Genomic DNA, 144,179 nt, shown 5'->3' with positions numbered 1-144,179 from the left:
TATTTATAGAGAAAAATAGTCCGAAAACGATAGAAAAGAATTAGAATTAAAATCAGAATAAAATTGGTTATGTCGCAAACGACAGGACCTAGCACGTAACGATAGAAATCACGCATGGCAAAAGAGTCTGTCGTCATGCGACAAGGCTGTCGCTTGGCACTGCGATAGTTTTTTTGCGGATTTTGTTTTTATCATATCTTTTGATCCAAAAGTCAAATAAGTCATATAATACGTCGTTGGAAAGCTATTGAAGTTTAATTATATCCCAATTAAAATCAGATTAAAATCCTTTGTATAATAAAAGATATGACTGAAATAGGGAAGGGGGTTAGTTTCGGATATAGTTTTGTATTTCTTTCATATCTTTTTCGTTATAGCTCGGAATTAATAATATAATATATCATTGGAAATATAATTTCATGATCTATTCAACCAAACAAGATATTGATAAATATTATGAGGCAATAAAATAATATCTAAATATATTCCATTTTGCACAGAACAAGGACTCTCAAAAAGAGAAGTTTCATTCAATTTCAAATTCTTTGATCTTATCATTTTAAAAAAGGATAATTAAGATCTTTTATAAACTTATAGAAACTTCTAATTAATCCTAATTATTTTAGGAATGGGATTAAACCTTTGGACCCTCCACATGATCATTGGGTCGTAGGTAAAATCTGGTTTGGGCCCAGTTTAGTATTTTGGCCATAACTTCCTTATTATTCATCGGAATTGGGCTTATAATATATCGTTGGAAAGGTATTTTTAAACCCCATCTAAATACACTATTATTGGAACCTTATCATGGACCAACCTAAATTGGAATTTCTATTTTCATAAATAGAGTACATTTTTGAAAACAGAAAGAAAGTATTTTATTAAAAATGACTAGATCACAAGAATTTTCACACTTTCACTTCGTTGGATAATCAATGATGCAAAAATTTTTCATCAATGGGTTTGGTTTTGGGGATACACAATTAGGTGTCTACAGAAGAAACCACTTTGACTAAGTTTGGAGAAATGCATGTTTCGAAAACAAAAGTCAAAGTAGCGATAGGGACGGAGAATGATTCAGGACGTTCTGCGATCCTAAATCATTCTTGTAACGTCAATACCTGCAAACTAGCATTCGTTAAACGGATAAAAGAGTTAAGAAACACATATCTTTCACCGTCGAGCACACGTCTTTGGAGTAACCGATTTTGTTGCTGCATTTTTGTTGTGACAACCTCCACAGTGCCTCGTGAACGCCATTGTCGAAGACCACTAATTGTAGCTATCCTTGATTGTTTGTGACAACTCTCCACATCCTACGGATCGTCGTCGAAGTTAACAACTTGTAGTCATCTTTAGTTTTGTTGTGACAATCTTCCACATCTTAGGGAACTCTGTCGAAGGTGACTGCTTGTAGCCATCTTCTGTTTTGACAATTTTCTCATCCTAGAAAATATCGTCGAAGACCACTGCTTTTAGTTGTCTTCACTCTTGCTGTGACGTCCTTCTTCGTCTTGGGAATTCTATCGCAAACCACCACGCCTCGAGCGATCCACTGGACGATGATCTTCCACGCCTTAGGAATTATACCGCAAACCAATACGTCTTGAGTGATTCACTAAATGACGGTCTTCCTCGCCTTGGGAATTCTTATTGTGAACTACCACGCCTCGAGCGATCCATTGGATGATGGTTTTCCATGCCTTGGGGATTCTAATCATGAGCTTATATGCCTCGAGCAACTCTCAAATGAACGATGACAATTTCCTCGCATCGAGTAACATGTCGTAGACTCCTTCGTCTTGAGCAGACTTCTGAATGACGATTTTCGATCCCTTGGGAAGTCTAATAAATTAACAGTTTCCATGCCTTGAGAATCTTTTCTTGAGCTCCTACGCCTTGAGTAGCTCTTAAGTGAAATTCCACTAAGTACCGACGCCTTGGGATGCAATCGCTAACTTCTACGCCTTGGGAAGTTGGCATCAATCGACAATTTCTCTTCATCCTCGAAAAACTTGACTGATAATTATGAGTCTCTTCATCTTGAGAAACTTGTTGTGCGAGTCGTCCATGCCTTAGGACACAATCAATTTTTGTTGGATCAAAGTTGTTTTATTTGACAACCTCCACATCTTGGGGAGCGCCATCCAAGATTGTTCGAATTGAGCTATATTCTTAAATAGGGTGACAACAATCAATTTTTGTTGGATCAAAGTTGTTTTATTTGATAAACTCCACATCTTAGGGAGCGCCATCCAAGATTGTTCGAATTGAGCTATATTCTCAAATAGGGTGACAACTTTTTTATCCTAGGAAATGTTGTCAAATATCACTACGCCTTAATTGATCTGTCTTGTCAAATTTTATTATCTCCTTTCCTTGGAAGTGATAGCTTTGCATGTCTTTGAAAAGTTGCGTCTTCTGTCTTAGATCTTTAAAAAGATCACTTGTCCATCTGGAACTTAGTGCACCTTAATATATGTTTTGAACTACGAGACTTTGCGTATGTTTTTTCTTAGGGTTGACCTAAGGTTTGGTGTGCTAGACATTATGATTTCTTTGTCTTGAGGTTGACTCAAGGTTTAGTGTGTTTGACTCTTGTGGGACTTAATGTGTTTAGACTCAATGGGGTATGATATGACACGACATGACTCAATGTGTATGACTCGTGTGTGCATTGTATTGTGATGTGCTTGACTCAAAATGCACAAAAAGCAAAATATTTCCGTCATTTTTGTGGAGGGTACCAACTTTCTTTCGAAAAAGAAAGACACAAAAAAGAATTGAAGTGAGTGTTTGAGGTGCATGTTGATTGATCTTAGTCGAATGTATGCATTGATGTTATATCTCATTGTGTACAGGATTAGTTCATCCTAGGCTATCTCAATTTTTGACTCGATGATGTAAGTATTTAGGTAACTTAGGCGAAGAGGCTAGGTACTTCATACTTTGTGATGTTATGATGTTTACAATGATGAATGATTCTAAGTTGACAAGGCATGCTTCAACGTCATGTTAAGATTTCATGACAAAAGGTTCCTAAGTGGAGGATTATTTGTCTATATATCTATGATGTGTGTGAAAGTGACACTAAGTATAAGCTGCAAAGGCTAAGTGTATGGAAAAATATTTTGGAAAGAGTTAAATAGTGGTGACTCTTAGGCTAGGTCAGCTAATGATGTAGGGATCAAGCCCCCAAGTCTAGCTCTAAATAGATATGATGAGCATAGGAGATCCCTTGATATGATCATGCATGAATGTTTATATGAATGAATGCATTTTATTACGGCCGCACCTCAATGTGAGGTTGCCTACGTATCCGTTAGGAATCAGGTCGAAGTTAACTCTAGTCGAACCTCGCACAAGTGTGTGTATACCTCAAAGAGGTCTTTTGAGGGTTGTAACGATGTTAGGCTAAAGGATGAATAAGAAAGGGATAAAGGTTCAAGACCCTAGATAAGCCCCCAAGGTGTGCAACCTTGCTTTTGAACCTTTGTGTTTTGTATGCTTAAGATTTCTCAGTTTTGAACTCTATTTTGTTTATATTTTTGCTCTCTATTTTTTTTCTTTTGCATTTTTTTTAATTTGAACCTTTTTTATAAGTGTAGGAAATCCCGATCATGCGATCTATCCCTCACTTGGCATTCATGTTTCTCAGGCACGGTAGCGAGCATTCGATAAGAGACGCAATTTGAGTCGTGTTCATATTAGAGACATGTTCATGTCAAAGGCATTGGATCAATTGCCCTTTTGCACACTTTTATTATTTTTTGTTTATTTTAATTTTTGAGATCTAGGTAAAATCACTCAAGCTTTGTCTTTGGAATTTGCATAAGTTGCACATTATCCCATTCCAAGGTTAGGTAGATGTGAGTTGAAAAATGAAAGGTCTATCAGTAGACGAAGCTCCAAGTGGTTTATCAAAAAAGGATTGTTTATTTGAAAGGGTGAAGATGATATGATAGGCTACAAGGGGTGCCTCAAATCATTAGTATACCTTGTGCTTAATTCGACATGGATTTTTTTTTTAGAATGCAATGCAGTGATCATATGCAAGAAAATAAATGCTCATTTTATTATTTATTAAAGAGAGAAAGAAAAATTCCTACAAAATAAAATCTAAGGACAATAAAAGGTGTATGTGCTAGACTTATTGGGGAAATGGTGAATAAAGGAAATTGAAAAGGAAGTCACAAAATCTTGTCATTGAAGCTCGCCTCTTGTCTTGTGCTTTATCATCACTCAGTCTTCTTGCCAGCTAGAGATATGGGAAACTTATTATTATCGATCAAATATTGGATGACCTCTTTTAGCTTCCAACAACTCTCAGTAGTATGTCCCTGTAGACACCCATTTGTGTCTCCCCGAAACCAAACCTAGTGATGAGTACCTTTCACGTCAAATCATAATCGAATGAAGTGAAAGTGTGAAAGGTCTAGTGTTGCGGTTAGTTTTTAATTGTTTTCTTTCTCTCTGTTTTTGAAAATCTATTTTAAGAAAACAGCCAATATAGTTTGGTTTGGTCCATGGCAAGGGTCCAATAATAGTGTAGTTGGGTCGGGTTTGAAAAGAGTTTTCCAACGATATATTATAAGCCTAATTCCGATGAATAATGAGGAAGTTATGGCCAAATTACTAAATGGGCCCGGTGTGATATTTATATGCGGCCCAATGATCTAGGGGAGGGCCTAATATTGATTTATAATTCCTAATGCAATTAGAATTTATCATAGTCAATTAGATTCTTTTAGAAGGTTCTTTTCATTCCTAATTTAATTAGCATTGATAAATTGACTTTAGTTGACTTTTTAGAGTTTTAATGAGTTTAAAAGAAATGTTTTTAAGGAAAAAAACGATTTTTCCCTTCTGTACGGCTAAATTTTATCAAAATTAAGAAATCGCGTGATAACTGTTTCTAGCGCCTGACAACAGGATTAGCGTTTGGCGCTAGCCTTAGCGTCTGACGCTAATATCCATCGTTTGGCGCTAAGTCGTTTTATTCTCTTCGAAACTCTGATTTGTTTTTCTATCCATTCGGCTGATTTTCTCTATAAATAGCCTCCTAAAATCTCCGTTTTCAATCATCATCAACAATCAATTTTCTTATTCTCTCTAGTTTTCAAGATTCTCTTGATTCTCTCTCTCTTTTCTAAACTAGCCTTTCGCATACAAAATTCCGCATTCACAAGGTCTAGAAACACCATGCCAAGTTCGAAGTTGCCTTCGCCCTAGACGTGAAAGGATTTAATTTCTGAGGGTTTGGTCCCAATTCTCTCTTTCTATTATTTAATTTAATTGTTTGTTTATTATTTTCCTTGAAGTTACTAACGTGTGTATTTTGTTATTAGAAAAAGATACGAGGCATCCAAGTAAGTGCTTTAATTGATTTTATTGATATTATGATATAGAAATCATGTCTAGGTTGTTATTATGATTCCAAGTCTCATGTTAGGGCGTTTTGATTTCCTAGTATCATGTTTAGGGTAACAACTATAATTTCTAATATCAAATATGACAATTGTGATTCCTGCGATGCTTCCTATTCTTTCTTAATATTCATGATAGTATCATGTTGGGGTTAAAGCTTTGATTTTTATTGCTTAGTGACATGCTAGGGTTTGTTATTCATCTTGTTAGTATCATGCCTAGGATCTTGCTATTATTATGCTTTAACATGATTATTTTAATTATTATTATTATTATTATTATTATTATTATTATTATTATTATTTTAATATATATATATATATATATATATTTATTTTTATTTCTTGATCACACATTTTATGCATGCTTAAATGGAATTTGTACTTGTAATCACGCTTAATAAGATAATTAATAATCTTGTTTAGGGTTAATTTGATTATAATTCAAGGAAATATTTTCCAATAATTACCGCAAGTTAATACCACTTTGTAAATTACTACCGCAAATTAAAAAAGTTGTGAATAACTACCGCAAAAAAATTTAAGATGTTGCGATTACTACCAAATCCCCATTAAACCCAACTATGACATCATTATAGCTCTTTAACCCATGGTTAAAACCCTTAACCATGGTCAAACATGGGTTATATCCCTTGACAATGACATCATTATATACCTAACACATTTTCCTTTTATTTTTGGTTGGTTAAAGCCCTTAGCCATGGTCAAACATGGGTTAAAGTGATATAATGACATCATAGTTGGGTTTAATGGGGGTTTGGTAGTAATCGCAACATCTTAAAATTTTTTGTGGTAGTAATTCACAACTTTTTAAATTTGCGGTAGTAATTTACAAAGTGGTATTAACTTGCGGTAGTAATTGGCAAATTTTCCTAATTCAAGTGATCGCCAATAATAGTTTATTTGTGCATTAATATTCAACCAACATAGATAAACAGGTTTAGGGTTAATCCTATTGATTGTATGTTAGTCAGAAAGCGCACATGAATACGATCAGAATAAAGTAGAGGCCTATTATTAGGGCAGGTTCAATCTCTTTTAGGTTGGATTTGTACCTTCATCCCCGAACTACCAGTCATGGTTCCAGACCTATTCGAGTTAACGATCTCCTAGATCGTTAAGGGGTGTAACCTTCACCCTGTGAATGGTTTACAAGTTCCTAAAACTTGTTGGCGACTCTTTTGCTCTATCTTCTTTCCCTTTGGACGCCACCATGCTTTAGTGTATGATCACAGTGGGGTTCAAGTTTTGGATAATGCTTGAAATATTCCCTACAGTTTTTTGGTGACTACACTGGGGAGGATTCCTATTTTAATTCCTGAAATTTTATTTCGGCAATGATTTAGAATGAGTGGATGAGACTCGAAAAGTTCTAAGTATTTCTTGTGCGTAATTTTGATTATTATTATTGTCATATATATGCATAAAAAAGATCTCATTGGAAAGACCATCCGTAATGAGTTAAAAACATAGGATTTTTACACGTAGGAAATTTGAGGAATATCATTCACAACTAGGTTCGAAATAATGCTGCGCGAAACTGGAAAAGTTTATCGAGCACTGAAAACTGCTGAGGCATGTAGGAACTAGCGTCAGAAAACAGAGTCTAGCGCCGAGGATTTGACGTTGGCGCCAAGCGACACTACTGTCGCTATGCGCCAAAGCCAAATCGCAACGCCAACCTCTTTTCGCTGGCGCCAAGTTCTTCCTATACCGAGCCAGAAATATGCGTTCTAATTTTGACCAGTTTTTAGCACTTTTTGCTCGATCCTACTTCCTGATTGAGTTTTTCTCACTTTTCCGAAACCCATATGTGCTCTACATATGAACATAACCTTCTAGGAATTCATGCTCCATATACCTGATTGAACGCTCTGTGCAACAAAGGGTACATCCGAGAATGTTGAATTCGCCAAACCATGGAAGCGAGTTTTTAACTCGCGGTGTCCCATCCACTCGCGCCAACCCTTCAAAGGTAAGGTTTATGCACGGTGCATCCGGAAAATTAACCATGGACCCTCTTTGACTAACCCATATCTCGAACTTTAGAAAACTAGATCCATGGTTAGGTTGCGAACTCATTGCATCATATTGTGACTACTTGACTACTTGTGCATTCTTTGCTTGTGCATACTCTATGTGTTTTTCCTAACCATTTGGTTTGACTTGTTTTTGTAAATAAGTCTTAATAAAATAATTAATGACTAAAGGAATTTTCTTAATTAATTAATTAGAGCTAATAAATATGCCCAAAATCAAGTTATATTTCTTTATGTTAACCCGGATTTTTATTCTCGTATACTGCATAAACGTCAACTTGTTTTGGTCATATCCAGAGTTCTAGGAAGAATAACGAGTCGTATAACCTATGGATCTGTAGCCCCGAGTTGTATCTTTAATTTGGCGTTGGTTTTATCCCAACCAGAATCACACATAGAAAGTTATGACTTAAACTACCACAACCTGTCCAGTTTAATGAATATATGTGAGGTCTTAAACTAATTCTTTGTTCGAGTCTAGTCACATAGTCTAGTCACATGGTCATGACACAAGTCTTAACATGTCACCTACACTCAGTAGTCGTAGCACACACTTTGTGTATATGTCACCATGACCATGTCTTAGGTTCATGCATGAGTCGATTTTTTCCGTCATTTGAGTTGAGGGTACATTCTATTTCTAATTTTGTCATATCTCTCCATCTACATCATCTTTCCATTCTCTACATGCTTTCTCCATATCAAAAGCTTCATTCTTCCTACCTTCTTCCATCCATGGATGTTGAATCGAGTTTAAGTCATGTGATTGACAAACAAAAACAATGAGGGTAATAATGAAACAAAATACACAAGGCAATCTTCTCACCAAGATTTCATGCTTTCTTCTTCTTTTTTCAAACTCTTTCCCCAATAAGTCTAGCATAGGTACCCTTCATCCTCCTTGAATTTATTTCTTAGAATTTGATTTTTACCCTTCACTTTTTCCTTTTAATAAAATGAGCATTTATTTCTTGCATATAATCATTGCATTGAATTATATTTAAAAAATATATATAAAAAAAACACCGAGCTAAGCACAAGGTATACCAATGATTTGAGGCACCCCTTGTAGCCGCATCATATCACCTTTCACCCTTCAAATATGCAATCCTTTTTTGGTAAACCACTTTGAGCCTTGTCTAATGATAGACCTTTCATTTTTCAACCCATATCTACCTAAATTTGGGATGGGATGGTGTGCAACTTATGCAATTTTCAATTTCATAAAAAGCTTGAGTGACTTCAAAAGATTAAAATAGCAAAAAAAAAAATAATAAGCAAAAAAAATAAAAATAAGAGTGTACAAAAGGGTAAGTGTTCCAATGTCATTGACATGAAAATATCTTTGATATGAACACGTCCCAGATTGCGTCTCTTATCGAGTTCTCGGTACCGTGCCTGAGAAACATGAATGCCAAGTGAGTGATAGACCGCATGATCGGGATTTCCCACACTTATAAAAATAATAAGAAAAAGAGAAAAAGCAAAAAAAGAGAGCAAAAAAAAAAACAAAGAGCTTAAAAGAGTAGAAAGCCTCAAGCATAAAAACATAAAGATTCAAAAGCAAGGTTGCACACCTTGGGGGCTTATCTAGGGTCTTGAGCCTTTATCCCCTTCTTCTTTTCTAACCTTTAGCCTAACCACGTTACAACCCTTTAAAAGACCTTTTTGAGGTATACACACACTTGTGCGAGGTTCGGCTATGGCTACGTTCGGCCTGATTCCTAACGGATACGTAGGAAACCTCACATCGAGGTGCGGCCGTAATAAAATTGCATTCATATTCACATTCACACACTCACACCATGATCATATCGAGGAATTTCCTATGCTCATCCCTATCTACTTAGAGCTAGACTTGGGGGCTTGATCCCTACATCATTAGCCTACCCAGCCTAAGAGTCACCAACATTTGACTCTTTTCGATATATTTTTCCACACACTTAGCCCTTGCGGCCTAACCTTAGTGTCACTATCACACACATCACAGATACTTGACCAAATATACTTCCCTTAGGAATCCTTTGTCATGAAATCTTAACATAACGCTGAAGCATGCCTTATCATGTCAAAATCGCTCATCACTCATCATTGCATCATGAAGTATGAAGTGCTTAGCCTCCGTGCCTAAGTTACCCAAATATTTTCATCATTGAGTCAACTAGGATAGCCCAGATGAATTAACCTTTGCACCTTGAGATATAGTATCAAATGACATTTGACTAAGCTCATTCAACATGCACCTTCAAAAAACTTCACTTCGATTTCTTTTTTCACGTCTTTCTTTTTCAGAAGAAAGTCGGTACCCTCCACAAAAATGACGGAAATTTTTTGCTTTTTTGCATTTTTAAGTCGCACGATCACAATACAATGCACACACGAGTCATGAGTCACTCGTGTCATTTCACTTTGAGTCAACCTCAAGTCAGTCAGTCACATTGAGTCAACCTCAAGTCAATCGATCACCTTAGGTCAACCCTAAGAAAAGCACCAGCAAAGTCTTTTGGCAATCTTTTGATTTTTATAGGATACAACTATTCAGCAAAGCTCCAATTCACAACCAACCGAACAATCGCAACAAACATTCAAGTATCAAAGCTCTATTGTTCAGAGACGCGTAGACAATCCTTTCAAGCTCTTTTTTTCAGAGACGCGTGGAAATATCAAAAAGCTCTTTTGTTCAGAGACGCTGATGTGTCCAATTTATATAGTATTTTACCCCTGTTCCTTGGTCATAATTAGTAGTGTTTTTGGCTTTTTAGAGCCACTTTTATTACTAATTGGTGTTTTCAAGTGTTTTGCAGTTTTGCTTCCATTTTGTAGGAAATTACACCTTTGGAGCGTTTTCTAGGTTTTTCATGGAGCAAATACGGACATTAGGAGAACACGACCATCTTTGAAGCTAAGGACTGGTTAGAGCCGGTGATTAAAGGCTCGGTATGTGATGCCGGGGCATTTGGACCAAGTATTCAAGACCTGAAGAGGAAATCCGGATTAAGCCGAAGAATCAAGCCCAATCGATGTCCAAGCCTTGAGGAGGAGACTTGGCCCGATCGGGCAAGCTTACGCCAAATCGGACGGGCGCGCTGTAGGAGTCATCGAGCAAGGCGCACTCGATCGGGCGCGGCTGCCCAGGAGAGGCATGAAGAAAAAGGCGGGCCCGATCGGGCGGCCCTTCGCCCGTTCGGACGCGTGTTTCTGGAGCACCTGATTGCTGAGTTCTTAGTTTCTAATTAGGATTGATTTTAGAGTTGTTTAAGGACGATTTTAGTATGGAATTTTTGTTAACCTTCGCTTTTAGACTTTCTCTCTCTACTTAGATTATTTTCTCTCTCTAGAATTCTCTCAACTTGGTTCTTGCTCAACTTTGTAGTTCCATTGATTTTGGTAACAATTTCTTCTCTATTAATTTCAGCAATTTTATTTCTTTATTATTTTATGGCTTATTTAGTTGCTTCATTTAGTTTAGATTTAATTATATGTGAGTAGTTTTATTTATAAGGTTTTTGGGGATCTGTGGACACCTAAAAATGTCTCCCCAAAACCAAACCCGATGATGAACAACCTTACACCGCCACTATTGGTCGGGTTTAGTTTTTAATCCCGAGAGTGCTTAAAAAACCGTATTTATTAAATTCATATGTTTTTAACAGTCCATGGATTAGTCTTGATGTTTGGTAAAAGCATAGTGTTAATTTTTGCCCAAACTTACTAATTAATTTTTAGCCCAAGCTAAGCCTTTTTTATTTTATTGTTTTATTATTTCTTTTTGGCCCAAACCCTTTATTTATTTTAATTTAATTATTTTCTTCTTTTAGCCCGAATAATAAAAAGTCAGAAATGGCCCGAAATTATCAATCGGCACTTAAAATGCCGAAGGAAATTAGGGTTAAAAATGTATTTAGACGGAAAAACAGGCTGGAATTTGCCGTGCCATGGCAGGTACCTACCGTGTCACGGGAATCCTTCCCGTCTGACGGTGGGATTTCCCGTGACACAGGAGGTCTGCCGGGACACGGGACATTCCGTGTCTTTTCCGCGTAAACCCTTAACGCGTTTTTTATCCCGTTTTCTGAAAATTTCCCGCGTCACACCAAAAATGTACCGTGTCACGGGAAAGTGTACCATCTAACGGTGGAGCTTCCCGTGTCACGGTACAGTTTGACCGTGTCACAGGATACTTTTTTAGGGTTTTTATCATGTTAAGGTTTCGTGTGCTCCCTTAGCACATTTTCCCTATAAATACCCCCTCATTTCTGATGAACGGGGCACCGAGTAATTCTCTAATTTTATTTTCTCTCTTCTATGCTTTAGCCTAAACACTAGCCTACCCTTTTCTACTTCAAAATTCCTTCTTCAATACTCAAAGGAGTCCATACTTCACTCGTGGTTCCATCCTTAAGGCAAGGCGTGAAAGGTAGAATTGTTTGAGGGTTTGGCCCCAAAATCAACTTTACTTTATTTGATTTAATTTAATTATTGCTTTATTATTTCTTTAAGTTACTAACTCATTTATTATTTGTAGTTGCAAACAAACAGAATCAAAGTAAGAGCCATGCTCCTTTTATTTTTATTATTTTTCTAACGATTTTATGTTGTTGGAATTGTGATTAAATTGGTTTTAATATTAATGTTGTTTTATTATATTTTTGATCACTATATTGCATGTTTAAAGGGAATATGTAATTGAAAATCACGCCTAATAAGATAATTTGGACAACCGGTTTAGGATCCTTTTTAATCTTGTTTTTTAATCAAGTGATCACGATATTTTAGAATTATATGTTGCATTAATATTCAACCAATTTAGCTTAAAAATAGTTTGGAGCAAATTGAATATTTTGTTTGTATGCCTTTGAGATTGCAGGAATCACTTTTCACTATAAGAATCGAGTAGAGGCCAATACGGGCGAATGTGACTCCATGACTCACTTCGTACCATCATCCCCGATCCTCCTTTCGTGGTTTCGAACCATATGGAGTTAGTAATCTCATGGATTATGAATGGGGTGTAACCTTCACGGGTCAATTGTTGTTGCCTATCGTTGTCCCTTATCGTGGTTGCCTTTTTATGATCCGTGAACGGTTTATAAGTTCCACAAAAAACTTGTTGGCGGCTCCCTACTTTTCTTGTCCCTAATCGTATTTTGTCAATTCCCACTTCCTATGAGTGCCAAGCATATTCACCACATGCTTTTAACGTAGGCGCACTTCGAGCGACGCCTACAATTTGGCGACTCCACTAGGGAGGATTCTTAATTATTTATCGATTTGAGTGATCGGTATTTAATTAAGATGAGTGGATGAGACTTGAAAGATTCTTGAAAAAATATTCCTGTGATTAATTTGGCATTTTTGCATCTGCATAGACGTTTTAACGTCGCATTTAGGTCAGTCCCGTAGGAAAAATTGGATAACTTGGTTGCGCGCGAAGGAAAACAGGGCACCAATCAGATCTTCTGACTGCCGTGCCATGGCAGAATCTGCCGTGTCACGATAAAGTACACCGTCTGACGGTGCACAGTACCGTGACACGGGAATTTTTGCCGTGTCACGGCAGTCCTTAAATCAGTCTGGTGGCTTATTTTCTTTCCTCACAGTCGACTTCCTTCGATTTTTCTGAAAAAACGTATGTGTTCTACATGCGTCTTAGCCCCGGGGGATTTAAGCTTTATCGACCCAAAAACGCTCATGGCAATAAGGGTTCATCTGAGTTATTAAATCCACCCAAACCATGGAGTCGAGTTTGATTTCATCACGAACTCGCAGAGCCGCCCGTTGGCAAACACCCTCAAGGGAGGCTGCCTTGCTAACGCGTCCAAACTCTTAACCATGGTACCCTTTTGACACCCAAAGCTTGACCAATAGTTGAACATAGATCTTGACTCTAGGTTGCGAACTTTTTTACATCATCGTGCCTAAATGCTATGTGGTTGTTTGGTGCTAACCTTCATGTGTTTGCTCTTTTGTTTAACCCATGACCGAGGATTTTTATTCTCACATAGTAATTAGTACGGATCTAAAATCGGTTAAAATCTGGAAAAATCACAAAACTGACCTGGAACTGCGCACCGTGTCACGGCATGTTCTGTCGCGCCACGGTGAACAGTGTCGTGACACGGGGTTGTCTACCGTCTGACGGTAGACTGCACCGTGTCACGACAGTCTGCACCGTGACACGGTGCCCAGGAAATTGTCCTATCAGTCTTTTTTTTCGATTTTTGTGCGAATGTTGTGTCCAGTTTGGTGTCATGTCTAGCTATACGGTCAAAAAACGCGTCTATAACCTCACTTAATCACTCACATGTCGTGTTCACACACTTTTTTGTTTTAAGTCGTGCACCACTTTTTTGACCGTATTTTAGGGGAGTCTTGTTTTTGTGTCGTTTTTTTTTCGGAGTAAGTCGGATGGTATCCTCCCTTTAAAAATAAACAAGTGGAATTTCAAAATTATAGTTTTTTTTTTTTAAAAAAAAAAAAAAAAAAAAAAAAAATTCCCGTGCCACGTTTGCATCCACCATGGCACGGGAATGGTTGCCGCGACACGGGACTGTCCACCGTGTCACGGCACAGTCCACTGTGGCACGGTGGACCTGCAAAAAAAAAATCCCGTGCCACGTCAGCATCCACCGTGGCACGGGAATGGTTGCCTCGACGCGGGTCTGTCCACCGTGTCACGGCACAGTCCACCGTGGCGCGGTGGACCTGCAAAAGAAAAAAAAAAAAAAAAAGGGGCTGTCGCACCACGGGAAACTCTACCGTGTCACGGCAAATTTCCACCGTGACACAGTGGAATTTCCAAAAAAAAAAAAAAAAAAAAAAAAAAAAAAAAGCGTCAGTCAAGTCTTCCGTGTTAATTTGGTCCTCGTGTCAGTCATTTTGGTTATTGTTCACATGTCTAGCCATACGATCATACCACGAGTCTTATAACATCACTTAGTCACTCACGAGTCAAGTATAGTCCACACACTTTCTTTATGTTCCGACTCGAGTCGTGCACTAGGTCGTTTATGATCGTATATTAGGTTCATGCACCCTTTTTTCGTCATAATAAAAAATGAGTGGAGTTTTCTCACCTGTTTTCAAATGTCTATTTTTTTCCTTCCTTTCCTATCTTGAGCAATGAGTCAAAAAATTAAGTGAATTATTTTATTTCATAGTACTTGGTCAAGGAACAGGGATAGATCAATACGGTTCGAGCCATTACCGCAACAATCTCTCAGATCTAATAGGCGTTCAAAGAGAACTTTTCCATCTCCATTATTCATTACCTTTCAATGGCCACTAAATAAGATATTGAGAACATCAAAAAATCAATCGAGGCACTGTCTGCCATGATGTAAACCCTTACCACTAGGGTCACTACCATGGAACAAAACAAGGTCACTGTTTCCACCCTTGACAAACTGAAGGAACAAATGAGTAAGATTTCTGAGGAATTCTGAGGATTTCACTTATGTGGAACGGCCTCCCACTCCTTTGGATGTGAAGGACAGACTCCCTAAAAAGTTCTCCACTGCTGATATTCCAAAGTTCAAGCCTACTAACAATCCAATATTCCATTTGAAGGCGTTCTCTGCAACCATGACTCTTAAGGGATTGGACGTAACACTCTTCCCTACGGTGTTCCCTCTCTCCTTAGAACGTACTTGCCAACAATGGTTTTATTCCTTAGATGCCAAGCATACTGCGACTTGGCAAGATGTCACCGACAGTTTCATGAATCGTTACAAGTGTAACATTCAAACTAAAACTTCTGAACGTGAACTCTCCATTCTCAAACAGAAAGAGAATGAAGGCTTCACCACTTACCTGAACATGTGGAGGGAAACAGCTTCACTCTTGGTAGATCCCCCCAAAGAAAGAGAGATGGTTCGCCTCTTTATTCAAAATCTGAGTCATAAATATAGGGAACATCTCAAATTTCTTCCACTGAACACTTTCGAAGCTGTATACGACATCGGCATAAATATCGAGGATGAGCTAATAAAGACTGCTGGTAGTAACAATAATAACACTTGGAAAAACAAGAAGAACGACCATCCTTCTTCTTCGTCTTCTAAGCACGAAAATACTACCAACAATATAAGCCAAGTTGATCTCAATGAAGTGTTAGCTCTTGATACTCCATTGCCTAAGAAGAAAAGAACTTACACTCCTTTAGGAATGACTTATGATGCGGCCTTTGATCGCCTTTACAGTCAAGGCTTGATCACACCTATTGGGCCATTTCCAGGGCCAAAACCTGAAGAAAGGAGCGCCAAATGGAATCCCAATGCCCATTGCAAGTACCATCAAGGAAGGGGCTACACTACGGAGCAATGTTGGAATTTGAAGGACGTCATTCAAGACTTGGTGGATGCAAACAAACTTCCTGTCCCTCCAGGCGGCAAAAAGTAATGAACACAAGGCGCACAACAGATCCTTCGTGCTAGATTTCATGATTTCTTTCTTTATCATTCATCTCCATTCCCCCATTCATGTCTTGCATAGATTTTCCATTCCGATTTTTTATATGTTTCATGTGTTTCGTTCACCTTTTCCATTAATAAAATGAGCAAATTTCCTTTGCATCTCGATCATAGAATTTTTCATTCATTCATTCATTCTAAAAAAAAAATAAAAAAATAAAAAAATAATAAAATAATACAAAAAATCAATTACCGAACTAAACCCAAGGTACACCAATGACTTGAGGCACCTTTGCAACCATGTCATTCCCTGTTAACCGTTCAATCACATTCCATTTCTTCATCAATCATTTTGAGCCTCGTCTAACGTTTGGCCTTCATTTCTTCGACCCACATTCACTTAACCTAGGATTGAAAGATGTGTAATTGTATAACATTCAAAAAGCAAGTAAAAAAAAACGAAAGTAGCAAAGCAAAAATAAAACAATGTCTAAAGGCAAGTGTTCCAATGTCATTGATATGAACACGTCTCAAATTGCGTCTCTCATCGAGTGCTCGGTACCGTGCCTGAGAAACATGAATGTTAAGTGAGTGATGGACCGCATGATCTGAGATTGCCTACATTGATTCAAAAGAATGAAAAAAAAAAAGTTCAAAGCAAAAAAAAAATGTGTTGAAAATAAACTTGCAAAATTCAAAATTTTCAAATTCACAATTACACATCTTGGGGGCTTTTCTCGAGTCTTGAGCCTTTTACCTCTTTCTTATTTAAACCATCAACTTAACCACATTACAACCCTTGAAAGACCTCTTTGAGGTGTACATACACTTGTGCAAAGTTCGGTTAGAGCTACGTTCAGCCTGATTCCTAACGGATACGTAGGCAACCTCACATTGAGGTGCGGCCACAATCATATTCATATCTATGCATGATCGAGTCAAAGAATATCCAATGCTTATCTCTATATCCCTACCCATTTAGAGCTAGACTTGGGGGCTTGAACCCACATCACATTAGCTTACCCAGCCTAAAGAGTCATCATCTTTGACTCTTCACACATATATTTCCATCACCATAACATTTGTAGCCTCACCTTAGTATCACTTTCACACATACATATCCATATCATCTTTCCCTTAGGAACCCTTTATCATGAAATCTTGTATCCCTATCGCGCATGCTTCATCATCTTTCAAGACAACATTCATCAGAAGAAACGGTGTATACTTGCTTAGCTTCTTAACCTGAGCAATGTTCTTTGTTTCATGCATCGCATAATGTGCTGAGAAATATTTCTATATCAATGATTTGTAATAATACAAAGCATATAGTTCTTAGCTCCTTGACCTAAGCAACGTTCATAATCACTTCATCTATATACGTGCTTAGCTCCCAGACCTAAGTGACGTTCAAGATCGCTTCTTTACACCATATATGATGCTTAGCTCCATGACTTAAGTTCATTCATCTATCGTGTCACATGATTTAATTGTCCTTAGCCTCCTGTCCTAAGAACATGCATCATGCATACATTATTTTCAGGACAAACAATTCAATCCATACGAATCATTTCGCCTTGCTCAAGGAGGAAGTTTAAAACTTCTCTCCCTTTTCATTATTTTATTTTGGGGAAGTTCAAAAAACTTTTTCCAAGTTTTCATCGAAGGAAGTTCGAAAATAAAAGTTAAGTTTTCACATCTTTCTTTTTCGGGAGAAAGTCGGTACCCTCCACTCATGACAAAAATTGACGAAATTTTTTTGCTTTTGCATCTTCGTTTGCTTGTGTCTGCACACACACATATACACACACACACACTCACAAGTCATACACATGTCATGTCACATCAAGTCAAACTTGGTCAAGTTAGTGGTCAAGTCAATCGTAGTATATACGAGTCCATTGGCAAATTTATTTTTGCAGGTCTTATTTACAGCCCACGTTTGGGGACAAGCGGACCATCTACAGCCCACGTCCGGGGACAAGCAAACCACCATCATTTCATGACGCAAGGTTCTCGATACATAGAGACTTGCAATCTCATCATCTTTCGACTTTCCTCAATCATGGAAAGTATTATCCGGTGGATTTTTCTTCAAGTATAGAAAACCGCCAAATCGGCTTTCCTCAAGTATGGAAGGCATTATCGGTGGAATTCTTCAAGCATAGAATGACACCATATTTAACATTCGGCTTTCCTCAGGCTTGGAAAGCGTTGTCAGTGGATTTTTCTTCAAGTATAGAAAACCGCCAAGTCGGCTTTCCTTAGGATTGGAAAGCATTATCAGTGGATTTTTCTTCAAGTATAGAAAACCGCCAAGTCGGCTTTCCTCAAGCTTGGAAAGTGTTATCAGTGGATTTTTCTTCAAGTATAGAAAACCGCCAAGTCGGCTTTCCTCAAGCATGGAAAGCATCATCGGTGGATTTCTTCAAGCATAGAATGACACCAAATTCATACGTCGACTTTCCTCAAGCATGAAAAGTATTATCCGGTAGGTTTCTTCAGGCTTAGAAAACTACCAAACTCCTCAGTCGGCTTTCCTCAGGCATGGAAAGCGTTTCAACAGACGTCATCCGGTGGATTCCTTCAAGCATAGGAAGCTACTAAGCTCATTTGCCACCAATACACTGGTGTTAGATAAGAATTCTATCCCTTTACTCTTTTATCTGTATAACTAACATTATTCTGCAGGTATCGGCGTATACAGAATGATTTAGGATCGTAGAACGTCTTAAATCATTCTCCGTCCCTATCGGCTACTTTGACAATCGTTTTCGAAACTGACGTTTCTACAAACTTAGTCAAAGTGGGGGCTTCTGTGGACACCTAAAAATGTCTCCCCAAAACCAAACCCGATGATGAACAACCTTTCACCGCCACTATTGGTCGGGTTTAGCATTTAATCCCGAGAGTGCTTAAAAAATCGTATTTTATTAAATTCATATTTTTGAACAGTCCATGAATTAGTCTTGATGTTTGGTAAAAGCATAGCTTTAATTTCAGCCCAAACTTATTAATTAATTTTGAGCCCAAGCCTTTTTTATTTTATTGTTTTATTATTTATTTTTGGCCCAAACCCTTTATTTATTTTAATTTAATTATTTTCTTCTTTTAGCCCGAATAATAAAAAGTCAGAAATGGCCCGAAATTATCAATCGGCACTTAAAATGCCGAAGGAAATTAGGGTTAAAAATGTATTTAGACGGAAAAACAGGCTGGAATTTGCCGTGCCATGGCAGGTACCTACCGTGTCACGGGAATCCTTCCCGTGTGACGGTGGGATTTCCCGTGACACAGGAGGTCTGCCGAGACACGGGACATTCCGTGTCTTTTCCGCGTAAACCCTTAACGCGTTTTTTATCCCGTTTTCTGAAAATTTCCCGCGTCACACCAAAAATGTACCGTGTCACGGGAAAGTGTACCATCTGACGGTGGAGCTTCCCGTGTCACGGTATAGTTTGACCGTGTCACGGGATAATTTTTTAGGGTTTTTATCATTTTAGGGTTCCGTGTGCTCCCTCGGCACATTTTCCCTATAAATACCCCCTCATTTCTGATGAACGGGGCACCGAGTAAATATCTAATTTTATTTTCTCTCTTCTATGCTTTAGCCTAAACACTAGCCTACCCTTTTCTACTTTAAAATTCCTTCTTCAATACTCAAAGGAGTCCATACTTCACTTGTGGTTCCATCCTTAAGCCAAGGCGTGAAAGGTAGAATTGTTTGAGGGTTTGGCCCCAAAATCAGCTTTACTTTATTTAATTTAATTTAATTATTGCTTTATTATTTTCTTGAAGTTACTAACTCGTTTATTATTTTGTAGTTGCAAACAAATAGAATCAAAGAAAGAGCCATGCTCCTTTTATTTTTATTATTTTTCTAACGATTTTATGTTGTTGGAATTGTGATTAAATTGGTTTTAATATTATTGTTGTTTTATTATATTTTTTATCACTATATTGCATGTTTAAAGGGAATATGTAATTGAAAATCACGCTTAATAAGATAATTTGGACAACCGGTTTAGGATCCTTTTTAATCTTGTTTTTTAATCAAGTGATCACGATATTTAAGAATTATATGTTGCATTAATATTCAACCAATTTAGCTTAATAATAGTTTGGAGCAAATTGAATATGTTGTATTCCTTTGAGATTGCAGGAATCACTTTTCACTATAAGAATCGAGTAGAGGCCAATACGGGCGAATGTGACTCCATGACTCACTTCGTACCATCATCCCCGATCCTCCATTCGTGGTTCCGAACCATATGGAGTTAGTAATCTCATGGATTATGAATGGGGTGTAACCTTCACGGGTCAATTGTTGTTTCCTATCGTTGTCCCTTATCGTGGTTGCCTTTTTATGATCCGTGAACGGCTTACAAGTTCCACAAAAAACTTGTTGGCGGCTCCCTACTTTCCTTGTCCATAATCGTATTATGTCAATTCCCACTTCCTATGAGTGCCAAGCATATTCACCACATGCTTTTAACGTAGGCGCACTTCGAGCGACGCCTACAAAATCCAATAAATAATATGAAGGGGTAATTTATGATTGTTGATTTTCAATGCTTAATTATTTTCCTATTAATTGATTTAATCCTACACAATTAGGTTTGGCCAGATTTAATTGTATGAGTTTAGAAACATTGATTCGAGATTCGAGAGATGAGAATTGATGTTTAGGCTTAGTTTCAATAGGCAAACTAATTTATAAATGGTTAAGTCGAGATTCGAGAGATGAGATTTAATACCGGTAAATTAATTCTGTGATTGTAATACGTAGAAAAAGCCCTTTATGATCTGATTAATTGATGCATTGATGATTGATTGTTATGTTTTACCCTGGATATTGTTTATTGGTGAACCCATGCCCTAGGCTTTTATTTCACTGAATTCCCTCTTACTTTTATTCCTTTCTACTCTTACTTTTAGTAGTTTAGTTACCCTTATAATAATAATTTGGCTACTTGATAATTTAGATTGCTTTTAATTAATTAGGAATAAATTGACTTGTTTCCCTGTGGTTCAACCCTTCTTCCCTATCTGCATAGTTAATGAATTTAGGTTTTATTTTTGATTGGGTGAATACGACTTGAGCCTTTCAAATTTTGGCGCAGTTGCCGGGGAAACGATTTTATTTTTATTTTCTGATTATTTTTGTAGTCTAGATTATCCCCTCTTGTCTCAGAGAACATTAGTTCTTTGAGGCAATTCTCATATTTGTCTTTTAGTTCTTTATTTATGCCCAGGTGTTTCAGATCCTGAGATCGAGCGCTCGTTTCATAGACCAAAGAATCTTTATAGACAAATCCTGGCGGGTTCTGAGGAAGACAATAATCGAAGAGACTTTCCAACTGATTCTAGTGACTCAGAAATTCCTTTAGATCAAGAATAAGAGATGGCGATACCAAAGAAGCTCAGTGATTACATGTAGCCAAGCTCACAGATTTTCCACACCTTACTCCCACTCCGGCCCTTGATGGAGTGCAATTTGAAATCAAACCCGAATTTATCACCATGATATATAGAGAGGAAGCAATTTAGTGGAGCTAAGGGTGAAGATCCTAATCTTCACATTGCAGATTTCTGCCAATATTGCAACACCATTAGACAAGCTGGGGTCATGCAAGACCAAATCAGGGAGATTTTTTTCCCTTTTCATTATGTGGAAAAGCTAAAATATAGTTTAATGGTTTGAATAGAACTGCACTTGGTATTACTGACTGGGAAACTATTGCCTTGAATTTTTATAATAAATATTACCCTACAGAGAGAACAGCTGTACTAAGGAGTGCTATTCAGAACTTCTCCCAAGAGGCCGATGAAACTCTATATGAGGCTTGGGAGAGGTTCAAGGATCTACAGAGAGAATTCCCCCACCATAATCTGGCACAATGGCAATTGATCCAAGCCTTTTACAATGGACTTGGAAATTCATCTAGCTCTGTTCTAAATTCTGCAGCTAGTGAGAGATTCATGAATCTAAATGTGGAAGATGCAGGATAGGTTATCGAAAATATGGCAATACACAATTCCTAATACGGGAATCCGAGAGGGTTTTCTAACAAAGGAAAACATAATGTTGATTTCGTACCCTTTTTGCAAGCTCAGTTAACATCTATTTGTCAGAAACTAGATAATCTTTACTCTTAACTCTGTAGCTAATGTTTCTGCTGTTGCTAACAATGAAGCTTTTTGTGAAAATTGTGGAATTGTAGGGCATTGGGAGCAAGATTGTAGGAGTTCCATGGAGCAAGTTAATGTCTTTAAAACCTATAGGTAAATTAAGCCATACTCCAACTCTTATAATTCTGGTCTTTAGAACCATCCATATCTTTCTTACCGGAGTACCAATGTAAAAAACCCTCCACCTTCACAACAACCACAACAGCAACCTCCACCACAGTAGAAATATTACCATCCTAATTCTTTCCAGAAAAACCAAGCACAACCCTCCTCATCTTCTAACCCTGCTGTGACAGAAATTAGAGCAATGCTTACCAACATGCAAAAGCATATGGAGAGTAGAGATGCACAAATTGATTCAATTATAGCTCATAATAAAATTCATGGATAATCAAATTGCGCAACTTTCATCTACCCTACAAACTCGTCAGCAGGGAGCTCTACCATCGCAACCACATCCCACAGATCATGCCAATGTAGTCACTCTAAGGAGTGGTTCACATTATGATGGACCTCCTATGCCAAAGGAAGATGGACCTATTCCTGATCCTGATTCCACTATACCAAACGCTAATCTTGCTAACCCTGCAGGGCTACAAAAAGATACTAACCCTTCTAATGTTTCTTTGTAGGGTAAATCTCAAGATAAGGGAGGAGATGTGCAGAGCCCAGTTATCAAACTACGATTCCCTAATAGACAATTGAAGAGTAAGTTTGATAAACAATTTGGTAAGTTTTTGGAGGTTGTGAAAAACTTGCAGGTAACAGTTCCTTTCACTGATTTCATCACTCAGGTTCCGGCATATGCTAAATTTATGAAAGACATTCTGACATATTTGTGATGATAGCTTACCACAGGTTCTTGCAAGGGATCCCTTGGAGGAAATTCTTTGTGGAAATTTATCTGTAGATAATAAAAGCGTCTAGGGTAATGAAGTAAATGCTATTGAAAAAGCTCTTTCCCTAAAAGAGTTAGACCCCAAAGAGACAATGACGGTAGTAAATTTAGTTCAGGAATCAAAACCTGCAGAGGTTAAGAAACCTGAACTTAAACCTCTCCCTTCTCATTTAAAATATATTTTCCTTGACGAGCAGGACCTATACCATGTGATCATCAGTACTGCACTTGATGACCTACAAACTTCTCAACTTCTAGAGGTTCTTCAAACCCATAAAAGAGCAATTGGGTAAAGTATTGATGATCTTAAGAGTATTAGCCCTGATTTTTGTATGCACATGATCCATTTAGAGGACAACTATAAGCCCTGCATTCAACCCCAGAGAAGTTTGAATCCTAATACGCAAGAAGTAGTCAAGAAAGAGGTTATGAAATTGCTTGATGCAGGTATTATCTATCCTATTTCTGACTCCAAGTGGGTAAGTCCTGTACAAGTGGTGCCTAAGAAGGGTGGGATGACTGTGATTAAAAACGAGAAAAAGGAATTGATTCCCACTAGAACTGTTTAAGGGTGGCGTATGTGCATTGATTATCGTAGATTAAATATCGCCACTAAAAAGGACCACTTCCCCCTTCCCTTTATAGATCAAATTCTTGAAAGGTTAGCTAATCATAAGTTCTTTTGCTATTTGGATGGGTATTCGGGAGTTTTCCAAATTCCAATTTACCTTGAAGATCAGGAAAAGACTACCTTTACATGTCCTTATGGTACTTTTGCATATCGTAGGATGCCCTTTGGTTTATGTAATGCCCCCGCCACCTTTCAGCGTTGCATGATGAGCATTTTTCTGATTTCATAAAGTCTATTATGGAAGTCTTTATGGATGATTTTAGCGTGTATGGTTCTTCATTTGATACATGTTTAGTAAATCTCGCTAAAATTTTAAAACGATGTGAAGAATGCAATTTGGTGCTAAACTGGGAGAAATGTCACTTTATGGTGACAAAGGGAGTAGTCTTAGGTCATATTGTATCTGATAAGGGTATTCAAGTAGACAAAGCTAAGATTTAAGTGATTGACCAATTACCTCCCCCAGTTAATGTTAAGGGAGTTAGAAGTTTCTTATGTCATGCAAGGTTTTATTGTCGCTTTATCAAAGATTTTTTTCAAAATTGCTTAACCACTAACTCAGCTTTTACTCAAGGATGCCCCTTTTATTTTTACTGACGAGTGTCTTGAGGCATTTAACAGGATTAAGCAGGCTTTGATATCGGCACCCATCATATGTGCTCCCGATTGGAATCTTCCTTTCGAGATTATGTGTGATGCAAGTGACTTTGCACTAGGAGCAGTGCTCGGACTGAGAAAGAACAAAGTTTTGCATGCTATTTATTATGCAAGTAAAACTTTGGATGAAACCCAAGTCAACTATGCCACCACGGAGAAGGAGTTTCTTGCTGTAATTTATGCTTTAGAAAAATTTAGATCATATCTTGTTGGTTCTAAAGTTATTATTTTTAGTGACCATGCAGCTCTGAAGTACTTGATAGCTAAGGCGGAATCAAATCCTTGGCTACTCCGTTGGGTTCTTTTGCTCCAGGATTTCAATATTGAGATAAAGGATAAAAAGGGAGCAGAGAACGTAGTGGCAGACCACTTGTCGCGTATCAGGTATGATGAGGGTAAGGATTCTCTTCCTATAGATGATTCTTTCCCTGATGACAACCTGTATGCAGTTATAGAGCAACACCCTTGGTATGCTGACTTTGCTAATTATTTAGTGGGATGTACTCTACCCCCTGACTTGTCCTACCAACAGTTAAAGAAATTCGTTTATGATGTTAAACATTATTTTTTGGATGATCCATTTTTGTTTTGTGAGTGTGTAGATGGATTATTTCCCAGGTGTGTTCTTGAATGGGAAGTTCACGGTGTGCTTACTAGTTGCCACACCTCACCTTATGTAGGACATCATGGCCCCACCAATACGGTGGACAAGATTAATGAGTTAGGTTTCTATTGGCCTACTATGTTTAAGGATGCTAACACTTTTGTGCAGGCTTGTGATTCTTGCCAGAGGACTGGCAACATCTCGCGGCGGCATGAGATGCCTCAAACTGGAATTCTAGAAGTGGAAATTTTTTATGTTTGGGGTGTTGATTACATGGGACCGTTCCCTTCTTCGAATGGGAACCACTATATACTTGTCGCCGTTGACTATGTATCTAAGTGGGTTGAGGCCATTGCCACTCCTACTAATGATGCCAAGGTGGTCCACAGACTTTTCAAAAAGACCATATTTCCAAGATTTGGAGTACCTAGAGCTATAATCAGTGACGGAGGATCTCACTTTCATGAGCGGAAGCTAGATACCCTCCTCAAAAAGTAAGGTGTTTACCATATGACAGGTTTAGCCTACCATCCCCAAACTAGTGGCCAAGTTGAAGTTTCCAACCGTGAGATCAAGGTCATTCTAAAGAAGGTGGTGGCAAAATTAAGGAAATATTGGAGCGATAAGTTGGATGACACCCTTTGGGCATACAAAACTGCGTTTAAGACCCCGATAGGTACTACTCCATATAGACTCGTGTACGGTAAAGCATGCATCTTCCGGTGGAATTAGAATATAAGGCATATTAGGCTATTAAGGAGCTAAATTTGGATGCCAAACTAGCGGGAGAAAAGAGGTTACTTCAACTAAACCAACTTGATGAGTTTAGGTTGATGACCTATGATAGTGCTCGTGTCTACAAGGAGAAGACAAAGAGATGGCACGACAAGATTATCCTTCCGAGAGAGTTCAAAGAAGGTGATAAAGTGTTGTTGTTCAAATCTAGACTTAAACTATTCCAAGGAAAATTAAAGTCAAGCTAGTCGGGTCCTTTTACTGTCAAAAGGGCCAACAAATTTGGTTCCATGGAGTTATTCAATGAGCATGGTAATGAGTTCTAGGTTAATGGCCAAAGACTTAAGCTATATCATGAGGGGGCTAAGATTGATGCGGATGAACTACTTCACCTAAGCGGTTCCGGTTCATCTTGAGCTTCAATTTGGTAAGAGGGTCGTGCGAGACCTAGATAAACCAGCGCTTTGCCGGAGGCAACCCGTATTTCTTGCTTTCTAGACAAGTTCTTCCTTTTTCTTTTTTTTTATTTATTTTTTTAGAGAGGTGAGGAGAGTGCAATTTTACCTTTCAAAAGTGTTTTTGTATAGATATTAGATCAACAAGTAAGGAGATTTTAAGAGAAAAAAAGTTAGAAGAATAAGCACTCCGATTTGGGCACAGGCCCGATCGGGCGCGCACCTAAGGGTAGAAATTGAGCGAAAATACGCTCGATCAGGCATAGAGTCCCGATCGGGCGCGCAAGTGAAGATTTGTCAGAGCTTTATTTCACCCGATCGGGCGCGCAAGTGAGGAAGAAAAATCAAGGGAAATTCGCCCGATCAGGCGGATTTTTTGAGAAATCGAGTGAAGTAAAAAGATTTGTCAGGCGAAGCTCGCCCGATCGGGTGAGCAAAGGGCGAAAAAATCCTTCGAGTCCTCGCCCGATCGGGCGCGCAACTTCACAAATCCGGAAGCATTCTCTCGCCTGATCGGGCGCGCCTATTTGGCCGGGTTTCTTTATTTCTTTTCTCCTCCCTTCTTTTCTTTTTCCTTCTTACTTCTTTTTCTTCATTCACACTTTCTCTTTCTAAAACCTCCATTTTTACACCTTCAAACTCACTTTCCTTCAAAGATCTCCTCAAATTTATCCATCAAAACTCCAAAATTTTTACATATTCTTCATCCTTTCACCTTCCTTCACTAAATTTCTACCACTTTCTCTCAAGATTTCTCAAAACCCTTAGAGAGAGAAAGCTTCAAAATCCTACCATTCAAATAAAATGGCTTCCAAAAGATCAAGACAACAAAGGGGTGAGAGTTCGAGGCAACAACAACAACCAATTGTTGACCCGAAACTCCAAATTCCAGGATGGAACAAAGTGGTCATCTCCTCAACCGAGCAACACACTAGGATGCTTAACCTCATTGAGAGGCGGGTAATCTCTACATTTTTTGTTCATTACCCTACTTTGTCTAGATTAGGACTTGATAAATCGGTAAAAAAATTGTTCAAAGGTATTGGAATGAGTGGATTTTTTCAAATGCATTATGACACTTATGATTACTTGACTTTGGAATTTGTTTCTAGTTTCAATGTGATTAAAACTAATGTTTTGATTACTCATGTTCAATTCTGATTGCTAAACAATGATGTGCGTTTAACTTTAAAAGAATTTGGAAAATTGTTTGAGCTAAAATCGGATAAACCCATTGAACCCTCCCAAGACCACATTGTCGTGGTATATAGAAGACTCGCCGGGGAGGGTTTAACTAACCTCCAACATGCCAAGGAGACGTGGATTCAACATCCCGTCCCAAAGTTTTGGCAAAGGTTTGCCGGCCTCACAATCTTTGAGAGGCACAAACCGGCAAACGTTAGGAGGCATGAGCTTGAGTTGTTGGCCTTCTACATGATCCCTAATGCTGAAAAACTAAACATACCGCATAAGATAGCCCAACATTTCCGAAGGGCGGCCAATGCGGCCGAGGGGGTAGGTCTAGGGCGTCTATCTATTTTGGGGGGTTGGTTACCCATATAGAGGTGAAACATCTAGGTTGGACCCCGACCGGTCATAGGAAAGTGGATAGTTCACCGAGAGTCGGGTAGGAGAGATCGAGCTTTTAAGTTACCCAACCCCACCTTGACCAAATTTGAGAAGGGAAATCCTTCATACACTTTTGAGTTAGAAGGTCATGGAGAGGCTCAAGAGGCTCACCATTCACCACCACCCCACCCTTCACCCCAATTCCAACCAGCACCCCAACCCTACACATTTGGCATCCACACCTCCTCCGTTGACTACAACATAGACCCCCATGCCCCATATAACTTTTCGTCTTTTAGGAGCCAACATGACAGGATTGAGAGAGGGCAGGGAGAGTGGAGGGTATGGTGAAAAACCAAGACTCTGGAGTAGTTTCTCTAGATAAGAGGGTTGGGCATGTGGAGAGGAACCTCGAGAGGGGTTTATACCTCATGTATGACGATTATGCACGCTGAGGGGCTATTCCCCTTGAGGCTCTTGTTCCCAATTGATTCCAATACCCCCAAGGAGGGTATTCGACCCCCGGATCCTATGGTACTTATGTGGACTACTCTTCAATCCATGGTTATGGGGCCGATGCTCCTTTTGGTGGGATGGGGGGAAATGTAGACCCTAGCTACTTTGTAGGTGGTTTGAGCTATGGTGGTGCTGGTACGAGCCATGGTGGCGCCGGCTCGAGCTCTGGAGGAGGCTATAAGAGGATGGATGAGGATGATGATGAGGGCATTGCTTGTTTTGGATTGGGGGGAGATATCTTGTACATATGGTAACTCTTCCTCTCTTTTCTCTATTTATCGCTTTCTAGTATAGATTTAATTGCTTTCTAGTGTAGTTTTTATTGCTTTCTTATATGAAAAATACAAAAAATAAAAAAAAATTGAAAAATAAAAAATAAAAAAATCCAAAAATACGTTCCAATGAATTGTAAATCATGCTTCCCTGTGTTCCTATACTTGATTATTTTGATTCTTGGTATATGATAATGAGCTTTGTGAATTTGTTGATCATGATTTGAAGTTTAATTGTTTGGATGCCTAAACATGAGTCAATTTTCCAACCGTTTGTGAGTATAGTGCTTGACTAGTTGATTTGATTAGGAATTGTGTGATAGTTCCTGGTATGTCAAGGAATTTGAGTATTGGTTAGCAACTATTAGTAATGTTTGTATGGCTCAATATTATGCACATTGAGGAGGACGAAGGCATTTGTTCTTTTAGGTAGCCTTCAGACGATATTAGATTTGTTCCCTTCTTGCTACCCATGTTATTCCTTGTGCCCTTTTTAATTGATTATTTAGCCACATTACAAGCCTATATAAGCCTCATTGGTTACTAGTCCCAAGCCTGGCTTGGGGGAGCTATTAGTTGGTGAGGTGAGGGAGTTGTGATGTGCACTTTATTTGCACAATGTGGGAATAAAAGAAGAGTGATTGCTCTTTTGATATTGTGATTGGAAAAATGTTGATAATTTGTGTTTCAAAGTTGAAATTTTCCAATGTTAGATAAAAAGAAAAAAAAGAGCAAAGAAAAAATATTGTTTTAAATGTTCAAATGTTCTATGTGAAGGTTGCTCAAGAAAGAATAAAAATTTCATTGAAAAAAAAGAAGTTCAAGTTTGAAAAAAAAAAGAAAGAAAAGAAAAAGAATGAGTTCAAAGTTTGTTTTAATTCACTCTATTTCTTATTATCATATTTTGTGAGTGAATGTGTAAGTGTTGGGATTGTTTGGTGAACTTTTGTGTAGTTAAGTTGTGATTGGAGATGATTTGGTCATTACTTGTTTCTGACCTTGGGTTTTGTTAGGATATGTCTCCCTTAAGCATGGCTTTTCTCTCACATTTTCCTAAATTTATCCTACCCTTTACCCTAGCCTTACATTACAACCTTTAAAGACCTTTTGACCTTTGTGAATAGAGTTGTATGAATGTGAAAGTGTTGTTTACCAATGCAAGTTATGATTTGGCATATTTCGAGTCGACTAGTAGGTTGAGTGTACATCTTTTTAAACACACGAGAGTGTGAGTTGGGAAGGCATTATTCACATTAAAGGGGTTGGTTGGAGAGCGATTGAGTACATCTTCTACTCGCCACATAAATGAGAGTTGAGTGTGTAAGCACTAGTCTTGAATTCTATATGCTCAACTGGTTTGCTCTACTTGACAATTGTTGGGGAGGAAGAGTGATTAGAAGAATGAAATTGATTGACATTGAAGCATGTTCATTAGATTTGCCTTGAATCGTTTGTGCTTGATTTTATTTACTTAGGATGAAGCGTGTTTTATATGTTCATTGATGAGCTCCTTGCTTAGGGACAAGCAAAGGTTAGGCTTGGGGGATTTTGATGTGTCCAATTTATATAGTATTTTACCCCCATCCTTTGATCATAATTAGTAGTGTTTTTGGCTCTTTAGAGACACTTTTATTACTAATTGGTGTTTTCTAGTGTTTTGTAGTTTTGATTAAGTTTTGTAGGAAATTGCACCTTTGGAGCGTTTTCCGGGTTTTTCATGGAGCAAATACGGACATTAGGAGAACACGGCCATCTTTGAAGCCTAGGACTGGTTAGAGCCGGTGATTAAGAGCTCGGTATGTGATACCGGGGCATTTGGACCAAGTATTCAAGACCTAAAGAGGAAATCCAAATTGGGCCGAAGAATCAAGCCCAATCGATGTCCAAGCCTCGAGGAGGAGACCGGGCCCGATCGGGCAAGCTTACGCCCGATTGGGCAGGCACACAGTAGGAGTCATCGAGCAAGGCGGCTCCCGATCGGGTGAGCATTAGCTCGATCGGGCGCGGCTGCCCAGGAGAGGCATGAAGAAAAAGGCGGGCCCGATCAGGCACGTGTTTCTAGAGCACCTGACTGCCGAATTCTTAGTTTCTAATTAGGATTGTTTTTAGAGTTGTTTAAGGACGATTTTAGTATAGAATTTTTGTTTACCTTCTCTTTTAGACTTTCTATCTCTACTTAGATTATTTTCTCTCTCTAGAATTTTCTCAACTTTGTTCTTGCTCAACTTTGTAGTTCCATTGATTTTTGTAACAATTTCTTCTCTATTAATTTCAGCAATTTTATTTATTTATTCTCTTCTGGCTTATGTAATTGCTTTATTTAGTTTAGATTTAATTATGTGTGAGTAGTTTTATTTCTAGGGTTTTTGGGGATCCAATAAATAATATGAAGGGGTAATTTATGATTGTTGATAGTCAATACTTAATTATTTTCCTATTGATTTATTTAATGCTATGCAATTAGGTTTGGCCATATTTATTAATTGTATAAGTTTAGCAACATTGATTCAAGATTTGAGAGATGAGAATTGATGTTTAGGCTTAGTTTCAATAGGCGGACTAATTTATAAATGGTTAAGTCGAGATTCGAGTGATGAGATTTAATACTAGTAAATTAACTCTGTGATTGTAATAAGTAGCGAAAGCCCTTTATGATCTGATTCATTGATGCATTGATGATTGATTGTTATGTTTTACCCTGGAATATTGTTTATTGGTGAACCTATGCCCTAGGCTTTTATTTCATTGAATTCCCTCTTACTTTTATTCCTTCATACTCTTACTTTTAGTAGTTTAGTTACCCTTATAATATTAATTAGGTTACTTGATAATTTAGATTGCTTTTAATTATTTAGGAATAAATTGACATGTTTCCCTGTGGTTCGACCCTTCTTCCCTATCTACATAGTTAGTGGATTTAGGTTTTATTTATGATTGGGTGAATACGAATTGAGCCCGTCAGACGCGTGGGCATATCATTCAAAGCCCTCTTGCTCAGTGACGCGTGGGCATATCATTCAAGCTCTTTTGTTCAGAGACGCGTGGACATATCATTCAAAAGCTATTTGTTCAGAGACACGTGGACATATCAAAAGAAGCTCTTTTGCTCAGAGACATGTGGGCATATCATCAAAGCTCCTTTTTCAGAGATGAGTGAACAATTCTCAAAAAGAAGCTCTTTGTTCAGAGACGAGTGGACATTTCTTCTAAAAGCTCCATTGTTCAGAGATGAGTGAACATCAAAACAACAAGATGGAGTTCCCTTGCTTAGGGAAAGTTGTCACAACAGCAAATGCAGCAACAAATCCCAGAGACGTGTGCTTGACGGTGCAAGATACGCGTTTCTTAACTCTCTTATTTGTTTAAACTAACGCTAGTTTGCAGATATTAGCGTTACAAGAATGATTTAGGATCGCTGAACATTATGAATCATTCTACGTCCCTATCGATACTTTGACTTTTGTTTTCGAAACTTGCGTTTCTCCAAACATAGTCAAAGTGGCTTCTGTAGACACCCATTTGTGTCTCCCCAAAACCAAACCTAGTTATGAGTACCTTTCACATCGAATCATAATCGAATAAGGTGAAAGTGTGGAAGGTCTAGTGTTGCGATTAATTTTTAATTCTTTTCTTTCTCTCTATTTTTGAAAAACTATTATAAGAAAAGAGCCAATATAGTTTGAATTGGTCCATGGAAAGGGTCAAATAATAGTGTAATTGGGTTGGGTTCGAAAAGAGCTTTCCAACGATATATTATAAGCCCAATTCAGATGAATAATGAGGAAGTTATGACCAAATTACTAAACTGGGTCCGGTTTGATATTTATATGCGGCCCAATGATCTAGGGGAGGGCCTAATATTGATTTATCATTCCTAATGCAATTAGAATGGATTATAGTCTTCTAGATTCTTCTAGAAGGTTCTTTTCATTCCTAATTTAATTAGCATTATTAAATTGACTTTAGTTGACTTTTTAGAGTTTTAATGAGTTTAAAAGAAGTGGTTTTAAGGAAAATACGATTTTTCCCTTCTGTACGGCTAAATTTTATCAAAATTAAGAAAAAGCTTGAAAACTTTTTCAAGCTCCTGACGACAGGATTAGCGTCTGGCGCTAAGGCTTGGCGTCTAGCGCTAGCCTTAGCGTCTAGCGCTAATGTCCATCGTTTGGCGCTAAGTCGTTTTATTCTCTTCGAAACTCTGATTTGTTTTTCTATCCACTCGGCTGATTTTCTCTATAAATAGCCTCCTAAAATCTCCGTTTTCAATCATCATCAACAATAAATTTTCTTATTCTCTCTAGTTTTCAAGATTCTCTTGATTCTCTCTCTCTCTTTTCTAAACTAGCCTTTCGCATATAAAATCCTGCATTCACAAGATCTAGAAACACCTAGCCAAGTTCGAAGTTGCCTTCGCCCTAAACGTGAAAGGTTTTAATTTCTGAGGGTTTGGTCCCAATTCTCTCTTTCAATTATTTAATTTAATTTTTTGTTTATTATTTTCTTTGAAGTTACTAACGTAAGTGCTTTAATTGATTTTATTGATATTATGATATAGAAATCATGTCTAGTTGTTATTATGATTCCTAGTGTCATGTTAGGGCGTTTTGATTTTCCTAGTATCATGTTTAGGGTAACAACTATAATTTCTAATATCAAATATGACAATTGTGATTCCTGCAATGCTTCCTATTCTTTCCTAATGTTCATGATAGTATAATGTTGGGGATAAAGCTTTGATTTTTATTGCTTAATGACATGCTAGGGTTTGTTATTAATCTTGTTAGTATCATGTCTAGGACCTTGCTATTATTATGCTTTAACATGATTATTTTAATTTTTATTTTTATAATTATTATTATTATTATGTTTCTTGATATATATTTATTGTTATTGCTTGATCACACCTTTTATGCATGCTTAAAGGGAATTTGTACTTGTAATCACGCTTAATAAGATAATTAATAATCTTGTTTAGGGTTAATTTGATTATGATTCAAGTGATAGCCAATAATAGTTTATTTGTGCATTAATATTCAACCAACATAGATAAACAGGTTTAGGGTTAATCCTATTGATTGCATGTTAGTCAGAAAGCGCACATGAATACGATCAGAATAAAGTAGAGGTCTATTATTAGGGCAGGTTCAATCTCTTTTAGGCTGGATTTTTACCTTTATCCCCAAACTACCAGTCATGGTTCCAGACCTATTGGAGTTAATGATCTCCTGGATCGTTAAGGGGTGTAACCTTCACCCTATGAACGGTTTACAAGTTCCTAAAACTTGTTGGCGACTCTTTTGCTCTATCTTCTTTCCCTTTGGACACCACCATGCTTTAGTGTATGATCACAGTGGGGTTCAAGTTTGGGGTAATGTTTGAAATATTCCCTACAGTCCCCAACCTTGATGGTACTTGCAATGAGCGTCAGCATTCCAGTTAGGTGACCTGTTTTCGGGTGCTGGATCTTGAAGAGGTCCAATAGGAATGATGAGTCCTTTGGCATGTACTCAATCGAAAGAGGTATTGTAGTTCATCCCAATGGAGGTAAACTCTTTCCTTAGTTGTTTCTTAGGTCTCTGACTATCCATGGCTAAGACTTCATAAAGATCAAAGGTACTAACGTTGTTGCTAGAGTGGGTTTTCGGAAGAAGAAGGGTTGTTGTTCTTCTTTCCTTTCCAGCCACTGTTGTGACTATTGTTAGTAGTTTTCTGTTTTGCAAGATCGTCTTCGATATCAATACCTATGTCGTAGACGACCTTGAAAGTATTCAAATTGTGTTGATGTTTCAAATTCGTTGAATATTTTTTTTGGAGGTTCTTGATGAGCAATCCAACAGACTCCCTTTTAGTAGGAACCTCGACCATATTAGCGGAAGTTTCCCTCCCCTTATTAAAGAAAGAGGTGAACCCTTTGTTTTCTTTTTGTTTTAACATCTCAAGTTGTCTATGGTCTGTTTCAATTTGAATGTTACATTTGTACCTATCAATGAAAGCGTTTACTAATCCTTCCCAAGTAGAGATCTTTTCTTTGTTAAGGGAAAAGAAACATTGTTGGCAAACGGTTTCAAGAGATAGGGAGAACAAAGAGTGAAAGACTTTCCTATCAATCCCCTTGATGTTCAGTATGGTTTCAAAAGCCCTTAAGTGGAAATAAGGATTGTCAGTTGGTTTGAACCTAGGGATGTCATTGGCATTGAACTTCTGCGGAAGAAGCTCCTTGTCCACTGAGACCCCTTATGAGCAAATGTCCTGGAACTTATAGTCATTGGAGAGCTTTTTCAAGCTTTCCTCCATTCGCTGCATCAGTTGCTATTTTGCAGGGTCATTGACTTGAAGAGCCATAGCCTTCATCATTCAGTTACACTAGCCATGTTTTGCCTAATTTCATTGACTTCTTCCCGAAACGCTATTTTCTTCTTAGCTTTTCTCTTTTGTCGAATTGGTTTATCAAAAAGTAGTACTTGGATGAAAGTGTTGTCTTTGATTAAACACCCTTCTCTCCTTGACCAAGTGTTGTGGAAAGGGAAATTGTGGATACTTTTTGCTAATTATTTGAATCAAACTCTATTAAACTTGCAACAGATGGGAAAGAGTATGTAATAATGAGTTGAATGATATGTATGGAGCAAGCATGTGGAGAATGGAAAGATGATGTAGATAGACATATGTGGAATAATTTAGGAATAAAGTGGACCCCAATTCAAATGACGGAAAGAACGACCCATGCATGAACCTAAGACATTGTCATAGTGACATATACATAAAGTGTGTGCTATGACTAGTGAGTGTAAGTTATATGTTCAAGACTCGTGTCATGGCCATGGGACTAGACTATGTGACTAGACTTAAACAAAGACTAAGTTAAGACTTCACGTATATGCACTAAACGGAACAGGCTGAAAAATTTAGTCATACCTTTTGATCCGAGAATCCAAATTTGACAAAAGCAACGCCAAAGGAAATATAAACTCGGGGCTACGTTCCATAGGTTGAAAACTCGTAACTCTTCCTAGAACTCTGGATATGACCAAAACAAAGTGACTCTTGTGCAGTTTACGCGAATAAAAATCCGGGTTGACTCAAAGGAACTATAACCCGATTTTAGACATATTTATTAGCTCAAATTAATTAATCAATTAATTAAGCAAAGTCCTTTAGTCTTTGATTAGTTTATTTAACCATAATTATAATAACAAGTCAAACCAAATGGTTAGTTTAATCACATGTAGGTTATGCACAAGTAGTCAAGTAAGCACAATATGATGCAATGAGTTTGTAACCTAACCATGGCTCTAGTTCTCTAAAGTTCAAGGATAAGGGTTAGTCAAATAGGGTCCATGGTTATGAGTCCGGATGCACCGCACGAAAGCCTTACCTTTGGAAGGGTTGGCGCATGTGGATGGGACCCCGCGAGTTAAACTCGCTTCCACGGTTCGGTGAATTCAACAAACTCGGATAGATGTACCCGTCGTTGCCATGAGCGTTTGATTAGGTAGATGGAGCGTGAATTCAAGAAGTAGAATTGAGCGAACAGTACTAGAATCGGTCGAAACAAAGAAGGTAGATTTTTGATTCGGTATTGGAAAAACATGGCGCGAGACAAAAGGGCATGTGGCCGGAAGATAACTGGAAGTAGAATTGATGATGATTATTGATGATTGAAAACGGGGAAATATGAATGTTGATTATTGATGATTATTGATGAATGTTGATGATTAATGATGATTATTGATGAATATTGATGATTATTAATGATTGATGTTTTGGACTATTTATAGAGAAAAATAGTCCAAAAATGACAGAAAAGAGTTAGAATTCAAATCAGAATAAAATTTGTTATGTTGCAAACAACAAGACCTAGCACGAAACGACACTAATCACGCATGGCGAAAGAGTCCGTCGTCGTCGTCGTGCGACAAGGCTGTCGTTTGGCAATGCAATACTTTTTTTGCAGATTTTGTTTTATAATATCTTTTGATCCGGAAGTCCAAATAAGTCGTATAATATGTCATTGGAAAGCTATTGAATTCTACTTTCCAACCCAATTGAAATCAGATTAAAATCTTTGTAGAATAAAAGATACGGCCGAAATAGTGGAAGGGTGTCAGTTTTAGACGGAGTTTCGTATTTCTTTCATATCTTTTTCGTTATAGCTCAGAATTAATATTATAATATATCAATGGAAAGATAATTTTAAGATCTATTCAACCAAATAAGATTTGGATAAATATAATGAGGCACGGAAATAATATTTTATCTTCTTTCATTTCGCACAGAACAAAGACTCTCAAAAAGAGAAGTTTCATTCAATTTCAAATTCTTTGATCTTATCTATTAAAAAAAAGGATAATTAAGATCTTTTAGAAACTTATAGAAGCTTCTAATAAATTCTAATTATTTTAGGAATATAATTAAACCTTTGGACCCTCCACATGATCATTGGGTCGCAGGTAAAATCCGGTTTGGGCCCAGTTTAGTAATTTGGCCATAAGTTCCTTATTATTCATCGGAATTGGGCTTATAATATTAATATATCGTTGGAAAGGTCTTTTCAAGCCCCATCCAACTACACTATTATTGGACCCATATCATTGACAAAACTAAATTGGATTGGCTATTTTCACAAATAGAGTACATTTCGAAAACAGAATGAAAGTATTTTATTAAAAATGACCGCATCACAAGACTTTTCACACTTTCACTTCGTTCGATAATCAATGACGCGAAAGTTATTCATCACTAGGTTTGGTTTTGGGGAGACACAATTATGTGTCTACACATAGTATCTTCCTTTTTCACAAAAGTAAGCCAAACAAGCAACATTGCATCATACATATATAATCATAGCACATTTTAACCATTGGAGATTGGCTCATTGACTAGGGGTTGCCAACACTAGGCTTCTATCCCGAAATCAATAATCATCCCACCCATATCACCAACAAAATGTTGGGAGGGCTATGTCATGGGTCAATACATTGAGTGTTTGATTCGTACGTGCATCATCCCTTAAGATATGGCACTTTTGGACACCCAAACCTTGACCGTAGAATAGCATTGTATGCTTTGACGGTCCCTTTAATGTGCTTATGTGACTACATAAATATGTGCTTATTATATATTACGTGTCAAATCTAATTAATTTCAACTTGTTACTTAGAGATATTAAAAAAATTGTAAAAACATTGTGGTTCGATAAAAAAAAAATAAAAAAAAAAAATAAAACTAATTTGCACTTCAATTTTTTTTAAAAAAATTGTCAAACGTACCAGGTGGCACGCGAAACTGTCAAAGTTGCACGAACCCTACAAGTGCAAGTACAGAAGTTGCGAGCGGCCCCTCCACGCAACTCCGTGTGTTGCGCGCGCCCACTATTCAATGTTTACTTTGACTCAATATGAGCAATGTCATATGGAGAAAACGATATTACCGCTTCAAGGTTAATCGTTAAGTAGGTGCTAAAAATATCTCTTTGGCTAAATTAGTTACTTTTACTTTAAAATCGTCTTTTTTTGTTTTTTCTTTTTTCAAAAAATAAATACAAAAAACAAAAAAACAAAAAAAAAACAAAAAAAGAAAAAAAGAAAAAAAAAAAGAAAAAGAAAAACGCATGTGGCAGATGCTACTCTTGAAATTGCACTTTCCACCTTAGCACAAGACAGAAAATTGTGCGCGATACTATTTTTTATTATGAGGATTCATTTACGTACTTTATAATTGAACTAATGACATTATTTCTTATGAGGTTCGTCATTAGAAGTTCGCATCCTTTAATAAGACATCATCAATATGTTTATTCTTAAATATGCCTATTTTCGTGTTCATCATTTTTTAGTTGTAATTTATCAACGTTGATTTAAGAGTATAATTTATTTACCTCTTCTATGGTTTAAAAAGAAAATACCGAGAACCTTAATTGGGATGATTGCCTCCCACGAAAAAAAAAACAGGAAAAAAAAAGAAAAATCGTTATTAAAAAAAAGACCTAGTTTGATACAAAAAAAAATTAATATTCTCAAAAAATAAGAGAAGATAATCAATTATAAAACCGAGAAAATGATTTAATTATTTCTTGGATTTTACATTCGGAGGCCATCATTCTTTTTAAGCAAATAGTAATATATTAGCCTTTAAAGATGAGCCATATGAACAATAACCACTCATCCAAATCCTAAAACAATACAAACATTTAAACCCTAATATGTGATTGGAAAGCTACACGTGAAACAAAAACTTAGAATATGAACTCTTCTATTTATAAAAGGTGTTCACACTCTAAGTAGCAGGGTTTTCGTTTATAAAAAGATAAACATTAAAAGTTGTCGCTGCTATAACCTAATAAGAAATGAATCATTCGATGAAATCTCTATGAAAACCAAGTTCAAATAGAATTTAGGAAAATATTTTGTAAATCAAATTTTAAATGATAAAATCATTCAAAGATTTTTTCATAAACCACAACTTATCTTTGTAAAACGCCTTATTTTATTAGCTTGCCAAGTTTTATCACATTTCTAATAAGTTTCGTGCATATTTATCTATCATATATTTACAACAATCCTAATAAAAATAAACTTATCAGAAACCTTAATGAGAGTATGCAAGTTTATCATCGGACATCGAGCTTTCTAATGCTTATTGGAACTTGGGTTTTCGCATACCAAGATTGGAATCTGCTGTCTTCTTTTCTCCAGCACCTTACTTGAACTCGCAGTCCAAGGCTAGTATTATTAGCTTGTTGTCTTGTTTCCGTTAGGACGCTTTTCTCCGGGGTCCTGTTAGGGATCATTGTCTAGTTCCAGTGTCGAACTCTTCCTCTATTCTTTCTTTGTCTTATTTATCTTAGGAATCTCTATAGTTAGATTAATCTTCCACTTTCTTAGTCTACTTCACCTATACTAGTTCAATACTTAGAGAAATCTCATTAGTTGAAGTTTATTTTTCCATCATCACCGAAACTACTAAGGTTCAACACATTTAACCAAAAACAAATATAAAAAAAACTAACTTGGACACTAAACTCTTAACTGAGTGCTACTAAATTGATGACTAAGGTAGATACTAGAAACAAGATAATACATTTAAATCATTTAGGAAAAATACACTTTAATAATCCCTTCTATGGGCGATTTACTATTAATAATCCCAACTAAGGTTTATTATCTAATAATCCTAACTATTAGGGGTGTTTGCCAATAATAGTCTCGATTGGCTAGTAACTTGTTGAAAGAGTTTTTTTTTTTTTTATAGCCATATGTCACCATGTGATTGGTGCAAAATTTTGGATAATTCATGGGTAGAGCCAAAATGTTTGAACTGTACAAGTTATTAATAAGATTCTGGAAATGAAGTAGAAGGAAAGGGCTCCGGTGTATAGAAAGGACCTCACCGTTTAAAAAGGAACCATAGAAACGAAGGAACCCACTATTTCTTTAATCATCTATATTTAACTTGAATTTATATTTTTTTAGTTACTTTTGTTTGATACAATTTTTCTTTTTTTTTTGTCTTGTTTTAAGGTGAAATGTCAAAAAATAAATAAATAAAAAAATAAATAAATAGTTGTTGGGAAGGTTATAGTAGCAAAAGCCATTGGTAAAAAATAAAAATATAACAATAAAATCCCCAAACATTCTAAGCCACCCCATCAATACCCAACCTGACCGGAATTCGGTCGACAACCTTTCCCCGACCACCAAACCACCTCTCAGCCAACCCCCAACTACTGAAACCACCTCCCAACTACATCCCGACCACCAAAACCACCTCCCAGCCTACCCCCGATCACCAAAACCACCTCCCCTGCATACCCCCAACCACCGAAACCACCTCCCAGTATAACCCCGACCACCAAAACCACCTCCCAAGCATACCCCCGAACACCAAAACCACCTCCCTATCATACCCCCGACCACTGAAACCACTTCCCCAGCAAACCCCCGACTACCGAAACCTCTAAAATTGGCCAGTCGGCCTTCCACAACCCAACCTGATCTAGCCCCAACCCTTGAAACCGCCACACCGATCCCCAAAACTCGTCGAAATCCAACAAAACCACCCCACCGTACGTAAAACCCTTAACTTGACGAAAATTGGTCTGCCGCACCCCATATCCACCGAAACTCGCCATCCGACCTTCTAAAACCCCAACTACTGTAGCCCCGGCCCATAACCGCCTACCCAGCCTCCCCGATCACAAAAACCACAAACAAGTCTAATGATACTAGGCTATGTTTTGGGATAGGGGTGGCTAGGTAGGTGGTTTCAGGGGTCGGAGCTAGGTCTATTAGGGTCGTGGATGCCTGATGATCGGTTTCGCTGGTTAATTAGGGTTGTCGGCCGGTTTCTGACGTGTTAATAACTTAATATGTGGGGTTAGGGTTTGGCGATGGTTGTTAGTGGCTGGGAAATTTTTTGCTTTTTTTTTGTTTTATTTATTTTTTTTTTAAATTTAGACCAATCAAATGTTAACACGTGTCATGCTAACATGTTATAACAGGTCATTGACTTTGTGTTGATCGATTGGGACTATTGGTGGAAAACACTAGGGGTGTTCAAATCCGGGTACCCCGGGAATTCGGGTATTTAGGAACTCGGCCCATGACCTGACCCGAGAAACTCGGGTACCCGGGTTTAAAGTACCCGGATTTTTCGGGTCGGGTCACAAGGTACCCGAAATTTATAATTCTGCCTGCTTAATTTTATTTTTTATTTTTTAAATAGAAATGGGAAATTAACCAAATACAACATAGCCTGAAAAACATCTTGCCCATACTAAGTTGAGTAGTACAAAGTTAGCACATTTGAGTTACAAATAATAATTAAATGTAAATTAAATCTTAAAATGTGAAACAAACCCACCATAACCACCAAAATTATGTTTTTTGCAATGGCTTCCACTGCCACAACAAGTCAACAAAGCCCAAACAAAAAAAAAAAAAAAAAAAAAAAACCAACCATATCCAAAAATTATTACAACTACTACAACCTCAAAAGTACTAATTTAATAAAAAAAATAAATAAAAAAATAAAAACTCAATTCAATGAAAACCAAAGCATTTAAACAAATTTGTTAAAATAAAGCTGAGGTATATGACTTGATTTCAATGGTGGCTTTGTGCTGCGCGGTTACCGCTGTTGTCAATTGGAGAAGATAGTGGGTTGAGGAGCTTATTTGTATAAAGAAAGAGGAGAGTCCGGATGTCTAGATCTAGGAATGTAAAAAGAAAATTGAAGAAATAACGGGGTATTTGGATTGTGGGAATGGGAGTTTGGGCATTAAAAGGTGGGAATGAGATTGGGAATTAATTGATAGAAATACATGAAAATATGTCAATACCTTGTTTGAATAGTGGGTGGGAATATATAGGGAATAAATAACAATTTTACAAAAAAAAAACCCTTACTAAGATTATTATTTAATTTTTTTCATTAATGGCAAAAATGTCTTTTTCCCCATATTCTCATTCCCATCCATTTATTACCTACCCTCCCTAGGTAATAAAATGGTGGGAATTCACCCATAAATAATCCCATTCTCAATCCCCTTTTTATTCCCATTCCCACCAAACAAACAAGACTTATTTTTTCAATTGGTATTTAAAATTTTCAATCCCATCCTCAATTCCCACTTGCCAAACACCCCCTAAGGGTTGGGCGACTTCTTGGAGAAGGGAAAGGTAAACATGTGTATTTTAAAAAACAAAACCCTACAAGGCTAAAAGTGACTATATATGTCACGCACTGACACACCTCAGTTGTTACAGCCCAAAAATAAAAAATAAAAGTATGAAATATACGTTTTCGGGTCAGCGGGAACCCGCCAAATGAATGAGATGGCCCATGTCCTGGCCCAATTTCTGGCAAATTTATCGGGTCGGATACTCGGCCCGTTAAGTTGAAAAAATTAGAAAAATACCCGGTTAAAATGAGCCGGGTCAGCGAGTCATCGGGTCGAGTCACTCGGATCGGGTATTTTTGAACACCCCTAGCAAACATCCCCAATAGTTAGGAGTATTAAATAATAAATCTTAGTTGGGATTATTAAAAGTAATTTACCAAATAGTTGGTATTATTAAAGTTTATTTTTCCAATCATTTAATATGTTGCTATGTAGTACAGATTAATTTTAAGGAAATTTAGACGATTACCACCTAGCAATTGTTGCTATTTTAGCAATTACCACCTATTACTCTTTAAAACCTCAAAACTTTCCACCTACTTGGCTCTCAACTCAAGTATGATGTCATGTGGAGTCCACTAACTACCTCCTACCTTTTTCCCGACCTCCATTTCTTTTTTTCTCAGTCGATTTCTCATTCTCATAATAATTAACATAATTATGTAATTTAATTTGAAGTTTTTCCCCATTATTGAGAGGAGTACAATATAGGAGAATGAGAAATTGAGAGAGAAAGAAAGAAAAGGAGGGAAATAGGGTAAGAAGGTAGTTAGTGGGCTCCACATGATATCACAATTCAGTTTAGAGCCAAGTAGATTGGATGCTTAGATGTTTTAAAAATAGTTGTTGGCAAAATTCACAACAACAACAACAACAAAAAAAAAAAAAAATAAAATAAAATAAAATACAAACCTAATTTTAATAGAAATTTTGTCTTTAATTTTTCCTCCGCATCCGTTTAATTTATAATTTTAATATAAATTTAAATTGCAACATTAAAATTTATTATTATTATCATTATTACTCCCTCCGTGTTTTTTTAAGTGTTATAGTTTGACCGGCACATAGTTTTAGGCAATTTAATTGACTTATACTCCCTCCGTTTTTAAATACTTGCTCCATTTCCTTATTTGGAAAGCTTTTACAATATTTAATTAATTTCTCTCATTTAGTGGACCCAACATATATTCTCTTTCCTCCAATTCTCTCCACTACTTTTGCCCTTTATATTTTTTATTCTTCCACCAACCCCACTACCTCCATATTTTATTACTTTATCCATTTTCTCCTAAAACTCTGCGCATTGAGAAATGGAGCAAGTATTTAAAAACGGAGAGAGTATAAAATAAGAGGTAAGTGGGGTAGTTGGAGTATTAAAAAATTGTAAAAGAAAGATAGTGGGGTTAATAGTTTATTGAAAAGTAATGAATGTGAGAGGAAAGATATAATAAAAAAAAAGTAATAGCGGGTTTGGGTGGGGACCATGGGAGGAGAGAGATATAATACTTTAATGTAGCTTTTTGCCAAAAAAAGAAAGTGTAACACTTAAAAAAACACGACCGAAAATGGGAAGTGTAACACTTAAAAAAACACGGAGGGATATTATTATTATTATTATTTCAAAAAACTTACAAAGTCAATCAATTTACAAGAAATTGGTGGGGAGCCGAGATACAATCTGGGCCTCCACCCCTCTAGCTATAGTGAACCTGATCCTGCTAAATATGTGAGCAGTTGCACGAGCACCAATATCCTGAGTCTTAGCGAACGCTTGAACCTGCTTCAGCAATGCAACAACATCCTTCTCTAATTCCCACAAAGAAGAAAAGGAGAAAGGAAGAAAACCATAGCCAATAGCCCTGCAACGTGCCCCATACTTGTCTCGCTTCAGCTGAGCCGCCGTAGACACAACACGACCAGGAACGAAGTCAGACAACCCCGATTGTGTCAAAGGTGAAGACCCCGTCAAATCAACACATACATCAAGGCCTCTATCCCAGGAATAATGCAACACATCCGCTGGTCGAAGAGCTCTGTCGTTCCCTCCAGTCAACCCAACGTTAACCTCCTTTCGAGCAGAAATCCCAAACTGAAAACAAATATCAAAAAGGGTGACACGAACAACGTTGTGCCAATGTTTAATACCCACCATCCCAGCACAGGCACTGCATGATCCATATATATCCCCATCAAAAACCCTCGAGCAAGCAGAACAAGGTGTTGAAATGAAGAACAAAGGAACACCCAACCTGTAGCAAAGAACGCTACGGTAAGTCTCACCATTCATAGTCTGACCCAAACCCGATATCGAGACCGTCCGCAACCAGGCCGAAGAGTGATCCCCCTGTTGGGACTTCCATAAGGCAACCTGACGCGCAAATAAGGAGAAAGTGGAATCTACAGATGCAATGACCTTTGTGAAATATATATCTGCCAATTTTTTCATGAGTCTGGGGGCAGCGATCTCAATAGGGTTACTCATAAAGTCAGTCTCCACAGTCCTGTTAAAAAGACTAAGAACACCATCGAAGGTCGGTCCCGGACCATTAATACCAGAATTGCGAAGAAGCGTAGCCTAAAGACCAGAAGACTGCAGACGCGACGCAAGGAAAGCATAGTGTCGAACATCACCCGCTGAATAGACACCCAAACCACCATAAGAAAAAGGTAAGGTGGCAAGCCGCCATTGCCAATCACCAAAACCAGGCCCCAAAGCAGTAACAATGCGCTCCAAAGAAGCCCAAAGGGCAACATCAAATGAAATTTGTGCTGTTACAAAAAGACAAAGAGGACAAGTGCGCGTAGCAAAGTACAATTTTGAAACCCCAGTACATGCACGAAGAAGCAACAACTCGCATTGGGGATCATCAAGCTTAGCAACAGCATCCATTAGCACAATGGTCTTCGACACTCTCTACGTAACAAGCTCACCACATAAACAGGAATCATCAGTGATAGGACCACCCAGTAACTTAACGTCATGGACAGGACAACCAATATCAGGAGGAAAGACACCCACAAGACGGCTATGAGGGTCCTCCGAGGGCCAAAAAACTTCTGTTTTCTTAATGTTGACATGGAGTACGAGACAAGGTCCCTCCGCAAAAATTAACTCCAAAACCTTTCCTACCAATAATAGTGTCGTCATCTAAATACCAAGTCTGCAAACATAAATCAGAAGAATCCCTACTTTGGCACACCAATGGATGAAGAACCAAAGCAAAAAGCAAAGGACCTAGAGGATCACCCTGCTGCACCCCCTAACATGACCATAAGGTATGCTCCCCGTAAAATAGCCTGGCTGGAGTAGAGTAACAAAATTCAACCCATCGCGAAAGAGCTGGACAACGGAGACGAACCTCATGCAACAAAGCCGAACGGTTTACCAAATTAAAAGCATTCAGGAAATCCACCAGCAACATAAAAAGGCCAAAATCACTACCACGAGCCTCAACTAAACAATTAACAACATGAAGAATAGTCTCACCTCCCGCCGGCACCCCGACACCAAACTGAAGACCTCCTAGATAGCTTCCCAGACACAGACCAATTAAAGGATCCCCAACCTTTGAAACCAGACGCCTCCAAACGGTACCCACCGCAATAGGCCAATTACCACCACCATGCTTAACAAGAGGCGTAAGAGGAGCACTAACAATATATTCACCCGATTCAGAAGGACATTTTCCAGCGATAAAAAGATTAACCACCTGCGTAATAGAGGCCACCAACTCATCTGAACTAGCAACTGCAGCACCACTCAAACAATCCATAAGGTGTTGAGCACGCAAGCCGTCTCTATCGCATGACGTACCTCGCGGAAAACCCCTAATCTGATCCAAAACAACAGCATGAGTAGCAATAACGTGCTTATCAATTGGAATATACGGTAAGAAAGGAGCCGGAAAGGAAGGGTGCTTAGCTTGCAAATCTGCAAGAGTAGCATCGTTGTAAGGAGCAAGACCAGAAGACAAAAGAACCCTAACCGCAACAGTGTAATGTCCGTCAGAAATCTTTCTCTTACACTACTTAATATTACGCTCAGACAAATCAACGTCCTCATTAACATCCAATAAAGGCGGAGACACATCAGCCAACGTGTCGCGCTCAAGTTGCACAGAACCACCAGGCTCACACTAAGAACGAATAGCAGAAGTGATACTCTCTTCCTGCCGCTGACGCCTAACACCCGAAGAACACTCTCGATTACCCTCGAAGAAATGGTTTTAAGGACACAGAGAGGCAACACAAGCAATTGAACCCAACAAGAGATGTCATCAGGCTGGCAAATCACCTTATCAAGGGCCCCTTGGAGAACCTGAGAAAAACCCAATCGACACTTAGAAGGAATAAATTTCACCGAACGAAACCTCTTAGATAGGAGACTATCAAGAAGAGCAACTTCAAAAGCAAAATGAGGCTCACGAGGCACACCCGGAACAAGATCAGATGCCACCGAAGGACCCTACGGTCTTGGAAAACCATAAAGAACAAAATTCACAACACCATCCCCAGAATCAAGAGGGGCCACAAAATCATCAGGACCATGTCGACACTTCGTACGAAGAGTATGTGTCTTGAAACACTCCCCAAAAATCCAAATGCCCATATGACGAAAGGTTGACTCCACCTCCAAGAATATAGCCAAATTAGAAGAAAGAGAGTGTCGAGTCAAATCTCGCGCATTTGCACACCAATGGCGATCCCAGAGATGAGTAAGCAAAGAGGTCTTTGTGAGCCCATTACCCCGACCAACACATCACCCATTAAGACCAACAAATGGGCAATGGAACGGAACAATAGGAGGCATAACACCCACCTCAACTTGCCACGAGAAGATCACACCAACACTACACCAAAAAAAGTACCACAAACACACCCAAACTACACCAAAAACAGCACCAAAAATCACCTCAAAACTGCACCAAAACCACACTGAAACTGCTCAAAAAAACCAGCACCAAAAACACACCCAAATTGCACCAAAAACAACACCAAAAATCACCCCAAAACTACACCAAAACCACCGCCTGAAAACTACACCAACTGACCAAAAAAAGCCTGAAACTGCACCAAAAAAGCACCCAAAAACAGAACAAATTCACGCTTGAAAACAAAGAAGAATCGCACCTTAAAGCCACCCAAAAACGTAACTGAAAGCCGCCTGAAAATTGACCAAAACAACCCAGAAACAACCAAAAAAAGCACCCTCATAGCTGCCCAAAATTACGCTGCTGAACCACGAGAAACTGAACTAGCACTAGTGGAAAAAACTTCATTTGTAACGGCTCATTTGTAACGGGCATAATAAAATTCGTTACAAAAAGTGTTTGTAACTGGCAAAATATATGTCCGTTACGGAAAAAACTCATTTGTAACGGACAAATAAATGCCCGTTACGAATATTTTATAATTGTAACGGACAAAGAAATGTCCGTTACGAATCGTGGATATTTGTAACGGACAAATACAAAGTCCGCTACACCTAAATCAAGCAGCTAGGGTTTTAAACTACTCCGTATTATTTTGCAGCCGCACACACACACTCTCTCTCCTCCTCTTCTGTTCTTCCTCTCTCTCTTCGATCTCCACCTCTTTTCGCCTTTGTCCCTCTATCATCCTCTTCTCTTCTTCCTCAATTCAAGATCGAGTTGGTTGGTCCTAGCAACGGCGCAAGGAGTTGATACAAACCCATCACCTTTCATCGTTTCCCCCTCTCGAAATGATCGATGTTCTGGAAGGTTAATGCTTTTTTCTTCTTTTCTGTTTAAATTATTTCATTATTTTCATGTTTTTTGAGTTTTTGTTTTGCTCAAATTTACAATTTCATGGTCTTCTAACCAAGGATTTTTTTTTATTTTCGATTTTAATTCAATTTTTCTCCAAAAAAATTGTGGCTTTCTCAATTACATGCAGCACTGCGAATTACTAAAATTTGACAACATTTAAATGTCAGTATTTCTTGAAATTATATAGATCTGTGTTTCTTAGCTTTCGAATTACTGATGTTCATTTGAAAAGGTTAATGTTTTATTAAAATTTATTTTATTTTTCCGTTGTTGATGTTTGTCCTCGATTTTATACTTGTAATTTTATTTAGATTTTTTTAATTTGATGCGTGATTCATTGAATTTATAGATTATTGGGATGATTTGTGAGTAAATTGGGTAAAAATAATTGATTATTGATGGTCGATCAGGGTTCAATTTATCACTAAACTTCTTTAAATTCCCAGGCTATAAGATTAAATAAGGGATATATCCTTGTATTTTGTGGTGTTTTGATTTCATGATACAATTACTTTTCTCTTAAAACAGACAACCTTTTTAGTGCATGTTAATAGAGCTCACGAATTTAGTTGGTGAGTGGATTTATTTTATGAGATTTTTGTAAATAATTGGTGGGATGGTGGGAAAGAAGAAGATTTCTTATCAAAATAAAGTGTGAATTTTGATATCCTTTTCACATGTTAACATTGGGATACAAAATTAATTCTTGAAGCTTGTCACTTCTATGTTGAATATTGTATATTGCAGGTGGCTTTACTGAAATTTACAAGATACAAAATCATCAACAAAATTTTAGACACTAGAAAAGCATTTCTCAATATAATCTGATATATTTCTTGGGTAATCTTAATAAGTAGACTCAAAATCTAATTGTAAAATGTAAGTTATTAAGAAATTCTTGTAAAGATAATTAATATAATCTGCATTTGTTATGCAAGTATCATTCTTTGTTAAGCATTATGGACTGGAGGTTAATCAGTCTACAATTACAATATTTACATTGCCTGCAAGAAGCATATTGCTGAAGCATGGTGTGTGTGTGGTATGTGTGTGTGAAGCATGGTGTGTGTGTCCGTGTTTTTTTTTTTCCTTCTCGTGCCTTAGTAATTATCTACAAGGATATTAGGGTTCACACTTTAGCTGTTATACTATTTATTTAATTGATGCAAGTTATTTTTGTCAAAGGGATTTCATAAGAAGAATTTGGTTGGTGATATAAGTAGTAATTATTAGGGTATATAGATTATACTCGTTCTTTAATCTCAATCCCAATTTTATTATGGCTTCTCTACTGAATATTACAATTCTTTTTTAACTATTTGTATTCTTGATCTCAAATTGCAGGAATCAAAAGGCTAGAATTTGGTTGCCAAGGAAGCCATGGAATTTGAGATCAAAGTTGGAGCAACTCGGAATAATGGTGGAAGATGTAAATGATTCATAATTAATTTAGTGGAAAATAATTTAAATCTCTTATTACCATTGAGATTTGCTTTTGCTCTATTTTTTACTGTATTTATAACTTATAAGTTTATAACGAATGTAGGCTTTTGGCCTTTTGTGCTTGTTGTATAATGTGTATGAAGTATAGTTGATGCAATCCTCTTACAAACACTTAACTTTAAGACATAAAATGTGGCAATTTTGAACATTTGGTGTTTGCAAAAATTACATGTTTCTGTCTTTTAATTTTGAGAGAAATTAAATGCTTTATTGATAGGTTTGAAGAAGGCACAGAGCAATTCAGGTTGAATGTAGCTCAGAACCCAGATGATACAGAGGAGTCAATTTGGTGTTTCCTTTGTGAAGCTTGACTATATGGGGTTGATGAAGCTAGGAAACGATATCTTGAGGTTAGTTTGTTAAAATTCAAGTTCTGAATGCTTGCAATTGAATGCTTAAATGTCTATGAACACTAATGTTACTGTTTAGTGATTACCACTAGTTCTGTTTTCTGTATCTGATTAACCATGACTGAAATCAATCATTACCTTGTTTTTTTTCATTGAATAATTTATGAATGAAATTACAAAGCTATGAAATTTAATGGTTTTTATATAGCTAAGCGTTGATTAGTACTATATTATAGATTTATAGTTTCTTGCTAATGTGCGACATGAGTTGGATAAATATAAAACTTGATTTATACTTGAGACCCTACAAAATGTGCTTATAAAATGAAATTTGATTATTGTGGATTTTACTGACTTTAAACTGCTGTATAGAAGTATTATATTGAATTTTGAAGGCTATTATTGTTTGAGGAATGAGTTTTCCAGTTTGTGGAATGAATAAGATAGCTACTATATATATGTAGCTAAGCGTCAAGCATTGATTGATAGACAGCCGACTTTAGTACTGAACTTGCATAATTATGCTAGAATTGAAGGTAAGAAGGGTTTGGGAGCTTAGCTTGATTATGCTGAAGAGGCTTAATTTTCCAAAAGGTTAACAACAATAGGGGGGTCTTTGCGCTATTGCTCAGTGTGGGTCTCTTCGTTACAAGCTTCTTGGAGTCGCTCTGCAGTTAGAAGGTATATAGTTTGTTAAACATCCGTTTTTTTCATTGAATTACTTGATTCAAATTGATACAATTTGGGTTGCTTTTTATTTATGGATCTGTTTCTTTTTAGGGTTTATTTGAGGAATGTTTTGGGTTCATCTAGAGTTTACCACTCGACTTCCATCCCTGCTGCCCCACCATATCCCGTGCTCCTCCTCGCAGCTTAGTTTTCTACTGTAAATTAATCGAAGTAGTGTTGTATTGTTGAGCTAGTTGATTATTTTAATTATTAGGTGATAATTATTAGCTTGGTTTTCTACTGTAAAATACTTTTTTTATTTTAATTATTAGGTGATAATTGAACATTGATGATTGTATATGAGATTTTCTACTGTACCATGCATTAAACATAATTTCTCTCATTAGTTAATTCATAAAATGATTGTGCAAGCAAAGCTATAAGAAATCCAGCATGAATGTGCTGGATTTTTTTTTAAAAATTGGGCACACATTATTCGTATCAGGCAGATACAAAGCCCGTTACAAATAACCCTGTTATTCGTAACAGGCACTTCAAGTGCCCGTTACGAATAAGTTATTATTTGTAACGGACGGTGCCCATTACGAATAACAATGCCCATCCGTAACGGCTGCATACGTAACGGACGCTGCCCGTTACGGATGGGCCCTTTTTGCCCGTTACAGATGGCCTTTTTTCCACTAGTGTGGCAGAAAACTGACCAAAAAACTGCTTGAAAATTCGACCAGAAATGTTCGCAAAAAAAACTATTAGTTAACCGCTTGAAAACAGCCCGATACACGCATGAAAACAGTCACGCACACAACCCCAAAAAGCGAAGCCAAAAGGACCTGACAGACCGTCACCGGAAAACAATCGCAAAAAGGTCTGAAAACCGTCGATAAAACGCCTTAAATAGGCTCGAGAAGATTGCACCAAATAACCCTGAAACCACATGAATTCCACCCGGAAACTGCACCAAAACACCTCAAAACCGCCTGACTTGAATGCACAACCACCGAGTACCTGATCGCGTCGGAAAATCTGCCCAAAACGCCGGAAAATTGACGTGGAATCCTACCCTGCCCTAGTCCCCTAAAACGGGAGAGAAATTTCAAATAAATTAGTGGGAATCCGAAATACAATATGGGCCCCACTCCTCTAGCTATTGCAAAGCCTACCCTAGTGAAGATATTAACTGAAGCACGGGCCAATGTCTTGTGTGTGAAGAACCTTTGACTTCGATTCAGCAACACAACAATTTCCTTCTCTAATTCCCTAAGTGAAAAAGACGAGAAGGGAATGAAACCATAGCCATTATTATTATTATTATTATTATTATTATTATTATTATTATTATTTTCGCAACTTTCAAAAAGATAATAAAAACATTACAATTTATCAAAGGATTTTTTGGGAAATAACCATCTACTATTGTTGTTTTAGTTATAACCATCTACGGGTTTTTTTTTATCCCACCAGATTTCCCAAACGAACTCTCATACATGACATCATCATGCCTTCTTCTTTCTTGATTCTCATGTTCAATGATTTTTTTTTTTCTGTATAAATTTAATGGTCTTTTCACCATATACCCTTGAGTTTCTTTTTGTTTATTCACCATATACCCCTAAACGTTTTTTTTTTTAATTCATCATATACCTCTGAGCTCTCACAAACATACACCATAAACCCTTGATGACTAATAATTCATCGGTTATTAGGGTTAATTATAACTTGAAACCACCATAAATACATTCCCTTACCCCTAAAACCACCCACATTTCTTTTTCCCACCCCATTTAAATTTCCTTTTCTCATCCTCAATATCAATCATACGGATACAAGTATGGAGAGTTGAAGTGGTTTCGGGGGTTAAAGAAAGGAGATGAGTAGTTTTAGGGATGCGCGAAGAGATCTAAGGTGGTTTCAATGCATAATTAACTAAATTTCATTCATCTTGTTGTCATTAGGGGTAAATGGTGAACTTTTGTGACAACTCAAGGGTATATTGTGAGTTTAAAAAATTTCAGGAGGTATGTAGTAAATAAACAAAAAAAACTAAGGGGTAATAGGTGAAAAAATTAATTTAGATAAGGGAAAAGCATTTAGTAGTCAATTTAACATAATTTAAGCTCACTCGAACATAGTTAAGTCACTATTATGTGTCAATTATAATTTGTTGTTCATCATTTAGGGTTTATCCCAAATTTAGGGAATTTTTTAAACTGAGATAATTTTCTAAATTAAGCATTATTTACATTGATTAACTCTATATAGAAATAATATATATGCTCAATTTAGGATTGTAAATCATAATTTAGAAAAACGTTTGAGTTTAAATATCCCTAAAATACGTACGAACCCTAATTTTTCATATCAATAAGTAATAATAATTTATGAGCATTAATATCAATTTCAATACTATTGAAGACTTATATAATACGTGAAATTGACGCAAACTAGTCCCAATTTCATAAATCAATCATTAAATAATAATAAATTACTAATTTCATTTTTAAACCCTAAATGATAAACACCATCTTATAGTTAGCCCCAATTTTGTAAATTAGGTACTTAATTTAGTGGTTGTTTGCATAATTTGGATTTGAAATCCAAAAATCGAAGAACAAGGTCAGATAAAGGAATAAAATTGAAAAACTATCCGTCGATGGGGCCCACAATGACGTGGTGTAGGAGGCTTTGGGCAATCTGGTGGGAAATTATTAATTTTCAAAAATAGTAGGTGGTAAAACATGAAAAATAAAATTGTAGGTCATAAAAACTAAAACACCAACTGTTAGTGGTAATTGCCAAAAAAATCCTTTATCAAACTTAAATTAATTATTACTAGGACCTATTACTCGAGTTGCCAGCTTTTTACAGAATTTTCTGGACAAGGGAATAAAAGATGCTAATAAACAAATACTAGTTGCTGCTCCTGAAACGTAGAAGAGAACTTGAAAGCTTTCTAAGCTTAAACTGCTTTGTTGTCCATTATTACTGTTGTTAGAGTCTTCGGCATTACTGGTGCAATCCCTATTTATATTTAAGTACCTTTTCTCCAAATGTTTGAGACGATCAAGCTCTGTTAGCTTTAGTATAGCCTTAGAAACATCATCTGTAATTGGAGAACCCTTGGGAAAAACCTGCAATTTTAATTAGCAAAATGTAAGAAACTTCATATTTGTAAGTAGCGTTCTTAGAAGAGCGAGCTCAATCATATATGCCATGGATTGACTGGTTGATATTCTTCCTTTGATACACTTTTGGGATTTTCAGAATAAACTGTCATACATCCTAGAACATATATAATTTAAAAAATATCACAAGGAGTATTCTTTAAGTTAATCCATATATAAAATAAAAAAAAAAAAAAAAAATCCATCCATAGAGTCTAACATACTTGAGCACTAAAATGAAGTTTTCAAGGATTATTTTTATATTGGTAAAAAAAGGCCTTAATGAGCCTAAATCTCTCACAGGCAAATCTGGCCCGGGTAAGCAAGGTACTCACTTTTGGAATTAGTGGAGATTGACTAAGGGCATCCCGTCCCCTAAAGTGAGTGCCCCTAGTAGGGTTAAACCTCTCTAAAGGTGCTCTTCTTTCTATTAGCTTAGGTTGGCCAAGTATTTATAGGCTAGAAACATGAATGTAAGGTAGAAAGGCATAATATTTTCACACCCAAGTATCGTCAAATACGATCAAACCTTGTGATCTCAATGTTACAAGGTGAATCTCTAATAAACTACACATCAAAGCATTGCTAGATAATTTTTCATCAAATTAGGCATTTGTAAAAACTTCCATGCGATAGGCTTATTGTATATTAGTATACAAAATGATTAGTTACTTCGATTCACATACAGAATAAATTTGAATTTTTAACTGACTTGACATGATTAAATATCATTGTATGTACACCATAAACTTGCTTGACATAGAGGTATCAAAATTTTATTTGACCGACTCGATTCAAAACCTACCTGAAATATATTACTCATAGATATATAACTTTTTTTAACACAATAATTTAGTATGACTTAAATTTAAAATTAGACCCGATTTGACGTTGCTGAATCCAATCCGGATACCCGAAATAGCACCTCTATTAATTGACAAGACAAATTCTCATGTGTAATAATATATTGAAGTAATTCATGTATGTAAGAAAGTAAATTGCAAAGAAACTTACAAATCCGAAGCCGCCAAATCTGTGGATTGGATTAGTCATGATGTATTTATTGCAATACTTTGTGACAAAGAGCTGTGCATAAGGGTACTCTAGGCATGCTGCTGAAATATTTCTTGCTTTCAATTCCATGTGACTATCCTCAAACTTTGGTTCCATGGGAATTATGTTTGTAGAATTAAACTTAAGAAGATCTTCCAAAAATGTGTTTACAAATGATGATTTATCATAACCAACTTTAGCATTGGTTCTTTGAAGCATCTCAACGTCGATTGATGTTCGATTGAGTCGATCGTTGGTGATCATGGAAGTGAGATTGGCAATATAACTTGAGGTTAATATCATTATCATGAAAAACCACATTATCACCACCACTCTTGCTAGTTTGGAGGAAATTGTCTCCGCTAATATACCAACACATAATTGCTATAAGTAACTGGTCATATACACCGTAATTTTCAATACATGAGTTAGGTCATGTTCTTTTGAGCTGCTGACATAGCAGAGCAGACTTCAGCCCACAACAACTCAAATTGGTAGAGTATATAAAAACCATTTCTGGCCTTTATTACGTACCAAAAATAATAATTAAAAAAAAAAAAAAAAACAACCCTGGGCTTAAACTTTTGCTAACTTAAGCTGATGTTTGAAACTCAATATTGGTTTTTACACTCTATCCTTATCAATAGAATTGAACGAATAAAGGGAAAAATTTCGGTAGTAATGAGATGGGAAAGAGGAAAGAAAATACTAAGGAGTATGTATAAGATTAAAATAGAAGAAATAAGAACATCGAGCCTGAGCAACTAAAGAAGGAGGGGGAGGAGAGTTTGGTACACTTACTTAGAGCAAAGTAGAGAGAATTGATGGTAAACCAAGCTGTTGCACCGAGCTGATTTCTCCATGTTCCTCTGAACTCCGAGTTACTTCCATGCTCCAAAGCCCATATGATAATCATATTGTACACGAATATGAAGAACGTTACAATCCACATTTTTGTTGTGAAGGGCTTCAAAAATATCCATGGACCGTGAGAATTGTAAGATTTGGATGCAGGCCGAATAATGGATAATCCTGATTCTTTATATGGAAGAGTGAAATCTACAAGCTCCATTCGCCTTCCTAATATTGTTATATCACCAATTGCAGCATCAAAACACTGTAAAAACAAAAAAAAAACGTTTTATGAAAAAAATTGACTTACATTTTACTACAATTTTTTCCAATTGGAGAAAAAAATAAGTTACCTTGTTATGCACAAGTCCAATAAGATTATCAAATGAGCCATTGTAAGGAATGAACACATAAGGCAGTCTATAATCCAAGTGTTGTAGAACCTCTTTGAAAAGATGAACACTATAGCCTTTGAAATCTTTATTATGGACTGAATTCGGAACGTGTCTTGTTAAACAAAAATCGCCATCAAGAGCTCTACTCCCTGTATAATTGATGTAGTTATTGTAATTATGAGAAATTGGAACTCCAATTCTAATTGGTTTTGCGTTTGTTGGCATCGCCCATCCCTTTGGAATGGCACCGGTCAAGTTCCCTGGCCATTTTATTACATTTGCTAGTGTTTTCGCGGTATCCTCATCTTCAATATCATCACTACTAAAATCCAATACTTCTCTGTAATTTGAACTAGCAATGTTCACTAGTCTAGTGCTAGTACTCACTCCTAGATCATGATGCTTTTGGTCGAAGATAACTTTACCACTTAACCCTGTCGATAAGGCATGTAACATGTAAGAAAAATATACAAAGGCTAAGACATAAGGTATAGATACATGTAAATGTATAGTGTAAATATAATAAGAACAAGCAAGGAAAAAGTATGTATCTACAACACAACAATTACGAAGCCTTAATCCCAAAATGATTTGGAGTCAGCTAATATATTCATCATAAGGAATCGTACAATTTAAAGAAAATGTCATAACAAATTAATCATTTGAAAAAGTTTGAAAAAGATGAGTAAAGTGAGCAGACGAAAGAACATTTAAGATAAATTAAGGGAGTTTCAAAAGAGAATCAAGAATAAAATATTACCTGTAAAATTACTTTGTAAAATTTCTTGGAGGAAGCTCTTAGATGTAACAATATGATCACCAATGTTGTTACTAAGGCTTTGCTTAGCCTTGATAATGGTTGTGATAGCATCATATGCAATTAGAGCTTGAAAACTTGGTTCATAATATCGTTCTTTTTCATATGCTTGAAGAAATTTGAACCCAAATTTTGCATCAAATACTTCAAAACCCTTTGTAGAGTTATCAAACTTGGCCATAATTCCTATAGCACCTTCCATATTTAACATGGTAGGGTAGTCCAAAGAGGGAAGAAAATTAGTAATATCTTCCGAAAGTATCCAAGCCGAGTCATCCCTCATTAGTCCATTCCCTTTTGCTTCCTCAAACAAAAGGCTAACATAAGGAAGTGATACTCTAAGAACAATGAAAACCCTTGAATAATATCTTCCATTGGCAAACTTCAATAATTCTTCGCTTATAGTACCTCTAGGATTGGTAGTTGATCCAAGTGGTGGAAGAACAAGGTGGTGTTCGATTTGAGATCCGATGTTTTGGAGGGATGTAGTGAGAAGAGAGATTTTGCCACAATTACCACAACTCGTGGAAACGTCGTCTTCATACACAACAATGACCCTACGCCAAAGGTAGCTCTGAATGATGGATGCTATGGTTTGGACTTGTTGAATCGCGTTATGAGACATTTGGACTAGGAATGGCCATTGGCGTGACGCGAATGGTGAGGTGATAGGAGGTGATGCAGCAAGTGAGAGAACTGGTACTTGAGCTAGACTTCCAATTTTTGCTACTAGTGTTGTAGTTTGCCAATCTTCTATGCCTACTATTATAACTTCCACTTTCTTCTCCTTGATTAGTGCTTCAGCTGCAAGAGTTTTCTAATGTTAATAACATATGCATTATGTATATCACATATCACATATAACTTATCAAGATTGAAATTTTGAATGATAGTCATACATCACAAAAGTTATTCTATATATGCCTACTATTGTTGTTGGTTATGTCGGGTGTGAAAAATAAGTAAATAGTGTATAGGGTATATAATCAACAAGTTAAAAAAGATTATTTATTTTTTAAATAAATTAGAAAAATAAAAAATGAAAAACAAAAGGTCATTAGACTCAATACTTTTTAAAAATTATTTTATTTCACAATGTCATTTATATTACTCCATATTACTCTCTTATAAATAAAACATGTTCCATCAATTTATAAATAGCTAAAAATCAAATTGTTTAGATAATTATTATTACATAAAATCTTTCATTTATTTTCTGTCCACCTTAGGCCAATTCTTCCTTCTACTTTTTCATGTTTTTCACTTTTTTAAAATGGACATATTTTGTGTTAAAATCATGAATATAAGTAACACTTTTTGTTCCATAATTAGCACAAATAGACACAAGAAAATTGACAAGTCGGTGAATAGCATCATCTACTGAAGTTACTTAATTTAAAGGGTAATATAAGGGTCGGGGCCACTTTCATGAACATAATTAAGGACACATATAATTTTTCATAGTAAGACATAACGGTCCTTTGAGCATGAAGTAGATAGATGAAGAAAGGTCAAAAACATGCAATGAGACAAAATTATATTGGCATTGTTACATATTTTATAACCAATAAAGATTTATACTCCATAAGATAACTAGACAAGAATCTAATCATATACTATAACAACTCTCATCATATTAAACTAAAATTTATACATACATATTATAGAGTATTAATCTAAAATTCATACATCCTATCAATAAATTGTAGTTGGACTAATATTACAGAGTATTATATTAATCTAAAATTCATACATCCTATCAATAAATTGTAGTTGGACTAGTATAGAAAATGTATAAGTTAAAAATTCTTTAATACTATAGCTAGTCTAAATTAATTTTGGGTATGTCTTTAGCACAACATAATTGTAAAATTTCATCCTTATATCTAATTTTTATCAATCATATCATCCATTTATATATTAAAATAACTTCACTTTCCAATCCTAAATTTGAAAAGAAAATTTGTCCCCACTCCTCAACACTACAAATTATCCCTTTTTACTTAAACAAATTATGACATAATTATTACTCTTTATCCCTCACAAAACTAAAAACAATTACGTTCTTTAGTGTTGGTTAGAGTTGTGATGGATATGTGTGTGCTTGGCCTAGATTCCTCCAAAATTATCCTTAATTCTTCTTTTTTAACATGTGCTAATTCATAACACTTACACTATGTTTGGATAATAATAGTAAAGGGAAAGGAAAAAGAGGGAAGGGAAAGGAAGGTGGGGGGAGGGACAAGGAGACCTTCCATTTTCCTTTCAAATCTATCTAATGAAGGGATTTGATTCATCAAAAGTGAAAGAAAAATGGATCCCTCCAATTCCCTCCCCTTCCCTCCTTACATCTGGGGATCAGGAAGCAACACATAAGGCAATTTTCATGGTTACGAAACAAAGGCTATAAGATCAGGAATGAAGCAACCAACCTTCAAAAGCAGTTTGAAGCGGCCTTTGGTTGTGATCTATGAAATGAACAGAAATCTTAGCATTTTCAACCGCGATTTCAATGGCTATTCTCTGTTCTTTACCCATACGAGAATCCAAGTCGAGTATTGCACCAATTTTTGTAGTTACACCATCATCACCTACAACGGAGGTTTGTTCTTCAACCAAGAATATTATACACAAGTAGAGTGAAAATAATAATACGAGGGGGTGAAGCTTCGGCTTCATGAACGCGAAAATTTTCGAGTCCATGGTCGTTCATTCCTTGAGGTTTTTCTTTGTAAGATATAGTCATCTATAGATTATAGACCGTGCGTATGTAATGGTCCTTTTTTTTTTTGTTTGAGGAAAATGTAATGGTCCATTTCTATGACTTTTCCCATTCCTTTCGTAGAAAATGATGGGTAAGAGTTTAGAATTTTCCTTCAACTGGAATAGTTATTCATTCATTCATTCATTAATACAAATGCATTAATACTACGTATATTTTTGTCTTAGATTTAATTTTTATGATATTATAACGTGTTGGATATGTAGGAGATCAATTGATAATATCTAAATTTGAAAAACAATAGAAGTTCATATCCATTGTAATAGGCAAAAGATTGCTCATACAGTCAAATATAGATGGCTGGGAAAAACCCCAATGTCATCACTTGCATCTTAACCAATGAAATACCAAAGGGAAAAAGATTTAAGATTAAAACAAAAGAAAATAAAGAAAAACAAATAAAGAAGTTTAACCCTAACTGAGTAACCTCTGAGTAAGTTTCCATTTAATAAATAACCTCTGAGTAAGTTTTGTTTGAATAAATAACTCATACAAATAACCCCTATATAAGTAACCCCTGAATACGAACCCTAACAAGTAACCCCTATCACATAGTATGACTATTGACTAGCCACACAAAAAAAATTGTTGAATAACTAATTATACAATAAGTTTATAAAACAACGAACAATGTTTTTTTTTGCTTGGGATTTAAGAAATCGTACTCATATGTATTTAGTCGCGTCGTCTCCAAAATACTATTATCATATATGCATAGGTAGATAGGTGCTTGCAGTTATTAATCTAATTGATAACGTCTCATCTCACTTTGTTTTAGGCAAAAAAAAATAATATAATACTCGTAATAAGAAGACGTGTAACGTGTTGAGAAGGAAAACTAAACCCAGGTCCTACTCAATAATTAAGACATATAAGTCAAATCGATTTGTTATTGATTAAATTATTCAAATATTACACTTTCGTTTACTCCATATTTTTTGTATTCTATTAACTTCATTTACACGTTCATTTGTGATTTTTTTGAGTAATGTTACACTTTCAGTGATGCATATTTTTAGACAATTTAACTAATTTTTTTTAAAAAAAAATAAGTGAGGTAGTTGAAGATTTAAGAAAAAAAAATAGTGAGATTAGCTTATTATAGAGTAATAAATGTTAGAGAAAAGAAATAAAAGTATTGTAGTTTTGTTTTCAAAAAAAAAAATATATATAGTTCAGTTCAGCTGATTTCAGTCTATTAGAACAGGCCCATAATAAATCATTTATATCAACTTATTAGTTTTCCTAGCTGGTTTGTTATAGACTTATAGTTGTCCCTACCAAACTCACTATTAGTTTTTTTTTTCCACATTGATTACTTTTTAATAAGTTATCCAATTTTATTTTTTTTTATAATTTTAAATCTTCAAACATTTTCCTGTTATTTTTTTAATTTAGTTGAATTGTCTAAAATTATATATATCAAAGTGTAATCCTACTAAAAATTCTCTATATTTAATTAGGCTACTTTATGAAGTTAATAGAATTAAAAGAAAATACAGAGAAAATAAAAGAGTAACAAATGTATAGTTTAATCAATAACAAATCGATTTGGCTTATACTAGTATGTCTTAATTATTGAGAAGGACATCGACTTAGCCTAAGCCTATTTTTTTTTTCCAAACCCACATGAACTTAGCTTAGTTTTCGTTCTAAATACGTCTTCTTAATACGAATATTACTTTTTTAGCCTAAAACAAAGTGAGATAAGAGTCATGAGACGCTATCAAAATAACTACGAGCACCTATCTTGTAGAACTGTATAAACTTACGGCTTAACCTTCATTAATTGGGGCAAAATATATATATACAACTCTTATTCCTAGTGTTACCTTAATTAGGTTACTAGAAATAAGGAAACAATATAAAAGATAGAAACAAATATATCTACCCAAAATATATCCTCAATACCCCCCCTCAAGTTGGAGCACTAGGATCATAAGTGCCCAACTTGGACAAAATATTGTCAAATTGTGACTTCCCAAGAGCCTTCGTGAAAATGTCGGCCAATTGAGTAGTCGTAGGAACATACGAAGGAGAAATCAAACCGTTTATAATTGCATCTCGAACAAAGTGACAATCGACTTCGATATGTTTGGTCCTTTCATGAAAGACTGGATTCTTCGCTATGTGCAAAGCAGATTGACTGTCACAAAACATTTTGATTGCCTTAGGATGATGCATACCCAAACTTAGCAACAACTCCTTAAGCCACTTTAGCTCACAAGTAGCAGCATACATAGACCTGTACTCGGCATCACAAGAAGATGTCGCCACAGTTGGTTGCTTTTTAGTCTTCCATGAGATGGGCGAATGACCCAAAAACACCAACCAACCTGTGACAGAGCGACGAGTCAGTGGACAAGCCGCCCAATCCGAATCACACCAACCCTCCAAAGTGAGATCACTAGTAGCACTCAACAAGATACCCTGACCCAGGGTGCCTTTCAAATAACGAACAACACGGAGAACTGCTTCCCAATGCTCAATGCGCGGCTCCTTCATAAACTGAGACAAAATATGAACGGAGTATGCTAGATCGGGTCTAGTTACCCCTAGGTAAATCAAAAGACCAACCAACCTACGATATGCTTCCGGATCCCCTAGAAGCGCACCTGTAGCACGACCCAGCTTGTGGTTTTGCTCCATGGGAAAACCACTCGGCTTTGCCCCTAACAAACCTGCCTCAGAAATAATATCCAACGTATATTTACGTTGGCATAAAAATAAACCTGAAGCACTACGAGCAACCTCTATGCCCAAAAAATATTTCAAAATACCTAGGTCCTTCATCTTGAAACAATCACTGAGATAAGCCTTGAAACCAACCAGTGCAGCGGAATGATTACCAGAAATTATAAGATCATCAACATATACTAAGACATTAATTTGAATTTTGCCTTTAGTATACGTGAAAAGAGAATAATCAGAGTAAGATTGAATGAAGCCATACCCTTTCAAAGCCTGAGTTAGCTTTGCAAACCAACACCTCGGTGCTTGCTTCAACCCATACAAGGACTTGTCCAATCGACACACTAATGTAGGATCATTTTCAAACCCGGGAGGTAATCTCATGTATACCTCCTCATTAAGATCACCATGCAAGAAAGCAATATGCACATCCATCTGATGAAGTTCCAATTTTTTGAAGCTGCAATTGCAAGAAAAGCCCGAATCGTTGTCATCTTTGCAACTGGAGCGAACATTTCACCATAATCTATGCCTTCCTGTTGATGATTACCAAAAACAACTAAACGAGATTTAAGTCGTTCAATATCACCATTAGACAAATATTTTGTCTTAAATACCCATTGACTCCATAGTGCACATTTACTGGGAGGAAGATGCACTAAGGTTCATGTACTGTTATATTCCAAAGCCCTTATTTCCTCTTGCATAGATTTCCTCCAACCTTCATGCTTCATGGCCTCTTTAAAGGATTTCGGATCATGACCACCAACAATAGCTGCCAGAAACTTACAATAATTCACAGAAAACTTGTCACAATTTATATAATGTGCTAGAGGATAAGGAGTACCTGAAGGAGTGTTGGAGAACGGAGTGTTGGAGAACGGAGTGGAGGAAGCCGGATTGTTAGCAAAAACGGAGTGAGTCACATAATTTCGATGTCGGACATTCGATATTTTTTCTCGAAAACCGTGCCCCAAGGGTTGTGGAACTGCTGCCCCTTCATCACTGTTGTTGTCGCATCGAAAGCTAGCAGCAGAATTAGACGCGGGCTGAGCTGTGTATCCCGCGCCCGTGGCATCCGAACCCGCGCCCTGGGCAGCCTGCGACCCCGCGCCCGCAGCTTCCACCTACGGGGAGGCAGAATCATTGTGCTGCTGGGCAGCCTGCAACCCCGCGCCCGCAGCTTCCACCTGCGGTGAGGCAGAATCATGGTGCTGCTAGGCATCCTGCACCCCCGCGCCCGCGGGTTTCACCTGCGGGTCTAAGCCCGTGCCTCTGTCAACCTCACCATTATGCCCATATGCCACCATATCATCATTAGAATCCTCAAACTCAATAAAATCACCATGAACCTCATAACCCGAATCAAAGTTTTGAGGCTCTATATTCACATCGTCCAGAGTAGCAAACGGAAATACATTTTCAATGAACTTAACATCCCGAGACACAAAAAAAAGCCTTAGATTCAAGATCATACAAACGCCACCCTTTCTTCCCAAAAGGATAGCCCACAAAAACACACTTCCGACTTCTACTTGCAAACTTATCCCCATTAGTTTTCTGATTATGTGCAAAACATAAACACCCAAAAGTACGAATGGCATCAAACATAGGTGGCTTAACAAATAGGATTTCGAATGGGGTTTTATTTTGTAGTAAGGGAGTGGGGGTACGGTTAATTAAATTAGATGAGCCGCGGCAAGGACACACTCACCCCAAAAATAAATAGGTAATTTGGCTTGAAATCTCAAAGCTCTCCCAACATACAGAATATACTTATGTTTTCTCTCAACCCTCCCGTTTTGTTGCGGAGTGCCCACACAAGAAGTTTGGAAAATAATACCCGTAGTATCAAAAAAATCACGCAAACAGTTAAACTCAGTGCCATTATCACTTTGCACAATTTTGATGGTTTGAGAAAATTGTCTTTCCACCATAGCAACAAACATCAAAAACATACGAAAAACCTCTGTTTTATCATTCAATAAATAAATCCAAACGACTCTAGAATAATCATCAACTATTGTCAAAAATAACGAGCTCAGCATGAGGAAACATGTCTATACGGGCCCCACAAATCACAATGAATTTTCTCAAAAATTCTAGATGCTTTATCATCACTCAAAGAAAAATTATCTCTAGGATGCTTAGCACGCATACATACTTCACATCCTTTATCTAAACAAGCTTTATTACTAACTGTGGGAAGTAAATTAACTACTTTCTCGGAAGGATGACCCATACAACGATGCCACAACTCCAACTCTGAATTTGCAACGCTCACATGATGCACCAAGTTCGTTTTGCTAAAGTAAAACAATCCGTCCCTCCTAGTTCTCGTTCTTATCAGCTCCTTTGTTTGGTCCTATATAGCACAAATATAAGAGTTAAATTGGACTGTACAATTAAGATCATCATTGAGTTGCGAAACAGAAATCAAGTTACAACTCAAATTAGGAACATAGAGTACTCTGGTGAGAGTAATCTTGTCCGATAAACAAACAGAGCCAATAAGAGATGCCGACACCGTCTCTCCATTAGGCAATCCAACCGGACATTCAAAGCTCTTTGTATCAAAAAGCCAATGTTTTTCTCCGGTCACGTGATGAGTAGCTCCTGTGTCAATAATCCAAGAGGTATCATCAAACTTACCACTCAACCGATTATCGGAAATTTTTGCATTACCCATCAATCCCGTAATCGCTTTCCACTGTTCACTTGAGAATAAACGACCCGAAGCAAAAGTGGTCGAGTCATCCGAGCTTGAACCAACACCAACCACCGCGTTGGCCTTCACTGGACCTCCGCGACCACGGCAAGCAGGAGGCTGCCCCCCCTGGCTGCTAGCAGCCCCTTCCGGCCACCCATGCTTGTCATAGCAACGAGATTTTTCATGCCCACGTTTTTTTACAAAAATTGCAAATTTTATCGGACCAGCACCTCGAGGTTTCATATCCCACTTTCTTACACTTTTCACACACCGTCAGTGGACGGTCAAAGCCTCCACCACGACCCCTTCCAGCACCGGTTTGCACAGCAAAACCGAGAGCAGGAGGATCCTCCTTCTGCCGAGACATGCCCCAGACCTTTTCCTCTTGAGACACCTGCTGAAACGCCCTAAGCAAGGAGGGTAGGGGGTCTTGAGAAAGCAAATTGGATCGAACAGGTGCATAGTACTCGGAATATAATCCGAGCAAAAACTGTTGGAGACGATCTCCATCACGCCGATCAGCATGCTGTCGGCCTACACTACATGTACACTTTCCACAAGTGCAAGCAATTAAAGGTTCCAATTTATCAAGTTCATCCCACAACACTGCCAATTTGCTATAATACACAGCCACGGTCATGTTCTTTGTTTGCTCACAACGATTAATATCCGATTTTAATTGTTGTATTCTTGGACCATTAACTAAGCAAAATCGTTCATGTAAATCATCCCACAATTGCTTAGCATTATCATATTGAGAAAACATTGATTTTTACCTCGGGGTCGATGGTGTTCATGAGCCAAGAAACGAGCATACAATGAATTGTAACCCAATCATCCTTTGTGCACGGTGGTGAGAAGGTGGTGATTGTACCATCAAGAAAACCAAACTTCCTCCGGGAAGACAAAGAAATCCATACAGCGTGAGACCACTCATGAAAATTGTCAAGTTTTAAACGTTGTGAGGTAATGTAATCCCCTGGCCGATCTTGCGGTCCAAGGTAAAACGGTGAATTAGGTTCAATTTTGGTTGGAGGCAATGGAGGCGTTCCATCTTCTCCTGGCATTGTCGATCTCACGAAAAAGAAAAAAAAAATTTAACCTTGCTCCGATACCATATAGAACTGTATAAACTCACGGCTTAACCTTCATTAATTAGGGCAAAACATATATATACAACTCTTATTCCTAGTGTTACCTTAATTAGGTTACTAGAAATAAGGAAACAATATAAAAGATAGAAACAAATATATCTACCCAAAATATATCCTCAATATATCTAGATATGTATATGTGATAACAGAATTTTGGGTACGACGACTCAACTCATATGGGGCCCGATTTCTTAGAGCAATTTTGGTAAGTGTAACGTGGGGAAAAAAATAACAGGTAAAGTGTTTGAACACCTATTACTTTTTTTGGGGATAGAAAGAGAGAATATCAAAATGTAGGGAAAAAAATATTCCAAAGGATCTTTTAAAAACATCAAGTGTCACGTGCGTGATGGTCAACACCGAAAAAGTAAAGTCAATTACCATATTCCGACGTTAAGGTTCCTCCTCACAACAAAAGTGACTTATAATATAGACTTTTTCACCACTTTAAACATATAATAATGTCTTTTTCGCAACAAATTGAAGATATAAATCCCTTTTTAACAAATATTCCTTAAAAAAAATGAAGGAACTACATATGAGCAATATACAGCGTTAAAATATTGCATATTCGAAAGAGTTTCAATTCAAATCACTAACAACGATAATGTTGTCATATATATTCAATAGTAAACATGCGTTACATAGAAAGGTGTTTATGTATTTAATTACTAAGTAGTACGGGTAGGAATTTCCAGCGTCTGAGCATCCCAATCATCTGTCTCCGTAGTAGGTGTAATCTGAGAATTTCTGTGATTTCCTCCATGGTAAAATTGTACAAACTTAAACATCCAAATGATCCAATGTCCAATGCTTCTATCACTCGATGAAATTGCAATGGCTGCTCGATATCTCCGGATCATATAAGCTACCGAAGACAATAAACATACGAAAGAAATTACACCATATATGATATAAAGTGCGAGAAAATCCTTTGGATTTAATCTCTCAACAACATTTGAGGAAGCTGGACACTCAGAATTGGAAAACCATTTGTCTTCCAATACTTTTAGCACTCCATTCTCTGATAATTTTAGTATAGCCTTCGATACATCATCTACTATTGGAGAGCCTTTTTGAAAGACCTGTATAAATATGGAATTATATATATAAGAATAAATTAAAAAAAATAATCAAAAAGCTAGGGTTAAAGATCTAATGTTTATACATGAACACAAACATGTTGAAAGAAGCTAAGTAATAATAATTAACATTCCCCTAAAAAAGGGAAAAAAAAAATATTACACGTAAAACTTACTTTGACATGTACACGATTTATCTTGAGTCTTTCAATGATTTTGATGAATTAGTAATAAAATGTTACGTTCTCTATAATTTATTTAACTTTTCATGGAATTTAGTTGATGACATTCAACCTTATCTATGTATCCTTTTCAACATTTACGCATTTTATCATCACATGATTATGAGATAATTAATTTAGAATTTAATAAAGTAATAATGATTGATAGAGTACAAATTTAGAGATAAAATCAATTGTTAATTGTTATTGTACTTTGTTTTCTGTAAAAAAAAAAAAAAAAAAAAAGTTGTAAAGACAGTGATTTGTAAATAAAGACTCCGGAGTAGTAGTTAGCAAGTTAAAATTGATGTTGATTTTTAATTTTAATAATGCATGATGAATAACTTAATAATTAATACTACATTTTAGATTTGGCAGCTTATATGCAACCTTGATTAGGTCTATGTACATCCTTTTAAAATGACACATTGTTCATTCAAGCATACAATTGTTGACTTCTAAGTAAGTCTGGGGGCATTTGGAGTTCTTGGTACCTCAATCGTTTACATTGTAGGACCAAGAATCTTGTCCTCTTATATTTTGACCACAACTCTAAAGTCTCCTTTTTTTCCCTTCTATCTTAAGGTTACTTTGTAACATTCGAGATAACAACATTTTTAGTTAGGGCTTATATATTGCAGAATATTATTTATCATCAACCAATTGACTTATCCAAAAACTTTTCATAAGATCATTGCATGCAAGACTTGCTCCTAAAGACCGAAACCTATTTGAAGAGATTCTTTAATTAAGAAAAAAAAATAGGGTAAGAAATGCGTAACTCGTTGATGATTCGTGGTTATATTTTCTACGTGTATTATTAAACAGGCATTATATACACTATTTTTAAATGTATAAAAACCGAATTTTACATGTTAATGGTTTGTAATTAGTCATTATTAGTATTATTACGTTTATTATTTTATCATTATTAGTTAGTTGCTCCAACTAACTGATGTATATATATAATGTAACCTGTAATAATGATTAATGTAGATTCATTTCCTCATTTTTCTTCTGATAATAGAATCTCTCTGATTTCTATTTTCTCTCTTCTTATACATTTCTATAGGTATCAGAGCCGAATCTCAATCGAGATTAGGGTTCTTCATTTTTCTTTGATTGATTTCTCAATCATCTCTGTTTTTCCGCTGATTTGTTCGATTGCGAAGATTTCTTGCGATTGCGATTTGCATGCGATTGCGAAATTTTCTTGCGAATCTTGAACATATGTTTTCTCTTTGCAATTATTGATTGCGATTCTGTAATCAATTTTTGAGCTAATTTCTTCTCGATTGCGATTGTTCTTCGGAATCTTGAGAATCTTGAGCTGTTTTAATGGCGGTTGCTACTGATAATGGTAATGGTGCTTCATCTAAGGTGAACTCATATGCTCTTTCTGGAGGTAATCTTGATCCTCTTTTTATCGCGAATTCTGATAGTCCTACTGCTTCGTTAGTTTCTGTTCTGTTTTCTGGTCATAATTTCATAAGATGGAGTCGTAGTGTTAAGCGTGCTTTGATTGCGAAGAATAAGGATGGTTTCATTACTGGTGTTCTGGTGAAACCTGATGAGAATCATAAGGATTTCTCTCGGTGGAAGAGAGCTGATTATATGGTGGTTAGCTAGATCTTAAGTTCTATGACTGCTGAAATTGCTGATGATTTTGCATATATTGAGTTTGCTGTTAAGTTGTGGAATGAATTACAGGAACGATTTGGTCAATCTAATTGACCTTTGATCTATCAATTGACGCTTTAAAACAAGAAAATCTGACTATTATTGCTTATTATGGCAAAATTAAGAAACTATGGGATGAATTGCAATGTCTGAAGGCTTTTCCTGTATGTACTTGTGGTGCTCTTGCATCCTGTACTTGTCAGTTTCTAAAGAACTTGCGAATCTTGAAGCTGAAGACAAGTTAATGAAGTTTTTGCTAAGATTGAACAGTGGATTTGATTCTACTATTACTAATATCTTGGCTATGGATCCTCTTCCTACAATTAATAAAGCATTTTCTATTGCTCAACAAATTGAGAAACAAAAGGAAGTGAGTGGTAATACTGAGCATATTACTGAGAGTAGTGTTATGGCTGCTCAGATATTTTCAGAGGAATTTTGCTAATAATTTTGCTAATCAGAGAAATTTCTCCAAGGGAAATAACACTCAGAATTTCATGAAGGATTGGAGGAAGGAGAAATATGACAGGAAATGTGATCATTGTAAAGGCAAGGGTCATACTATTGATTCATGTTTCGAGTTGCATGGGAATCCTGAGTGGTATAACACTCTCAAGGCTTCTAAACCTGCTGGTCTTGGTTAGAAGATAGCTGCTAATGTCAATACAGATCATATACAGGATGATCCTTTGTCTTCTTTGTCTGAAGAGAATGGTACTTCTGCAATTTCTGGAGTGGATTCTGATATGCTGAGTTTAATATGTCAAGAAGTCATGAAGACTATGAAGGGTAAGCAGAATAGTAAGGGAGCTGGAATGTCATGTGCTAATTTTGCAGGTACTGATACTTATTCCCTAAACTGTTCTGTTAATACTGGAAGTAGTTGTTTGTGGATAATTGATTCTGGTGCTTGTGATCATATGATCTATGATAGATCCTTGTTTGTGAATGAGAAGAAACTTGGTAGACCTGTTAGGGTTTGTTTGCCTGATGGATCTTTTAAGTATGTTGATTTGGTTGGATCAGTTTGTTTGAGTGATAAACTGATATTGCATGATGTTATGCTGGTTGAAGGTTTTAAGCATAATTTGTTATCAATTGGAAAATTGCTAGATCAGACTGGTGTTAAGGTTTTCTTTACTAGGAATGGTTGCTGTTTTCAGGTTCTTTCTAGTGAAGAAGTGATTGGACATGGATTGAGGCAGAATGGTCTGTATTACTTCTCAACTGATGAGGTAATAAATGTTGCTGATAATAATGCAATTTTAGGTTGTAATAATGTTGATAATAATACTAGTGCAGGGCATGGATTTTCTTTGTTAGATAAAACTAGTACTAGTATGAGTAATAAGGGCAGAAATGGAGTTGGAATTGATTTGTTACATGCTAGATTAGGGCATGTATCTTTATCAAAAATGAAACATGTTTCTGGAATTGATTGTTCTGGTATCAATGAATACAATTGTGAAGTTTGTGTATATTCAAAGCATCATAAACTGCCTTTTCCTGCAAGTGATAGTAGAGCTACTGCAGTTTTTGATTTGATACACATTGACTTGTGGGGACCTTATAGGGTAAAGGCTATTAATGGAGCTTCTTACTTCTTGACTGTGGTAGATGATCATAGTAGGGTCACTTGGACTTTTCTTTTTCATAATAAAATGCAAGTTCAGAAAACAGAAGTAGTAAAAGAAGCTTGTCTTGATATGTTTGTTGTAAATGGTATTGTGCATCAGAAAAGTGTTCCTAAAGTCCCTCAAAAGAATGGGAGGGTTGAGAGGAAACATAGACATTTGTTAGAGGTGTCTAGGGCTCTAAGGTTTCATGCTAATTTTCCCAAGAAGTTTTGGGGTGACTGTCTTTTGTCTGCTACACACTTGATTAATAAACTTCCATCTAAGGTTTTAGATTGGAAAACTCCTTATGAAATTCTTTTTCATAAGCTTCCTGATTACAGTGAATTGAGAGTAGTTGGTTGTTTATGTTATGCATATAATTCATGTGCAAACAGAGACAAATTTGATCCTAGAGCCAGAAAATGTGTTTTTATTGGCTATCCTTTTGGTCAAAAAGCATTCAAAATGTATGACCTTGAATCTCATACATGTTTTGTTTCTAGGGATGTGATCTTCTTTGAAAACACATTTCCTTTTCATTCAAAATCTCAAAAATTTTCTATTTGTCCTGTTCCACCTCAAATTGTCAATTTTGGTTCAGAATTTGAACTTATGGATTCTGTACCTAATCAATCTTCTTCTCTTATTTCTGATACTTTTTCTCCTATTTTTCACAATTCTTCTTCTTCTACTTCCTCACAAAATATTCATTTTGAACATCATAATCCTATTTTAGCAGATTCTGCTAATTCTGCTCTTTCTAATTCTGAACATGTGTCTGCTCACTCTCATATTCCTACTGTTGTTCCTATTGAACAAGATAATTTGAGACGTTCTTCTAGACCTGTAAAACCCTCAAGCAAGTATCAAGATTTTGAGACTACTTACATTCCTCATAGAGATGTTACCTCTGAGTATTCAGAGTCATTTGCTGTAAATTCTTGTAAAATCATTGAGCCTGGTAGTTATAAACAGTCCAAAAATGATCCTAATTGGGTAGCTGCTATGACTAAAGAATTAAAGGCCCTTGAGGATAATGATACTTGGGATCTAATTGTTCTTCCTGCTCGTAAAAGAGAAATTGGCTCTAAATGGGTGTACAAATTGAAGTTGAATCCAAATGGCTCTATTGAAAGATATAAAGCAAGATTAGTTGCAATTGGTTATCAGCAGATTGAGGGACATGATTTCAACCAAACTTTCTCTCCAGTTGCCAAGTTAGCTACTGTCAGAATAGTGATTGCTCTTGCTGCTATCAAGAATTGGCCTTTATGTCAATTAGATGTTAATAATGCATTCTTGCATGGTTTTCTTGATAAGGAGGTGTATATGTTGCCTCCTGCTGGTTATAGTAAACCTAAACCTGGAGAAGTGTGTAAACTGAAGAGATCTATATATGGTCTTAAGCAAGCTTCAAGACAATGGAACAAGGAGCTTAGTAAACTTTTGAAATCCTTGGGTTTTGTTCAATCTATGCAAGACTATTCAATGTTTACAAGACAGAAAGAGGGAGAGTTATTGGTTATTTTGGTGTTTGTTGATGATATGCTTCTTACGGGTACTTCAGTTGCTCAGATTGATGAAGTGAAGACAGCTCTTGATGTTGCTTTTACAATTAAAGATCTTGGAGATCTTAAGTATTTTCTGGGAATAGAAATTTCTAGAACCTCAAATGGGATATTTCTTTCTCAAAAGAAATATATTAGAGACATCCTCACAGATGCAGGCATGGAAGAGTGTATATCTGTTGCTACTCCTATGTCTACTGGATTAAAGTTGTTTCTTGAAGATGGTGATTTACTGTCAGAACCTGATACATACAAAAGACTGGTTGGTAGATTGTTGTACTTAGGGATAACAAGGCCTGACTTATCCTATGCAGTTCAACATCTAAGTCAATTTATGCATGCTCCAAGAATAACTCATCTTAGAGCTGCATTACATGTGATTAAGTATTTGAAAGGAACTGTAGATTCAGGTCTATGGTATTCTGCAAATTCTACCTTGGATCTGCAAGGTTACAGTGATGCAGATTGGGGAGGTTGTCAGTTTAGCAGTAGATCACTAAGTGCTTATGCTATATTTCTAGGATCAAATCTGGTATCCTGGAAGACAAAGAAGCAGAGATCTGTCAGTAAATCTTCTACTGAATCAGAGTATAGAAGCATGCCTGTGACTTCTAGTGAACTTGAATGGGTTTATGGGCTACTTGAAGATTTACAAGTGAAGATTCAGTTACCTATCACTCTCTATTGTGATAATACTTCAGCTGAACATCTTGCTCAAAATCCCATGTTTCATGAAAAGACAAAGCATTTGAAAAGGGATATGCATTATGTTAGAGAGCTTGTTGAATCTGGTTTCTTACAGACAGTTCATGTATCTTCAGATCAACAGCTTGCAGATGTTCTCACAAAGCCTCTGGCTTCAGCACAGCACAGTTTGTTATGTTCCAAGCTTGGACTGTTGGGTAACTGTCCAGCTTGAAGGGGGTGTATTAGTATTATTACATTTATTATTTTATCATTATTAGTTAGTTGCTCCAACTAACTGATGTATATATATAATGTAGCCTGTACTAATGATTACTGTAGATTCATTTCCTCATTTTTCTTCTGATAATAGAATCTCTCTGATTTCTATTTTCTCTCTTCTTATACATTTCTATAGTCATAATGTACCATGACTTATAATGTATGAAAATTTGTCTGCAAGGGACATATATGTTTACTATTTTATCGAGAAGTACCTTATATGTTTAAAATGGTCTAAAGGACATTATAAGTTAATTTTGTTATTTAGGGGCAGTACCATGACTTATAATGTATGAAAATTTGTCTGCAAGGGACATATGTTCACTATTTTATCGAGAAGTACCTTATATATTTAAAGTGGTTTAAAAGGACATTATAAGTTAATTTTGTTATTTAGGGGGACTTTGACATCAGAATCCGGTAATAATTGACTTTTTTCTCCGTGTTCACCTTATGTGACCTTAAAAAATGACCCTTTTTTCTTTATTTTCCATGATTTCCCTCAAATTCCCTTATTTTGATTTGTGTCATGCCACTTGGAGATTAGAAGAGAGAGGAGGAATTGGAGGGAAATCGTGGAAAAAAAAAGGGGGTCATTTTTTAAGGTCACGTGAGAGGTCAACGTCGGAGAAAAAAGTTAATTATTGCCGGATTCCAGCCTCAAGATCCCTCCAAATAGCAAAATAGTGAACATATTTGTTCCTTCCAGACAAATTTTCCTATAATATATGACAACCAGCTATAAAAAATGACTCGAAGAACATAAAGAGTATTAGCAATAAGTTTTCGTAGAAACTTACAAAGCCTTGTGCACCAAATCCAAAGGTGTGTTCGGTGCTAGTGAAGCTTTTGCAATATTGGTTGACGAGGAGTTTCTTGTATGGAAGCTCGAGAAAGGCAGCAACAATTGTATTATTGTCGAATAACTCTTGATAGTCATATTGGCTGCTAACATTCTTTATATTTTGTGGGTTGAATTTCTGCACATTTACTAAGTAATCCCACACTGAGCCCCCATCACAACCTACTTTGGAGTTTGTTTTTTTCAGCCATTCAACATTTCTCACCTTAATTGGCTCTAACAATGGAACCGTGAGCATTGCTGTTAGGCTTGCCGTATAGCTTGATGTCATTACAAACACCACACACATCCATACTGCCACCAGTGGGCGTGTTAAATTGCTCTGTATGTTCTCCCCTACAAAAGGAAAATTATTATTACTCTCGATAATTATGTCCCACTTAACTAGTACGCATATCTAAATTGAATTGAGAATAACCAGGATGATTAACTGCATACAGTCCCTAACAAATAGCCAGGATACCGGGGTGAGAATCGATCCCAATATCGCATGGAACCAGGAAGGAATCTCTAACCACTTGAGCTATCCTTCACTCTCAGGTCAGTTGGAATTAACATATCATAGTAGTAATATATACTTCAATTCTTGGATTAGTTTCCTTACAAACAAATCTTCACAGCTTCCATTTGTTTTAATCTGGATACCCCTATTCTAAACAATACTCCATATTTATGATGATAAATGAAAATAAATATTTTGAGAACAGCTACTAGTATAGCCTTATATAAACACTTACTTTGGGCAAAGAAAATGGAGCTGGAAGTGTACCAAAGTGCAGTATTTAGTTGGTTAGTCAAGCTCCCTTCAAAGTCTGAATTTTTGGCAATTTGACTCTCGATCAACCACACACCAAACATGGTATACAACAAGGTGCAAAGAGTAACTAACCACAACTTCCAACTGAAAGGCTTTATCAACATTTTTGCCTTATGAGAGTCCTTGGATTTCAAAGGCACTATCATTGACAACCCAGATTTGGTGTAAGGTTGAGTAAACTCCACAAAATTTGACCTATTTGCCAATATTGTTATGTCACCAACTGCTGCATCATATGTCTGCCATCATGATAAATTATAACCAATTAATATCGAATTGAAGGATATTGACGCCATGAGACATAAAATCATATTAATGTGCACGTCTTAACATGTACTTATTTTACAAATGTGTGATTAAAGATATTAATGGTTACAGAAAAGCATTGACAAATGTGTGTAATGAAACAAGTCTATAAGAATAGAGTAAGGACTTGTTCTGTTCAATATGTTTCAAATTCTTAATAGTAATATCACATCATATTTGACCAAATCAGAAACATTCGGATCGGATTAGATCAGAACTTTTAATTATCATTTACTTATTGCTAAGTATCGTTAATTGTATATTAAATAAAATTATGTAAGTTACATATTTGAAAAGTACATGATGAGGCGAATGTAACAAGATCCAATTTGATAATGTTTCTCTTTATAAATTAGTAGTAAAATGCAGTCAAAGTTTAATCTAATTAATAAATCATGTCATAGCAAACCGGACCAGATAATCAAAATTCAAATAAGATCAAATCAGACCAGATCAAAACTTATTAAAATCACATCAAATTGCTTTATTTTAGTTGAAGAAAACAAGTTCGAAGTATACCTACCTTGTCATGGACGCGGTAAATTAATTCGTCGTAGGTGCCATTAAAAACTTCAAACTCATAAGGAAGACCATAACTTTCTTCCACAATCTTGACTACTTCAAGAAACACGTCAATGCAAAAGCCTGTGTAAGTAGTCTTGTTTTTATTCAAAGTTTCCACCATGACGAATTTGTCAAAAGGTGGATTACCAGGAATTCCAATCTTTAAGGGCTTCATTGTACTTGGCATCGTGTAACCTATTGGAACATTATGTTTAATATCTCCTGGCCAATTTACTATTCCGTTTAGCATTTTATTTAAAATCTCACTACTATTTTCTTTGTGATCTTCCTCTCTTAATTTCTCAACAAAACCAATTTTCGGGGACCAAAAATCGAGTTCTTTGTAGCTCTTTCCAACAACATTTACTATCCTATACAGAATAACATCTTCATCCAATGCTCCATTTTTTATCGAAATTTTGCCACTTGATCCGGTGAATTTACTAGACAAAATTTCATGCATTAACGCGTGTGATATATTGTAGTCCTGACGTTTTTTCCTGTTATATTCACACAAACATGTCATGGTAATGTTGCACCCTTACTACACCTATAAATATTGGACAAATATATTGAAATTTTAACAAAAAAAGAGAGAGATATTTACGTACCTCTCAAATGCATATCCAATGGTTGTGATGGCATCATATGCTCGTAAAGCATGAATTCCAGGATGAAAGTTTTGTTCATTTGGATATTTTGCTATCATTTTCAATAAAAATGCACGACTAAAATCCATGAAATCTTGACTATTGTCATCATAATAAGTCTTGATCCCAAGTGTGCCTTCCATGTAAGATCTTGTAGAAGAATTAAGAGCGTCGAGTAGGCTTGCAATTCTATCTGTAACAATCCACGCCGTCTCTCTTCCCATTAGCCCCATATTATTGGCTTCTTTAAACAGCTGAATCGCCATTGGCAAGGAAGAGTCAAGGACTACAAACACACGCGATTGCATGCTAAATACCTACACAAGAAAATCAATATAGAAAGTGTTACTAATAAATAACGGTTACTACATTAATGTAATAGGGGTTACTTATATTGAGCAGGTTATCCGATCAGTATTATAAGGGTTACTTGGTCAGTGTTATAGAGGTTGTTTCGTTTATTTTATGAGCAACCACATGGTCTGACCTAACATACACAAAATGAGTTGTACCAAACGAATTCTTAAATGTGACAATTTTAATTTTGTTACGTTGAAGGTTACATTAATTACGTACCTTAGCTAGCTCCTCGATCAGTTCCTTTGAATAGGGCACAGAACCAACAGGAGGCAAGGCTAAAAGATGTTCAATCTCTGATCCAACTCCTTGAAGCTCTTTAGAGAAGAGATCCAACATTGAAGATATTGTACTAAGATCTTCACCATCTTCATATACCGCGATTACCTTCTTCCATCCAAAATTTTGAACCAACATCGCAGTACAATTAATTTGCAGTGAATAATCGTTGGTTAGTTGCACCAAGAAAGAGTGTTTTTCCACTTGTGACGACGATCTTAAAGAAGCTGCTGCGAGAGAAAGAACTGGCACTTGATATTGATTCGCGATTTCTTCCATCAATGCCACTTCCTCGGAGTTTTCTGTCCCGGTGATTATTGCCTCAATTTTCTTTTCTTTGATTAACTCAATTGCTGTTTTTCAATAACATGTCAAAACAAATAAAAGCACCAAGTTTTGTAAGAACATTTTCATCATAATATGCATAAACATATATACATTTAGGTTAAATTTAGATGTAAGTATCCAATTCCATAGTAGATAAGAATGCAGTCGTTCTAATGGTCATTGATGTGTTACTACATGTGGGCTATGTTTAATAAGGTGGGTTCGATCATGAATACTAATTTAATTAAGTTGTATATATTACAAACTAAGCTACAAGAGATTTTTTAAGTTTGCCACAAAGAGTGAGTGATGATAATCGATCCCAATATCTATTGGAATCAAGTCAAAAGCTCTAACACTCTTTTACACTTGGGGGTATTATAAGCAAATTAGTGTATTATTGCCCGATCAATGCATGATGGTTAGACTTTCAACTTAATTATTGTTGATCATGAGTTCAAACAATATAATACGACATATTTCTAATGTTTGAGAAAGGTGCCAGTAGCATATATAATTTCTTAGAAACATCTTATAAGTTTTAATTATAGATTGGCCTAACCCTTAGAAAATGAACTTTTTTTTTTTCGTGTTGTGGATTCATCATTCTAGTGGATACAATGCGAAGTCACTTGACCCCCGCAAGTATAAGCGACAAAATTGGAAAGACCAAGAATAAAAACACCAAAGCCAGAAAGTTATCGATGTTATTCTCGTGGTCCTTCGTATGATAAGTTTTTCTTGTTTTTTTAAATTATGTAATTTAGGATCTTTGATTGTTGTGCGCTAGGACTAGTCAATTATAGAATCAATCTTCATCCATATTCAATTGTGGTTTTACGGCCTTTAGCAAGACAACTCTTTTATAATCAACTTGAAAGTTTAATGTCCCTTCAAAAAAAAAAAAAAAAAAAAAAAAAAAAAAAATAATAATAATAATAATAAAACCCTTGAAAGTTTAATAAGGAGTAGTTTGTTATGTTTTAAAAAATGTAAAAATTAACATGGACACTTGAAGTATTTAAAAATTAGGAAAATTTGTCTGAAAAGGACTAATATATTCACTATTTTGTCTGGAAGGACCTTTTATGTTGAAAGTTGTCTAAAAGGATCTTATAAGTATGTTTTGTTGTTTATAAGGACCTTGACATCAGAATCCGACGTTTAACTTTGATTCTCCGGTATTGAACCCCCACGGGCATCTCACGTGACATTAAAAAAATTACCCTCTCCCTTTTTTTCCCCTTTTCCCTCCAACCCTAGCCTTCAAAAGACTAGCAAAGTCAAACGCCAGATTCCAATGTTAAGGGGAAAAAAAGGGAGATGGTATTTTTTTTTAATTTCATGTGACATGCACGTGGGGAGTCAATGACCGAGAATCAAAGTCAAATGCCGAATTCTGATGTTAAGGTCCTTCCAAACAACAAAACATTCTTATAAGGTCCTTTTAGGAAACTTTCAGCATATAAGGTCCTTCTAAACAAAATAGTGAACATATAAGTCCCTTCAAGACAAATTTTCCAAAAAATTATAACCTAACAATAAAGAGTAATTTGATTAATTTGCTCCTTGGACATAGCACTAGAGTTAATATGATAGGGTTATAAGGTTATTAGTTTATATCTATCACATCTATATTTTTAAATACAATGTACTCCCTCTATTCCTGTTTTTTGGCCCCATTTGATTTGAAGTCAACTCACTAGTTGTTAGAAGAAAAAAAAAAAGGCATCGGTTAAAAATGACTTATAGACACCAGTTTTGTTAATTAGATAATAACCGATTTAAAACATAGTATTAAGATAAAATATATTGTGCAATTATGATAATTGTTTCTAACAAAGTACCATAAGAACAATATAAAGAGTTAGGGCTTCTTCACATTTACTTAATTTCAATTTAGTTTAGTTCAGTTTAGTTCAGTTCCAATCAGTTCAGTTCAGTTCTTAATTTCCCTCTCTCATAAAATATTCATTTTAGCTCAGTTAAGCTCATATCAGTGCAGTTCAACTCCAATCATTTTAGTTCAATTCAATTCAGTTCAACTCCAATCGGTTCAGTTTAGTAAATGTGAACAGGCCCTTAGGCCCCGTTCACTTCACCTTATTTTTGTTGAAATGAAATTATTTTTACTTAACTTAAATGAAATTATTTTTACTGGAACTTAAATTAATGTTGTTGAACTTAAATTATTTTTACTGAATTGAAATCATATATGCTAAACTGAAAGTATTTTTACTGAATTTCTATTATATTTCTTCTTTAAGTTTACTGATTTTTATTGAACTGGAATTATTTTTACTGAACTGAACTTATATATTTGCTGAATTGAACTTAAATTAATTTTACTGAACTGTAACTATTTTTACTGCATATTATTTTTGTTAGGTGAAGTGAACAGGGCCTTACATTTATTCAGGTCATCATAGTAAGAAAACTTTCAACAGCCAAAAAATGTAAATTCCACATAAACATTATTTGGTTTTTTTTTCCTTCGGATTGTAGTGAGCCTCATAGAAACCAATCAATACTGATAAATTGTTTAGGGCTCAAAACTTGAATTGTTCTCATTGATCTCAAATCATATACTACCTCCATTTCTTATTATGTGCAACAAAAGAATATTTTATATCTCACAAATAGTACCCCTTTGTTGCACATAATAAGAAAGGAGGTAATAAATAAAGTACATAGCTTCCTAATATCACAATATATTCTAAATATTATCTTGAGTCAATTAAGCCTATAATTAAGGAAACTAATATATATGATAATAAGGAATAATAGTCACCTAATCTTTCCTAACAAATACATATATCTAGCTAAAAGAAGAAAAGTCAAGTTTTAGACATTCCCCTTAATTTTGGATTGGAAAAAAAATTTACCAGAATAGGCTGTTTGAAGAGGATTGCTCCTACTAGAGTTTCGAAAATGCAACTCCACCTTGTTATTCGGAGACTTGTTGAAATCCTCAGCTGCAATCTCTATTCCAACCGTTTGCTCCTTCCCGGTTCGAGCATTCGGATCAACGAACACGCCTATATTCATTACCATCAAGGTGTTTCCGTCATTAGCAGCAACGATACATCTATGTAAGATAACTAGGAATCCTATAACAACCCATATACTTGCATCATTCAAACCCATTTTTTAAACTTTTTTTTATATATATATTTTGAGTCTTTTTTCTGTTTAAGATAAAGAGAAGAAGCGAGTGTATATGATTCCAGAAGGGTGACACATGAATCTAGTCAAGACGTATGTTAAATTTAAATATGAAGAATAGTCTGTATAGATGGTATAAGCCACATAATAAAAAAATATGTAAAGAAGAAAATACCAATTTTTATTTATATTAGAATAATTCTACAAGACTATACTAAGTGTTTTTCCAAGATAGTTCCTGGAAATAGTTGAGCAAGTACAAGCAAAAAGAAGAGTAAGATTGGGTCTTAATTAATTTGGAGGATGTTAATAAGAAATGTCAAATAAATGATTTTGGAGAACCATTCTCTTCATTGTTAATTCGATTATGGTACAAATCTTTTGTGTTATTTCCTAAAAAGAACTCGCACAATTTGATTATTGATCCGAATTACCTTTATTTTCCTACCCGTAGGCAAAAATGCATGTTTACTACTTTGTAGCACCTTGACCGTGCCCTTTAATAATAGTCACAGAGACGTGATATTTAATTTACTACCAAATCTATCAAGAATGTTACTAATGTCGCGATTTGGAACCAGAGATAAAGAACAACACCAAGAAAATCATATCGTTGGACATGCTACACTAATTAAAATTATGGTGTCAATTTGTAACATTGACCAGAAAATGAAGGACCTAAAGAAATGACAACCAAAATTAGCAAATGAACTTTATTGCTTGAGATGATTATGAAATGCTGCACTGAACCCATTATTGTTCTAACTATCAATTATGAAATCGCATAAGAATGCAACCATTCCCTAAGTTATTATTCTTTATTTATCTAATTCTCACTTCTCTGGTCCTAAGACTCCTAAGTTATGCAGTCATTCACATAATGGTGGTAAGACCTCAGCGAGCCCCTCTAGCAGCGAAACAACATCTTTAGACGACTCCAGAACATACCGGGCTCTTGAGTGCTTTCTCCCGACAGTACAAGGAAAGTAGTTCTCTCTTTTGATATCTAGTACAGTTGTGCTCTCATATGTCACCACACTCTCCACGGTTGAGCACGTTGCAATTCGGCAATGAGCACCAGCACTATCTGATTTAACTGATGATTTTAATCCATTTCCTGCAACTGCTGCCTTAGATTTTGATAATTCTAAAGGCTGAACTGGAGGTTCTGGCTCGAAAAATGAATAGAGGTCTTCGTCCTGATAGACAATTGATGACAATAGTTAGTAACTTGGAAATTTTCCCATCATAGGTAGAAAGAAGTGCTCTGTCACTATTTTTACTCTTATTTCTTAAGCCATTTTGTCAGAAAAAAAAGTTTGTCAGAAGAATTTCCACTGATTTACATTCATTTTTATTGGTTAACAGATTTTAACAGAATGACATGCTTGGACCTACATTCATGCCATACAGAGATATCATGATCTATATGAAATACATTCTAGTTTCTCGCAATCTTCCTTATGACCCTCTAAACTCAATGATTGATTTAAACAAGACAATCAATGATATTAGCTATGAAGTACATAAAACACACATTCAGAACTGTCAGTAGTGTTAAAAATTACAGTAACCTAGTAGAAAATGACAACAATTAAGATGATTTTACTCTTAATATCTTACGTAACCTATGTGTGAAGAAGAATGTATAAGGTCCTGTCCAAAGAACATACCTTCCCAAGAAAATGCCCTATGCAAAGGACATAATTTATTGGTTTATCCATGACTGTACTGTAAGCTATTTCCGTTAGTATACGATCTATTGCTGTACCCTGTATTCAACAAGAGTTTTAAGTACAACACACAGAAGTTAAATGAAGCACACTCAGATAAACAACATTCAAAACTCGAGAGCAATCCATATTAGCCAAAATAAAATGTAACCTTTGTTAATCCAACTGCTCGGACCTCTACAGACTGTGCGCCCTGATAAACATCAACAGAAGAACTGCAAACTGGACCCGTCCAAAGATGCAACAACAAGTCCTTTGCTTGGAGCCTTGCAAATTTAGAATCTATTACAGAGAAGAAATAGACAAATTAGTAACACTTCGAATCACTAATATGTCATAATCCTTAACAAGTTACTCCATACCTGCATATTTGTAATTCCATAGAAGTGAGGTTTCACGTTCCTCAATAAATGAATGAGGAGTCCTCTTTGTAAAATAATCAAAAACATGCTGAAAAGGGACAGATGACCCAAAGTTACTCCACAGCCAGAGATACAAGATACAATATTTGTACTTTGTAATACATACGATTTTTCAGTAATACCTTAATGCTGTCAACCCATTCCATACCCGAGAATTCTGGCATCGTTGTTCTCCAACTACCTGATGTATGTCGCAAATATATACCATTTTCAGCAGCTAGCCACATGCTGTAGCCATCAAATACCTAAAACAGAATTAACTTGTGCTTGACACTTTGGCAGGATATTAGGATACAGCTATCACAGATCAGAGAGGAGAATACATACTTTGTCTAGGACATCTCTCTTGCTTCCACTGAGCACGATAATAGTTGTCTGACGGTCACTGCATATCCTTCTCAGTGGCTCTTGCAGGTTCGGATTCAAGGTAGAACCCAAGTCTATAATCTTACCACTTTCTATTGGACTTTCGACTGATGACAAAGTTGCATTGAATCCCTATAATTAAACAAGGGTAAAGGGTCATAAAGAAGCTATTTAAATGTTGACATTTATGCAAGAATTGAATGGGATGCAAAAGATAACATAGTTATCAAAGGCAATGTCAGACAAAGGTAACTAGAAAAAATTCCGTTATATTTCATATTATCTTCACAGGACTCCTTTTGCTGCTCGATTTGTTGATATACTTAAATTGAAATTTGCCCTATTTGTGAGTAGTGCAAGTACAAAAAGGTAATTGAACAAACAGTGCTAATTCTTTATAAAGAATGTTAGGAGTTATCAAGCCTTAGGTGTTTGTGTTCATGTGTCTAGTTACATTTTCCATTTATAATGTTCTGGCCCACCTATGTAGGAACCATCTAAAGTGCGCAGGGAAATTTCTCAGGATCAAGAAAATTGGTGGATGACCTGGGTGAAGAGTGACATACCAGAACCAGCAGTCGGTTATCAGATTGCAAAAACTGCTCGATTGCCTCATTAACTGGAAGTAATGGCTGTGTCCATGCTTGTGTTGTACGTAATTGAGCTTCAACAACAGTTTCATTGAGCTCCCTAATCATAAACCATGGTAACCAAAACATGTTTCAAAAAACAGTTTATTTGATCAATAACATCAATATAGAAGCAGCATACGATTTCATGTGATGCAATCCATCACATACCTTACAAACATCGTGGCCCACTCTTGGGCAGTATGAATTGTTACATGCTCAAAGTTAAGTTTGTGCCTCATTTTTCTTTCTTCACTCGGCATATTCAATGTATAAGCAATTGCAGAAGAAACGTCTGTAATATTCCAGGGGTTTACTAAGATGGCTCCCGCCCCCAGAGACTGTGCTGCACCTGCAAACTGAGTGGCTTGAAAGATTAGTAACACACTTTTTCATTTCAAAAAATAATGGATTTTTATATTTCTATGCCATCTAAAATCATTTAAACCAAAATTGAAAATGTTGATCTTACTTTACCTCACTAAGTATGAGAACACCTTGTTTTGAAGCTTGGCAAGCCACAAACTCGTAACTCACTAAATTCATCCCATCCCTCAAAGATGTGACAAGTGCAATGTCTAAAACAAAAGTAAACAAAATAAGTAAATACACATCAGCTAAAAACAACTAGGTCAATGATAAATCATTGCACAACAACATTAATTATAAGCTGGTTGAGAAATATACCATATTAACATTTGGAGAAATCAGATGTAATAATTCTATGATAGGTTACTAAATTACACGTTTAAAAACCAAGAAAACATGTTGCAAATAGAAAAAAAAAAGTTATAGAAATTAATAATCAAAGATAAGAATAGGTACCTGTAATAGAATATAGAGCACATAATGCTTGGAAGTCGAGAGAACGATCCTGCAGAAAGTAGACAATAAAATACTCAAATGTGTGCAGACATACAATAATGTAAATAATGTACAAAAATGTTTTTTTTAAAAACAGGGATACTTGGCCATTATCCCATATTTACAAACTCCTGTCCTAATTCAAATACTAATTATGCATGATTGAACTTATTGCTCTTGAAAAGTTCCACTTGTTAATAAAAATTAAGCTAGCTTCATCATATGTCAGGAATCAGGTTCAGGTTAAACTGGTAAAAACCAACTTTAGAGAACACAGAAAATATAAAACTACAGAGTACAGTTACTAGGTGATCAACGTGTAACAATAGTAACTAGGGGATAAGTTTAATTATTACAAAAGGGCATACAAGCTACTTCAAAGTTACTATCATGTTATTACAGTCCATTCCTCGATGCTTAATACTCAGTAGTTCATATTCTTGATGAACATGCTACTTCAAAGTCCAATTATAATTTATATGTTGTTTGCTATGTAAAGTCTGATAATTTTAAGATGGAACGGGATTGGAATTTAGAATTCATTGGACTCAATTATCATGCATGCATAATAAACAACTTGGAAGCTTTTAGAAAGAACAAACCAAATAAATTATAGGGACAGAGGAAAGTGTTCCGAATCTGCCATTGACGCGCCCAACAATTTCATGTACATGGCGTCTAAGATTCTGATCTGCAAAATAAGAAGCAATTACCTTATATCAGATATCTAAAGTTTACTTTGTCAACTACAGTTCTGTTAATCCCAACTTGCACAACAATGTACTTCATATCATTCAGAATAACATTAAAGAAAAAGACATTTGACAGACAGTGTCTTTCCACCCGGAAAATACATATGAGTGGCAATTGGATAGTAAATAAAATCACAAACATTGCAACTACAAATTTAAATGCTTATGTAAAGCTAGGAAAAACAATCTTGCATCGCTACAAAATGCAGTCGACTTTCATGGAAGCTAGTCAATAGAATGACTAAAATCTTACAACACTTGCAGTTCTGGCAACTTCTACTTATCTATCTTAATAAACTAAACTATAACAATGGACCACAGAGACACCATTATTATACAAAGAAGTGTTTTTCCTTTGTATGTTTTCCGTTTATGCGCTTAAATTTCATCAATGTTACAGTTGTTCATATTCTAGACTTCCACATCCGCTAGTGCACATATAACCTCATTATGGGGAGGAAAAATGAAGTTGAAAGGCTCTGAGAAAAAAGTAGGATTTGGGAGCTACTAGTGTAACCAACTCATTGATAGGTGTAAAACTGTAAATGATCCCAAGTGTAAAATGGCTCCCATACTGATATAGGGTAGTGGCATGAAATTTGCATCTAACAGTAAATAGAAGCAGATTGAACTAAGTAGCTAGAAAAAAGAAACACAAGAAAAACACTTGGCATACATTCAGGAACATCAGTTCTTGTTGGCACAGCAATTTGCAGCAGGACAACTTTGTCAGACCAATCTGGATTGTCTTCAAGGAACTTTTCAAAGGCAAGTATTTTTTGAGGGATTCCTTTGATCATGTCTAGGCGATCAACACCTAATATTATCTGTCATAATATTGAATATGCATTTAAATTAGGTAACAAGTAGTTGTCCATCAATCAGAAAGGCTTATAGAAAAAATGCACATAAAAAATGTATTAGGAGAAATACAAGTCCAAGTGACGTTTCTTCTTCAAAATCCATCACTTACTTGCAATGATGTTAAATAATGATTGTTCCGACTAAAAATGAAAGTAATCAATAGCATATTATAATATTACCCAAGAACAAATTATCAAAGGCCTCAAATTGATGGGAAAATAATTCAAAGAGAATCTGGAGAGAAAGGTCAAAAACTTCTTAAAAGAATTTGTCTGATTGGACTTTGAGTAGTGAACTTCAAACACAATGGATGTTAAAACTTAAAACTAAATAAAACAGATTGAGCAACCAAAGATGTTGGAGTTCCAATGTATCTACTCCCATAAATCATGTGAAGTTGCTTAAATGATACACAACCCATTTAAAATGGTCTGCAAACATTCCAAATAGTGAAATAGAAGAAGATATTTCCATGGACTAGAGTCACTAGACCTCAAAAAATTACGAATATAACTTACCATCAATATAAAAATACAGAGGTCATACAGACAATTGATACTTAAAACAGGCTCTTTTGGATTTAGATTCATTTCTATAAGATACCAAGTTCACTTTTTATCTTGCTTCCAATGCAACTAACATACATCGAGGATTGAATGGCATGAGGCATCCACATGTTAGAACATCATAGTAGCTCTCTAATGCAAAGTTCACAAATCATTTGATAGAAGTTGATTGAATAATTAATTGGAACAAATGTGCTGTAATCATTTACAAAATGACAGTATTCTGCCACAGGTGGCAGTCGTGGCACCAACTCATGGTCTGCTAGATGGGTTCAGAGACAAATATCAATGCAAGAGTTAGATCCTATGAACAGTTAACAGGGAGTCCAGGAAGTGTCATATTAAGCCATATACTTGCATCAACTCCAATTGTGCATGTCAGGCATTGTCAAATATCATAGTCATAGAAAACCAAGAATAAATAAGGCTTACCTTTCTTTCAGCAAACCTTTCCCTTAAATTTGTCAAGTATTCTTGCACCTTTGGAAGTGTAAGTGTTCGAATAAATCGGTTTGCATCTATCCCTATAGGAAACTGCATAAGAAATGTAAAGAGGATAGGGGCATATCAGAATGGTTGCTGTCAAACATATATTGTAAAATGTTAACAGTATATGAGAGCATATCCTGATCTGTATAGTCTATTATACTAATGCTTGGAAGCTAGAATGTTTCCTGAACTCCTAATAATCACATACTCAGATAACAGCTTACAAGTAGCTTAGCAAAGATTATAAATACATCTCAATGAACCTGCAATTACTTAAACTTTCATCAATTATTATTATTATTATTTTCTTTTTCTTTTTTTTTTTTTTTTTGTTGTCCCTCATCAACTTCACCTTTCATTAGGTACTATGCTAATCAATGTAAACAATAACAAAATGATGCAATTGTCATACCGTTGCCACTTTGGTAAGTTTTCCCCTATCTTCCACTCCTTCAGGAGTACCTTCCAGTCCCAGAATCCTATTACAAGCGCTGACAAAATGCCTTGCGTAGTCATATGTATGAAAGCTACAAGGTAAAACTCACCAATTAGTAACTCCAAAACACGAAAACTTAAAACTAAAAACACTATATCATGACAGAATTTACATAGCACAGATGTCTAGCACGTAGCTGCAGAGGATGCTCACTACCTATAGCTGTGGACAGCTTTTACCTGGCCAGATCCAATTTGCAGAACAGATTTGATTGTTATATTTTTTTAATTTGAAAAACTTAAAAAAAGTAAAACCTATTAAGCTATATAGAAAAATCTATACACTTGAATTCCAAACCGGCATGTATGACTATAACTATAAGAAATTCTAGGATGTAATGCCAAACATAGAAGTCTTCTATTTAACTTCTATAGCACTATTTTAATGGATAGGAAAGTAGTTACATAGAAAAAACAGAAGAAAAAAAAAACATCCAAATTATGCAACCAATAATAAATTGAGTGTAGCATATCTGATAGTATAGTAGACCAAAAGCATTACCCAATGATATCAGCTGCAAGAACAGATTTCAGCAATTCTGATCGAGTTGGCAAGGTACGTTGTATTTCTGAAGACGGAAATGGTGTGTGCAGAAACCAACCAACTTTCATTTTACTGTTGTATTGTTTTAGATATTGTGGAAGAAGCATTAGATGATAATCATGGCACCAAACAATATCACCCTCTTTGTAATGCTTGGTCACAGCTTCAGCAAATAACAAATTTGCCCTCTTATACACATCATAATGAGACTCAGAGGTATAGGTTTCATCCTGAGGAAGACCGAGATAATGTAACAAAGGCCACAAGATTTTGTTGCAATAGCCATTGTAATACTGGTTAACAGTTTCCTTATCAAGAAAAACCGGTATACATTTCTGTGACAATCAAAACAAAAACACAATGAGATAAATGTAGGACACGTTATATTAGAGCTAATCAACACAAGCTATCCATTTTGTTACAAGTTTCAGGAGCTAATTAAAAGTAAAACTACAAACAAATTTAGAACTGTCAAAACCTTTTCAGCCATGGCTTTTGTAAGTGATTCCTGTCCAGCTTTATCCGGTACATCTACCCCAGCCCATCCAATCCATTTAGCCTCAAAATCTTTCAAACCTGCAAAAACAACACAGTAATTTACTAAGCATCCTCTCTCTCTAATGCAATTCAGAATGATCATAAAGATGTACTGATGAAGCAACAATATACACTTAATAAATGACAGCCTTGAGCTTACAATTGGATGAATTTAAGCAGACAAAAGAACCAAATACACTCAAAATCTTCAAATGGAATTACAATCACGACAATTATTTAAATCAATGAGCCATAAACAGCATATAATTTGAGACTCACCAAGAAGTACACTGACAAGGCCTCCCACACTAATCTCTAACTTCCACTCATTGTTCTGCATCTTTGTAGCTGAAACCGGAAGCCTATTAGCTACAACCAGCAATCTTTGTTTGCCGGACTGTTTATCTTCTTCTTGACCTCCTTCACCCCACATTGTGCCCCCAAAATTCATTTCTGGGCATTCTGGCTGATCTTTCTCATAAGTCGAAACACAATTGTCACCGTCGTATAGCATCTCACCCCCATAATGATCTGCTACATCATCAACTTCATTTCTACCACCTCCATTATTTTGGTGATGAAATAAATTAAATTGTTTCACTTCTTTTTCATTCAAAGTTCTTCCCATAGCAATCTACACCAAATGTTAGGCTGCATTGTCAAAATGAACCATTATCAGACCAAAATTAGTCGAACCAGAATCAGTCCTCACAACCTACATATTATTTCTCTAGATCAGAACAATCACAATGTTGCATTTGCACATGTTACACTATCAACGCGACTATTAACCACACATTTTAACCAAATTCGATAAGCCTAATACATGTGACAAAATTAAAACATGTATGATGATGCGATGCAATATAATATGATCATCAAAGTAACAAGAATTAATGTAGTAACACATAATGTAAAAATGCAGTATGAACAATTTTATCAACTAAGATTGGTGACAGTGTATAACTGATTGAATAAACCCTAAAAAGAAGACTTTAAAGATTAAAATAAGGGTTTAATGCACTGAACTAAACCTCGAAACAATTAACAAAAAAAATTACGAAATTACTGTAAAAAATCCAAATTAAACAGGGGAGATTAAAAATAACCAGAATTCGATCATACATCACAAAACCAACCTAAAACACTGACTTAAATACTAAACCCTGATTACATATTACATATTACAAATTCAAGCATGAATTTGATAGAAAACGAGCAAATTAAAAGAGTTCAAAATTTAAATTAAGGTCTCACCGGAATTTTAAAGCAGAAATATGAGTTATTCCCAAAATATTTTTGTTTGAGAAATTAAGTTGAGTGTAAAATCAAATATATATAGAGGGGCAAAAGATTTGATAGAGAAAAATCTTTCCTTGGAAAAAGAGTTGGGTTATGTTTATGTCTCGTATACTGTTACATATATGTATCTTGTTCCTTAGAAAATTACAACGCAATAAGAGATATTCAAAGGTTTTTGCCATGCAAATAATCCAAATGTGGTTATTTAGTTAGATTTTTAATTTCGTTAACTAAACATTAATACGTATAGAATAAATCATATAAATATATATATGGGTTAATTAACAAGATTTTAATTTTAAGTTTCTATTGATACAATGATACTTCATATACTCGTATTATATATGGGTCGTAAATCATCGTGTAAGATACACAATATATTATACGGTTATACACTTATACCTTCTCCATTTTAACATATTTCGAATTTGTACATATTTCATATCGTAATTAGGATAAACTAGGTTAGAATCCGTGTGATGCACGTTTTCTATAAAACCTATTTTTAATTTGTACATTTTAAAAATAAATCGCTATTATACATGAATATAAATAAAAACTAGAACAAGTCCGTGCGATGCACGGTTTGTTTAAATTTTTTAAATAATTTTTTTAATATATATATTTATGTACTAAAATTTGTTATATATTTAGATTAAATTCCTGTTATGAAAAGATAATATTTTATATTTAATTAATTTATACAGGGAAATTTTATTCGCCAATTTTTCTTACGTGTCATTTAAATTATTTAATTCTAAAATAAATTTATAATCTCGTATTTAATTGGCGACCATTAAAATTTATTATCCTACATGGCGCGTTGAAAAAAATTAAATCCTACGTGGCTCTTCAAAAACTTGGGAAAAAACTCTATATATATATATATATATCAACTTCTGTTTTAGTAATAGTTAATAGATGTACTTTCATGAGAACTTATTGATATCGTCTCTATTTTATATTTATATATATTTGTATAATATTAGAATTTTGATGTTAGTAACTTGTTAATAATAATTTAAAATATTAATTGTTAATAATAATTTAAAATATTAATTGTTAAATTTGTCCATTGGAAGTATAACATGTCAATTTAAAAGAATGGATGATAAAATGTTGGGTTAACAAAGATAGAGGTATAAGAGAAAGGGATAGATCAAGTGGTTAAAAATTTCTAAACACCAAAAAAAATAAAAAATGATGGAGCTATGATTATTATTAAAGTTAGAAATTTTAGGCATATTAGTTATAGCATAAAATTCATTATGAATTAATAAATATACATAATTTAAAAATAATAAAAAAAAAAAAAAAGTATAGGATAAAAGCCATAAAATGAAAGAGGGTGTTAAGATATTATGTGGACGCGCAATAATATACTCTTTGTATCGTTCTAGAATATTTTCTATATATATGGTTTATTCTTTTCCAATCAAGCCGTAGTTATACTTCCTCCGTCCTCGATTGATAGTCATTTTTGAAGAAAAATCACGGGAATTAATAAGAATAAGTACATTGAAAAAGTAAATTTACATTGGGTATGCAAAAAAATAGAGAGAGAAAGTAATTAAAGTACATGGGAAAGTAAAATTTACATTGAAAAGTTAAATTTGCCCAAATATTTTTGCAAATGTTAGAGAATTTTGGTAAAAAAAATAATATTAATGGTACTTGAAAAAAGCAAATGTGACTAACATTTTAAGTGCCCAAAAATGGCATAGCTAACTATCAATCGGGGACAGAGGGAGTATTATACTTTCTCCGTTTTTTTTTATATGCATCACTTGGTGATGCGCGGAGTTTTAGAAGGGTAATAATATTGTGTGTGGATGAATAATTTATTATAGTATAAGTAAGATGGGACCATGAAAGAGAAAGAATGTGAGGGAGAGTAGATATTTTTATTATATAAGTGGGGACCATAGAGGAGAGAGAAATGATAAAATAATTTAAGTGGGGTTTAAAGTAAGAGAGAGAAATGATAAAATATAGTATAAAGTTTCCAAATAAGGAAGTGATGCATTTAAAAAAAACACCCATAAAAGGAAAGTGATGCATATAAAAAAAATGGAGGGAGTATTTATATATACCCCATCATATCTAATAACACAAATCATCCTCTAAAGTTACCAGTTACCCTTTCTACTACAAAAGTTATTATTTTTCTATTAATAAATTATATCTTATAAAAAATTTATAATGTATTAAATTAATTATATTAGTCTTTATAGTATGTAATCACGAATCTATAAGAAAATACACATTAAAATAAAATTCAAACCAACAACAATTTAAATTTACCCTTTAAATTATTAAAGTTACTATAAAAATAGTTAAAGTTTCGCTCAAACTGACTGTTTTCCACTAAAATTAATCTACGCTCATTTTACACAAGACTTATTCATGGAATACATAAACACACATCAATTCACTCATAATCTCTTGTATATTCTTCCATTTTCATAACACGTTATTAAAGCCAAGACTCGTGACCGATTATTTAGATCCCATAGTAATTATAAGGTACGCACACACTATATACTAATTCGTTATCATTAGATTGCTCTATGTAAATAAAATTCAAGGGAGTGTGAGTATTTTAGATTCATTAGCTACCAATAATTCGGATTAGGATGTACCACTATGACTACACTAATTATGATGCAAATTAATATTGTTTAAATAAGTAGATTAGTCCCGAGAAAAAGAAAAAAAAAATGGATTGGTGGGTCTTATATTCTCATGCAAATAAATTGATAATGCTCAAGCAAGTGAATTATTGATCACATTGGCTATTTACTTATTTATAAGAACTAGTCATGTGCTGTTTATTTGTATTAAATAAAGAAAACCCTCACAGATGTTTTAAATCTCCTTAGAATTGACCAATTTTATTTGTGTCTTTTCACCTAAGATTTAATTTTTGTTTTAATATCCTTGGTTTTTTTTTTCTTGAATAGGCATGTTTAAGGGATGGGCTGGAAGAGGTTTTTTGGATCTTTTACCAAAACGGCTAGTTTGACAAAAGTATTTACCAAAACGGCTAATTATAAAAATTAATTCCCAAACTAGCTAATTTATTAACTTGAAAGGAATTAATCTATTTCTTATTTCCTTTTAACCAGTTTGGTTCACTTTTTTTTTTTGGTTTATATTTATTTCCGTAAAGATTTTTTTAAGTTGGAAAATTAAAGCAGTATACAAAACTACAAAGAACGTAAATAGTCGCAGACTTGCAGATCCCTAATTTTGATTAAAAAAATTAAAAGCCCTAATTTTTCATCTTGATCATATAGTTACAAAAATTTGGAATTTCAAGTCTTATTGTTCTATCAAGATCACCGTAAATTTATACGATAATAAGGGATTTTAGGGTATTGTTCATCTTTTTCATGTCTATTAAATTAATTGTATACTCTTTGTTTATGTCGGCTAGTATGAATATTTTTTTGTTTAATGTGTATGATGAATCAAACTCACATATATTTATTTCTATCTTTGTGTGTTAAAAAAAATAGTTGTATTTTTTATTTCTTTTGTTAATTAGAAGTTTGGATTTTTTTTTTTTTTTGAGTGGTTGTTTATGTTGTGTAACTTTTTTAAAAATTGAGAATTGCTGCATATATATTATGTTGATTGTTATTGTTCAAATTAATGGGATAATTTAAACTATGGAATTAGAATTTAAATAAAACCAAAATTAAAAATAAAAAACTAAATCTTTTTAAATAAAACCAAAAAAAAAACCCATAAAGTGAACCAAACGGTTTCAAAGGAATATAAATAATAAATAGTATCCTTTCAAATCAATAAATTTAGCTAGTTTGGGAATTAAATTTTATAATTAGTCGTTTTGGTAAATACTTTTGTCAAAATAGCCATTTTGATAAAAGATCTGAGGTTTTTATGTATTTATTTTTCAATTAAAGAAAATATGATAAAACATGAAAAATAGGAAGAGTACAAGTGTCCCTCTAACTTCTTGTTTTAAAATAATAGTATTGATTAGAGATATGGTTATGAGAACTTGTATTATTGACATAGAATCGATAGGTAATTATACTAATATATTAAAAGGTATTCGTCACATGGTAGTCTTTTCATTTGTTTTTCATTGCATGTTATGCACTCATCATCATCATCATAATAATAAGAAATATATATATATATATATATATATTCTTAAGTAGATTTGAATCCACAACCTCTAATTCTAAAACTAAGGGTGTGTTTGGATTGAAGAAAATGGAGGGATAGGAAGGGAAGGGAAATCGAGAGATGGAGTATCTTTCATTTGGATAACAAATTAGGAAGGAAGGGAATTGGAGGGGAGAGAAATGAAAGGATTAAATTGTAGGAAATTGATCCCTCCAACAATTGAGATATTTGGAAGGAAAATTCAACATTCTTCCCTCCCCTCCCTCCTCCCTCAACTTCTTTTCCTTCCTCTTTTTTATCCAAACACAGTGTAAGTGTTTTACTAGTTACCACCCACCTATGTGATTTTTTATGCACTCTTTTAAATACAATTTATTAATGTGTAGTAGATGACAATATGAATAATGGATTTAATTACAAAAAAATAAAAAAAAATAAAAAATAAAAAATAAAAATTGAAACATAAAGTACAACTTATATTAATTTAATGATCAATTCTATGTAATAATCTGGGGCATCGCCTGAGCCCAAAAATTAGATTGTAGCTAAAGACAAGCTAAGTTATGCATTTAGAATTATGTAATCAGTTACAACAAAAGGCTAGGAATTAGGATACATATCCTGTAACACCCCGTCCTTTTGGAACTGGAAGCGTTAGCGGAATTACGCTTGAACGGGAGGCTACTTAACTTCGATTAGAAAAGTCAAACTTAACCTAGGTCTAAAAGTCAAATTTAACTTATTCACACATCCAAATTAAGTTGTTTAAGCTAAGCGCAAACTATGTGAACAAAAGAATTGAAAATAGCAAACAAACTTTAACATGGACAAATTAATTACATTCAAAAGCCAAGGGCAGAACAACCCTTATCGGCCAAACTAGACAAAATTCAAAATAATTAAACACTCAACTAACAACAAAGGCGTACAAGCCTAAAAGTTAGGTTCTAAACTCTCAATCCCCAAACCAGCGTCACAGATATCAAATAAACAAATGAAACCTGCAAATTATAACAACGTTCCACAATCAGTGGGGAGCAACTAGCTGTTCTCCCTCAAATCAAAAATAGAAGATCTTAGACTTAAATTAACAGAAAGAAACCATAACCACAATCAACTTGAAAACTCAAATGAAATCACTTAAAACTATCAAACCATACAAACAATGAAATATTTCAAAATAAACTTAAAACAGAAATATCAATATTAAATCACTCAATTTCAATCATAATAATATATAGACTTCAAATAAGTAATAATTTATTAGTTTAAACATTTCAAAACCAAAACCTTCAAAATAGTAGAACTGGCATGGAGGGAACGCTAGTGGCGTCGCAATCCACTTCCTAAGGTTTGTCAGGACGAACCCCCGGTCATCTCGCAGAGACCGTGTCTAAGATTGGCCAACTCCCGGTTATGGGTAGATGCCTATAAGGTATTACACACCCCCGGACGACAACAATTAACCCAGGTTGAGCTACCTAAGACTCGCAATCCAGGTAGTTAGCATGTTCATTAACCATCGAGAAGCAACTCGGCCTCACACCCGACTATGGCCCCACACACAATTCAAAAATCACTTAGAATAGATAATACAATATATTTCACTCAGAAATCTACAGAGAAGCCAAAAATGGTCTTACACTCAATTCAAACTGTATAAGAAAATCATATTTCTTAAATTCAATTGAAACTCCCTTTCAAAACACACTTCAACTTAATAAAACACAAAAGGTATCGTCTGAGTTTGGGAATATAATTAATTATCGAAATTCAACAATTAAGTGCATTCACAACTCTTGGCGAAGTGATGCTAAAGACAGTGTTATCCTTCTCTAAAGCATTACGACGTCGACAATACAATTACAACCCACACATATTCAAACACACATAGAAATATTTTACTTTAGGGGTTTATAATACCCAAAAATTCAATCATCACCTATTTAAAATATAATTTCAAATAAATTGAAATACTTACAATAAAAAAAAATTACATAAAATCATTTAATTAAACCAAATATCCAAACTATCATTTCATAAAACAACCAAAACGGGACAGCAACATACAAGTCTAATAATCATCATAAAAACCCAACCAAACATGCTTCAAATGCGAAATAAAAATTAGGGCATATACATACACTCATTAGGCATCATATAAAACCATTCTGGACTTAAAATTCAAGAGAGAACATGCCAAAATAAAATCATATTTACAGCAGCCCCTACACTAATGTACAGCAGTACCAATTATACCAAATCACCCAAAAACCCACCTTAAACATGAAACTAAGCTTAGCCCATTTTAGTACACACTCTAAAAACACAATAGGCCATATTAAACATGCATTTGCGCTTAGAAATCAAGGAATACACAATTGAAAATCACCATCCTTCACACGCCTAGCAGATTAGGGGCAGCAGCTATATTGCACTAATTTAGGCACTTTAAACTATCTTAAATTATATAAAATCATGCTATATCAATTTAGGGAATATCCTTACATGATGCTAATTCAAATTAGGCAATAAAATCAATCAAGATAATTAATTTAAGACCTAAGAAGATATATTAAACATGCTGTCAGCAATCCAAGAGTTTAGAATATACATGCTCTTAAAAAGAGAATTTTGCATATAAACATAGAATTTTGCTATGGTATAAACTCCTAAATAATCCTACCATGATAACTTAGAAGATATATTCAATTGGTCACAAATATAAGATATTTACATGCTCATAAACTCTATCTAACATCACGTCCTCATTCACGTTAGCAGCACAACTTGTCTCACAAAATCAATCATTTGGAGGCCTTAAACACCTCCGAATTTTACCCATAATATATCAAATCGATCGTTAAACAATCCTCTACAATAATATAAAATAAAATTATTGAATTCATGGCTCATTCACAACCAATAACCACTGCAGAAACTACAGTCTTATACGCGCATAATATGATTACATAATCAGATTTTAAGTACCCAAAAATCATCACAAAACCTAATATAATCATAACCAAATATCATACACCTATTAGGGATTGATTGTAAGATAATTCAAGCATGAAAAACATGATTCAAACACCCAAAATCCCTTAATTGTACACGAGATTCTGACATACATATCAAGAACGAAAATCAACAAATCAATCTAACCCTACCATGATTTCTACCTATCAATTCAACCCTAAAACCTAGCATTTCTAACCTAAGGGAAGAAAGGCTAGTTACCTTGATGTATAAGCAACCAAAACAAGAAAAAAAGGACAGCACTACCAAGCACAAACAGCAGCAACCAATACGAACAACACCCTCCCAACACTAGTGGAAAAATAGCTTTCCGTAACGGGCAAAAGCAGCCCATCTGTAACGGGAAAGGGGCGTTACGAATGCTGCCGTTACGGATAAGCTACATTATTTGTAACGGACGCTGCCCGTCATGAATAACGGGTTATTCGTAACGGGCAGTTAAAATTCCCTTTACGAATAACCCGTTATTCGTAACGGACAGTTAAAATGCCCGTTACGAATACAATTGAAGCCAAATTTAAAAAAAAATGTAGCAGGGGATACCTGCTACCTGGTATGCTGGTAATAATTTTTTTTTTTTAAAGGAAAAGGGGAATTCATATTACTTAATTAATCAAATCAACAAGTTCAGGGAGTTATAGAAACTGCTCCAACAGGAAAACCGCATGCTCTACTTGAGTTCCATAAATACGATTACATAAAGTGAGAGGAAGGTTCCTCAAAGCCTGTAGCCTAGATGCAGCTCTCCACCACATCAATTTCGTAGGCATTCTTGGCGCAATCTGAAATGGTGTTGTGCTTGATTATATCCCCCTCCATATCAATTGCCATTCGTGCACTGTTATTCCAACAATATCAGCTCCGCTGTCCGCAATTTTTATGACCTGCCAGGCTGCCAGTAAATGTGATTAGGTTACCAAGAACTGGCTGAAAGTGTACAACATGAATACATGATAACCTTCTGATTTAATTATGTGAGTGGATGTGCAATTCTCAAGTATACATTTGTGATTAGAACCAAGCAATCGATAGAGACCGAGTGTGATTATATTCCGTTTACTATGAATCTGAAAGATAAAAATATACTCTAAAGCCAACCTATCCTCTTCAAAATGAATAACTCTTGTCAGTTTATCAACTCTTGCATATCGAAAGTACCTGTAATAGACTAACATTAACAAGGGTAGTTTGGGAATTTTAGTACTTTTAGGTTAGTAGCCCTTATTCCTAACTAAGCCTTAGTATAAATAAGGGATAGTGTATGCATTAGCTATGATGTGAATTATGAGGAAAAATGTTGAGAGTAGTAACCTCAAGTTACTAGGAGAGTGATAACCTAAAGTTATCAAGAGAGTGATAGCCTTAAGCTATTAATCTATCCTTTTGTACCCACATTCTGCCACTATTAATCTAAATTATCAAGCTTTTATATCTTAATTAGTCCTTAAATTAGAAAATCCTAAGTCAGTCCATAACAAATTGGTATCAGAGCAGGCGGTCTTGTGGGCTGCCGTTGACTGGAACCACCAGTCCATACCACCGCTTTTTAAAAATAAAATTAAAAAAAAATGCAGTTTGCGGGAACAGATGGCGAACGACTCATGAAGAAATGGATTCATGAGGAATTTAAATACATTTCCCTTAAAAGGGAGCAAGGAATTTCAGATCCCGAGGAGAAGAGAATCCGGCAGGAGCTTCAAATTCACGAATTTAATGGAAGAAACTCAGATGACTGGATCTTCCAAATGGAGGATTACTTTCATTTTTTCCAGTTGAATGAAAAGGAGAAGCTCAAGGTTGCCATCATCGGGCTTTGCGGCGAAGCGTTACAGTGGTTCGAATGTGAACACAGGTGGCTACCATTCAATGGGTGGCAGATATTGAAGGTTCAGTTGGTCCGCCAGTTCCGTTCAACGACGACACAATCTGATTACTGTTGTGGTCCCTGGTTCAGCAGCGAGGTAGTACACCTGAAGAGTCAAGAAGTGCAAGACCCGGTGGCGTGTGGATCTGGCAGTGGGGTGAGCACTTTACCAGAGGGTTTCACACTCAACCCAACTGGAGTTGTATGCGAGGCAGGCCGGGATGGGAGACATGGTTGTTCAGGAAACTTTGACGGCGAATTGGGTTGCGGATTTGAGAGCTTTGCGGGAAAACATATATCTGGTGGAAGGATTGGTGATTTCGGTGATGGGTTTTCCGGTGGAGGTACGGGTGGAGTCAACAGCGAATTTGGCGGCGAAGCTCGTGCAGTTTGGGTGGATTTTAGTACCGTGCAAAGGGCTGAAGTTGAGGTGTTTGTAGGCAATGGAATAGGAGGATTTTTTTAGAAGGGTGGCGCCAATAGTAGTGGATCTGGCGGTAGTTCAGGAGCGTTAACCGGAAAAGTTGAGAGTGATAATGAGACCGCCGCTAGTGGTGGCCTGAACAGAGACGGAGCTGACTTCGTGAAAGGCGGGTCAGCCGCAAGTGGGTCAGGTGGTGGCCCGGGATGTTGGTGTCGGGCGTGTGAACAAGGGATTGCTGGTGGCCATACAAATTTGAACAATGAGCCGCAAGGTAAAGAAAGGGTAAAGAGTGGCGATTTTTCCGATGGGTTTACTGGTGGTGGTCTCTTGGTCGGAGGTGGCTTGTTTGAAAGTGGACTGGGGTACTTTGCAGGTGGTGGGATGAATGAGTGGTGGATATTTGGTGGGTTCCGTGGTCTTGCTGGTGGTGTTTGCAACGAATTTGAGGGGGGTCACAGTGGAGGCGAAAAATCTGGTGGTCTGTGTGGCTGGTGTGGTGGTGGACATGGGTGGCTCGCCGGAGAAAAAGGTGGGGAATGGCGCAGGAACTTCCATGGCAGATGCGGTGTTGGTCATGGTGGCTACACGCAGCAAAAAACGTGGAGAATTCGCGGGTGGTTTTACCGGCGGTGGGGGTTTGACCGGAAGTGGAGCAAGAGAAAGGATTCAAGAGGAATGGGTGATTGGTGGCCTCTTGAAGTATGCAAAAAGAGCAGCTTCAGAAATGCTTTTGGCAGAGGGTTGACTGAAATTTTCAATGCCTTGGGGAGGAAGCCAATTATACAAGATGGGGTTAGTAAGGGCAAATTGGTCAATGGGCAGCTAGTGCTACGTGCATATATGGACAGAAAAGAGCTACAGGCTAACCCAATTCAATTTGATGAAGCAATGCAAATTATTGGGCCCACTTACCCTTCATGTTTTTGGGCTTGTTAACTCTAGGCCTATCCATCCAACATCAGCTATGAAACCCAACTCTTATAACCTTATACATTCAAGCCAAATTTCACATCCTTCATCAACCTTGACAGATCATTGTTGTCGCCGAGAATCAAGTGCCGATTATTATCCACCTTGAGGACAAGGTGGAAGTTTAGGGGGCCGGTAATGTAATAGACTAACATTAACAGGGGTAGTTTGGGAATTTTAGTACTTTTAGGTTAGTAGCCCTTATTCCTAACTAAGCCTTAGTATAAATAAGGGATAGTGTACGCATTAGCTATGATGTGAATTATGAGGAAAAATGTTGAGAGTAGTAACCTCAAGTTACTAGGAGAGTGATAACCTAAAGTTATCAAGAGAGTGATAGCCTTAAGCTATTAATCTATCCTTTTGTACCCACATTCTGCCACTATTAATCTAAATTATCAAGCTTTTATATCTTAATTAGTCCTTAAATTAGAAAATCCTAAGTCAGTCCATAACAGTACCCCCCCCCCCCCCCGAAGCAGTCACCAGAAAGACGTATAGCCTACTCACAGACATTGAAACAATTCAGCTCATTCATGATGCCTAGTAAGCAGTTGCAGCACTTGAAATTCCAATGCAGAATACAGCTTCTATACCAACTATGAACCTCGCCCCAGGAAGAGAGTGGCCATGTATTGGACCTCAAAATCTAAGAATGCAGCTACTTACTGAATTACTACTGCAGTACAAGCTTTCAATCTTACAGATCAGCACAAGGACCTTTCTTTTTCTTTACTTTAAATCTATTTAGCCATTTTTATTGTAGTAAGATTTTAACAGGTGGGAATAACATTAGACATTACTCACAGCAGTTTGCTAGATTAGAGCTACAACAATATATTATAAAAAAGATAGATGAATCAAGTACATGCAAATTCATGTCATGCAATGCTCAAAGGAAAACAACTAAAAAAGCTGTGGCGATGCAAGGAGTGCTGGAGTGAAGCTTAAAAGGTAAAGTTTGTTTTTATCATTTTGTGAGTTGATATAGTACATTGGTTATTGCTCCCTCTGTCCTATAATATAGCACCCAACTCTTTTAGCGCGATCTTCAAGTCATACCTTTCACCATCATATTAACAAAGATCATGAAAAGTTGATATTATAACACTTCACATTAAGATGAACCTAACAATATCTCACGACTACATTTATTATACGTAATATTGAAAATTTTTAGTCCGTAAACTTTGACAACAGATGGAAAAAGGCACTATTATGAGACCCAGGGAGTGAGTAATATTATCATCGGAATAATTTTTCCCAAACTACTTATTTTTTTTAATGGTGTTCAAACTTTCTGTACAACGTTAAAAATGGAACAGCAAACTAGTTTTTTGAGGACTCTCAACTAATCTATTCTACAAAAGTGTCAACCTCTAAAGATAGAGAGAAAAGGACAGTAGAGAAAAGATTCAAAACCTGAAAACGGCTAGATAAAATGTCAGTATCCTGCAAATACTCCGGCCGACCCAGCGACAAAAAAGCAAACTTCCACTGCAGATGTAATATGGGATAAAAATGACCAATGATCAATAATTGAAGAATGTGTTATCATAAGATGTTAATTCAAAGCCATTAGTTAACTTTGTAAGGCAACCATTATTGAATTATGGAACTAAAAGAGTCGAGAGTAAAATGACTAGAAAGTAAACTATAATAGTTCCTCTTACATTGCCCGGTTAGTGGCACAAAGGAACGACAACATACCTTGGAAAATTCTTCATCAGGAACACGCAACTTCTTTTGTATTCTCACTTTAATTTCAGCTAGTGTTTCACCTTCACGAATGACCAAGAAAAAGGGTTCCCCAAAGTTCTGCACAATGATCATCAGTATCACAAATGATGGACCAAACAAAACTACCTAACCAATATATTAGTATGCCGACCGAGTTTTCAAATCCTTACCACTGATTCTGTGCAGGCTCCTTAGTACAATGGTAGACATGGATCAAACGATCATTAGGTTCAAGGTTCTTTATATCTTCAGGGGTCTGAAGCCCAAAAAATCAATAATGTGAACCACAAATACACTCAAAAATGCAAATGTGATCGGTAAAAAGAAGATTAAAATAGCAATTTATGACGAAAGATAAGCATTAAGATTTCAACAAAGAAAAGAAAACTACCTCCTCTGCACGCAACGTTCGGTACTGGTCATTTATATTTTCAATCTTTTCACTAGATGGAAAAATCTGCAACAGTAAAGATGATCAATTTGCATTCCACAAGCGTTCATATATAACAAAACCAAAAGTACTTTCTACCATTAATTTCAAAACAAAAAACCAGCCATAACACAATAGATAAGGCTTGAAATAGCACAAGCTATACCTTGTAAATAATGTGGCAAAAAACTTCAAGTAATCTGAGCTCTGCACCAAGATGTGTGACAAATCCACCTATTTGCAAAGGAAAACAAAAAAAATATATATGTATATAAGTGGCAAAGGAAGTCGTCACCTTTTTGTAATTACCATGACATGCAAATTAATGTCATGCAATGCTCAGTACTAAAAATGAACGAATTGGGGATAAATTGGTCGATTTCGGTAAAAAGCTCGAAGAACTCTAGAATTAATCAACATGCCATATCGGGTTTCTTAATTCTCACTATAAACAAAAAAAAATTACAAAAAAATTCTGCAATCAGGTATTAATCGGCAAAGATGAACTAAATTCATTACTAATTGCATGTATTACTCATTTCAATTGAAGAACATATTTTTTTTATTTATTATTCGTTTAGACATACAAAGGATAATCGAACCATAACCATTAGATTAACATACAAGAACCGACCAATTTTTTTAAAAAAAATACAACAAATTCGAAAACAAAATCAAACAATCCTGCTACTCCACATTCCACAACGAAGCACAGTTAACTAATACCTCTAATTAGAACTTAAAGAAAACACAACCTAAACCCTTACACCTCTACAACACAAATCAACAGCTAAAACTGGAAATATTATTTAAAAACACATACACCCAAAATCAAATTATTAGAATTACAAAATTAAAAAAACAATCAATTAATTTTGCAATAACTCGAATGCAAAAAATCAGCCAAAAGATGAAATTGACCTTAGGATTGTGAGAACCAGAGGAAGCGAGCTCATCACGAACCAAATCACCAGTAGAAATATGAGGAACATCGAGAAGCTTCGAAAGACGAGTAGCGTAAGTGCCTTTACCATGATGCTGAGGATGTGAGGTGAATGACGGGGAGGAGAAGAGAGGAGAGGAGAGGAGAGGAGAGAGAGTGAGGGACTGATGAGAGAGAAAGAGGACAATGACGGCTGGTTTTAGGTGAAACCCTAAAAAACCAAGTATTGGGCTCCTTTCATCAGTTGGGCCACATTTGGGTATTTGTATCGGTCACAATACGCCTGTTATGTTTAATATAGTATTCGTAACGGGCAAAATAGTGTCCGTTACGAATACTTATTTATTTGTAACGGGCACTAATTTGTCCGTTACAAATACATATGTATTCGTAATGGACACTATTTTGCCCGTTACGAATATCTTAATTGTAACGGGCAAAGCTTTGCCCGTTACAAATAGCCTGTTACGAATGAGATTTTTTCCACTAGTGCAAGTGGCCTTGTGCCTTGCTTCGTTTCCATGTCGTTTTTGTAGGGGAAATGGAGCACGATTTTTGCAGAGATTATGACAGCAGGTTAGTCTTTGATTTCCCTTTGATTCCCACCTTGAATACCACGAAAAAGATGGGGAGAAGAGAAGCGAGTTGCTGCATCTTTTGGGTGGAGAAAACTGACTTCTTTGTACGTGAAATGAGAAGAGGAAGTGAAAGGGTTTTGGGCAGTAAATTGCTGGGTTTAATTAGGCTTAATGAGGGTAAATATGGGGGTTACTTTGAATTGAATTTGAGCAGTAATCAAGCCTTGTGGCTGCCGTGAAAAGGGAGAGAAATTGGGCTTCAAATGAGCTTCAAATAACCCTAACTTAAGCTACACTTATGGGCTTGATTGAATGATTAATGTAGGCTTAAGAATGGAATTAGAAAAGCTAATAAACAATCCTATCCTAATATATTTAGTCATGGAAGTTTTGAGCAAAAACCCGACCAATATATAAATGCTAGTTGACCCAAAATTAGACCAGGAAAGGAAAGTAACGGATGGCATTTAAAACGCGTTCAAAAACAACAATATAGATTATATTATTGATATCTCAATAATAATAATGAAAATAACAATTTAAATCACAATAAAAAAATATTTATATATAGGTCATATGTACCAAAGAGCGACACAAAAGACAAAATGCGAAACCAATAATATTACTCATTTATAATGACCTAAATAATTAAAGGACATTGTAATGAGTTTTATAAATATAAAATAAAGAATAGTTTATAAACAATATCAATTCGATAAAATGAGTTGACGGAATCACCCAATACCACTTTATTTATCGATATTGATACAATTGAACGTAAAACGTCTTAAAAACCCTAAAATCATTTTATACATATAGAATTGACACTTTAGTCAAGGAATCACCCATGATGACATGTATCAATTTTTAATAGGTTAAATATCTAAATTAACACTTAAACTTAAGGAATCACCCTTTAAAGCTAATATCAATTCAGATAAGTCAAATACAGTTTGAAATGATTAAAACTCAAATATAGAACCCTTTTAAATAACTTTCAAACATTTTGTCAAAATATTATAATTAAGGTTTCAAAAGCTTGGGATTACCCTTATATTAAAATAACGAAATCAACATTTCAATTTAGAAATTGATATTTAAATTAGAAATTAGGTTTACTGGGTTTAAATGCTCATAAAATAATGGTTCAAAAATACGGGGTGTTACAATCACCCCTCCTTATAAAAGTTTCGTCCTCGAAACGTGAAAACAACCTAGAAATCCCTAAATATCATAACAAATACACAAATCATGATAGACCACACTATCTATCTAACATTGAACAAATAGAGACGCACCCTTTCTTCCTACCCAAGTAACTCTCTCACTATGGTCAAGGCATCACAAATTCAAGTTTGTTGATTCAACTACATATTTCTCAAGAAATTGTAGAAACTCTAAGAGAGTTTTAGGACCGTTTGCTCTGATACCAACTGTAACACCCCATCCTTTTGGAACTGGAAGCGTTAGCAGAATTACGCTTGAACGGGAGGCTACTTAACTTCGATTAGAAAAGTCAAACTTAACCTAGGTCTAAAAGTCAAATTTAACTAATTCACACATCCAAATTAAGTTGTTTAAGCTAAGCGCAAACTATGTGAACAAAAGAAAATAGCAAACAAACTTTAACATGGACAAATTAATTATATTCAAAAGCCAAGGGCAGAACAACCCTTATCGGCCAAACTAGACTAAATTCAAAATAATTAAACACTCAACTAACAACAAAGGCATACAAGCCTAAAAGTTAGGTTCTAAACTCTCAATCCCCAACCCAGCGTCACAGATATCAAATAAACAAATGAAACCTGCAAATTATAACAACGTTCCACAATCAGTGGGGAGCAACTAGCTGTTCTCCCGCAAATCAAAAATAGAAGATCTTAGACTTAAATTAACAGAAAGAAACCATAACCACAATCAACTTGAAAACTCAAATGAAATCACTTAAAACTATCAAACCATACAAACAATGAAATATTTCAAAATAAACTTAAAACAGAAATATCAATATTAAATCACTCAATTTCAATCATAATAATATATAGACTTCAAATAAGTAATAATTTATTAGTTTAAACATTTCAAAACCAAAACCTTCAAAATAGTAGAACTGGCATGGAGGGAACGCTAGTGGCGTCGCAATCCACTTCCTAAGGTTTGTCAGGACGAACCCCCAGTCATCTCGCAGAGACCGTGTCTAAGATTGGCCAACTCCCGGTTATGGGTAGATGCCTATAAGGTATTACACACCCCCGGACGACAACAATTAACCCAGGTTGAGCTACCTAAGACTCGCAATCCAGGTAGTTAGCATGTTCATTAACCATCGGGAAGCAACTCGGCCTCACACCCGACTATGGCCCCACACACAATTCAAAAATCACTTAAAATAGATAATACAATATATTTCACTCAGAAATCTATAGAGAAGCCAAAAATGGTCTTACACTCAATTCAAACTGTATAAGAAAATCATATTTCTTAAATTCAATTGAAACTCCCTTTCAAAACACACTTCAACTTAATAAAACACAAAAGGTATCGTCTGAGTTTGGGAATATAATTAATTATCGAAATTCAACAATTAAGTGCATTCACAACTCTTGGCGAAGTGATGCTAAAGACAGTGTTATCCTTCTCTAAAGCATTACGACGTCGACAATACAATTACAACCCACACATATTCAAACACACATAGAAATATTTCACTTTAGGGGTTTATAATACCCAAAAATTCAATCATCACCTATTTAAAATATAATTTCAAATAAATTGAAATACTTAAAATAAAAAAAAATTACATAAAATCATTTAATTAAACCAAATATCCAAACTATCATTTCATAAAACAACCAAAACGGGACAGCAACATAAAAGTCTAATAATCATCATAAAAACCCAACCAAACATGCTTCAAATGCGAAATAAAAATTAGGGCATATACATACACTCATTAGGCATCATATAAAACCATTCTGGACTTAAAATTCAAGAGAGAACATGCCAAAATAAAATCATATTTACAGCAGCCCCTACACTAATGTACAGCAGTACCAATTATACCAAATCACCCAAAAACCCACCTTAAACATGAAACTAAGCTTAGCCCATTTTAGTACACACTCTAAAAACACAATAGGCCATATTAAACATGCATTTGCGCTTAGAAATCAAGGAATACACAATTGAAAATCACCATCCTTCACACGCCTAGCAGATTAGGGGCAGCAGCTATATTGCACTAATTTAGGCACTTTAAACTATCTTAAATTATATAAAATCATGCTATATCAATTTAGGGAATATCGTAACATGATGCTAATTCAAATTATGCAATAAAATCAATCAAGATAATTAATTTAAGACCTAAGAAGATATATTAAACATGTTGTCAGCAATCCAAGAGTTTAGAATATACATGCTCATAAAAAGATAGAATTTTGCATATAAACATAGAATTTTGCTATGGTATAAACTCCTAAATAATCCTACCATGATAACTTAGAAGATATATTCAATTGGTCACAAATATAAGATATTTACATGCTCATAAACTCTATCTAACATCACGTCCTCATTCACGTTGGCAGCACAACTTGTCTCACAAAATCAATCATTTGGAGGCCTTAAACACCTCCGAATTTTACCCATAATATATCAAATCGATCGTTAAACAATCCTCTACAATAATATAAAATAAAATTATTGAATTTATGGCTCATTCACAACTAATAACCACTGCAGAAACTACAGTCTTATACGCGCATAATATGATTACATAATCAGATTTTAAGTACCCAAAAATCATCACAAAACCTAAAATAATCATAACCAAATATCATACACCTATTAGGGATTGATTGTAAGATAATTCAAGCATGAAAAACATGATTCAAACACCCAAAATCCCTTAATTGTACACGAGATTCTGACATACATATCAAGAACGAAAATCAACAAATCAATCTAACCCTAACATGATCTCTACCGATCAATTCAACCCTAAAACCTAGCATTTCTAACCTAAGGGAAGAAAGGCTAGTTACCTTGATGTATAAGCCACCAAAACAAGAAGAAAAGGACAGCACTACCAAGCACAAACAACAGCAACCAATACGAACAACACCCTCCCAAGTGGCCTTGTGCCTTGCTTCGTTTCCATGTCGTTTTTGTAGGGGAAATGGAGCACGATTTTTGCAGAGATTATGGCAGCAGGTTAGTCTTTGATTTCCCTTTGATTCCCACCTTGAATACCACGAAAAAGATGGGGAGAAGAGAAGCGAGTTGCTGCATCATTTGGGTGGAGAAAACTGACTTCTTTGTACGTGAAATGAGAAGAGGAAGTGAAAGGGTTTTGGGCAGTAAATTGCTGGGTTTAATTAGGCTTAATGAGGGTAAATATGGGGGTTACTTTGAATTGAATTTGAGCAGTAATCAAGCCTTGTGGCTGCCGTGAAAAGGGAGAGAAATTGGGCTTCAAATGAGCTTCAAATAACCCTAACTTAAGCTACACTTATGGGCTTGATTGAATGATTAATGTAGGCTTAAGAATGGAATTAGGAAAGCTAATAAACAATCCTATCCTAATATATTTAGTCATGGAAGTTTTGAGCAAAAACCCGACCAATATATAAATGCTAGTTGACCCAAAATTAGACCAGGAAAGGAAAGTAACGGATGGCATTTAAAACGCGTTCAAAAACAACAATATAGATTATATTATTGATATCTCAATAATAATAATGAAAATAACAATTTAAATCACAATAAAAAAATATTTATATATAGGTCATATGTACCAAAGAGCGACATAAAAGACAAAATGGGAAACCAATAATATTACTCATTTATAATGACCTAAATAATTAAAGGACATTGTAATGAGTTTTATAAATATAAAATAAAGAATAGTTTATAAACAATATCAATTCGATAAACGAGTTGACGGAATCACCCAATACCATTTTACTTATCGATATTGATACAATTGAACGTAAAACGTCTTAAAAACCCTAAAATCATTTTATACATATAGAATTGACACTTTAGTCAAGGAATCACCCATGATGACCTGTATCAATTTTTAATAGGTTAAATATCTAAATTGACACTTAAACTTAAGGAATTACCCTTTAAAGCTAATATCAATTCAGATAAGTCAAATACAGTTTGAAATGATTAAAACTCAAATATAGAACCCTTTTAAATAACTTTCAAACGTTTTGTCAAAATATTATAATTAGGGTTTCAAAAGCTTGGGATTACCCTTTTATTAAAATAACGAAATCGACATTTCAATTTAGAAATTGATATTTAAATTAGAAATTAGGTTTACTAGGTTTAAATGCACATAAAATAATGGTTCAAAAATACGTGGTGTTACATATCCTTGGAGCTAAAAACAAGATATACATGCTTTGCAATATCAATAAAATAAGTGTTATAAAGCTATTCTATTGGTTGAATATATTAATATTCTTTTTTTTACAGGATAATATATTAGTATTCTTATCAGTCACTACTACAAAACTTGGAAAACATACCGCTTTTTATCTAATTTTTTATACGAGATATATATGTGTATAGTTTTTTGTTTACTAGGTTGGGTCCCGTTTTATGCACGGTTACTTTTAATAACTATTATTTAATTAACATTATATTTAATTATTAAAAAAAATCTGGCTAAGTTATTAATTTGTAAAATAAATATATCTCTTGGGCGGGAGGGAAGCTCTAACCACTTGACCTATATGTCTATCCCTCACTCCCTTGTTATGGAGTATATCAATCAAGTAAAAATATTAATTACTCGAGGAGTATTTACATTGATTAATTATCTCAAGTTATTATATTAGATTTATCTCTTTGGTAATATATACTCGAGTAATAAAAGTATTATTAGATTATATTTTTATGATAGTCATAATTACATATGACGTGTACATGAGGAGCTTGATTTTGAAGCAGAGTACCTGGTCTTCTGCACTCTTGAAGGTACATCCAATACAATTACGAATTCAACAATTTATTAGTAATGCCAAATAATTATTTTTTTATAATTCGTAATAGATTTGAGTTTGATAAAAGGTAAAAGGTAAAGTATTATTAATTTATTTTGTTCAGCATAAATTGAGAAAAAAATATACAAATTAAAAGAATTTTAAAATGAAATTAAGGTCTCACAAAAATTTTGAAGGAAATTGAGTTAAGTGTAATATCAACTATATAGAGGGCAAAAAGATTGGGTAGAGAAAGATATTTCTTTGGAAAAGATTTGGTTTATGTCTCGATATACTTTTACATTTATATGTATCTTATTCCTTACAAAGTTACAACACAATAAGAGGCATTAAAAGGTTTTACCATGCAAATTGAATGATGCTAAATGTAGATTTAATAATAAGACTTTAAATTTTGGTCAAGGAAACATTAATACATATAGAGTAATTTTATCAATCGAATCATAATATTATAAATTTTTTTCACAACTCACAATTTATCCACTACAAATTAAAAATGGTATGTATTTTTAAATTAAATTATTTTTGTATATATATTGTAAATATATTGTACATATATTGTAATATTTTGCTTGCATCTATTGGCCTATATAATTTTGTGTAAATTAAATTTGTAGATCAAACTTGCAAATTGTTTTATGGTGATTAATTATTTTATTATCATACTTTAATTATACTAGTCGTTGGAGCACGCGCGTTGCGCGTGCCCCCCTTACGGCAAGATAAGCAATATTCGTTGCGTGTTTTGGTTGTTGTGATATTCGTGATGTTGTTAAAATATGAGTTAATAAATATCTTGTACGCTTTCAAAGTTGTTAATAGTAGTAATAAAATCGAGTATGTCTAGGAGACTGGTCAAAAAAACGTTATGTGTCGTGAAAAATCGGAATGTAAATTTAAAGATAGTAGAAGTGGTTGACGCACGTGTGTATGAACATTGTGCATATAATCATATCTACCAAAAGGAAATTTCTATTTTTGTGTTGTTATAAAATGCAAGTACAACAATAGAATATGTAAGGATTTGAACAGCTTTAGTGATGAAGTCATACAGTCATAGTTATTTACTATTTGAAGAATCTGTCATGATTACATTGATTGGTCAATTCATGTCCTTATATTGCGTGGTTTGTGGCGTTTTTGTTCCTGCACTCTGTCTGTCTTCTCCTTTTTTTTTCCTTTTCTCTAAAATAGCAATTCCAATTTCGTGGTAATGGGTAGCACTGAAAGTACTGCGACTTCCGGCAAGGTTTTCTCACCACCAAGTTGGAGGCCTAATGACCGGAAATCTAAAAAAGAAAATGTTTCAAGCTTTCGTTTATATACCATTGAAATGAAGATGAAGATGGACCGTCATCTAGAACTGCTTGAACAAGGAAATTTGAAGGTCGAGAACAACAAAGAAAGAGGGGAAAAAAGTAATAAGAGAAGACGAGGCGTCGAGAAAAATGGTTGTGGAGAATGGCCTGTTATTATTGTTGATTCAGACAATGATGAAGGGGACAAAAAAGGTAAGGAGGGTGTTGGTGCAGAGGAGAAAAAAGAGGACGTTGAAGAAGAAGATAATAGTGAGGAAGACGAAGAGACTGATGAAAGTACTGAAAGTGATCTGAATTCTAACTCAAGAACTGAATCTGAGAAAGAAGGTGTTGCTGATTTAGATGAAGAAATGGAATCAAGTGGTGATAGTTATAAAGAGGATGATGATGACAACATTGGTGCAGGCTCTTCTTTTGGGAACAATGAAGAAGGAAATCTAGAGACAAGTGAAGATTCTTCAATGTTTCGTATGAAGATTGTTGATTAATTGTATACTGTTCATGGTTAAGTGTATTTTTGGGGTTCAATTGCACTACTGCTAGGGTATGAAGTGAAGGCTTGGTAGGACTGTTTTTTGGGTTGTTAGTTTTTTATATCAGATTATGCTGATGTATTTTGATGATTTTCATTGTTTAGGTATCCTTGTTGAATTGTTAGATGTAGATACGTAGTTAGTTTTTGGGAAGTTCATAATCAGTTTAATTAGCAAAGGATGATAGTAGGTTGTAATTATCTGAAATTAAGCTCTTGCTTTTGGTATAATGAATCGTTGAATTTGATTATATAATTTCTGTTTTGCGTGGTTGTATATTTATTATAGTATGCTGTTAATTAGTATGCTTTATAGAATTCCATAGATAATATCTTTATATGTATTAAGAAATGTAATTGGATAATGACAGAAAGCAATTCACTTGAAAAATGTATGCTAACAAGGTTAAAATAAAGGTAAAACAAACACCTGTGAGTACTTGTTCCTATATACAAGTAGTCTCATATAGTGGACAAGACTGAGGAAGACCGTGAGAGTGGTGAAGAGGACGGGATTGAGGAAGACCTTAAGAGTGATGAAGAGTTGGAGAGTGGTCCAATGTCTAACTGATGTACTGAAGACTACGTATATTGTGTCCCAGGATCATATGGACTACTTGAATTAGGTAGTGATCCTGATCTTGGCGACTATTCTGATGGTGATAATGGCAGTAGTTTTGATTCTGATTATAAAGTATATATATAATGCTTGAGTTTCTTCTGAAGGGTTTTTTTTTTGTACTTTTTGTCTATTGCTTATGTGTATAATTAGTTATGCCATATTGTAAACCCGTAAAGGGTGTGCAACTTTTTCAGATTTATAAAGTTTTTTCCCTTTATTCCATGGCTTTACGGTTTTCTTAGTGAATTGGTTTCTGTAGTGAGAGTACCTATAAGAATCTAAGTTCTATGTGTGTTTACGAGTGTGTGGAAAATTAATATAACAGGCTGCAAGTATGAAGAATCTACAATAGTTCTTGCTGTCCTGTTGTGCTTTGTTGAGTAAGGCTGATATATTTTGTAATGATTGAGAATCTAAAGGTTGGAAGGAATCTCAATGTAATTATAGTGTAGACAGGTTGACATGGATACAGTTACTTTGGAGGCAGTGGTTATTATATGGTGCTTGTGTTTGGGTAAAATCTGTATTAAATAGGTTATGTTTAATATGAATGGTAGTATTCATTCGTCTGCTATAGTATGTTTACAGAGGTTTGTTTTACAATTCAGTATTGTTATTGTTCCATGTTTTTTTCCCTATAAAACTAAACATGTCTTGCTGTTAACTTAGCCAAGCAACAATGTTTTATTAAAATGGATTTTATGCATTGAAGAAGAGCATCAGGCATCAGCGGTATGTGGTGCTATTTGCTGTATAATGTTCTAGCTATTCTGTTGTGATGATTCTTACACGACTGTCTTGTTGTCTATGTATATTTAGGTAATTCCTGGTCGATTTTATCATGTTCTTGCTATTGAAGGTGAAGAATGAAAAGTATTTCGTCGTATGGGAGGTCTATCATGGAAGATCATTATTGTTAGATTTACTAATGTTAACGGAATTACTGATATGCGTATGGGCAGGGGGTGGGGAAACTTTATATCAGATAATGATATTAAGGTTAGAGATACGCTAATAATGTACTTCAAAGGACATGGTATATGGCATACCAGAACATTTGCTCATCATGGTCATGAAAAAACGCATGTACATGAAGTAATAACCAGAGCTGCTATACCTGACAGGATGCTCCCATTGAGCAATTTAGAGCTTGATGCTCATTTATCTTTAATGCAGCAAAGATGTTCGTATCCATCGTTTAAGTGTAAATTTTGTGCTCCATAACTTAGGGAAGGAAGTCTTGTATGTGATTTTTTTTCTCTTTTCTTTCCTTTAAAGGCAGAGTTGTATGAGTTTTTAATGTGACCTACTGTTTTTAAATGATGTTTTGTGCAGATTGTCCCTGTGTCCTTTGCAAGTATTTATCTTCAACAGATGCCACCTTGCAGTGTTGTTTTGATACGGCACAGACTTAAGCAATGGTGTGTAGAACTACATATAGCCATGCAAAGGAATGTAATTGTTGGTTGCTCGTTAAGAAATGGTGTTCAAATGTTTTATGAGGATCAGTGTATTATTAGTGGTGTAGGAATGTTTGTGGTTTATCGTGAAGGATATCCTCCTTTATTTGAATTTCTTCTTGCACCAAGTTAAGCTTGGCTGGTTAATTAGCTTGTAATAAAGATATTGTAGGTATAATAAAATGTAGCTGATAAATGTTGTTTTTATGTACTACTGTGGTGTATTTATGGTATGGAATAGGTCATTAGGTTTCGATTGTGACTGAACTCTTATATAAAGCACCAGTTAGTTTATTAAGCCTTGTAGGTTTTGGCTATTGTATTGCACCATTTAATTAAGATTGTTTTCTGAAGCAATACATGTTTTATTGTTATAGGCAGTAAGTATATAACAATTTATGCCTTATGTCATTAGAAAGGATATGCATTGACAACATTATAAGTTCCTGCAGTTATTAGTGAATGTGCACGTAAAAAATTTGTGAGCGTATAAGTATAGTAGTTTCAGGTATAAAGATGGTTCATGTAGAAAAAAGCATAATACACCTTAAGTTGAGACAGACTGATTTTATGTCCTGCAGAGGAGTCGAAGTTTCCTTGGTGCGTTGTTTGTTTGGTCGGACTGTTTGATACCCTTGTTTTTGGACGAACCTGAATTCATAAATTCAAGGTTACTACTTTACTAAAGAGACCATGGACAATATGGGTAGTAACACTACTTCTTAAAGACAAGAATAAAGCATGCAGCTATCCTTTTTTTAAAAATAAAAACATTCTTCAAGTAGAAATCTAAGAAGTGTAAAAGTCTGATAAGTGTTTAGATGTGAAAAAGGGAAGGAATTAATTTTGCAAAGGCTTTACTTGTATTGTAGAGTATATTCTGTAACATTGAAAGACAATCTACTAACTTTAATTCTAAACTCAAAGTAGCAAGTTATAAGAACATACTTCATATATTATAGATAAGTATCCTAAGGATACAAGATGTTACATCATAGGTAGATTAGCACTTCTATGTGCATGCCAAAAGTTTATAGGTAGATTAGCACTTCTATGTGCATGCCAAAAGTTTGCAGTTCTACTACAGTACTTTCTCCTAGATATTATTCTAGAGTAGACACTACTGCATATTTCTAGCACTATATACAATACTTGATGTTTACAGGGAACATAAGATACCCAAAATGTTCCTTCTAAACATTCAAAAGATACTTCAGATTATGCAAGGCATTACTACGTAATAATAGTTTACTACCACCACTTTAATAGCAAAAGCTAGTGTACGCTAAGATTTTTTATGCTGCCTTTGTTTATGGTCTATCAAGGAGGCTTCAAGCTGTTTCTTTGTCTTCTAGACTGTCTTTCTCTGAAATGTCTTTGAATAGAGTTGTTCTGAGTTTCTTCCTTGGACCCTGATCTTCATCATCTGATTCCATAATTTCACCAACAGCCATTGCCTGTTTGTTCTTGACATTGCTGCGTGTGCAAGCGAGCTTGTTCCATGTAGGGAGTTTAGCAATTGGTGCTGCTGATTCTGAAATGGTAATCCCTTTGCCTGATTGCTATACTGGAATATCGAAACAATCTGCATCGAATGCTTCAGAAGCTAGCTTGAATTCATGAAACTGAGCAATTTCAGCAAGGACCTTATCACTTGCCTCTGTGTTGTCCTGATTGTAATCAACAGTTACCTCTGGGTCAGAAATAGCGAGTCCTTTGCCATGAGCCTTAGTGCAGGCAGAAGCTGGACTCTCTTGCATCAGTGGTCGGTATGTTGTGTATTTCTTATCCGTTTCAAAGGCAGGTTGTTCTTTGTTAAGCTGCAAAGACGATGAGCCTAGAACCTGGCCTTGTGGTTCTGCATCTTCTACCTCAACAGTCTTTAGAGTCCATAAGAGAACGCTATTCCTAGCTAACTCCAGAGTGGGAGTTACCTGAATGAAGAAAGGCTTTGTTGCTAGTATTGCTTGGACAACCTTAAAAGCTTCGAAATTCACCTAAGACAGCAAAAGGTATCATTTAAGTATTATAGATGCTATGAGTAATCTATACATTATTTATTGTAATGATTGAAACATGAACTTAAAAAAATGTATATCTTTCATAAGCAGCTGTAACAAACACTTAAGGTTTTGTGTGATACAGATTAGCGTATTAAATGTGAAATGTATACTATATCTACTTATGTTATCATATATAAGTGTAGACACATTTGAGTACGTAGAACTTGTAAAAAGGCACAGGTGGTTGCAGTAGCAGAATTTCTTACAGTGGCTTTGATATCCCAGATTTCTGTTGCTGTCCTTCAGAAAAGTTTTTCCGTATCATCAGTGAAAGTTGTAAATGACATTGTGCCGGTGTCATCAACAGCTTCAAACTTGAATGTAACTCTGCAGATGTGGACACAAAAATGAAGTGATTTCGTGTATTATATTTTACTGTAAGGGAAATAATGCGAGGCTAAGTGTTAACACTATACTTGTGTACAGCTACAATGTCTCCTTTCTTGCAAGAAATGCAGGGAAAGCGAGTCCCAAGTGCCAGATGTGTCCGTTTTCCACAACCAAGGCAACCTATATAGGCATTCACTCTTTGTAGATCAGCTTCTGGTATTGTAACCTTGATCCAAGCAATTTCATCTGGAGTTGCATTAACTGCCTGAATTAATGTAAGCAATCACATATTAGATAGCGCTTAACACCAATACTCTAATGGAATAATATGCACTGTAAAGAAAAAAAAAGTAAAATTAGCAATGACTTTAAAAAGGTTTAACCTTTTTTCTCCTTAGTTCAGCTATTGTCACGACTTTCTTACCTGTGCTTGGATATCTCACGTTCAGAATTCTCTCCTGTCTGTCTAGCAATACATGCTGATATAATTTACACCTGAAACAGAAAAATAGGTGGCAATTAGGTGGTGATTTAATTGTGTCTTAATTCTACACCTATAATAAATAAAACACAATAAGTACCATTCTCGAAGCATATCTGCCCTTGCTCCCTTAGGGTTCATGATTATTCTAGTTGACATTGTTGTATTCAAAGTGAATCATGTCAACAAGCAGTTAAGTAATCCAATATTTTATAGGCAATGGTAATTTTGATATATGCACTAATGCTACTAACTTCACCTCTTGTGTGACGGGTTTTGAGTGTAGTAAATCCTACAACATTGAATTTTTCAGCCCAGTTGCTCATAGCATCACAAGGTTTCCCAGTAAGATCTTTCCATGTAGAGATTGTCATAGCATGGTCTTGGCTGGTTGGCAGTATAATGAATGTTGTAAGTTATCTAAGACAATCTACTATGATAAGGGGTCAAATGTAGACTATCTTGTGAAACTGTAAATTTACCTAGTGTCAGTGATAGATACTTCTCGAACTGGACTGTCACGACCTCTTGCATTAGGTATCATCCTTGGCACTTCTTTAACAAAGAGAACTACACCAACTATATCTGATTTTGGCAAAGGAACATTAGTAAATAGCATGGAAAGTAGACAAGTTTGTAAGCTGGGAATCAAAGTATGAATGTGCATTCAACATGTAAAATCTAAGATACCACATCTTCCATTTGGATCAGGTGATCTTGGAATAGTTGACAGAGGGCTGATACTTCGGTTCGATTGGACCGCTCTCAGGATTTAAACGCTGAATAATAGTCTGGTGGCCAACGTCATCTGGTGTGGAAGTTCTTCCAAGTTGAATTTATATTGATCATCTACAGCTGTTATAGGAGCCTTAGAAATTTCGTATTGACCAGATGGCTTGAGAACCTCTTCATATGCTTCGATTTGATCTCCAAATAAAACACATCGCATTTTGTTTTTCTGGTTAAATAGATAGGACAGTAATCAGTGTTAGGGTTATGTCATAAAGATACATAGAGGTGGCAAAGTACAAGAAACACAATCTATTATTTGTACTGGTAAACACATAACACATAAGAGATAGATGAAAATGTACAAAATGATTGGAAATGTACAATTGGTTATACATCTTTATGGTGAGCAGGTTTTATATACTTATGTATATTAAAATTTGTACTATTTCAGTCAAAGAAAGCAGTCTGCATGATATTCTATATCTAGTAGAAGGTTGAATGCACTGTAGTTGAATTTCAGCTGATTTTATATTTTTTACAAGAACGAACATATAGCAAAGTATAATCACCTTTTCGTCCTCTAAGATGATAGGTTGAAAGATCACACCAGGTTTTTTAGGGGAAGGTTGACTCTTCCCTTTTCAGCGACTGTGACTTTCACCTTGTAGTCCTTACTTTGAGTAGTTAGCTCATCTAAGTAAACTGGTTCCAACTTCATTTTTGGAGGTGTGTTCATGGTCTACAATACATGATATGCGAAATAGTAAGTATAGCTAAATAATATATGTAATATAATGTACATATAGATCTAGCAGTAAGCTATGCTGAAGTTCAAGAGGTGAAAGTTGTAAACAGTAAACCAGTGCATGTAAAAATTATAAGAAGACGATAATAGACAATGATATGTTTTATAATGAGCAAATTTAGAAGGTTGTTCTGACATTCATTAATTTTTTTTTTTGGAAAGTATATACATTTTAGCAACAGTCTATAAGGCTAATGAAAGCAAAAGTGTATCTTATTTCAGAAATTAGTGCAAGTATAAAAGGTAGGCCTCAAGATGTACATGCAGTTAGAGCAAATAGGGTATCATTAATTCCAGACGTTTAATAAAACAGAATTGCAAATCATACACACAACATAAAAAAAAAAGCGTTGCTTTATTAAGATAGATTTTCATGCACTGATATTTAGTTTAATCTTTGAATAACAATAACAACTGTTAACATGAAAGCAGCATAAAGATTTTCCATAAAAGGAGAAGAATATACCATGACTAAGAATGATAAGGCAGGGAATAAAAAGATTTGCTCCAAAAAGTGAGAACTTCTTTAGTATTTATAGCTAAAGCAGGGGAAGAAGTTAACCTACCTTTTCCCACGAATGAACGGCTAAGATTAAGAAGCTACTGTGGTTTAAGATGATTGGGTACAGCTAGAAAGCATAATGTTATTGCTAAGTACAATTTTTGCTTATTTATTAAGTAAAAAGGGAATACTTGTTATGGCTAAGATAATTTTCAAGTACTTGTAATGTAAAATTTTCGATTTATTTGTGGTTAAAGTGAAAGAGGAGTACAGCTGTGTAATATTCTAAAAGAATTTGTTTACTGTGAATAGTGAAGTTGACTTGTACTTGCTACTTACTTTATAATATAATACAAAGTGTATTCCAATTTTGAAATAAGGTAATTTTTCATGTCTTCTTAGTACTTTTGTTGTGGGCTAGAGTCAACTAAGCCCATTTATATTTTATTAAAGATACCAAAGGACTCTAAGATCAAAACAAGCTATTAGAACTATAAGTAAGAAACTAAATATAACACGGCATATTAAACACATTCTTCGAAATGGTAACTAATTATTTGTTGTTTTATTTTGTTAAAAAGGAGACTAAAATGTGTGAATCGGAAAAAGCATTCTAATTTTACTACTTATACACAACATCTATAGTAAAATAGTTGTTAAACTAATAATAGATGGTTTATAACTGCTTTACCTTACAAATCATGGAAGTATACAACCCAACTTCAGACTGTAGCATACACCTCACCCATGAAAAGCTAACTCGGTGAAGCATACAGCAGTAAGTATAACCTGAGTTTAAGAAACAGAGTAATTTAAGTAAAAGCTTGAAGACTGTATCATTTAAAGGCACTACAGAATTACAAGCAAGATTGTGAAAATAGAACAATGCTTGACATGTATAGCAAGTTGTCTTGATTACTGTGGTACATCAGTATGTAAGTACATTCGCTGCTTAGACCATACTAAGTATAACATATTAATGCAAAATAAGCACAAGAAGTATACTTTCTTAGCTATTCAATAAAAGGAAGATGGGCAACTTACACTGTCTTGGTAGCAAAGGGATCCAAAAATATGATGGAAACAAATCAACATTGTTGAACAAAATTGGAGTTGCTGCATTTTCAGAATATATGCAATCTGTTAGAATTTTTCATATTAAATTCTAAATCTATAGTACTGCAAAAGTGGGGAATGCAAAAAAAATATTTGTAAAAAAGGAAAAACTTATAACATTCAGGAATATGTTAGAGCTAAACAACCCACAAATTGAGGAACTGCTACAAATCAACTATACTATAATTAACATACTAATATATTCAATTCACTTATTAATTCACCAAACCCATTTGAACTAATCACCAAATTTGACATAATAAGGAGAAGAGAATATGTACTTGTTAAAAATCATTAAACATTCATACAAGCACAGACAAAAAAGAGGGGTAAAAAAAAGGTAAAAAAAATCCACATTACAAATTCGAGGAAGCTAAAAGCAAAAAACTTAATTGTTAACATCTAAAACACCCATATAAGCAATAATCAAGTTCATTGTCTATCGTGTTTCACGAAAAGAATAATGTGCTGGCAATTGCTCTAATGTAAGTATAAATGTACTGTGTAAGGTATAGCATCATAAGGTAAGAAGTTATACCAAACTGCAGGAAAGGAAATACAGGTTGAGTAGTACTAAATCTAATAACTAACTATATAGCTACATAAAAGGAAAGACCAGCTGACCTATAAAGGTTCATTAACAGCAGCCTAGATCGTTTTGCAGTTGCCTTCAGCAACGGAGCAAATTAGTCATATTGCCGAACCTTCCTTTCAGATTATGCCTGCTAGATATAAAAGTTCATACGACATCACATTCTTTACTGCGTTTGCAGAACACATAGTTGTACTGCCTGTTGTAAAGACACGAACATCTTTTGCTTTCTTGGCTCGTGACAATGCAACATAAAGTTGCCCATGGGAGAAACATGGTCATGGAAGATAAATGGATACTTGGCTTAGAGTCTGTCCTTGTGACTTATTAATTGTCATTGCAAAACTCAACTTTATAGGGAACTGCTTCCTTTCAAACATAAATGAATAGTTTACTGAGCTAGAAGGCCTTAAGTTAATTCTGTGTATGAATACTTCTTCCCCTTTATAGTGGCCAACTGCTATTGCACACTGAATCACGTTGGGGAAAAATTTCTTGCAGATAAGCCTTCTACCATTGCATAAACCCGAAGATGGCAGCAAATTTCGTAACAGTATCACTGGGCAATTTTCCTTTAACACGAGTTCATGTGGGCTCATTCCTCCGGGACATAGTTTAATGATAAATTCTGTAGGATATATACTACAAATGTCATTTAACACGGCATCAAAGCTCTTGTATGTAACAGCCTGACCAGGGAATTTCTCTATCATGAATGTATTAACCGAATCCACGTCATCATTCATGGGTGTGGGGATTGCCTTTTTAGTGAAAACCTGACTATTAAAGTGACCATAGATCATTTCTGGGAATGTTCTTTCTGTAACAATACTCACTAATTCCGTGACATTGGTAGTCGATTCCACAATCTGTTCTGGTACCTCAATGAAAGCATTTTCTGTCTGTTGCAACTTGCCATTGCCTAAAGCAAGCAAAAAAGCAGCATATGTAGGATCTTCTCTTGCTCGAATATTTTCTGTTAGCCTGAACTTGATTAACTTTGACCACAGATAAGAGTTTACAATGCTTGCTTCTACTGCTTCTTTCATAGTTTTTTGAGGAACTACATGCAACACTTGCCTAAAATCCCCTCCGAAGACAACAATTTTTCCTCCAAATATTGCCTTATTCCCACATACATCCTGCAGCAACAGATCTAAAGATTCTAGATTTTGCTTCTTAGCCATAGAAGCCTCATCCCATATAATCAATGCAGTTTCTTTTCAAAAGTGTTGCTAAGCTACCTTTCTTTGGGACATCGCAGATCAATGAACTATCACTATCAATTGGAATCTTGAATCGAGAATGAGCAGTTCGACTAGAAGGAATATTTGCTGCAGCAATGCCTGATGTAGCTGTAGGTAACACGATCTTGTTCATCTGTATTATTTCTGCATATAGAGCGTTCTACAGAAAAGTCTTACATGTACCTCCAGGACCATCAATGAAAAACGCACCACCTTTTTGCTGCATCACATGATCTATAATACACTCAAAAGTAGTATTCTATGCAAAGTTTAGCTTTGAACGACAACCTAAGCATTCCTCTAGGATTGGTGCATCAAGGGCATCAACAATATCTTTGGTACGTCTGAACTCATCGCTAACTTGAGAAATCAAATGGTCTAAACCAAAAAAAGAAAGAGATTTGCCCATTGCTTCAAGATGTTGTTCCCTGATTTGACAGTAAGCTGTTGTATTCTCACCATTTGATTCGGAAATTTGTGAGAAAAATCTTTAGCAAGAAAAGTATAATAGGCATTCTATAAAGCAGCAGGATCACGTGGCTGACAAAACATTAAAACTGTGGCAAAAAGACGCCGTAAAGCAGAAGGCATATGAGTTTCACATGCTTCAGACATAGTTAAATTAGCTGCATCATCATCTTCTATAAGACCAAGCTTCAGAGCACCTTCCTGAAAAGTTGAGTACAGCCGAACGTTGACAGTACGTAAATCCTCAAACGATTTAGGACTCCTTACATTTAGCAACAAAAGTCTAAGGAAGAACCGCTCACCTTCTGCAGGAAAGACAAATGCTAATCTACCAACTGAAATTCGATTATGAACTCTTTGTTTCCACTTTTTGTCACCTTGATGCCATGTGTAGTGTTCACAGAATTCACCATATAGATATCCCAGCCCAAGTTCGGAAGCGGCATTCATTGCAAAAAATTCAGTTAATTGAGTTCTTGACCGTTTTTAATCTGAAACAACAGCGCGAAGCCTTTCATGAGGGAAAACATGAACAGTCTGCATATCAGGAAAATGAACCTGTAAAGGTAGAACTGCAGGATGCATTTCAAATAGATCGAAACTGAATATTCTCCATGCAGCTTCACAAGGAGATACCCATCTACCTGACTGGTATTGCTGAATCTCATCTACTATGTTGTTAGAAGGAACAACATTGTACAAAATCCGATCATGGCCCTTATAAACATATTGTATAGGTATTTTACAGCTTTAATTGTCGAACATACTTCAACGTTCAAGTGACAATCAAATAGCAAAGAAAGATACGAATTATAAGGAATAACCCACTGATTATCTAATTCTGCATTTCTTATCATTACCTTTTCCCCGATTTCTCTTCTACAATAGATTGGATAACCATCCTTATTGTTAGTTGTTTCATCGAAAAACTGCTTAGGGTACTTGTTCTTACAACTGAGCTTTATGCCATTCTTCCGCATACATGGGCATTCAGGATTCAATATACCACAAGGACCATGCATCATATGGGCCAACACAATTCTTCTCAAGGTAAGATTAGTTTCAGCAGGTATTTTAGCACAAACAAATCTGTCATAGTCAGCAGGGGATTTCAGCTTGTACTCAGGTTTTAAAACAATTAAGAAATGAGCATGCGGCAAACCTCTTTTTTGGAACTCGACAACATATACCATCGCAGCGACTTCCCCAAATACTTTCTTTTCCATAATTTCCTTTTTCAGCGCAAGAAACTTCGATCTAAAAATTCTAGCAACTAAGTTTGGCCTATCTTGGGCTATCTCTCCAGTTGTTAGCTTAGCCTTGATTTCAAGCCAATTGGCATTACATGTAATCGTTACAAAAAGATCTGGTTTACCAAACCGTTGTACTAAAGCCATAGCATTTAAGTACCTTTTCTTGATATCCCGAGGACCACCAATATAGGTAGGAGGCAATATAACTCTCCGACCAACATTATGACCAAGAGTTTCTCCAGAATCTAGTGAATCCAATATACTTTATACAAATCAGCCCTTATTATTTCCTGGTTGTTTCTAAAGTAATCAAGCCTGGTATTTTCAATCTTTACATATATATCTACTATGTACTACTGATATCATCTACCTGCTCGCAGCAACATGCTGTTTGATCGGATTTGCAGCTTGTATGCATAGTATTCCCTAGCAGAAATGAACTTGTCTACTTTAGTATTTTTCCTCTTTGAACCTGTACTTAAAATTGGGAAAAAGAGTTTAAAAAAACAACAATATGAAGCCCATATTACAAACATGCAACAAGACATACGAAACTGTTCTAAAAACCTTTTAAAAAGTAGAACCAAGCTCATGCTTTAAAAAAGAAGTAAGACTTATAAAACCTAAAATACTTACGGGCTTCTTCCTGACTTAATAAATCTTCTGTAGTATGCACATCGCACGACATTATAGGATCTGGAATCGAATCAGTTGTTCTCCTACTTGGATGAGAATTTTTTTTAAGGCCTTGAGTCCAGCCACATTCTCCTCGAGGAAATAATAACGAATACTGAAGAGGATCATAGCAACCATAACTATGATAAATTCGGTGAGACTCATCAGATCTTCCATTGACTAATATATGCGGGCCTAAGCTTTCGCTTGATGAATAGTTTTCTGGCCAGATTACAGCAACATCATCAACAACAGGAGCATTATAAACGCGCTGATCAAGTACTGAACTTCGATTAAGAACAATTTGTGTATCTGCATCAATAACCCTGTCTCGTAAAGATCGAAAGAAGGTAGCATACGGGTTCTTTTCAGATACCTGCATAAGAATGCTGACCACATCTTCTCTTATTTGAGGAAAACAGCCAACTCTATTTTCTGCTTCATGCTGACCATCATAGAAGTATAATTGCAGATACTTAGTGTTTCGGGGTTTTCTGATGTCCTGCGGGAGAGTTACAATTCCGAGACTGGAACCGGACGCCTGTACCTGCAAAACAACGGAGACTCCTGGTGGTGGGAGCTCCGCCTCCAACGGTCAAGTTAGTACTTGTTTAAGGAGTAATTAATGCGGAAATTAAAGTGATTGGGTCTCTCTAGGTGAGAGTGTTTAAAGTAGGTAATCTGCTTTTTTAGCGTGATCAGCCTGTTAATCATGTAATCTCCCTTAATGAGGATTAAGGGAGGTATTTATAACCTTGGGAAACGTGCTAATCCTAGGTTTAGGTTAACCTAGGGCTGATTGGGCTTCCCTCGGAAGTTGGGCCTGGGTGGCCGGTTTCTCCATTAGGCATGGAGTATGCCACGTGTCATGACATAATAGGTCCAAGGTGGACAAATAAGCGGGTGCCACGTGGCAAGCCTGACAGTTCCAACTGAGGGACACTTGGCAGGACCTGATTGGCCCACGTGGCGCATTCCGATTGGTGGGAGCAAAATCCCCTAATCATTTGCCCCTCACAGGTGGCACGTGACTGGTCACGTGTTACCTGTGACAGGTGTCGCACTGTAACAGGCGACAACCTGCTACAGGTGTCACTCGGCGAAAGGCCGAGAGATTCTCCCGCCCAAATTATGAATTCTGGAAGTGACCCTTCGCCTTCTCACTTCACCTATATATAAGGGAGTGTTGACTTCAGTCATTCACACTTGAGAACTTTGTGAGAGAACATTCGGACCCCTGAACTTGCTCTGACATTTTGGACTCTTTCTGCCTACCGCCTGCTCTGACAAGCCGACTGCAAAGGATTTTCAGAACTTCATCAACCGTCACTCGTTCAGGTAACCGTCGATTCTCTTACTCTTAATTTTCTCTTTATTCTTTTTTGAAATGGCACCACGGAAGCACACGACACGACCTAGGTTAGTGATCAGCCGGTCACCGGGGACGGCTGAATCTAGGACTAGGAGTGCCGCCTGCCCTTTTCTGGACCCATCTTTGCCCTTTATACAAAGTCCGACTGTATCTGTGTCTATGCAGAGCATGATGGCCAGAACAAAAAAGACTGCCAGGATCTCAAATTCAGACGGCTCCTCCCACAGGGTGCCGATTAGTGAAACATCTGACCAGGCGCCAGATGCGGAAGTGAAACAAAGCGGCTTGAAAGCCGGCAATTCTGAGAGAGGAGTCAAAGTGACCCCTTCCCTTTTTACAGTTGACAATTCTTCATTCTCTCCTGCTCCTTTTAAAGGAGAGGAGGCGGGCCCCTCCGGGAGAGGGGAGGAGTCGTCCTCTTCGGACTCGTCAGAGGACGATTCCGAGTCTAGCTCTTCTGGCCATGCTTCTTTGGACACAGAAGAGAAAAACAGTCGCCTGCAAGAGGCGAGGCTTTCTCACGCAGTTGAGAAGGGGGACAATTGGGCGGAGCCATCCGCCTCTTACCGAGAGCAAAATACCCCCTACTACTGCACGGTACCTCGGGGCCGGATCACGGCCATGCAAGAGAAAGTGGAGAGCTTTATCGCAAACCACACAATGGGCCCCGACTTTTTAGTGTTTGTGCCGGATCCAGAAGACACAGTCGTCTGGCCGGCTGGTACCAGTTATGATAGCGCCTGCTTTGGCTGCTACGAGGCGGCCATCAAGGCTGGGCTGCGCTTCCCACTACATCCGGCTGTTCAGCGGATCTTGGATGGGTATGAGTTGGGGTTATGGCAGTTAGCCCCGAACTCCTGGGTCAATGTACTCGGCTATGTGGCCGGGTGCGAACTGCACGGGGTGGAGCCAAGATTCGAGGCTTTCGCCCACATGAACTACCTCAGCCGGACCCCTAAGGCAGGCGGTACCGGCTGGTATCAATTGACAAGCCACAAGGGCTACCTCATGACGAGAGGTAAAGCAAACAAATGGAAGGACTGGCGGAGCACCTTCCTCATCATTGAGAGTTCAGACACAGAGCTGAACAAGCGCTTCAACAGGTGGAACAGGAATCCGCCCCTTCTTGCAGGCGGCCGCAGCATGCCGCCTGTTCCCCCCAAGGCTAAGAAAGAGATCCTAGATAAAGGACTCTTCAAAGTAGAGTCGAAGGTGAACTCTACTTCAGGGGTACGAGAGCAAGTACCCCTGCACTGCGTCCCGAGCTTCAAATGGCTCTACGACGAGTACTTTTTGGCCGCCTGTGGCCTCAGCAGTCGGTGCTCAAGAGGTAGCCGGCCTGTCGAATACTCTGTTGTTCCATGCATTTCTTGTTATGACTTTTATTAACTTTGCTGTTTGTTTTTGCAGCGGACGCCATGAGCAAAATTACCGCCTCCAAGACTGCGGCGGCCATGTTGCGGGCCTCCGTCATGCAACAAGCTTCAACCGACTCCCCCAACAAGGGGGCACCCTTGGTGGGCTTCGAACCTTTCACCCTCTTTTTGGAGTTGTTTATGCATATACTAACTTCTTCTTTTTTAGACGGGCGCTCCAAGAGCTTCTTCTTCCCAACAGCCGGACCCCAAGGCCCGGAGGACGACTGTTGCGAGCTCTCCTGGTTCTGCCAGGAAACATGCGGCGGCTGAGAAACAGCCGGCCACTTCTTCTAAAACTCCAGCTGGGCCGCCTAGAAGTATGAAGTTGTCCTTGTAAATTTTAGACTTGCTCCCTGTTTTACTAGGTCTAATCCGTTTGTTTATGCTTGATGCAGCCGGCCCTCAGGGGCCTGACTTGGTCGAGGTGGCCAAGTCTATGATCAAGGTCGTTCCTCCAGCTGAAAGGGAGGCGGTCAGAGGTGTTGGCACCCTTGACCTAGACGGGATTGCAGGGGTCCTTGCTGAGGTATACTTAGCATATTTTTGAGTATTTGAATTCCAGGACGCATGTTTTCTTTTTTGTTTGGAAACTGACGCCTGTTCCCCTTTTTACTTAGGCCCTGCTCCGAGTGAACGGCCTTCGCAAGCCGCTTGACCGGAAGAACAAAGAGGTAAAGGCTGCAAAAGCTATGGCCGCCTCTGACTGTGATAAGGCAATGTTTCAAATTGCCCAAAATGAAGTTCTGACCATTGATATTCTTTATTATCAGGCGCAGGCTACCGCCCCTATCCGAGCTCACTTAGAGGCGGCCCAGAAGAGGAATAGCGAGCTGGAGGCGACCATCAACAATCTCAAGGCCGAGCTGAGACCTCTTCGCCAAAAGATGTCCTCATACGAAACCTTGGAGAAATCCTTGGCGAGCGTAAAGGTACGCCTGGTGACCCAGGAGAAGAGTCTTACTCAGGAGCTCTCGGAAAAGGCCGAGCAAGAAAAGAAAGAGCTGGTCCGGGAGATGATGGAAGACTCTGCTCAAATCCAGCGCATGACTTGGGGCCGCCTCTTCCCCAATGCCGACTTTGCCTCATGGGAAAAAACGTACCGCCAGTGTTCTGATATATATAATCAAGAGATCCTGGCGGCTGCTGAGGAAGAGGCGTTGGAGGAGGCGTTGGAGGAGGAGGAGCCAGTAGTGGCGCTTGTGCCGCTTGGGGGTAATGCATCAAAAAAGGATGCAGCTGAAGCCGAGTCCAGCAAGAAGAGTGCTGACCAGGCGGCAACTGCTAATATTGAAGATCTGCCCCCTTCTTAAGTTTTATGTCTTCTTTCCACGGCCTGCGTGCCGTTTGTTTTGTATTTACCCGGCTAGGGGGCCGGGGCTCTGAATATTTTGCCGGTCTTTAATGACCGGCTTCTTTTTAATGAATTTTTTGTTTTGCTTCAAATTTGTTCAAGTATTCTGATATCCAATTGTACACTATACCGACTGTTTTACATGGCCGATAGTTGCAGACAGGTACGGATAGTTAGTCACGCCGCCTATGCCCCTGGACGACTGGTTGTCTGTTTCCAGGCTAGACGATCAGTCAACCATTTATCCAATCGGTATTCGAACCATTTTAAAGACTGGATCCCCTTTAAGCAGGCGGTCCTGTCATTTGTAAAATTAACCAAGTAGGAAAGTGGTTTGACCAAGTAAACATGATTGTTACCTAGTCGCCAAGTAACTGAGTAGTAGAGGTATCAAGCGGTGGGTACCGGTTGTTCCCTTTTATTCGCCAATGTTTGTTGGCTTTTAATTCATAGGTTGTTAACCTAGCAGGAGTAGTGGTTGAGAGCCCCTGTTTGCTAAAAACAGGCGGGCGACTCATACCTTTTAGGCTCCATACTAAGTTTGAGAGAGTGACTATGAGTTAACTTTGGTGTTACTCAGTCGCCGTCACTCCTGCTTGAGTAGTAAAGGTACCAGGCGGCGGAGGCCGACTGAACCTTTTGATTCGCCAATGTTTGTTGGCTATTAACTCAAGAGGTACCCCCTGCATTTATCCCAAGTAATACAGGCGGTCATCTGACTCAGATGTCAACTACTACCACTGGTTTGGTTAGTGATAGAGTTATCCTTGTCTCAAAAACGGCTACGTGGTTGCCCTTGGGGACAGTCGTATAGGTGCCGTGTAATTAGTTTATAGAGCAATGTTCCACCCAAAAGGGAGCTGCTCTCTGCGACGAATTTCATCCGGAGGGATGCCGCCGGACGCCTGCTATGATGTTGGGACAGGTCGTATTAGTTTTGAAGATTTGATCAGTTGGCTTGGCGCCTGGTCTGATCATTCGGCCTGTGGCCTTGGTTAGTTCTTAGTGAACGTAGGTGCTAAGTAGAAGGAGGGTAGCCGCCTGTTAGGCACAGGGTCGGCCAGGCCCTGATCATTTTTAGTTAAGGGGGGTGGCCGTGTGTTTGGAACCAGTCGACCCTCTTTTATGGAGAGTAGCCGACTATATGTCCAGACGGCATGCCCCTATGGAGAGTAAAAAACTCAATGGAGAGTAGCCGACTGTAAAGGTACAGACGGCATGCCCCTCTGAAGATAGAGTAAAATACTCTATGGAGAGTAGCCGACTGTAAAGGTACAGACGGCATGCCCCTCTGAAGATAGAGTAAAATACTCTATGGAGAGTAGCCGACTGTAAAGGTACAAACGACATGCCCCTCTGAACAGAAAATTAAACATGGAGAGTAGCCGACTGTTTGTTAGTAGGCGTGCCCCTCTTAGTACAAAATTGAATATTAAGTACGCAAACTTTTATTAAGTAGCCCTTGACTATTTACATCATTCAAAAGAAATATTTCTTAAGATTATCTACATTCCAAGTTCGAGGCAACGGTTGTCCGTCTGGTGTTCCCAGACGGTAGGTACCGTCCCTGACCTCTTCACAGATTCGGTAGGGTCCTTCCCAGTTGGGAGTTAGTTTTCCAAACTCATTAGCCCTACCAACTGCTTCCATTTTTCTAAGTAAAAAGTCCCCCACTTTGAGTGGACGCCTGTGTACTTTTTTGTTGTATGATCTAGTCATTCTCAGGCGGTAAATTTCATGGCGCAAGACAGCATTGCCCCTCCTTTCAGGAAGTGAGTCTAATGCCAGGCGCATGGCTTCCCCGTTTGCCTCTTCGTCATATAGCATTACTCGAAGAGTCGGCTCGTAGTGTTCTATTGGAAGAACAGCTTCCGCAACATAAGTTAAGAGGAATGGAGTTTCTCCAGTCGCCCCTTTTTCAGTCGTCCTAATGGCCCAGAGAACATGTGGTAATTCATCCGCCCATAGGCCGCCTGCTCGTTCAATTTTTTCTTGAGACCGTCTGAGATGATTTTATTAAAGGCTTCTACCTGGCCGTTTGCTTGTGGACGGCCGACAGATGCAAAGTAGTGTGCAATTCCTTGGTCACCCAACCAGCTTTTGAGAACAGGCGTCTCAAATTGGGGACCATTATCAAAAACCATAGACATGGGAACCCCGAACCGAGTGATGACATTTTTCCAAATGAATGAAATTACATCCTTCGTCTTGATTCCCTTTACAGCCTCCGCCTCTACCCATTTAGTGAAGTAGTCGACGGCAACAAGTATGTACCTCCTTCCGCCTGTAGCAGGCGTATATGGACCCAGAATATCCATGCCCCACTTAGCAAACGGTAGTGGGCTATGAATGGTAGTGAGGTCAGTAGCCGGACGGTGAATTAGCTTGCCAAACCTTTGGCACTTGTCACATTTTTTCACCATCTCCATTGCATCTGCTTCTAAAGTAGGCCAAAAGTAGCCCTGCCGCCTTGCCCGTTGAGCAAGCGTCCTACCGCCTATATGGGAAGCACAGTAACCAGAGTGAAGATCGTCTAGTATCTCTCGTCCCTTTTCTGGAGTAACACACTTTAAGAAGGGTTGAAGGTACCCCCTTTTGTGAAGTTCTCCCTTTATTATTTCAAAACTGGTTGCTCGTTTTTTCAGTGCTGCCGCCTGTTGATGATCATCCGGCAGGGTACCATTTGCCAGATATGCCCTGATTGGATCCATCCAGGTTGAGCTTCTGTCTAGGATTCCAATAGGGTCTTCCTCGATGCTTCTCTTCTCCATTACTTCCCAAAAAACAGTTCGAGGAGTATCAGAGGAGGCGGATGATGCTAATTTTGACAGTGCATCCGCCTGGTTGTTTTCTGATCTCGGCACTTGGATCAGATGGAAATCCTCAAGGGAGCCGACTGCTTGTCGGACCGCCTGTAAATACTTGATCATGGCCGGATGGGTTGCTTTGTATTCTCCATTATACTGACTCACTATCAATTGTGAATCCAGGCTTCGTATGCGGATTCCGGCTAGTAAAGCTTCATATTCTGCCTCATTGTTTGAGGCCTGAAAACTGAAGCGTAGAGCATACTCGTACCTGTCGCCCTCCGGCGACTGACATATGACGCCTGCTCCACAACCATTTGAAGTAGAGCTTCCGTCCACATATACCTTCCAGACTTGGTCTGGAACTTGAGAGTCAGGGGGACGAGTCATCTCAACAATAAAGTCAGCAAAGGCTTGCCCCTTCACTGCTTTTCTAGGCTCGAAAGTAACTTCGAGGCTCTGAATTTCTATGGCCCATTTGATCATTCGGCCTGACGACTCCATGATGGTCAGTGGCCGCTTGATAGGTTGGTCTGTATACACGACGACTGCATGTGCCAAAAAGTAGGGCTTCAATTTTTTAACAGCCATGAAGAGTGCAAGACCAAATTTCTCCACTAAGGGATACCTCAACTCGGCATTTTTCAGTACGTGATTGACAAAGTAGACCGGGAGCTGACAGCCGTCTCTTTCAGCAAGGAGAACAGCGCTTAACGCATGATCAGAGACGGCCAGGTACATGTAGAGTACTTCTTTGGGCAAAGGGCTGACCAGCCTCGGCAAGGAATGCAAGTGAACTTTCAATTTCTGGAAGGCGGCCTCAGCATCCGGCCCCCATTCAAACCTTGCCTTTTTCTTAATTGCCTGGAAAAAGCATAAGCATTTGTCGCCTGATCGGCTTAGAAATCTTCCCAAGGCCGCCAGACAACCTGTTAACTTCTGAACCTCTCGGATGGTACGAGGCGACTGCATGTCAATGACCGCCTGCACCTTCTCAGGGTTCGCCTCTATTCCTCTCTGATTGATAAGGAATCCGAGAAATTTCCCAGACTCAACTCCAAAGACACATTACTTGGGATTGAGCATGACATGGTGCCGCCTGAGTGTGGCGAAAGTTTCTCGGAGGTCCGACAGATGATCTTTCTGAAGTTTAGTCTTGACAATCATATCATCAATGTATGCCTCGACGTTTCTCCCAATCTGATCAAAGAACACAGTGTTTATCATTCTCTGGAAGGTAGCCGGGGCATTCTTAAGACCAAACGGCATGACCGTGTAACAGTATAACCCCTGATCATTGACGAAGGCCGTCTTCTCCTGATCTTTCTTCCATAAAGGAATTTGATGGAAACTAGAGTAGGCGTCCATAAAGCTCATCAAAGCATGGCCGGCTGTTGAGTCGACCAGGTTATCAATTTTAGGCAGAGGGTAACTGTCTTTGGGGCACGCCTTGTTTAAGTCTGTGTAGTCTACACACATTCGCCAGGTGCCATTCGGCTTTTTGACAAGCACCACATTTGCAACCTAGTCTGGGAAGTAACATTGCCGAATGAACCCTGCATCAAGTAATTTTTTAACTTCGGCGGCTGCCGCCTGACTTCTTTCTTCTCCATGGTTCCGCTTCTTCTGCCGTACCGGCTTCTTTTTCGGATCCACGACCAGTTTATGTACCGCCAGATCAGGACTAATGCCTGGCATTTCATGGACTTCAAATGCAAAGATGTCCTTGTATTCTTTCAATAGTTTGTGAAAGTCGTCACCTAGGACTCTCAGAGCAGTCGTCCCAACTTTGACTGTTCGGTCAGGACGCGAGTCGTCTAGGATTAGATCCGTATGCTCACCAGCCGGCTGAGGGCGGAATTCATCCGACCGCTCCTCTGCCAATGATTGCTATTTTTTGTCCTTTCGTGCGGCCCCTGTCTGGGATGCCTTTCTCTTCTTGCCGCCTGCTTCTTGAACAGGCGCACTCTCCTTGACATTGTCAAGGTCTGTTTTTTCCACCACTTGACCCAGTGGCCATAACAGTGGGCTTGACATCCGAGAGATAGCACTCTCGGGCCATCCTCTGATCTCCCCTTAGGGACCCGACTGTTCCATTATCCCTCTCAAACTTGAGCAACATAAGAGATGGGATTATAACAGCCTTGGAATTATTCAGGGTTGGTCGTCCCAGAATCATGTTGTAGGCCGAGAGTTCTTTTACTACCAGGAACCAGACTACCATGTGTCGTCCTTCCCCTTTTTTGCCCAGGCGGATGGTAAATCCACTCGTCCCACTGGGTGGACGACTCCTCCTCCAAACCCTACTAAAGGGTGGGAGGCCGGATGTATGCAATCAGTCTGATATTTTAGTTTCAACAGACATTTGCTACTGATGAGATCTGAGGAGCTTCCGGTATCTATGAGGATTCGGCCAACTCTCTGGTTGGCCACTTTACATTCAATAACGATAGGGTCGTCATGCGGCCCTCTTACCCCTCCTAGATCTTCTTCAGTGATGACAATCTCAGGAAATGAATATTTGGAGGGCCGTTCTTGGTGAACGAAATTTACATCTAACCGCCTGATATTGTCTTTGTTGCCCCTAATAGTGGGGCCGCCTCCTGAGAAGCCGCCTGCAAAGGTGTAGACGACTGCATCATCTGTATCGGAGCTGTCGGCCTTTTGATTCTTTTTGGCCGACTTCTTTTTTGAGGAAGTGTTCCTCGTAGATTTCTTGACATAAGTGTCAAGATCACCTTGTTCAGCCAGGCGGTCCAGATACCGCATGAGACTGATGCATTCATTGGTGTGATGACCAACATCTTCATGATAAGCACATAATTTATCTTGGTTCCGGTTGTTTGCAGAACCCTTCATGGGGACCGGCTTCTCAATTGAGATCCGTCCCTTGATTTCCTTTAGGATAAACTGGCTATCCTTGTTAAACGCATACTTTGGGGAGTATGGTTTGAATTCTTTTTTCTTTTTCTGGGCCGGCTGTTTAGAGGAATCAGCCGCCCAGACCTCTTTTCTTTTCTCGTCTTTGTTTGACGACTGTTTCTGTCGTCCTTCTGTTTTTTCGAACCTTTTCCCGTCCGACTGTTTTCCCGTACTACAAAGATCAGCCGCCTGTATATAGGCTTCCGCTTCAATCAAGGCCTCTTGAAGAGTCGCCACCCTCTTTCGGACCAAATCAAATTTGAAGGTCGACCCGTCTTTGAGACCTCTGAAAAAGTCAGTATAGGCTACTTCATCCGGTAACCCTTGAATCTGTATTCTCATCAGGTTAAACCGCCTGATGTAAGAACGAAGCCCCTCCTTCTCGCCCTGCTGAATTGTTCCTAAATCAAGGGTCGTCTTCTTCGCAGGGATGTTCATGGCGAAGTTGGAGGTGAATAAGTAAGCAAGCGTCCTGAAGTTATTTACACAACCAGTCGGCAGGTTGCCGAACCATTGTTGTGCGATTCCTTTGAGAGTCGCTGGGAAACACTTGCACCAGGTGGGATCATCCAACCCTTGAAGGTACATCAGGTTGGTGAATGCCATCAGATGGTCTTCTGGGTTAGTAGTGCCGTCATAGGCGCCTACTAATACATTTTTCACTTTGGCCGGCTGAGCGGCTTCAGTAATTTCCTTGGAGAAGGCCGACGGCTGTTCACCAAGTCTAAGCAACCGTAGCTGCCAGTCCATAGGTTGGACATTTTTTGCTGCATGTCCACCAAACGGAGGAGGCTGTAAGAAATACTGTTGTTGCGGTACAAACGGTAAGTTTGGTACCGCCTGGTCGCTATGATAGCCGGACTGACGGGAGGTGCCGCCTGACTGACTCTCATGATACGACTGAGTATGCCTCATCGAGGTATTTCACAGACTGTCTTGGAAGTTTGAAGTAGAGGCCGACTCTGACAATCGGTCACTCTTCTTCTGCTCTAGCAGTAGCCGAGCGTCTGTGTATGTTTTTCTCGACCCGTCCGCCTGAATATGACAAACAGGTTTCCTAGTTCCTGGAGTAGGAAAACGGTATTTTGTGAAATCAAGGGCAGTCGGCTCCCGCTTCCTAGATTTAGGATGAGGAGTCGCCTCTCGCCCTTGAACTGGCTTCCTCTTCTGTGCAGTGGAGGGTTTCTTAGCCGACTGCTCCTTGTCCAGAGCAGGCGGCTTCTGTTTGATCAACTCTTGAATTTCTCCCTTGAAGTCCCTCATGAAGGTCATGAGTTCGTTCCTTGTGATGGGAGCAGACCCATCAGTCGGCTGCTGCCGAACAGGCGGTGCGCCTGCTGGCTCACTTCCAGTTTGAAGATGTTCCCGTTCTCTCCTTTCGGTCTGACGGGTACGTCGGGCCCTTAGGGTCCCGTCTGAAGCTGTGTGAGCTTCAACTTCAAATTCATTCTCAGTATCGTGGTCCGACTGAACTTGAGGGTCGTCTAGGGGACGCCTCTCTTCAGGAGTCGGTACAAACGTGGATGCCATCTCAGAAGTACTCTCCCCACAGACAGCGCCAAATGTTTCGGGGTTTTCTGATGTCCTGCGGGAGAGTTACAATTCCGAGACTGGAACCGGACGCCTGTACCTGCAAAACAACGGAGACTCCTGGTGGTGGGAGCTCCGCCTCCAACGGTCAAGTTAGTACTTGTTTAAGGAGTAATTAATGCGGAAATTAAAGTGATTGGGTCTCTCTAGGTGAGAGTGTTTAATGTAGGTAATCTGCTTTTTTAGCGTGATCAGCCTGTTAATCATGTAATCTCCCTTAATGAGGATTAAGGGAGGTATTTATAACCTTGGGAAACGTGCTAATCCTAGGTTTAGGTTAACCTAGGGCTGATTGGGCTTCCCTCGGAAGTTGGGCCTGGGTGGCCGGTTTCTCCATTAGGCATGGAGTATGCCACGTGTCATGACATAATAGGTCCAAGGTGGACAAATAAGCGGGTGCCACGTGGCAAGCCCTGACAGTTCCAATTGAGGGACACTTGGCAGGACCTGATTGGCCCACGTGGCGCATTCCGATTGGTGGGAGCAAAATCCCCTAATCACTTAGGGCTGCTATCATCAGGCAATAAATCCGGCACAAAATGATACATTTGGCCGTGCAGCTTGAATAAATAAATCCCTTTGTAAGTGCTTGCATAATAATGGCTCCCTAATGAACTAAATGCAAACAAATTGTTGTACAATCTAGCATACTTTCGAAAATGCACAGCACCTTCATCCTTTGAAGTAAACAAGTAAACAATCTCATGAGGATAATCAGTTGCAGCTATCGTAATGTCTCCATTACCACAACAGAAATGCAAGGATTCAAACATAAATTTCTTCGCACCACATTTGTCACAAAAAACAGGCATATAAAGTCTGAAAGGCTGCACTGGAAGCTGTCGATCTGTAGCAGCACCAAGGATATCTTACAGGAACACAGGGAAAGACATGCACATAGGTTAATTGATATCAAACACAGTAATAAACAATACAAGGTACATAATAAGCATACCTATTTACCTTGTACATGAGTTTGTTTAGTCTTCTTTTTAGAAGGTACAAGTACTTTTGGGTCTGCTCCACTGCATGGAACAAAGATCATCTTACTATGGCATCTGCACGATAATAAAGCAGAACAAGTATTGTCCTAGTATGGTATCTAACCTAATTACTAAAATTATAATAGATGCATCACAGCACTGATGAGCATAAAAATGCCTACTTCAATGAATACAGTGTACCTATGTAGCTGTGACATAGTAAGTTCTTGTATACATTTTTGTCGTTTAGAGGTAGAACTTTGTCGAGAGTGCCTAGTAGGACACCGAGTGTCTGGTAAAGATGGACTGCAAATATACGTCAAGTCAATTTTATCACAAGCACAATGATGGCAATCCTAAATAGTCTAACATCTGATGAAACTATATACCTAGCAAACGCCGACTGCTGTGCTGCCCTATTCAATCTACTATGGCTATTCCGAGATAAGCGAGGAATGCCATAACGACAATCTAACACACAATATACGGCAATTACTATATGGCAGAAATGATACACTAACACAGAATTATTAACTAAGATAAAGAGAAACTAAGTTCAGCTAGGGCAGTACCCATTTCCACCAATACAGAGCAGTTTTGAAGAATTGGAACGTAATAGAATTTCCGAAAACCTTCTGTTGATTACTTCTTTAATACTCGCAAAAACAAGTAACCATGAATAGCAGGACAGTAACGAACAAAAGCACCCTCTGTAAAACAGTACTTAAAAACAGAAATAACAACACTTTACATACTAAATTAGGTTACACCCAAAAAAAAAAAAATCATGCAACAAAGATGATAATCAAAGAAAGTACATTAAGGCAGAAAGAAAAGTAATTTACACACTAAAGTAGGAACAAAGAAAACCGATATTCATTCAAATGAGGCCATAATAGCAGTACAGTCAAGGTAGGAACATCATTACAATACAAGGACTAAACTACAGGATTTTAGCAATATGACAACAACTATTACATTTGTTTCGTACATCTATTAATAATTGACAAAAGCTGCCTAATTACTTTACCATATCCCAACCAAAGGATTAACAGTTGCTTACATACCCTCAATCACCTTAATCCAAAAGATAGTTAGGCATACTAAACACAGCTATTCAATCCTAGCACATTTATAGACATCCTCTAAATCCGACAGACCAGGAACAAAATTGTCAGGAATCTGCACTCCCACACCACTGGTAGATGGCTCACTACTATTAATCCTACGCTTAGCCGGAAGACTTGGTGGGAGAACTAAAACTGGAATTTGATTTGCTTCATCATTCGGCGTCACACATGCGTCATCTCCTAATCCATTAACAGAATCAGCTTGCTTTGAACTGCTCTCCAAGCATTCAAGATGACCCTTCAAAATCAGATACTTCTCCCTTAGCAAAGAACATTCACCACTAATCTTTGCCAGCAGAACCGTAGTTAGCATCCACTATTTCGAGATTGCAAACAGAAGCTACAAAGAAACATGCTTTCTTTGCAACTCGCTGCTCAGCAATGTGCACTTCAAGTTAGGGGTCGCTGAAAATGCATTCCATAGAAATACTATTACGAGGGCAAGTGACCATTAACCAAGACATATAGCCATGTCCTTCTAATCTAGTGGTTTCAATGCCAGTCACAGAAACGCCAGTCTTCCTAACTAAAACTCCCAAAACCTGTACAAAATCCAACGAAACATGAACATCATGAAATGATGCATCCTCCCTTGTACTGCATTCTGCACGTATGCGACTTAAATCTTCTCTGTCCTGCACTAACTCAGCACATCTATTCTTAAACAACTTCACACACAATCGATACATCTTAATGCGCTCATAAGTGAAATCAGACACGCGCACACTAAACCGACACATCAATCTCTTCACAGCTTTGTGGGCTGCTCTTTCACGAGACTCTTCAACTGAACTGGAATCTCCACCATAGAAAATAAACTTTGTACGAGAGTTTGGCTTATTAACTCGCACAAAGACATTATTCTTATCAACATCTATAAATCCATACATCGGTGATGGAAATTGTAACCAAGCAACAACCTTTTCCAAAAGAGGCTGAAAAGGAACAAAAACTCTTTTTGATCATCTAGCCATAACCTGTAATGGCAAAAACGATATTCAGCCCAAAATTTTTTGAATTGTAGCTTTTCTTTTCTGATCAGATTTCTTATTAGTGGAATTAAATTATATTTTTACAGTCCAGTGTTCGTAGGATTTATTGGCCTTGTTTACCATTGCTAAACACTCACTTATACTCCATCATTAGTTAAAATTAAAGACCAATGCCATCTTAAAACAACCAGACACATGGGCGGAGCTAGAAGGGGACATGTGGGGACACTTGTCCCCCCATTTTCAAAAAAAAAAAATTAAAAAAAAAAATAATTTAAAAAAAAAAAATGCAATTACAGTGCTCTGTTGCGACATTTGCCAGCCAAACCCTAAGTTTTTCAATTTTCAATTTCTCTCTCTTCGATTCGCCCTCGCCTGTCGCCTAGCCGGCTCGCCGTGACGCCGTCCACCGTTCGCCGGCAGTTCGCAGCAGTGACGAGGTTCAACAGCCGCCCTTGAGCCTTCGTCCTTCGTGACTTCGTGTCTTCGTGACTTCGTCATATGCATAAGCATAACACATTTGCTGTAAATCTGGATTTCAATGGAGGTATGAATCAATGAATGTATGATTAATTGAATAATTGATTACTTGTTTTGTTGTTTAAATGTTTAATTGTTTAAATTTACAGTAAATCTGAAATTCTGAATTTCATATTTTTATTACTTGTTTAAATGTTTAATTGTTTAATTGTTTATATTTTTATTGTGAATTTGTCATTTGTGGCCTTGTGGGTATTGATTATTGAATAATTTGAATTGATAAATGATTATTGATTTATATTTGTTTGATTGTTTCCCCTGTTAGAGTTTTTGGTTGTTTTTGTGAAATGTGAATTTAAATTATTAATTATTGTAAATTATTGAAATGTGTAGTTGAATTAGAAATTTAAAATCTTAGCCTCTTAGGTTTTGTTATTATGTAATGATGTGGATTGTGGTCTTACTTGATATCTACAACACTTCAAGATAAATGGAAGCAATATTCAATGTCCACAGTAATCATGCATGAACAGCATTATCCATCTGCAGTTTACGCCATTGAGTTTAATTAAGTGTTGCTAATGCTGCACTGTTGTTGATTCGTGAAATTTATAGTGAAACCTACGGTTTGTGAAAAGGAGAAATTAAGATAATAATTTAACCTTTTGATCTTGTGGATGTACACATGAAGATTGTTTAAAATAGACGAGGTTTATAGTGATCAAGAGACACTTACAGGTACCGAAATGACTTCAGATGCCAAGAGCCGTTGGAATTAGTTCTAGATTCAGGCTGATCAGATTTGTCAATTCAGTGAGGTTGTTTCTACATTCTCTGCCAAAGCTATCCACAATTACATAAAAAATTATCAAGAGACTGCACAGGAAACCGGTGCTTTTTTGTGCCAGACAAGGTAAAAGGGTCCCTTCAGATGTATTGAAATTAGTTTCAACCATCTGACATCTAAACTGTTACAAAATCAATAGAGATGGAGTTGGCCTTGAGGGTTTGCAATCAAAAATTGAATTCCTGAAATTGCAAAGTTTATTTTGTCAGTTTCTGGACTTGGTTAACCAAGCAGCCATTAGAGATTATGCAGTATTCACTTACATCGTCAGCGCTGTTGCAAGTAATATACCAATATGAAACCAAGTGCACGAATTGACCGAGTTTGCATCCCAACTATGCAGCACGTTGTTTGGGTCATTTATATTTCCCATCTATCAGTAAGTACATTTTCAGTTTTTTTTTTGTTTTTATTTTTTGTTAAGCTTTTCGTAAGTTAAGCATTTTGTCCCCCCAAGTTGAAAATCCTGGCTCCGCCACTGACCAGACAGATATTTCTTTTCCTCTATATACAGTAGTTAACATGTACTGCTTTCACTAAAATCACACATGAAACAGACTACATAAACACTTGATTAATAAATAAAAATTTGTTATACGCAGCTAAGCTACCAGTAAAGCACCACACAGAACACATGGTCCTAACAATACAACATCAAATACACAAAAAAAAAAAGCAAAAGAAGTACCTGAACAAATGTCCAACAACAAAACCACAAACAATGATATCACTGAACCTGTAACCCCAAAAAAGAACTAAAATAAGAACATGCAAATAAATCAGTTTATTTGTTGATATTCCTATTACCACAACAATTAAACCCATCTACCTATTACATTCATATCCACACATTGTGTAATTGTATATTCAATATTAGTCATTATATCACATTACATCTAATAATCTGTTAGTAAGTTAAGGTTCAATTTGCTAGAAAATTCCGAACCAAAGCGCATATGGAGAAATTAAGACTGTACTATAAGTATTGTAATATCATCTACAGCAAAGCACCACCTTTGACACAAACTACTGCGCACAGGAAACTCAAATCATCCACCACCAAAAAGAAACTGTTACTGGGCACGGATCGCTTGCCATGTCCAAAAAAATAGACACCCTCAAGATATTTATATACACTATGGTGAACAAGCACACCGACATCAATAACCCTATAAAATGCAGAGTGGCGGCCAAGTAAGGCATTCCAATGCAAGGAAAAGGAACGGTAAGTACACTCCCAACCTAGATAACAAAAAGAGCAAGAAAACATACCGGAGCCACAGAAAGAGAACTCCATTCCAGACCTGATCATCAAGCCCAAAAGCTCGCAAAACAAACCAGCAAAAGACCTAAACCAAAGCAACCAAGCAAAACCGAATCAAAAATCCAAGACACAAAACTACTCGTACAAGCAACAAGCACCTTAGCTGTCAGGCAAACCAAGGCATGGAGAATAGCTGGACTTCCATACACATGGCAAGATAGGAAACAACTGGCTGCAAGGGCAAACTCGGCATTTCATTGAATTCAGGGGTTTCTATGTAATAACACGCAAAAGAACTATTCACCAGCTACAGTGAATACTTTTGCATGTTTTATAATGGTTATAGATGTAAGAAGCAAGCTTTTAAAAGTTAGGTAGGGTCAATTCACTTTATTGCTTTAAACTTGACACTGGTCAGATTATTGTTATTTGTTAATAGTTAAATATATCTAAAATTTTAGTTAAACGTTATCAATATATTATTATTAAAATTTAAAGGCAAGGATTGCCATATCACCATGTGTCATTAGATTTTTGTTATTAATCCACGTCATATTTTAATTTGCCACATAATCATATCGATGACATGTGTAATAGGTGTTGAGTATTGAGAAATATAACAAAAATGTATGTTTATAACAAGATTCGATCCGTTTCACCATATTAAAAGAACCATTACTCAAATACCCAATTTAGTTGAAAATTTTAAAAAGTTTGTCTTTTTCCTAACAAATCAATGGGCTAACTTCATCTACCATCAATTGTTTCTCACACAAAACCCACCAAAAGTCCCAAAATTGTCAATCAAAAATAAATGGAATCTTCATGGTTTAACCAAGGAGAACTCCAACACATATCAAATGGGCGGTGTTCGTACAATCAATTGGTCTATGTTATAAGGACGGGAGGCCATGGCTATCGTAGTCGAGGATGGGTAGTAGCATGGGGTTCAAATTACGGTACATCACAATGGACCAAGAAGATACCTATACTTGCAAACCCCCCTAAAAAAAGGTAACCGAACTAATCCTATTAATCATGGTATCCTAAATTAAGTTGGGTTTAATTTCTAATTGTCTTTAATGTTATACGAAATCATTTAATTGCCTTGATTTGTAAATTAATAATAATTTATTATATTGAATAATTGAGATGATAATAAATTAGTTGAATAAGTAATCATAATGAAGTTTGTCACTTTATTTTTTATTTTTTTTTTGGACTCAATTGAAGTATTCAAACCATTAAAATAGTAAAGTAATTACTGATAATTTTTGAATTGCCTCATTTTATAGCTGCTTAGTTATGAAATTAATGGCTGAATTAAATGTTTGATATTATGGAGTAGTACTTTGACACTTAACCTTATAAAATAAATCACTTTGCTATTGTGACTATGTGATCAACCTATCATTATAAAATCAAACACTAAAAAAAATAAGCTCTGAAAAATTGAAGAAGAAATACAAACTTTAGCTGTTGTGGTTATGTGCTCAACCTGTTGCCACCTTAGTGGTGGTCGAAAGTACCAGATTTGTTACAGTGATTGCTCTTAGTAAAATTGTAGCACATAATTTTCTATAATATTGTAAGAGAGATTAAAGAAGGGTACTTTTGAAGTGGCATCACTTTCTTCAGCATCATTTTTGTAAGAAAATCAGTTTCTATACTGTATATCATTAGTTCGTTAGTTATTTTTTAATCTATAGCTGTGAATCTAGCAAGAGTTTCCAAGGCTTGAAGTTAAGCTAGTTGGTATCAAGCTTCTTGGTCACTGCATTATTTTACTTGTACCATGTTATATGTTGTAGATACATGCTTATCTCCTTATTAAAAAAAATACATGCTTATTATATCTATAGGACTATAGGTGTACAATTATTATATTGGTGCACATCTACCTTCCACAATCAATTACTTATTACGAAGTATATACTACTAAGGGCCTGGTCTCTTACGTTGAAATTCAGTTCTATTTAGTTCAGTTCAGTCCAGCTCAGCTAAGTTCAGTTCAGCTCAGCTCAGTTCAGTTCAGCTCCTAATTTCCTTCTCTTATAAAATATTCATTTCAGTTCAGTTTAGTTCAGCTCAGTTCAGTTCAGCTTAGTTCAGCTGAGTTTAGTCAATGAGAACATGCCCTAATTAGATGTGCATTCCTCTCAGTTTGGCCTCTTAGTTTGCATTTTTTTTATTGAGGGAAAAACGGCGCTTAATTAATAGTTAAGGAGTTAATAGAGTTTACAACCACTTGCCTCTCCCTAAGGGGGGGCAAAATTACATCTTGGTCAGGTTATTGGTTTGTTACATTGTTACGGTATGAAAGTAAATACTTAATACAAGCTGCGGGAGGATGATCTAATACAAAAGGTTGGCTCAGTTCATTTAAGCTGGTCCTTGCTTCCTTTGCCAAGATGTTAGCAGCCGCATTCTTCCCTCTTTCCATAGTACAGCTTGACTTCAGTTAGTTGCTGGAGCTGTGCCCTGCATTCATGTATTGATGGTGTTAGCACAGTATTATTTCTGTCAGTGAGCTCAAGTACAATGGTTTTGCAGTCTGTTTCAATGTGGCAGTTTTGCC

General features: G+C 36.5%; 6 protein-coding genes and 2 long non-coding RNA genes across 14 annotated transcripts; 2 read left to right on the top strand and 6 right to left on the bottom strand.

Moving 5' to 3' along the window:
- Positions 1-47,640: 47,640 nt before the first annotated feature.
- LOC110690837 lies at positions 47,641-50,844 on the top strand. Its single transcript, XR_002505170.1, has 5 exons — positions 47,641-47,848; positions 49,241-49,325; positions 49,617-49,749; positions 50,278-50,430; positions 50,530-50,844. It is a non-coding gene; the product is annotated as an uncharacterized LOC110690837 (long non-coding RNA).
- Positions 50,845-53,111: 2,267 nt separating this feature from the next.
- On the bottom strand, positions 53,112-59,632 carry LOC110690819 (glutamate receptor 2.8-like). Of its 2 annotated transcripts, XM_021867704.1 has the most exons (6): positions 59,150-59,629; positions 56,661-57,521; positions 55,859-56,334; positions 55,455-55,770; positions 54,615-55,015; positions 53,112-53,567 (listed from the first exon to the last, which is right to left on the bottom strand). In XM_021867704.1, exons 1-6 carry the CDS (start codon positions 59,418-59,420, stop codon positions 53,259-53,261), a joined length of 2,634 nt encoding a protein of 877 aa, XP_021723396.1. In that variant the 5' UTR covers positions 59,421-59,629; the 3' UTR covers positions 53,112-53,258. The 2 variants fall into 2 exon arrangements, with proteins under 2 accessions (XP_021723396.1, XP_021723403.1); XM_021867711.1 differs by lacking the exon at positions 54,615-55,015 and having other exon boundaries at positions 53,392-53,567; positions 59,150-59,632.
- A 6,922-nt stretch (positions 59,633-66,554) lies between these two features.
- Positions 66,555-80,546, bottom strand: LOC110690808 (glutamate receptor 2.7-like). Its single transcript, XM_021867697.1, has 7 exons — positions 80,235-80,546; positions 76,963-77,375; positions 76,348-76,703; positions 75,696-76,236; positions 74,787-75,105; positions 73,988-74,385; positions 66,555-67,139 (listed from the first exon to the last, which is right to left on the bottom strand). The coding sequence occupies exons 1-7, from the start codon at positions 80,494-80,496 to the stop codon at positions 66,726-66,728; spliced, it is 2,703 nt and encodes a 900-aa protein (XP_021723389.1). The 5' UTR covers positions 80,497-80,546; the 3' UTR covers positions 66,555-66,725.
- Positions 80,547-81,243: 697 nt separating this feature from the next.
- On the bottom strand, positions 81,244-89,414 carry LOC110689150 (alpha,alpha-trehalose-phosphate synthase [UDP-forming] 1-like). Of its 2 annotated transcripts, XM_021865884.1 has the most exons (18): positions 89,055-89,414; positions 88,717-88,814; positions 88,197-88,573; positions 87,612-87,726; positions 87,143-87,244; positions 85,957-86,107; positions 85,131-85,219; positions 84,490-84,538; positions 84,142-84,242; positions 83,836-84,023; positions 83,602-83,725; positions 82,997-83,167; positions 82,792-82,914; positions 82,610-82,697; positions 82,399-82,529; positions 82,188-82,286; positions 81,675-81,713; positions 81,244-81,554 (listed from the first exon to the last, which is right to left on the bottom strand). In XM_021865884.1, the coding sequence occupies exons 1-18, from the start codon at positions 89,401-89,403 to the stop codon at positions 81,384-81,386; spliced, it is 2,565 nt and encodes an 854-aa protein (XP_021721576.1). In that variant the 5' UTR covers positions 89,404-89,414; the 3' UTR covers positions 81,244-81,383. The 2 variants fall into 2 exon arrangements, with proteins under 2 accessions (XP_021721576.1, XP_021721570.1); XM_021865878.1 differs by having other exon boundaries at positions 81,244-81,713.
- Positions 89,415-97,867: 8,453 nt separating this feature from the next.
- On the bottom strand, positions 97,868-103,870 carry LOC110690802. The gene is made up of 7 exons (XR_002505167.1): positions 103,626-103,870; positions 102,871-102,938; positions 102,666-102,731; positions 102,445-102,530; positions 102,245-102,352; positions 101,957-102,031; positions 97,868-98,169 (listed from the first exon to the last, which is right to left on the bottom strand). It is a non-coding gene; the product is annotated as an uncharacterized LOC110690802 (long non-coding RNA).
- Positions 103,871-111,461: 7,591 nt separating this feature from the next.
- Positions 111,462-113,591, top strand: LOC110691841 (protein PFC0760c-like). The gene is made up of 3 exons (XM_021868801.1): positions 111,462-112,035; positions 112,702-112,793; positions 113,541-113,591. Exons 1-3 carry the CDS (start codon positions 111,462-111,464, stop codon positions 113,589-113,591), a joined length of 717 nt encoding a protein of 238 aa, XP_021724493.1.
- A 9,412-nt stretch (positions 113,592-123,003) lies between these two features.
- LOC110691830 lies at positions 123,004-124,827 on the bottom strand. Its single transcript, XM_021868789.1, has 4 exons — positions 124,407-124,827; positions 124,141-124,242; positions 123,285-124,015; positions 123,004-123,234 (listed from the first exon to the last, which is right to left on the bottom strand). Exons 1-4 carry the CDS (start codon positions 124,825-124,827, stop codon positions 123,004-123,006), a joined length of 1,485 nt encoding a protein of 494 aa, XP_021724481.1.
- Positions 124,828-137,742: 12,915 nt separating this feature from the next.
- LOC110690785 lies at positions 137,743-142,009 on the bottom strand. 5 transcript variants are annotated; one of them, XR_002505166.1, is made up of 3 exons: positions 141,610-142,004; positions 141,026-141,073; positions 137,743-138,995 (listed from the first exon to the last, which is right to left on the bottom strand). XR_002505166.1 is itself a non-coding variant. In XM_021867678.1 (2 exons), the coding sequence occupies exon 2, from the start codon at positions 138,906-138,908 to the stop codon at positions 138,414-138,416; it is 495 nt and encodes a 164-aa protein (XP_021723370.1). In that variant the 5' UTR covers positions 138,909-138,995; positions 141,610-141,921; the 3' UTR covers positions 137,743-138,413. The 5 variants fall into 5 exon arrangements, 1 of the variants encoding a protein (XP_021723370.1); XR_002505164.1 differs by lacking the exon at positions 137,743-138,995 and adding an exon at positions 139,826-140,873 and having other exon boundaries at positions 141,610-142,009; XR_002505165.1 differs by having other exon boundaries at positions 141,026-142,005.
- Between the last annotated feature and the right edge of the window lie 2,170 nt (positions 142,010-144,179).

This window comes from Chenopodium quinoa, unplaced genomic scaffold (assembly GCF_001683475.1).
Source record: "Chenopodium quinoa cultivar QQ74 unplaced genomic scaffold, ASM168347v1, whole genome shotgun sequence".
Lineage (NCBI taxonomy): Eukaryota > Viridiplantae > Streptophyta > Magnoliopsida > Caryophyllales > Amaranthaceae > Chenopodium > Chenopodium quinoa.
This window is presented reverse-complemented; position numbering and strand designations above follow the sequence as displayed.

What these genes read in the sequence shown, in the direction of transcription:
- LOC110690819 (XM_021867704.1), bottom strand. Translation starts at nt 59,420, where the DNA reads ATGGACTCGAAAATTTTCGCGTTCATGAAGCCGAAGCTTCACCCCCTC. An exon ending in TTCTCTCTACTTTGCTCTAA is followed by an intron (nt 55,016 to 55,454) that starts GTAAGTGTACCA and finishes TTGGTATATTAG; the next exon opens with CGGAGACAATTTCCTCCAAA. An exon ending in GATTTGGCGGCTTCGGATTT is followed by an intron (nt 53,568 to 54,614) that starts GTAAGTTTCTTT and finishes TTAAAATTGCAG; the next exon opens with GTTTTTCCCAAGGGTTCTCC.
- LOC110690808 (XM_021867697.1), bottom strand. Translation starts at nt 80,496, where the DNA reads ATGGGTTTGAATGATGCAAGTATATGGGTTGTTATAGGATTCCTAGTT. An exon ending in ATTGGATATGCATTTGAGAG is followed by an intron (nt 76,237 to 76,347) that starts GTACGTAAATAT and finishes TGAATATAACAG; the next exon opens with GAAAAAACGTCAGGACTACA. An exon ending in GATTTGGTGCACAAGGCTTT is followed by an intron (nt 67,140 to 73,987) that starts GTAAGTTTCTAC and finishes ATATTTATACAG; the next exon opens with GTCTTTCAAAAAGGCTCTCC.
- LOC110689150 (XM_021865878.1), bottom strand. Translation starts at nt 89,403, where the DNA reads ATGGGAAGAACTTTGAATGAAAAAGAAGTGAAACAATTTAATTTATTT. An exon ending in CAAAAGCCATGGCTGAAAAG is followed by an intron (nt 88,574 to 88,716) that starts GTTTTGACAGTT and finishes TGATTGTCACAG; the next exon opens with AAATGTATACCGGTTTTTCT. An exon ending in AATGGGTTGACAGCATTAAG is followed by an intron (nt 82,698 to 82,791) that starts GTATTACTGAAA and finishes GTCCCTTTTCAG; the next exon opens with CATGTTTTTGATTATTTTAC.
- LOC110691841 (XM_021868801.1), top strand. Translation starts at nt 111,462, where the DNA reads ATGGGTAGCACTGAAAGTACTGCGACTTCCGGCAAGGTTTTCTCACCA. An exon ending in TGAAGATTCTTCAATGTTTC is followed by an intron (nt 112,036 to 112,701) that starts GTATGAAGATTG and finishes ATTGTGTCCCAG; the next exon opens with GATCATATGGACTACTTGAA. An exon ending in GTTTTGATTCTGATTATAAA is followed by an intron (nt 112,794 to 113,540) that starts GTATATATATAA and finishes ATGTATATTTAG; the next exon opens with GTAATTCCTGGTCGATTTTA.
- LOC110691830 (XM_021868789.1), bottom strand. Translation starts at nt 124,827, where the DNA reads ATGCAGGTATCTGAAAAGAACCCGTATGCTACCTTCTTTCGATCTTTA. An exon ending in ATTAAGTCAGGAAGAAGCCC is followed by an intron (nt 124,243 to 124,406) that starts GTAAGTATTTTA and finishes TTTTAAGTACAG; the next exon opens with GTTCAAAGAGGAAAAATACT. An exon ending in ATTGTCACTTGAACGTTGAA is followed by an intron (nt 123,235 to 123,284) that starts GTATGTTCGACA and finishes TATGTTTATAAG; the next exon opens with GGCCATGATCGGATTTTGTA.
- LOC110690785 (XM_021867678.1), bottom strand. Translation starts at nt 138,908, where the DNA reads ATGTATGGATTTATAGATGTTGATAAGAATAATGTCTTTGTGCGAGTT.